The sequence below is a fragment of the Mustela putorius genome, unplaced genomic scaffold (assembly GCF_011764305.1).
Source record: "Mustela putorius furo isolate JIRA1106 unplaced genomic scaffold, ASM1176430v1.1 tig00002060_pilon_pilon_pilon, whole genome shotgun sequence".
In the NCBI taxonomy this organism is placed as follows: Eukaryota; Metazoa; Chordata; class Mammalia; order Carnivora; family Mustelidae; genus Mustela; species Mustela putorius.
The window spans coordinates 1-144,179 of NW_025421937.1; the positions used below are offsets into that span (position 1 = coordinate 1).

A 144,179-nucleotide genomic window follows, 5' to 3' on the forward strand; every position below is an offset into this window, starting at 1 on the left:
GGGGATAAGATTACCACACATATCCAAGAATAATCAATTATCTGAATAAAACATTGTTTCAAATTACCAGCTGGTCAGAACAAGAGCTTAATGGCAATAAAGGAGGGGAAGAGAAGGTAGGAATAAGAGGAAAAGAAGAAAAAACAATCTGGGAAGAGTTAGCTCTTCATCTTCCTTTGTTGAAATGTCCTTGTCCTGACATGTCAATTCTGATTATTAAGCCTAACATTTGCAGTTAAGATAGTAAAAAATTCCAACTTGGTTCACTTCTCCCCCACTTTCTATTTTTTTACATTAATTCCTAACCCTAGGAGGTAACCTCAAAAGGAGAAGTTTAAATATTTGTTACTTGAGTACCTTAAGTATAAAATTTCACATTGCCATAACAATCCATATCCCAAAACAGTTAAATATTGCATAATTTAAGCATAAAGGCAATTTGCAATTTCAATTTCTTTTACTCAGAGCAAAGATGTACAACACCAACAAAACCTGAACCTGGAACAATATTTCTTGTTTGGGGGAAAATCATAGAAAAAAAACATGGATTTAGAGAAGTAAAAATTCAAATAGATAGGACAAAGGAAAATCCAAATGGAAATACGTTTATGAGAAAACTTGTAAGAAGATAAAAAGACACGCTTTTCATTATCACTTTATCATCTTTGAACCAAAAAGAAATCACTACTGCTTATTACTACTATTTCCCATATTGTGGGAACCAATCAAGGAAATGAATCATTTAGGTATTAGAGACAGCCAATCCCTTAGAGAAGTTAATCCTCTTCTTGGAAATTATTTTACTTCATAGGGGAAAAGCTACAGCTACCTTCCTGGTGACTGTTCCTCCTTTTTCTCATAAAAGAAGTGGAGTGGAGTGAGCAAATGAAGCCAACGAAAGCCTCAATAGCCATATATATCCCCAGTCACAAAACTGGAGGGGAGCAGGAGGGCAAGACAAGCCAGGCATGCACGCCCTAGCTATTCTACTCAGCAGATCATTCTTCGTCATTTACAGGCTACCACCCTTGCCAAAGGGTGACAAGATCATTTGGCTAAAGCAACTACTGGCTAAATAACAAACCATACACATAAATCTTTTTAAGGAATAACAGATTTGAAAAAGACAAAAGCTAGATAAAATAGATACATTAAAGTGGATAGAATAAACTTCAACTTTGGTTACTATTTCACAAATTAAATTTGTGAATCTTAATTCAGTGGCTTAAAGGCAGGAGTTGCAAAGTTGGAAGATGAAAGATCAAAGCACTGGTAGCACAGTATTTTCTTGGTGAGAGTATCAGTCTAAGGTCTGAAAATGAAATGTGCTGATCCAGAAACCGAACTTTATCAGTAACTTAAAGATGATCAATCAGCTTCAGTGACTTATTCACAGTCAGAAGAGAGCAAAGGGAGCAAGCACCCCAGGTAAACTCACCACAAGGAGGCCCTTACAGTGACCCAAAAACCTGTCCTCTATCCATAGTATTCATACTCTTTTTCCACATGAGTACTAATCTGATCTGGTTAAGTAGTACTTGGTTGAATACAGAATTATATAGTAGTAATATAAAACAGATCAACCTGCAAGGTATTTCATCTAGGTCCTAAGGGGGCTTAATAAACACTCCTGCACTTCAGGAGATGCACTGCTCATTTTCCAGATTCTCCATCTCTCTCGATGCAAAAGTTACACCCGTCATTCTGTTTTCCATCACCCACTGTGTTTTCTGTAGATGTGTATTATCACTGACTAAGCCATATCAGGCTATTGCTCTTGTGGATCTGATATTATGCATCCTTCCAACTGTGTCCTGCCCAACCATGAGAAGACACATTTATTTCCCTATTTTCAAATTCTTAAACAGTACTTCTGACAGCCCCATGTACCTCTAACTGTAATAAAACTACGAAAAAGTAGTCTGCTTTTTCTGTACTTTTTGTAGATACTGATACTGATTTTAAAATTCTGAACAATTTAAACACAACAACAGTCCAACTGGACACAACTCAATACTGCAAAATATAAATATATACATTGGTTCAAAGCAAATTGTTAAAAATTAACCACTTAACAAAACAACTTATGGCTAGCTCATAATAAGGACACAGACAATTCATATACTCAATTATATAAGGATTCTACATTTGCATAATGCTTTACAAAGTGCTCTCCCATTCAAGATAACATTAATTCTAATCAAATATTTAAATTGAAAGTCTCCAAGAAAGAGATTTCTCTAAGAAGATAAACAAAATAATCCAAAATTTTAAACTTTAAAAGCCATTAAATTTTCTGATGTTTACAGTTAATTTTTCATACATATATATTTTTGCTTTGAAATGAGAAAATATATTAAGACTACAACAGAAACAAATTCCTTCTCTCATAAAATATATCACATACACTTAGGTTATACATGTGTTAAAATTATTTAAATCAGTCTTGAGAAATACGGTTTCAAGCTGGATAATAATTACACTTAAAAAATCATGCAAGTTTATAAAAGACACAAAGTCAGGCCTTGGTTTGCCCAGCAATTCCTGTCTATATCCTCTGTACCAAATTACTTCTTCAAATGCTTAGTATACTTACACTCCATTATAAACTGTTCTATGTAAAAACTACATGGTATCAGTTATCTCTACCTTAGAATGAATAAATTTAAGTGACTGAATACACTCAAGGATTAAATCTAATCGCCAATTGTGAAACAAAAGACAAAAACCATAGTGTAACTGAATCCAGGACTTAAATTGGTAAGAAGCCTTAAAAGGAATCCAGGAAATCCTATTACATACACCTAACCATGTCAAAGGTTAGTTCTTATCAAATGAGCTGTATCCCATTGAGGTCCATTAAACAAACAAAAAGCAGTTATAGAGCACCAACATAATAAAAAGAGTTCACATCACAAAGCACATCATTTTCTAAGACTTAGAAATCTTCTCTAAATGAAAATATAGCATGAATACATCAATATTTGTAACAGAAAATTAAGAGTTCTTACCTTACTACATCATCAATATTGTTCCTGTATACCCCTTCAAGTCTTTCTGCGGGAAACCCCATAGCAATAATGTTGGGATAAATATCTGAGTACTTAAGTTAAGGAAACATCTAAAATATACAACAATGCAAACTACATGTACATGTTGTAAAACATTAGCTGATTATTAAAATCACTATAACTATGCTAGTAAAAGGATGTCAAATGTATTTATCTATAAACCATCATGTGTAATTAAGAAACACAGGTACATAAAATTAATTCCACCAAAAAATTCTCAAAATAATTATATGGCAAAATAATTTTCAAATCTCTTTACCTAGTACATTAAAAGTAAGTACATAAAAATTAAGGAAAAAAGTAACTTCCACATTTACACTATTTAGGCCCACATACATGAAAACAAAAACCACAGACTATAAATCAGAACTGAAGTTACCTTGGGACAAAAACCAAGTATCAAAATAAAAACAAAAAAAGCTACACAACTTCTCATTTTTCATTGTTACAAAAGGCACCACAGCATAGAGAAAAGTAGATACAATTAAGAATTAGGAAGCCAGGGGCGCCTGGGTGGCTCAGTGGGTTAAGCCGCTGCCTTCGGCTCAGGTCATGATCTCGGGGTCCTGGGATCGAGTCCTGGGTGGCTCAGTGGGTTAAGCCGCTGCCTTCGGCTCAGGTCATGATCTCGGGGTCCTGAGATCGAGTCCCGTATCGGGCCCTCTGCTCAGCAGGGAGCCTGCTTCCCTCTCTCTCTCTCTGCCTGCCTCTCCGACTACTTGTGATTTCTCTCTGTCAAATAAATAAATAAAATCTTAAAAAAAAAAAAAAAAAAAAAAGAATTAGGAAGCCAGATTTAAGACCTGGCTTATGCCGCCATCCCGTTGTATAACCTGGACATGACTTCATCTTTCCAGGCTTCAATTTCCTACTCCACAAGATTAGGTTGAGACAACCACAATGATCTCTTCCAAGTCCTTGGTATTTGTGACTTAGTAATACTGAACTAAGGTAGAAAGTTTTCCTCATTCACCATCAAGGTAATCAACATTTAGCATGCCATTCTATTTACTTATGTTACACACTGTAGTCAGCATAAAAACAAACTTCTGTGCTCCAGAAGAATCTGCATCAAACTAAAAAAACAAAACAAAACAAAAAATACCAACCAATCTACATTTCTATGCATTTGTCAATAGTGGCAGACCTCATTTCTTCCTGAGTACCATTATTCCTCTCTCTAATCTCGTGATTTTTCGGAGATGGACCTTCCAAAACAGCCAAGCTGATCTGCCCCAAGCCTCCCTTCAACACCCTCCCTGAAGTTCTCCACCTACCTAATCCTGGACCCCATTTGATCTTCAAGTACAATCCAAAATTCACCAAATCCAGTGCCTTTTTGTAGATCTTTTTTCATCACTTTTGGCTGCTTTCACATTATTGAGTTAATTTCGGTATTATTTTCAATTGAAAATAATTATCAAGTTACTAAAAGCTTTTTAAAATTATTTTTTTAAAGGTTTTATCCATAGTTTTACCACACACTGATTGGACAGACCTAAAAATATTTTAAGGGAAAAAAAAAAAAAACAGGGTTGCCTGGGTGGCTCAGTCGGTTAAGCATCTGCCTGTGGTTCAGGTCATGATTCCAGCGTCCTGGGGTAGAGCCCTACATCAGGCTCTCTGCTCAACCAGGACTCTGTCCCTCTCCCTCTGCCCTGCTCATGCTCTTTCACTCTCTGTCTCCATTTCTCTCTCTCTCAAAGAAATAAAATTTAAAAAATAAAATAAAAATAAAAACCTTTCATTAAAAGAAAAAAGACCGCACACAATAGCATATACAATATGCTACCTTTTGTACAAAAAATACTTTCTTTTTGGATAAAATGAGTAAGATTTACACACAATTTGCCTGAATCTGAACTTCTCAGCACACATGTGCATTTGCACACACACAAATTATAACTGAGAAACCAATAAACATGTTTGCTTCATAGAGAAGGGGTGGCAAAGGGGAAAAACATACACTAAAACCAGCAACAAACAAATCCAATTAAATATCAAATTGGTAACCAGGAGATAGAGTTTATTTCACAGGAGTTATTTGGCTACTGCAAGTTTACTGTACTTATTGGTAGGAAGCACTTTAAGAACAAAAAGAACTACAAAGAGGGGCTCCTGGGTGGCTCAGCTGGTTACACATCTATCTCAGGGTCCTGGAATCGAGCCCCACATAGGGCTCCTTGCTTAGCAGAGGAGTCTGCTTCTCTTCTCCCTGTGCTCATATTCTCTCTCATGCCCATTCTCTTTCAAATCAATAAAATCTTAAAAAAAAAAAGAACTACAAAGAAATTTTAAACTTCTTCTGCAAGTTTGTTTTTACTATTATCAGTATTGATATCCTCAAGCTTTCATCTTTATATTGTACAAAAAAATGAAATTTTACTAATGATTTTAAGATTTATGATTATAGGTATAAAATCAAGAAATCAGGTAAAAACCTTAATTAGAAATATCAATATGAACTCATGTTTATAAAAATCTATGTTCTCTAGGTCTTTTCACTGAAATGGCCTAAAAGCATATCAATCTTAGCAGCAAACAATCCCTAGATGGACCCAGACTGCATCTCTAATATTTAATATATTAAAAGGTACTAAACTTGGAACTACAATGGATGCCAGGTCTGTGGCAGGAAGGTACAAGATGAGTCTGGGATATTTTTCTGTGCCAGGAGACAAGGAAGGTACTCAAGAGATAATGATCTCTATCAGACAGACATAGGAGCTAAAATGAAGGACATCCCAGGACCTAAAGCTCTAACAAACTGAGTATCAAAGAAACAACTTAAATGGTAGTAAATTAAAACACCCTAAATAAAATTAAAACCCTTGAGTCTATATAAAGACTCTCAAAGGAAAAAAGGAACAAACTATTTTTCATTTATCACCTTTTGAAGTGGCTGTTAGAACAGTTCTTTCTCTACTCTGAAAGTAGAAAAAGGGGGAGATTAAGTATTTATGCTACTTTTCCTGTAGGTGCTGTATTTCATGACAACCAAATAGCACCATTTCATACAGTAAAGATCTACTTTACAGAAAAACATTGTGTTAATAAACACAAAAGAATAGAACTTTAAAAGTCATATTTTGCAAACCCTAATAAATTTATTGATTTAGGCAAGGATCAACAACTGGTTCTAAACCAACAGGTTAGTGGATGATGAAGAACTCAACTTTTTTTTCTTAAGAGAGCCAAAGCAACACCACCCAAAATACCTTCTGATGTAAGGAGACCAATGTAACTGAACAGCGGGCAGAAAAGACTGCCACCACCCAATTTCAGTGGTCAATCTGAGCATTACCAAGGAAGTTAAGCAGAGATCCTGTAACTTTCTGTGTGATACAATATGAAGGACACAGCATCACCTATGATATCCAAGGTATCTTCAACCTGAGACTCAACCAAGTATTTAGATATAAATTTTAATTTACATTAAATATAAGATAGAAAAACAAGTTAAATGACATGAGAATAAACTGGACAAATTCAAAAGGTCTGAAACATATGACCCAGTCTCTGCTCAAATGTCTTTTTAAAAGGCAAGGAGGGGAGGAATGGGTATACCTTATTTTTAAAAGACTTAAGGGTTGGGGTGCCTGGGTGGCTCAGTCGTTAAGCCTCTGCCTTCCGCTTGGGTCATGGTCCCAGGGTCCTAGGATCGAGGCCAACATCATGCTTCCTGCTCAGCAGGAAGCCTGCTTCTCCCTCTCCCACTCCACCTGCTGTGTTCCCTCTCTCACTGTGCCTTTCTCTGTCAAATAAATGAATAAAAATCTTCCAAAACATTTTTTTAAATAAATAAAAAAAGACTTAAGGATTCTAAGAGCCAAGTTCATAGGTACAATGCTATCTGGATATTGTTCTAGACGAACAAGCCATAAAGAACATTTTTGAGCCAACCAGAGAAATTTGAAAATGATCTGGGCATTATATGGGATAAAAAATGACTGAAATGGAAAAGCACACATTACTGACTAAAAAAAAGGTTTCAAAAGAGAATACACAGCGTTATGCCATAATCGAATAAGAATGCATATATACCCATATAGACATATGTAGACAAAAAGATTACAAACTAAGGTACTAAAAGTAATCATCTCTAGGAGGTGGAAATATATGTTTTTCTCATTTTTGTTTTTTATTTTCTGTTGTTGATACAATGCCTGCACTATTTCTGTAACAGATTTTTAAAAATTGCTTGCTTTATAATTAACTCCAGGTCTATTTACCAAGTATCATGACAAAATATTGTTTTGTCCCACGTGACTTAAATTCAGCTCTGTATTTAGTTTTTAAAAAATGATGAATTTCTATCAATATATATATATGTATATACACATACATACACACAAATATGTAATGAAAAAAGATTTAAGTAGCATTTACTATGTGGCAATTTTGTCACTTTAAGAATATATAAACTCACCCCCAATCTCAAAGGGTTCTTCTACTATGGAGACTCCAAAACTACTAGGATTATCACACATTACAAATAAGAGCTGTCATCTATTATTCTCACCTAAGAAAGTAGTTCCACCTAAAAACATAGCTCATTCAAAGAACTATGTTCAATTATCAAAATATTTTGGGTATTATGTCCGTTCATGAGAAAGAAAAAAAGAGAGAGACTGGAGGCTCAAATCAAGCCTACAGCAGTAGTAATTCATGAAAGTGAATAATCTTTACTTTGTAACCCTGTCTTGGGAGCACCAACATATAGAAAATAATACTCAGAAGACAAATGAGGCAGCAGTAGGGACCCAAAGCAGTGGCAGCTTCCACCAATCTAGAATTCCTACATAAAAAATTGTAAATAGATATAAGTAAAAAATTTAAGTTGAATTTTTCTAAGCAATGCAACAGCAAAATATTTCTTATTCAAAGTAATAGTAATTACTGCTCCTAATGAACTTTCCAACTGAATGCTTAATTTCAGTAAAGACACTAGTATGATTTTCAGCCTTACAGAAAAGCACAATAATACAATGCCCCTTGAAATGCAGTCATTTTAACCAGGACTAAACTCCAATGTATCCTTGCACTATGAATACTACTAAAGGAGTTAAAGTTGCAAAGGACTTGGTTTCCTTATTTAAACAAAACCATTTGTCTCTAATTATACATAAATAGGAATGTTATATACTCATTAAAGTAAACTCAGTTGGCCCCCTTTCATTCACTTAATTATTCAAACACACAGTGAACATTCCTTGCAAGGGGCAGTGAGAGCAGAGGCTAAGTAAGCAAAGACTACTGCACTGGAAAAGTCCCTATTCTGTCAGGAAAGACAGATAGACACACAGACATGCAGCGGTGCCACATGACTTATATTCTACTAAATATAAGACCGAAATATTTTAAGAGATAAAGAGAGAGGGGCTAATTCTAAATTAAAGCTTCACAAAATAGGTGACATGTTAGAAAATCCTTAAGAAGTCAGTCAGACATCAGTAGACAGAAGAACAAACAAGCAATCAGAACACTTCAGGCAGGGAACAGAACAGGGATGCGGAAATACATACAACATTAGGAAGCAGCAAGCAGGCCAGTGTGGCTCACACACAGAGCTGTATGGAGAAGGCAGGACAGAAGACTGCATTTAGTTTGAAGGAAGCTGTGAGAGGGAGTTCAATTTAACCAGACATATAAGGAGTCAAAGGCCAGAATCGGCGTGGAGGTCTCTGACAGAGCAACAATCCAATGCTTCCTTTACACAGATTCTAAACATCCAGTCTTCTGAAGATTTCCTTTTTCACAAATCCTCACCTTTCTTATTCACAGTTTGAGATTTTACCCAAGACTTTAACCTCCATCATAAGTTAGAAAGATGCAGAGAACATGTGCCACACTACAGGAAATACATTCCCATTTAATCTTAGCAACCCTACAAGGTAATATTTCCATTTCATGAATGACAAAATTGAGGGCCAAAAAGACTGGGTAATTTGCATTAAGTTCCACAGCCAGTAAGTACTGAGTTATGATTCAAACCAGTTAGGTACAAACCCAGCTTTTTATACCATGCTGCCTCATAAAAGATTAAGAGTTCCTTATATTTCCAAATCAGTAACAAAAATATAAAAGCTTCAAAGGAAGCAGGTTCAAATGAAAGTGAATTTACTAATCAAATGTTAAAGCTGAAAAACTTTTAAAAGACAATACAGAATCACTGGAATTTCCAAAACTGAGTAATGAATTATAAGACACATATTTCTTATGACAAGAATTATACCAATGCATGTCCAATTTGACTTTTTTGCTTCCTAATGTTAAAATTTCTGACATACTTTTTTTGGACAATTTAAACCAAATAAAAATAACTGAGAAAACTATATATATATTTCTAATACGGAATAATGTTAACTTGCAATTACCGGATATACTTTCAAATAACGAGAGTGTTTCATATGAAATTCTCATCTTATTACTTATAAATGCTGTGCATAAAGAATTATACTAACTAGATCACTGCAGGAAGCCAAATATTTTTGCCATCTAGTGATCTACTCGCAGGCAATGTGGCAACATGGTGAAGAACATATGCTCCGGGCACCTGGGTGGTTCAGTGGGTTAAGCCGCTGCCTTCGGCTCAGGTCATGATCTCAGGATCCTGGGATAGAGTCCCGCGTGGGCACTCTGCTCAGCAGGGAGCCTGCTTCCTCCTCTCTCTCTCTCTGCCTGCCTCTATGCCTACTTGTGATCTCTATCAAATAAATAAATAAAATCTTTAAAAAAAAAAAAAAAAAAAGAACATACGTTCCAAGAGCCAAGCTGCCTGGATTTGAACTCTAGCTTCACTTACTAAGTCGTCTTTTGCAAGTTACCCATCTTCAGTTGCCTGTGTAAAATGGGACTGGTAGGAGGTAACATTTTTTCTTCTCTGCTTAATTTTTATTCAAGCTTTTATTTAAATTCCAGTTAGTTAACATACAGTATAATATTAATTTCAGGTATAGAAATTAACCAGGTGTAGAAATTAACTGCATGTAGTTAACTGTATACTAACTAACTGGAATTTAAATAAAAGTTTGAATTAAAAATTAAACAGAAAAGAAAGTGTTACCTTCATTAAAAAAAAAGTACTTATCACATAGGGTTGTGATAAGTATTAAATGCATTAACCTATGGAAAACAACTAGAACATAGTGATAGCTGTCTATCAGTTAAACAAATGGGACAGACCTATACCATTAGGGCTTACTGTAACGATTTGGATATATTTTTTTCCCAATGACACTCTTTACTGAATAACCTAATCCTTCTAAAGAGCATCAAAGTCTAATAGAAACCTTAACTCTTTGAAATCTTGACTATAGCAATTTGCCTTTTAAGTATTTAACTTCAGAACAAATGTAAAATATTCCCAAATTTCCCAAAGGGAACAAAACAAAAGACTGCTTTCCCCTTGTTATCAGTGGCTACATGAAGTAAGCAGAGAGGTAGAAGGAATTTCTGTCGGCCCTCAGAGGGACAGCTACCATTGCTATGGCAGATCTGCAGACACAGACATACGACGTTCAGTACATGACCTTTCACCCCACCTCTAAGCAAACATGCTCAGTTTGTTTTGTTTTAATTCATGTATAATTTACATACAATAAAATACAAGATCTTAAGTGATTCATTGATGAGTTTTGATAATCATATATATCATGTTGGAGAGTCTTGATTCAAGTGCTTCAACAATCCCCCCTCAAACATAGAATGCTGACTGCAAGAAAGAAAATAATAAATAATAATTAAGTTCTAAAGCCTGTCCACAGAAGTCAATTTCACCAATAACAGAACTGACACACTGTAAAATGATGCAGCTAGTATATGAGCTAACTCAATTTTTACTGGTTGTTCTTAACATCCAATTGACTTAAAACACTAAAAGGATATTCTAAGTTACACCAAATTAACAAAATGCCTTTAGAAAAAAACATGTGAGCTGAGATTTCATATTGACCTTGTCTCAAAATTTTACTCGTACCCAAATTAATGTCATTTGCACTACAAATTTAACTAGAATTTTCAAATAGAGAATAACCAAAAATAGCTCCTTAAGCCTTATTTTATGTGTCCCTGAATATAGAGTCTTTAATAATTGTATTTTAAGTACAATTATTAAAAATAAAGCACTTCTGAAGTTTCTTTGTAGTACTACTCAACATAATATATAGATATACTTATCCCCAAACAAGTTATAAACTAAAATACCAGTATACAGTACTAGTATTCAAACCAGTAACACCTTTATTCTGCCACAATTATTTTAAGAAAAATTACTTCCACAGATCACATATAAGTTATTTTAAAAATTCTAGTTAACTGGAAGCGGTAACATACATGGAACGCAGATGGCAAATAGAAAGTGACATGTAGATTACAGAGGTAGTGATCAAAAAGCAGTAAGAGCAAACCTGAAGTTGCCTAGCTCACAAGAGGAAATGACGTTGAGCTGAATTGGCAGCAGGAATGAAGGAATCAAGTCAGACTAACAAGAGGAGACAAGAAGAATCGAAAGCTAGTTAGTAAATACCAAGACTGCACCATTTAATTCTATTTTCCAGGAATTTCTGGAGCTTTTCCCCTGCTTTCTGTCAGGGCTATCAACCAACAGATGCTTAAGGATCAGGTGAGGGGGAAAAAATTCAGCCACTGATTCATAAGCTACATCAGGTCTACATTTTTTTTCCAACAAATTTTAACAAGTTTAAAATTAACAAAGAGTTTCCATGTATGTCACAGTTATATCCATATTAGCAACTTCACTAATCAAATTATGCTTTAAACAACTGCCACTCATAGACTTATACGGGAGTCTCATTTAATGCAAGATTTTTTATTTCTGACTAGGTATTCTTTTTCTCTATTAAATGTGTAAAATGTTTGTATCTGGTTTCTTTCTTTTTTTTTTAATATAATTTTTTATTTTTTATAAACATATATTTTTATCCCCAGGGGTACAGGTCTGTGAATCACCAGGTTTACACACTTCACAGCACTCACCAAAGCACATACCCTCCCCAATGTCCATAATCCCAACCCCTTCTCCCAAACCCCCTCCCCCCAGCAACCCTCAGTTTGTTTTGTGAGATTAAGAGTCACTTATGGTTTGTCTCCCTCCCAATCCCATCTTCTTTCATTTATTCTTCTTCTAAATTGAAGATTCATATTGGTAGGAAAGCAGAAAAAGGAAATGCTGATTTTTCCAGTTGATAAAGTGCTAATTGCATTATTTGAAAACAATTTGTCCTAACATATAAAGCATATAAATATTCCTGTACAGAGCAAATTAATGCTGCCTAAAATCTGATTTTATAAAGTGAAAAGGGTGCGTAAGCACCAAAGCCCAAACTACAGAAATATTAAAAATATTTCTCAAAAAATACAGAAAACTACAGAAATATTAAAAATATTGCTCCAAAAAAATTGGAGATTTTTAAGAATAAAGTATTGTGGTCAGAAACAGCACAGGACACAGGAACATTTGTTTAAATATTCCCAAGGTGCCAGGCCTGCATTAAAATACTTCATGCATAATGTCGTTTGTTTGTTTATTTATTTTTATTATGTTATGTTAGTCACCATACAGTAAACCATTAGTTTTTTTTTAATATAATTTTTTATTTTTTATAAACATATATTTTTATCCCCAGGGGTACAGGTCTGTGAATCACCAGGTTTACACACTTCACAGCACTCACCAAAGCACATACCCTTGGTTTTTGATGTAGTGTTCCATGATTCATTGTGCATAATGTCATTTAATAAATAGAAGACCAAAGTTCCATTCTCAGCTTTGCAACTTAAAAGCCTATGACTGCAGGTAAGTTACTAAGTCTCTGGGCCTCAAATATTTTTGTTTCTTTTGTCTGCAAAATGATGATCCTAACACCTGATGTAATTTCTTTATTGGTTGTTTCAAGGATCAAATGCGGTTTCTGGAAATATCTTTAAAACTATAAACTGTAAAGGGCTATTAGAATTGTAATAAGAAGCTGTTATGATTTGAGGTTGCATGGACTAGAAATATCCTGTTATTTAATTTTAGTTTCAATATCTCATTACAAGGCAACTCAATATGTTTTTATAAACAAATTATAAAAGAAAAGAATTCCAATATATTCACTTAAATCCACTTTAACATAAATTTTAGGTTCCTTTTAACATTTCTAAATTAGCTGCCCACAATGGCAAACCAGAAAGGAAAACTGACTGCCAAGTAATTTATGAGCTCTACTGGAGCTTTCTATTCCTCCAAACAATTAGGACCTCACAACTTCCTCTAAAATTGTTACATTATACCAACTTGCCTTGACTGAAGAGTTTATACACATTTTTGCTTTGAAAAGAAGTTTAGATGTCACTATGTGGAGTTCTTTTTGTTGCTGTTGTAGTTTCGTTTGTTTTAAGCAGGCTCCATGCCCAGCACAGGGCTTGAACTCACAAACCGGAGTTTAAGGGTCCCATGCTCTACCAACTGAGCCAGGCTTAGATCTTACTTTCTGAAGGAAAATACCACATTCTTCAAAGGTAACATCAAGAATTGCTAGTAATTCTTCTACTTAGTAGCAATACCATAAATTGGTTCATTTGGCACAAAATCTGCAATCTGTAACAAAGAACTATGAAACTGTTTTACCTTTTATTCCAGAAACCCCACTCTAACAATGTGCACTAAGAAAACAATGTAAACTATGCAAAGATAGTCACAATATGCTGTTTTTAAAGGGAAAAAATGGAAATAATCCTAACACAGCACAGTAAGCAATGCCTGATATTTAGCCCAATGAAATGCTACCTATATAGCTTTAAAAATGACAAATACCCACTGACAGATAAAAATTAAGCTGTGAATACCTAAGAATGTAATTATGAGCATAAACACATTAACAAAGAGGGAATGATAATTTCCAGTGACAAATACCTGACACAGAATCAACTTCTTCTATTGTTTAAATTGAAGATTACAGTTTTAAACAAATACTTTTTAAAGGAACAATCAAGGCCCTCTGAACTTTATTTAAATGTAAGCAAACCAGAACCACAGAAAAATATCTAATCAAGTCACTGATAATGCTAGCAATGCTCCAAAACCCAAAGTACAATTTTTGTGTGTATTAGCTAAGGGATTATTCCTCTCCACAAATTTAATCAATTTTTCTTCAGAGCTGTTATGAAATAATGTATCTACAACTGTTCAAACCTACATCTGTGAATCTCTAAAATTTAAGTTGCCCAACTAACTGGTTTTAATGAGCGCAAGAAACAATTACCTCCTTCCTAGCTCTCTGGATGAATACGATAAGGCAGATTTCCTGTTTCAGAACTCTGCTGCTGTTAAAATACACACACGTAAACCCCGCCCCCTCCCTGCCATGGTTCCGCTCCCACTAACAAACATCCAAGATTGACTACCAATAACAAATCAAATAAAATATGGTTGTAACTTACAGAACAACTTTCAGAAAGATCATCAGTCCAATATGCATTAGATATACTTGTCAGCATTATATACCTGAACTATAAGCCAAACGCTAACCTAATTTTCTACAGCAAAATCATAATAAAGTATATGAAAAATTAAAAAACTTAAAATTATGACATCAATCCAGCATTATTGTAAAGTACATAAGAGTGTATCTTTTACGCTCTAATCTTTATATTCAGTGTTAGGTTTATGGTACTTCTGTAGTTCATTTCATTATAAAAGCCATGCTTTTTATCATTTAATTTACCAGAGATAACTATCTAAAACACTAGGTTTGGGCTGCTCTTTAAGGTCACTAACTTTCACAGAAAGAAAGACATTCCAACAGGTAAGACAAAAAAGATGATAAGGGATGTATCAATAGTTTGAGAACAAAGGCCTAATAATATTTAGTGCAAATTTACTCAATACTAGTAAACTACATTAAAAAAAAAAAAACACAACAGATTCCAACATTTCCAACTCTATTGATCTTTTAGATGCAGCCGTGCACAAATTCCCTAATGTTCAAAACTACTACACATACATAATACGAAGGAAAAAAGCTCAATACAAAACGTATCGCCAGCAAGTGGGTTTTCATTCTCCTACTAATTAAGCTAAAACTGTAAAATTTCTAAATTTAGTTCTATCAAATTTACCTTTCAATGAAACCACTGCTAATTTGAACCATTTTAATGGAAGAAAGCTCCAAACAAGTGTGTGCTAGGCTGCTTCATTTTATATTTGGCTTTAATATAACAGACCCAAATCTCTTTATTTTATATCTAAGCCAGGACATCATCTAGAAATGACTTGCTTTTTTTTTTTTTTTCCAAGTGGCAAAAAGAGTTTTGCCTAACTGCTGTATTTTAATCCTGGAAGGGTTTATACTAATATAAACTAGAAATACAGGTCTACTTTAAAATATTAAGGCACAGATATTGGCATTTATTACTACATTAATAAGAATCATATTACTGATTTTATGAAAACTGCCTTGGTTCTAATACTGAAAAACATGATTTATATTCTCACTGAGGATATTTTTATCATTATATAAACTTTATAATCACTTGAATAAGTGGATCATCAAAAAAAACCTCTGAAATTACATATACTAAAATACTAGCCAAAATTCATATTTTAAATTTTAGTAATATGCAGATTTAAATATACTAAAAAATATGAGAGCAAGTCTACATTGCTTGGTTTGAAAAGGCAGTACTTTTAGTTTTAGTCAGCTACCCATAAATGCTTGTTCCTAAAGCAAGTATCATTTTAGTATAAATCCAATTATCACAATTGGGGGAAAAAAGCACAATTACTAATCAATTAGCTGTGGAATCTTCATATGCAAAGGAGAATATACAAAAAAACTTCGAAAATTATTAAGCTGAAACATGAAAGATAAAAAGGGAGACAACTCTGTCAACCAAAAAACTGTTTAAAAACATAAAAAGGTCAACATACAGAAAAACAGAAATACCAACAGTTAGATGGGAGGGACAGAAATGAAAACAAGGGAAAGGAGCTCATAACACCTCACACCCTTTAAATACTATTAGGCAAACAAAACAGGTAAAGACTGAATATTTGGATAAAAATCTCACCTACATACATGCTCCCTCACTTAATATAAGAGACAGAATTTACACACATATTATCTGTTTATCCAAAAGGGCACCATTCTCTTCATGACCTACCACTCAGACCCGAACAAATTCTATAAAGTGATGCTTGTCAAACAATCTACTTTCATCAGACATGAGTTTTAAATTGGCAAGATGATTCTTACACAAAAAATAGAGGCCCTAAACACAAAGTTAGATCCTATCTACACTGAAATAGTATGCCTGATCATATTAATCATTTGGCATAACAAACTTCTCAGTAAAAATATCAATAAATAAAGTAGATTAAAACTAATCAGAACCTATTAAGCCCAATATGCAATTTTAAAGACATCTATCCAACCTGGCAACACCAGTTCTTGGGGTGGGGGAGGGAGGGTGTGAAAAGGAATTATGTTACAGAAACAACTTATATATTGTAGCTTGAAAAAGCAAAATTTTAAATGGGAAAAATCACTTCACAGCAGAAAGACAAGAACTGAGTTGTACAAGAAAGCAGAGGACCTGAAAAATATTTAAAGCAAATATTTAAGGAATACATATTAAATCAGTTCCCTGATGAAGTTCCATAATAATGAATTTCTATATATCAAGTTTTAGGAAAATTACAGCTTAAAACTATCAAAATCTCATATAACTTAATATCTCAAGATAAAACATGGTGTTCCCACTTAAATATCCAAATAATCTTGTAAAACTAAAATGACTAAAAGCCCGACTTCCATTACATAAGCTTTAGTTCTCAACCAATATCTTCACATTTTATAAGAAAAATATAAACACTGGCATAACCTCTAAGCTTTATTTTTGCAAAAGCTTAAAACTTGGTATTAGTCTTTAAAGACTATAATTAATAGATGATTCCAAAAAAACAGAAATGTCAAAACCACTCATATCACTAGATTATCTTAACTTTTTCCTGTATTTGAGTAAGAGATCGCAAACCTTAGTTCTTGGACACTACACAGTAATCACAATCTGTGTGACCTTTTCAGTATTAAAAAGAATCCAAATAGCCTTAATAACCAGCACGTGAGTGTATTTTACAGTATTATCTATAATCCTGATCATAGTGAACAGAAACTAGATATGCGAAAATGCATCAGACTTTTTGGTGTGCTGATTCTTATTTTCCATAAATTTCCTACAACTAGCCCACGAAAACTAGCCAGATGTCAGACTGCTTCTTCAGTTTTCAAAAAACATAGATGCACACATTTACAAAGTATTTTTACCATTACTTCATTTTCATTAGTACCAAAAAGGTATATAGCATACCTAGATCAAAATTTCCTTATGCTTATTGAAAGAATTTTATCTCATTTAAAAAATGTTACTCTAACAAGTAATTTTGTTTAAAAAAGAGAAGAGTTTGTTTCTTCCTCAATACTTTTGTTCTAAGTACATGAATTAATACATTTGCTCAAGACATCATTTGCTAATAAGGTTAAAATTATCTCCCTGTCTTAATACTCTTAAAAATAAACTTAAATAAACTTAAATACTCTTAAAAATAAACTCTGTAATAAATAAACAAATAAATAAATGGAACAGTAATCGGCAACTAAAAGGAACGAACCATTGATACAATAACTTAGATGAATATTCAAGGTGTTATGTCGAGGGAAAGAAACGAATCCCAAAGTGACATACATACAAATCTATGTAACATTTGAACTGACAGTGGCAGAGCGCACAGGAGTGAAGAGGCTGTGGTTATAAAAGGGCCAACAGTAGAGGTCCTTATGATAATGGAACTATAGAGTATTTTGACTATGGGGCAGATACGCAAAACCTACACAAGTGACAAAGTTGTACTATACTAAATGTATGCAAACAAATGAAGAGAAGAAAAACTGGAGAGATCTTTCTTAGGCCCCCAAATTTTATCAATGTCAATATCCTGGATATGATATATATATTTTTTCTGGATATGATATTTATACAACAGTTTTGCAAAATGTTACCATTAGTGAAAACTGGGTGAACTGTTCCCAGGACTTGCATATATCGTTTCTTAAAAGTGCACTGGAAGAACCAGCGCCTAGTTTCGTTGATTTGTTCTATTGTTTTTTTGGTTTCTATTTCATTGATTTCTGCTCTGATCTTTATATCTCTTCTCCTGCTGGGCTTAGGGTTTCTTTCTTGTTCTTTCTCCAGCTCCTTTAGGTGTAGGGTTAGGTTGTGTACCTGAGACCTTTCTTGTTTCTTGAGAAAGGCTTGTACCGCGATATATTTTCCTCTCAGGACTGCCTTTGCTGTGTCCCACAGATTTTGAACCGTTGTGTTTTCATTATCATTTGTTTCCATGATTTTTTTCAATTCTTCTTTAATTTCCCGGTTGACCCATTCATTCTTTAGAAGGATACTGTTTAGTCTCCATGTATTTGGGTTCTTTCCAAACTTCCTTTTGTGGTTGAGTTCTAGCTTTAGAGCATTGTGGTCTGAAAATATGCAGGGAATGATCCCAATCTTTTGATACCGGTTGAGTCCTGATTTAGGACCGAGGATGTGATCTATTCTGGAGAATGTTCCATGTGCACCAGAGAAGAATGTGTATTCTGTTGCTTTGGGATGAAATATTCTGAATATATCTGTGATGTACATCTGGTCCAGTGTGTCTTTTAAGGCCTTTATTTCCTTGCTGATCTTTTGCTTGGATGACCTGTCCATTTCAGTGAGGGGAGTGTTAAAGTCCCCTACTATTATTGTATTATTGTTGATGTGTTTCTTTGATTTTGTTATTAATTGGTTTATATAGTTGGCTGCTCCCACATTGGGGGCATAGATATTTAAAATTGTTAAATCTTCTTGTTGGACAGACCCTTTGAGTATGATATAGTGTCCTTCCTCATCTCTTATTATACAATTCCGGACTTCAGGCTCTATTACAAAGCTGTCATCATCAAGACAGCATGGTACTGGCATAAAAACAGACACATAGATCAATGGAACAGAATAGAGAGCCCAGAAATAGACCCTCAAATCTATGGTCAACTAATCTTCGACAAAGCAGGAAAGAATGTCCAATGGAAAAAAGACAGCCTTTTCAATAAATGGTGCTGGGAAAATTGGACAGCCACATACAGAAAAATGAAATTGGACCATTCCCTTACACCACACACAAAAATAGACTCAAAATGGATGAAGGACCTCAATGTACGAAAGGAATCCATCAAAATCCTTGAGGAGAACACGGGCAGCAACCTCTTCGACCTCTGCCGCAGCAACATCTTCCTAGGAACAACGCAAAAGGCAAGGGAAGCAAGGGAAAAAATGAACTACTGGGATTTCATCAAGATCAAAAGCTTTTGCACAGCAAAGGAAACAGTTAACAAAATCAAAAGACAACTGACAGAATGGGAGAAGATATTTGCAAACGACATATCAGATAAAGGACTAGTGTCCAGAATCTATAAAGAACTTAGCAAACTCAACACCCAAAGAACAAATAATCCAATCAAGAAATGGGCAGAGGACATGAACAGACATTTCTGCAAAGAAGACATCCAGATGGCGAACAGACACATGAATAAGTGCTCCATATCACTCGGCATCAGGGAAATACAAATCAAAACCACAATGAGATATCACCTCACACCAGTCAGAATGGCTAAAATCAACAAGTCAGGAAGTGACAGATGCTGGTGAGGATGTGGAGAAAGGGGAACCCTCCTACACTGTTGGTGGGAATGCAAGCTGGTGCAGCCACTCTGGAAAACAGCATGGAGGTTCCTCAAAATGTTGAAAATAGAACTGCCCTATGACCCAGCAATTGCACTATTGGGTATTTACCCTAAAGATACAAATGTAGTGATCCAAAGGGGCACATACACCCGAATGTTTATAGCAGCAATGTCCACAATAGCCAAACTATGGAAAGAACCTAGATGTCCATCAACAGATGAATGGATCAAGAAGATGTGGTATATATACACAATGGAATACTATGCAGCCATCAAAAGAAATGAAATCTTGCCATTTGCAACAACGTGGATGGAACTAGAGCGTATCATGCTTAGCGAAATAAGTCAAGCAGAGAAAGACAACTATCATATGATCTCCCTGATATGAGGAAGTGGTGATACAACATGGAGGCTTAAGTGGGTAGTAGAAGAATAAATGAAACAAGATGGGATTGGGAGGGAGACAAACCATAAGTGACTCTTAATCTCACAAAACAAACTGAGGGTTGCCGGGGGAGGGGGTTTAGGAGAAGGGGGTGGGATTATGGACATTGGGGAGGGTATGTGATTTGGTGAGTGCTGTGAAGTGTGTAAACCTGGTGATTCACAGACCTGTACCCCTGGGGATAAAAATATATGTTTATCAAAAATAAAAAATAAAAAAAAAAAAGTGCACTGGAATCTGTAGTCACCTCATAAAAAGAAGTATTTCAATTTAAAAAATTAGCAAGATGGTAGTTCACCTAAGAACTTGCTCCAAATAAGAGCATTAAAATAGAAGCTAGAGATGATCATCCCAGGACCCTGGTATCATGATCTGAGCCGAAGGCAGACACTTAATGACTGAGCCACCCGGGCGGGCCCTGAACAGATTTTTGCCAGTATGTATTCATCCTTGGGGTTCTTCCAATTTGCTTTCTTTACTGTAATTATATTTTCTGTTCTCCTTTCTTAGTTTGACACCTTGCCATGTGTTTGCTATTCCCTTATTAATATCCTTCTTAAATACCTGTATCACAGAGATAATTAATTCAATTAGTACACCCTTTGGAAACTCATGACTTAATATTTGGTCACAAAATTTACCTACTTTATGACTACTTTGATCAGATGACAATTCTATCACCAACTAGCTTTCTTCCCAATACTTTTCACCCCTTTTTTCTTATAATCGTTTTGCATGCATTTGTGCTGGTTCCTTTTCCATTACTTGGGCTAAAAGGATGTGAGCTTTTCAAGGAAGACCACACGGCAAAAGGTTTACTTGAGAGACGGAACAGAGTCATCCCTTAGGCTAGAGGGGTAATTCATTATGAACAAGTTTTCAGCACATGTTGGTCTCAGTTTACAGATCAACCAGGATGTGCCTTCCTTCCTCGTTGGAGTAGCCTCCACAACAGCTTGCTCTCTTGCTCATCACAGATCCAGCTCACTGGGGCTGCCATTGCTGCAGCTCCAAATTGAGGAAAACCAAGTGTTGGGCTCATTTCACAGAAATAAGCCCAGAGGCCGAACTGGGCCCATGGAGGTTCCGACTTCCCCAGCATCTGCCTAGGCCAACTGTCTGATGCAATCCAGAAAAGAAAGGTAGTTAAAGCTCTACAGAACAGTTTCATCTGAGAGAGAGGAACAAGACAAAAGAGGACATCCTTTCCCCTTCCACCTTTCTGACCAGCTGCTCTGGCACACAGTGGTTCACACTGAGACTGGGAACATATCCTGCTAGTCTGAGCAATCAGATGTGCTAATTACAAATCTACAGTCAATGAGGTAATCACCCCCCTGAGCCTTCCCCTCCTCCTAACCAGCCTTACCGTCCTCCATGCTTCCCTCACTTTTGTAGAAGGTCTGCAAATCCCGATCAACCGTTGTCAAGTAAGTTTTTGCATCAAATTCTATGTCAGAGGAGTACCCGCTAAGATGGCATGTAAGATTATTTCTGCACATTTAGTGTCTATGAGGTGGTTTTCCCTCATGTACAGTCTCTCTTGCACCATCATGGAAACAGGGCTACTGAAAAGTGTGGTTTGTGCTTCTACACTTCAGTACGTCTCCTTTGCAGAATGAAACTGTCTCCAAGGGAGCTCAGCTATCTAGTTCATGGCACCGTTGTTCATGGAAGTTTTAGGTGTGGATGTGCTCTGTTCATGAAAAGCGCACTGCCAGACCCCGTGCGCATCAGAAATGCTTTTGTTTTCTACCCACCTGCTAACATACACACGTTCCTTGATCCATTATCAGCTCTGCTGCAGGTACACTTGCACTGATTTGGGATTTCAGATATCCACTAGTGTCATAGAATGAAGCTTGTCTTGCTCACTTCCCTTAGTGCTTCTGGATGATTTGCAGACAAAGGCAGAAAACGCTGACTTTATACATTTTTCTTCAAGAAGTTCATTTTGTCTATGAAAACCATCTTAACTCAGCTACAGGACACCACATTCTCTGTTTCCACCTTATCTCCAGACTGTTCCTTCTCTCTTCTTCGCTGAGTCCTCTCATTTTCATGACTTCGAAACATTAGTGTCCCAGGGGACAGCTTTCATTCAGACCTCTCAAATTTGTTCCTTCTTACTTCTGAGGAGAGGTGGTTACCTGATCCCTTAGCTTCAAATACTAATTTTATAAGAACTTTAAATACTACCATAAGTTGATAATTTCCAAGTAAGTATCTCCAACCTGGGGTCTTCCCTATATCACCTCTGCTCATACAACCAAATGCTTATTCCCATGTAAACCTGTGCATTTTATAATCATTTCATTCAAGTTGATATCATCCAAATGCCTTCCTGAATGCCTTCCTTTTCTCAAGTATTACATTTCATTATTTCAATTTATAACTTCCTTGCTATTTTGTTGACATACTATGTATATAGTATGTATATGTGTGTACGTATTATGTATATTATGACATATTATGTGTATAGTATGTGTATGTGTGTTTATTTCTTTTCTTTCCCTATCAGAATGTAAGCTCCATGAGGTCAGGAACAAATTCAGTTTGATCATGTGTTTCAGCACCTAAAACTTGAGTGAGGCACAGCAGGTACTCAGTATTTGTTAAATGTGAAAACGAACATATAAGCAAGTACCTGAGAATAAAAACAATTCATACCATGTCACCTAGTGTCCATCTGTTTAATACATACTAACTCACCTGGGTAGCTCTGACTTGGGGACTCTTCCTCTAGCATCCATGGCTGCTCTCCTTGCTCCAACTTCAGGATCACTTCTGGTTTAGGGATGCAACACGCTGTAATTGGGAAATGACATGGGAATTCGGCAAGGCTCATGGGCTTCAGGGCCCTTGAAGAAGACAGAGGCCAATTACAACACTTCATTCTTTACAGTGATTCAACAATCCTTCTGCTTAATACTTAAAATCTCAAACTTAAATATCATTAAACTCAACAAAGCTTCTAGAGGTGTCAAACCAAGAATGAAAGTGCATACTAGGAGTCTACACGGGAAACAATCCTTACCCACTGAGACAAGGTGGCTATAGTTCTCTAGCATCACCTCCCTGTACAGGGTCCTCTGAGCAGGGTCCAGATGCTGCCACTCCTCCTGGGTAAAGCCCACAGTCACATCCGCAAATGATAAAGATCCCTGAAACAGCACATTTGTATTCAAATTTAAGTAATCACAATGTGAAGACATGGAAAAGCTGTCGAAGAACTGTTACGGAGTTCACTATTCACAATCAGAAGATGTGTTCTGGCGTGCCTACCTTTGTACTTGGTTGGAGGAGAAAGCATGGCAGACATTCCTCAACAGTGTGATAAATTACCGGCATCCCATCATGTGCCTACATGCCATAAAGAACTCTCCTACCTTGAGAATCTGAAAACCAATAAAACCATATCACTGTTCTTAAGGAGCATATAATCTGACAGACACAAGCATGATGCATCCAACTACCATGTAGCATGAAATCCTACTACAGTAAAACAGGTGCAAAGTAGAGTGAGATTACAGAGGGGAGAAAAGTTCTATTCCTGCTATTAGGGCAGGTTTCACTGATAACACAGTATCATTCATGAGCCTGGGCCAAGAGCATAACCATCCACACTTCTAAAATATGGAGTTAAGGGGCACCAGTTGGCTCCGGTCATGATTTCAGGGTCCTGGGATCGAGCCCCATGTCAGGCTCCCTGCTCAGTGGGGAGTCTGCTTTTCACTCTCCCCCTGCATGTATGTGTTCTCTCTCTCTGTCAAAGGAATAAAAATCTTTTTAAAATGTAGTTAAAGGTGTCAGTGAACACACAGGAAAGGACTGCTGGGACTATGTTCACATAAAGAGCTACAGTCGTCTTCAGGGAAAATGCTATTTAATAATTCTGAACATAACTCCTGTAGGACGGGGTGTCCAAAATGATTGGTTACTGTTCCATGTAGAAAACCTTTTTCTTTCTTTCTTTCTTTTTTTTTTTTTTTTTTAGGAAACCCTTTTTTATAAACAGTAAACTTACAATGTCAATTTATATATTAAATTCCATTATTGTTATTTTTCCTAAGTCACTATTATTTTTTCAGATGATTATATTTGGCATGTAACATTGTATAACTCTGATAGGCTTATATACTGTAACAATTGCCAATGTAGCTGTATTTATTGTATTACATAATTACAGCACATTAGTGTGTATATCCATTTCACTGTATACTAGATTTCTTCATTCTTCTCTTTATGGATTACAATAAATCTAGGGAGATACCCAAGTATTTTCTTCCCATAACTGAACTGACTGGCTTATACAGTTCATAGGTTTTATACCACCCATTTATAAAATGACCACTGTGGAAAATACAGCAAGAAGAAACAGAGACATATCATTCCCAGGTTATCAAAACAAACAGCTAATCAATGTTCATGTCATACACTAAAAATTGGTTACTAGGAAAAACAAGACTATTTTCAAGAAATGTATAAGGTATTATTGAGAAAACAAAAAACAAAGAATACCTAAGGAAATGAATACACTATATTCATGGCTTGGACAACTTAATATTACAAAAATATCTCATTTCTCCACAAATTGGCCTATAGATTCAAGACAATCAGAATTAAAATCTTAGCAGATATTTTTGTGGAAACTGATAACTTTACTCTCAGACTTACACAGAAACTTGAATGGCCAAGAATAACCAAAACTACCTTGGAAAACAGAATGGATAAACTCACACTAATTATATAAGCAGAATCTAAGATGACGACCTCCAATGGATCCAACAATGTGACATAAACTCCTCTTAAATGGAAGAGACTTAAGTCCCTGTGATTGTGATACATTCTACGGCAAAACAGATTTTGCAAGGATAAATGAGATCCTTTAATCAGTTGACTTTGGTCTAAAAGGAAGATTTACTTGGGTGGGCCTGACCTAATCATGTGAGTCTTTTATTAATTTATCCTAAATATTTTATTTATTTATTTGAGAGAGAGAAAGAGAGCGCATGAGCACATGAGCAGGGTGAGGGGCAAGGAGCCCAACATGGGACTTGATCTCAGCACCCCGGGATTATGACCTGAGCCAAAGGCAGACACTTAACCAACTGAGCCACCCAGGCGTCCCACATGTGAGTCTTTTAAGGAACGTAAGATATCAGAGACCCTTCTTCTGACCTTAAAGAAGAAACAAGCTACTGTGACTCCTACGGCTGTCCAGAAATAAATTCTGCCACATATGTACAGATGGGAACCCAACCAAGCCTTAGATAAGGAGTCCCAAGCAACACCTTGATTGCAGCATTAATGCCTAAGAAACTTAGTTAACCTACTCCTAACTCATTCTCGTCTATACATATGAGCCATATGAGCAGGGAGCCTGATGCTAGGATTGATCCCGGACTCCAAGAGCAGGACCTGAGCCAATGGCCAATACTTAACCCACTGAGCCACCCAAGAACTCCTGGAGAGACTTTGTGAGACAATCTCGTATAAATAGGAGTTTTCCAGAGTAGCAGATAGCATAATAAACATTTTAGTCTCCTAGGTGCCCTCAGGAGTATCCTTTTTTTAATGTCCAAAAATGCAGGTAGTTAACGTACAGCGCAGTATTGCATTCTGCAGCACAACTCAGGGACTCATCACTTCTCTCCACCACTCAGAGCTGACCACAAGTGCCTTAATTGCCCATCATCCATCGACCCCTCCCCCACCCCCTTCCCTCCATGACACCCTCAGAGTTCTGTCATGAGCCATCGCCACGGTGACCTGATGACACGCATCCAACATTCCATTTCAACTGTCACTCTGTGAGCCGAGCCCCTGGCGGTTGGGTGAACAGGACTAACAGTCCCCACGATGGGGAACCTTAACTGCTGTTGTATAGGTATGTGCCTATCGATTTTCTCAATTCTCTTCTCTGGAGCTGGCTGCCTCCCTTTCACAGAGATCGGCTTCTTCTCTTTGGCTTTTCCTCTCCACCCTCTGATTCCCCCTCCCGGTTGGATGCCTGTGTTTGTTCGTTTGTCTGGGTGATTTCATTGGGATTTCGTGAGGAAGCTGCCTTCCTTTTAACGCGCTTCGATGTTCAGAAAACCGTACTCTTTTTGAATGCCCATTTCGGACACAGTCCTACAGGGACAACACACAAGTCACACGCCACACTGCTGTCCCTGCATCAGGAGAATCTTGGTGCGACCCAGGCACCACATTTGAGGGGAACGAATTGCCGGTCTCCTCTTCCTGATGGACATGACAAAATCGGAGAGGAAAGGTCAGAGGTCAAAATGCAGCTGTTCTTAGAAGGAGAGACACTGGAGGATAGCGGGGTGGTCTCATGGGTTGATGTGCAGGGTTTCCCGGGCCGTCTGCTTGATGCTGGGGAGTGCACGGGAATGGGCTGTGCCACCAGATGGGTGGACAGAACACACGGCAGCTGCACAGTGGACTGTCTGCTGCTCTCAAAGGTACTGCTGGGCTGGGTTCTCCAGGCCCGGCCTAGGGAGGGAGACAGGAGACTGTCTGCTAAACCTACAGTCTCCAGAGGGGATCAAGAGACCTGAGAGTAGACAGGGGATGCTGGCGAAGAATGAGAGAGCAGGGAGGGACTCACGCCAGCCAGGATAGCCTCACTTCCATCCAGGCTCCTCAGAGCAGTCCGCACGGAAAGAACGGGCCACTCAGCATCATCCGTCTCCTTCCTGAAACCAACCACTCCCAGCCCACATGGCCACCTACATGTCCGTTTGTACCATCGACTGCTCCTCGGGACTGGCGAGCTCAAGGCAAGCGAGTTCTCGGCCAGGTCCTATGCGACTGTTGGGAGTTTGAATCAGCTTGGGAGCCAAGCAGAACCCCAGGAGCCTGGGCTTCAACTGGCCTTCAGGACGGCCTTGGGCGACTGGGCTGACCTTGCAGAGAGGTGAGGGAACGTGGCTCAAGCTACCCGTTCCTGGTCCTTCACTAGGGCCCCACTGGGCAGAAACCACCACTTAGTTGATGTCAGGGCACCAAACACAGAGGTGAGTGAGGACTGAGGCTGGTCTCGTGGCCCTCGCTCTCCCCTACAGAAACCCTGGCATAGAGGGATTTGAGACTGTGAGGGCAGCTCTTGGTTCAGGGCTTCAGGACCTTTTAGCAGGGGCCGTGGGTTGGTGTCAGGGGCTCAGGGATCTCCAGCCACAGGGAAACGACGACTTTCCTGTCCCAGATCCATCCTTCATCAGGGTGGCAACTCTGGATGGTCCCTTCGGCACCCTATATTTCAGGGCCCTCCACTGTCCTCCACTGTGGCTTCACCCACAGCCAGCTGTCTAGCTGAGTCCCTAGGTGGTCCCTTCCTCAACACCTGCCGAGCAGCTGGGAAGCATCCAGTCCTCCCCTAGGTCCCAGGCACTCCTTGGACTCAATCACTTGGGACACCGTGGTGGCACACTAACGTCTAGGCCAGAGGGCAGGGAAACAGGGCACAGAGGGTTCTGGGGAACACTCTCGGGTAGGTGTGGCTGCTCAGTGGATGTGACCGAGGCTATCACGCATGCTCACGGCGCTCTGTTGCGTGCTTTTCTGTCCTGTCTCTGCTCCATACAAGCCGTTGCCCACGGAACCTGTGGGTGTGGGAGGGGGCGGAATTCAGAGCACAGCACATGGTGACCCGTTCCTAAGTCCCACCTGGAGGGAGGAATGCCTGCTGGGCAGCTGGCGAGTAGGGGCAGGAGACGGATGGACTAGAAGGAATGGACTTCCAATACCCCTATGGGCTCCTGACGACAAGGTACCGACACTGTTCTCTATTTCTGTGTGTCTCCCAGAAATCTGTGGGGAGTGCCTCCTGGAGGATGTGGAGACGCCCCCACCCACGCCGCCCCCTCCACAATGCCACAGCAAGAAGAGAGTCCGGTTCTCTCTCCACAATGAGGTCTTCACAATTGAGGACCCCGAGGAAGGTACCTTGGGGATTGACTCATTACGTTGATTAGAGACACATTCTGTCATTCAGTAGCACAGACATAACCGAAGCTTTTAAAACTGCTGAGACACATTGTCCTCTGATTTCACTGGTAGCCATTTCCCTCTATGCCGTCCATCCATCCCCTTTTAAGTCCACAAGTCACGATGAGATCCTCCTTCAAACTGGATCCAAGGGGCACAGGAAAAAAGTGTCTACTAGCTGAAGGGATGGATCTTAGGTCTTTCTGGAACACACAGGTCCCTACAGGTCTCCCCAGGAAACATGGTTCTTAGATGTGTAGGAAGGAAGAGACTGTTTTTTGCCAGGAACGCTGAACACAAAAATGGAACAGAATACGACAGGAGGTTTCATGATGTCCCCCCTTCACTTCCGCCCATTAGCCACATCTTACATGGGTGTGCTACGTATCTTCAAAGGAACAGAATGACCTCACCACATTTGGGGAACTCAAGTACCCAGTACATTCCACGTGGTTACCGTTCTACAAATGGGGCCAATGCATTCGGTGACGTCTTCTCATTCTGGAAACAGACAGAAATCTGTGCACTAATGTCTCACACAGCTGGGTTCCCAATAGCCCCAGACAGGTACTGCCCCCAAATCCATCACGGGAGGAAAGAACACATTCAGTGGCATCCATACACATCATAGAGTGCAATTCAGGCGTAAGAAGAAACTAAGGTTTCCAATATTTTACGAAACAGATGGAACCTGGAAACTGAACACGCATTTTGAAAGCAAACACACAAGGAAAGAGGTACATTACACGATCCCAGGCTTTGAGGACACTCCAGTAGGGACATTCGTAGACCCAGAAAGTGGAAGGGACAGTGGAGGGAGGAAACAGGGAGGGACGGTCATGTTGTCACGGGTACAGAGGTGCCAGGAGATAGGATGGCAACGTTTTCCCCGTAGATGGCAGTGTGGTCTACAAAGCATCACGGATGTCAGCAGTGTCACTGAACGGACACGCACTAACAAATATAACCCATCCCCAGTACTTAGATTCCATCACCGAAAAACCCACTACTCCAAGGCACGATAGAGGAGCAATAGGGTCACACAGCAGAGGTGCAGGGGAGACAGCTGAACAGGCCCCATGACCAGCTGAAGAAGTGGCAAGCTGGCTTGGCTTCACAGTGGGCAGGAGGGCTCAGGGGACTGCGCCCTGAAACCCAGGGTGCCTTGAGTGTTTCCCAGACAGACGCTGAGAGTTCCCACTGATGACATCCCCTCCGTTAGAAAGCCAAGGCCCCATTTCCCTTTTCCATCCTGCTCCCCTCCTCTGTGTTTCTGTGTACACCACTGCGTTCTGCGTACACCACTGTGTACTGCGTCCACCACTTTGTCCACCACTGTTGGCCCACTGGCAAGTTAGGCCTTGCTTGGTCACCCTTCACGTCCATTCCCTCTGGCCCCGCATCCACATCCAGCAGACTTAACTCCCCAAGTCATTCCTGAGTAGTGCAGCCAATGTCCTGACAGCTCCTCTCTGTTCTCCTAGACCCTGTGGAGGGCCAGTCCAAGGACCTTCCTAGGAGCTGGACAAAAGAAGGTGACCCAACTCTCCCTGAGGTAAGCTCGCCTCTCTGATTTCTCAGAGACACAAATGGTGCTTCATTGATTTCTTCCATCAGTGGAGTTTGATGAACATCTGGCACTTTACCTCCCAGGGGAAGGGGGCCGCAGTCTCCCCTCGTGGAGGAATGCTGGGTCTGACCTCTTACACACAGTGGACCCAAAAACGGTGAGGACACAGGACAGCCTCAGTTACAAACTCCATGGGATCAAACACCTTCTTCAGCAGAAAAGGTTTCTCCTTGAAAGAGAACATTCTGCCTGTTGATCAGAATGGACTTCGGAGATTGAATGATGCTCCAGCATCATTCAAATGGTCCTCTTGAACTCAGGTGGGAGGACAAGGACTCAACCATGGGACCTCATCCAATTAACTGCCTGAAGTCCTCCCCAAACCAAAGAGCTGGCCCAACAGCGGACAGGATGCTGGGATCCTCACTGTTTTTCCTTTTCCCCAAACGCAGGTAGACGCTGGGAGCAAGGACAGCTGTACGTATTTAAGAGCATTGGGCTCTGGGAGGAAATCTAGAGTACAAAGAAGCCTGCCCCCTGATTCTGGGTTCCAACAAGGAACGGGGGTTGGGGGATACGGACCGAGACTGTCTGGTGAGGCACGGTCACCACGTCAAACAGGGCCTGGAAGAACTCGTACATGGGGAAGGGGTGATCTGTGTGCACGTGGGATGAAGGCCCTGTGTGCGTGGGTGTGTGCGTGGGGGTGTGTGTGTGTGTGTCCCCATGCGTTATGCTTGTGAACACGATTGTGTGCCTTTACCAGGAGATCATTCTCACACTTCCATCACAATCACAGTGTCCCTCTTCCAAAACACTCTCATCACCCTGGCACACTTTACATACTCCTTCCCCTACTCCCCACAGCTGTACCTGGAGGACATTTCCCTCTGATTTCCTGGGGCGGGTTTGGTGTGGAGATGAAGGGTCCAAACCCTTGACCTCCTACTTGGAAAGCCAAGATTGGAGCTCAGGTTCCAATCTGAAAGTTGCTCTGGCCTACCCACCTGTGTTAGTCCCTCAGCCAGGGCGTCATGATGTACCATGGGTGCTAGCTAGCAAAGGGCCATCAGCATCTGTGCACACTGCCAAATACCTAGATTCTATGATGGTCCCCCACAGGACCCAACATGACACAGTGGCTTCAATGGACACAGAAGCCAGGGCAAGCTTAGAAGCCCACGTTAAAGATTACAGCCTGGTCCCTGGTGTCAAGTGCACAGAGAAAAGCCATATCCTCGTGCTCAAGCCCACATGGCTGGAAAGCGTGTGGACCCGTGGAGGACAGAGCAGGGCAACATCGGTCATAGCCGGTCTCAGTGTGTACACACAACCGACCAATGGCAGAAAAGCATCACGGAGGGAACTGACTGTACTTGATAAGATTTCCCTAAGCCTCAGGAAGGTTCAAATTCTCTAAGCACACACTCAAACACCACTGGCCAATAGGAAATCAAGGTGAAGCTTGGGTGGAAGCTTTGGACCCAACATCCCCGGAGCAAATCTCCTGCAAAGCAGGCCTACAGCCGATCAGCACACACTCCCAGACTCCTCTGTGTAAGCAACTTCCCACTGGTCAGAACACCTGGGAGGGTTTGGACAGCCACTGTCTTCAGGGGAAACACACACACACACACACACACGGGACAGCTCAAGAACAGTGGAAGGAATCTATCACACTCATCGACGGTGCCGGCTGTTTACGGAAGCTACGATGTCCGTGCTCTCCAGTGTTGCACATGGCATTTTCTGAAGACAAAGGATGAGTGAAGCAAACTACTAGGCTCCTTTCCTGAGGGTTGAATGCAGCCCGGCAAGCAAGGCTGCTTTTTATGCTGTGCAAGATCTTACAAAGACGTGATGCATATAGTCGCAGCAGGTGGGGATCTTGGGCCCAGAGCTAATGTCCAAAGCAGCAGCGTGGGACACCTTAGTGGCACGTCAGTCAGGAGAGGTTATGGGACTCAGTCTTCACACAGAAGCCAGGTTAGGCTTCCCATGTCCTGGACTGGCTATTTGGCTTTGATCGGGCTCGTTTTAGCTAGAAAGACAAGAACCCTCTTCGCGTTTCCTCCCTGCTCCTCTCCCGTCCCTTCCCCTCTGCACCAGGACAAGGCATGGCAGCAGTGCGGCCCGTACCTCCTACGCGCCCCCGCACGTGCACACTCCCCTCTTGTCTTCATCCATCCAAACTCCCCACCTACTTCCTGAGCAGCCTCACCAGTGTCCTCATGGTGCCTCTGTATCCTCCTAGCTCTCCACGATGACCTGATGGAAGAGCTACTACCCACTTTGAGGGCCGAGGAGGAAACTCTGACTCTCCCTCAGGTAAACTCATTGTTCCTCAAGATTTTGTTTATTTGAAAGACAGAAAGAGAAGGGGAGAGAGAGACAGATAGACAGACAGAGAGTGCACGAGAGCGCAAGCAGGGGGAGTAGCAGAGGGAGAGGAAGAAGCAGGCTCCCCTTTCGAGCAGGGTGCCCAATGTGGGCCTCCATCCCAGGACCCTAGGATCAGGTCCTGAGCTGAAGGCAGAAGCTTCAATGTCTGAGCCACTCAGTCACCTCGCTAAAGTCATTTTGTGCTTCTGAGGGACAGCCAGTGTTTGATTTCTCTTTCCATGAAAGTGTCTGAGCATGGACATGCCAGAGGGGAGAGACCATGTCCTTGGTGCTGAGAGCCTGCCGTGAGTTTATACCATTAACGGACAGCAGATTGAGACAGGCACCACCATTGCTTAGGCAATGGATGGTCATGAGCATTTTCCACCAGGTCGTTCTATCTATGGGAAATGGCTTTGGAATGAGTTGCTGACGAAAATGGATGGGGGAATTTTGACATAACATGCCGGAGCCAAGGACAAGGGGGTCATTTTCAGGAGGTCATTTCCTCCTCCTCTGGATCATAGACTCAATGACCGCATCGCATCTAGCTTGCTTACGACACACACCAAGGGCACAGAGATGTGTGCACACGGTGTGCACAGGGTGCGGGGATCCTCACTGGGTTTCCCTTTCTCCAACTGCAGGAGGCGGCAACTGGATACACCCCATATGCTTATTCCCCCATCACTCCCTTTAGGGGAACAGATCTAACTCAACAAGGTAGGGTTTTCTCTCCTCCTTTGGTCTGGAGAGCTTCCCCCTTCTGAGTTCCTCCCGGGAACAGAGGCTGGGGCGGACTGAACAAACGGAGTGTCCTGCAGAAAACCAGGACCCTGTGCTACAGTCCTGCAAACCAGTAGGTCATTCGGGCGGTGTGCTTGGTGCGTCGGAGGGTTGGGGCTCGCTTTGGCGTGGGTCGATGCGACGGGACTGGGCATTGGGTGTGTGGACTGCGTGCGTTTCACCAGAAGACATCTCCCACTGAATGGACTTGAGGGCACAGGTCAAAGTTTCAAGCCAAACCTCCTTCATCCCCGCTGCACACACCCCGCTAGGACACCACATTCCTCGCTGACCACAGCTCCACCTGGAGGGTTGCTCAGGATTCCCTTTCCTCAGACAGGGACGGGGAGAAAAGGAGCCCACATCTGTCCTAGCTCGGGACGTTTCTCAGACAGGGCCAAAACACAAAGGAATCAGAAGCTACTTTAGTTGACCCAAACATCACCACCAGCCTTACAAAAACGCTCCCATCTTGAATGCACATAGAGGGAAGGCTCACTGGCAAATGGCAATGGCCAGGAAAGCTTCATAATTAGCTTGGGGCCCAATCCGACTTCCTGACAATCTGCTACATGGCCAGGTTAGAGAGTGCCCTTCTCTCGCCTGGCCTCCGCGCTCTCGTCAACTTGCCGGATCCTGACTGGGGGAGCTGGGTCCTGGGAAACTGGGTCCCGCGGACTCCAAGTACACACCCACATGCCACAGGAAAGGGAAGACTGGGAAGAATCAGCACTTTGCGGATGGGGACACTGTTGGAATGGTCAGATGTCAGTACGTAGAAATCCTGGGTCTTTGGTTTTCCTGACCCTGCATGACTCAGGGACAAATAGAAACCTCTAGGGTACTTGTGCTTGCATTGCATGCAACCCTGCCACACAGTGTTCTTCTGCAGAAATACAATCTCCTAGAAGAGGCAAGAGGTAGGTGGGAGCAGCCAAGAAACGGTCTTGACCATGACCATGACACAGGCGCTGGTTGGAGGAACTTGCGTGTCAGTACGGAACGTGTCTCTTAGTGTTTACCCTTTCGGCTTGAGAGGTCACCCTGATTCCACTCCCTGTAGCTCAAGTTCAGAGTCAATATTTCTCCCTCCGTTCCTGCTCCTTGCCCTGACCTCTCTCGATGCAGCAGCAGCTTGCTCAGTCCATACCCATGCCATACACTCCCGGGCACGCCCACCCCAAGCGAAACTCCCTGAGCTCTTCCTGCCGAGCCCCACCAGTGGACTGACCATTCTGTGGATCTCTCCCTAGCTTGGCTGGATGGACAGGCAGGTGACCGTTCAACAGGAAAGAATGAGGAAGATGCCCCGTTTTACACCAGAGTGGTACGCTGGCCTTTCTTTGGGGGAGACACAAAACTCTTCTGGCTTTTTAAATCAAGGTCACATAAAAAAAATCTCAGCATGCACCATTGACAGGGTAGGGAGAAGTTTGAGAGAGAATCTGTTACCAAATGCTACCTAACCCCGAAGGCATTGCAGGGGGGCTGGGACAACCACAGCAGGATCACCTACCATCTGGAGGGCAGGGAGCTTTGGTACGGGTAGCAGCTATTCCTCCTTACCACCTATTTTGTCCAGTGGGACCTGGAACGTGGGACCTCTAGGAAGACTGGGCGCATCTGCGGAGGACTCATTTTGCTCTCGTCACACTTTGTGGCTCACGGGCCTCTAGCACACTTCCGCATTGGGCTTCCTCCCATCACCCAGGGAACAAAACAGCCATGCAAACAGGACAAAGCCTGATTTGATGTTCATACTGTTTTCTTTTCTGAAATCACAGGTGTCCCTGCTGGAAGAGGACGGCGGTAAGTATTCTGTACTCTAGGGTCACTCACTTGTTTGCAACAACCTGGAAAAGGGCAAAGGTCGGGGCTTCCTCACAGGCTCCACGAGAACCACCCTGATTCCAGGTCCAGCGGGACTGAGAAGGGTCGGAGTAATAGAAAGGGATTTTCTGGAGAAAGACCCGTGGCCTCATGGCCCTGTCCCCCGGAAACTACTGCGCTGCTCTTAGGTGGTGCAGGTTTGGGGGCAGGCAGTAGGTGTGCCTTGGAGATGGACTATTTCACAGCCACCCTAGGCCCTGTAGCTCCAACAGGAGCCAGAGCTTCTATTCACATCCCTGCTCCTCTCCAGGACCTTTCATCCTCCATCCAGGAAGGGCCCACTGCAGCTCAGTCCATACTGATGAGCTCCCCACTTCCACACACATGTCCACACGTGAACACCAAGCAAAGCTCCCCGAGCTATTCCCGAAGAGTCCCATCGGGGTCCCGACACTCTCTGTGTGTATCCACCTAGATCCCCTCGATAGTGTGCTCGATGACCTTGACGTGGACAGCACAGAAGGAGAGGTCCCATTTTTCACCAAGGTGGTAAGTTAGCCTTCCTTCAGGTGAGGTACAGCATCCCTTGTTTCTCTGATACTCACAATCAGATCCGAACACCTCAGCACGTACAATGTCCTTGGTGGGGAGATTCTTGAGGGAGCGACTCTTAGCCAGGGACACCCCATTTCAAAAACCCTGCAGGAAACAGCAGGTTCGGTTACAGTCCACAGGGTCCTTAGCTTTTTCACGGGTGCTACTGACACCGCCGTGCCACCCTTGGACCCAGGGCATGCGACCTCTAGGTGGATTCCATATCACTGCCCATGACCCTGCCCATCACCAAGAGACCAAAAGAGCTGTGCACACAGGACGAGGCAGGACTTGATGTTCATCATGTTTTCTTTTCTGAAATAACAGGTGGCCTTGCTGGAAAGGGAACATGGTAAGTATGCTGTCCTCTAGAGTCACTCATTGCTTTTGAGCAACCTGGACAATGGGCAAGGTGGGGCCTCCTTGCAGGCTCCATCTTGAGAGCTACCCAGAATCCAGATCCTGTTGCAACGAGACTAAGGGTCTTGTTCCGGACCGAGACCCGAGGCCTCGTGACCCTGGCCCTGGAAGCTACCGTGCTGCTCTTAGGTGCTGTAGGATCGGGTGCTGGGCACAAGGTCTATTTCCATGGGAATCCATGTGCTGTGATTTGCAAGGTTGGTGTGTGTCAGGTGGATGAATGCTGTGCTCTCGAACGTGTCTGGTCCCCTCCAAATGGCGATTAATGGTGTCCGCGTTCTCAGGGATGTTTCCCATCACTGTCACGTCATGAACGTCCATTCATGGGAAAACTCTTCAACACCTACAATAGAAAGAGGTGTTCTTTCCTTGTAAATACACATCAATTGCCCCAGAAAACAAATCCCGTCGCTAACTAGGAAGGGCTAAACTCTGCCCCAAAGACACAAGTGTGTCTTTTCCAATCCCTGTTACTTGACACTGCACTCACACACACACACATCTCTGCATGAGAGGCCCCACGATGCATCTTCCCAACCTCATCGGAAACACTGGGTGCGGGGACACACTTCCTCCCTTCTCCAGGTGGCTTCCGGGGCAGCCGCGTGCAACAGCCTATTCAGGGATGACCCACACAAAGGGGTAGTGGCCAGGGAACAGATGGGGCCAATTGACTCCGTGTTTCTCCATGGAGATCTACAATTTCCCTGTAGATACTGTGTCTAAGAATGCAAGAGGCCTTCTCCCAGGGAAATCCCACACCCACCACTGGTCCTTGCTGGGGATCTTGAAGGTGGGTCCAAAAGGTGTCCTATCCAAGGGGGAATGAGGTGGTCTTCAAGGACTGAGCATCACTGGGGGCACCTGGGCCCCCTCCATGCAGGAACGAAGGGTGCTCTGTGCATCGCAAGGTGGCCAAAGAGAACCTCAAACCTCAACAGGGGTGACAGGACAATCATCACCCATTTCGCTAGCCATCTGTCCATGCAAGAGGGCCTTGTTAGATTCGGAAGGTTTGGGCCAAGAGACAACTCAAGGGAGTTCAGTGCCTGGGAATGGAAACAGAGCCAAATCAGGGTTTCAGGGTTCTTTGGCAGACAACAAGACTTTCTCTCATGAGAAACATGTTTTGGAACAGAATCTGATTTTCCAACATCTCTTTTTCTCACTCGCATGCGCGGAATCCACGGGAGTACCTTTCGCTGCTCTCCGAGGACACTCAACGGGCTTTTCCAGGGTAGTTGCACCAGTCTGCATTCCATGAATTGCATACAAAGTCTCTAATTTTCTGCCTCCTTCCAACATGGGTCCTGGGTTTGAATGCCTGGTTTGGGTCCTCGCCACCCTAACTGACAATGCCACAGCTCAGCATCCTTTGGATTCGCATTGCCCTCACGATGCCTTACGCTTGAGCATCTTTTCGTACGATGTCTGTCTGACTGGCTGAGTCATTGGTTCCCTTTGCAGCACAGACTATTCCAGTCTTTTTCTCGATTTTTTCATTTGGTGAAATCCCGGTCTTCTTTTGTTTGGTTGGTTTTCTTTGTTGTTCTTCCTTTTTGTCAGTGAACACACCTTTTCTGAAATAAGGATTGCCAAGGGTGTCTCCAATCTGTGGGCTGCCTTTTCACTCTGTTCACTGTTTCAGAAGAGGATGCTTTTCCTGGGCGGTCCTCTTGGGAAGCATCGTGATGCCAACATGAGCGCATTTCCGGGGGCATTTCTCTTCCGCTCCCAGGTGCCCCTGCCTATTTGTATGCCAGCACCCTCCTGTTGGCTCGGGGAAGTCATCCAAGGTATTGGAAGGTCAGCTTCTAGAGACCCACCACCGACTTCTTCATATTCAGAAACGTCGTGGTTCACTGTGTTCCTTTATGGTTCCCTTATCTATTCTAGCAGCTCCTCTGTCCCAAGAGCATCACATTGTATGCTTTAGATCAGTGCTGCACGGAATCCGCTCCCCATTTATTCTAGGAACTGGGGCTTCACCTTAATCTCTTCGGGTCCAAAGACCTCCAGCAGCGCCTGGTGGGTTTGTGTGAGCCCAGGAACGTCTTCCCTTGATCAACATCCCTGTCAGGCCAGCCACTGATGCCCGAGCAATACGCAGGAGAGCAGGCCTCCTCTCTCGCTCCTGGTTGGTGTCTAGTGCTGAGTGATCCAGGAAAGAGTCTGTCTAGCATCCATCATACACAGTCAGTTATTATCTCAGCGCAGTACACGGAAATCATCAAGGGAACGAAAATGTCCAGTTGCTCACTCCCACTAGCCACACGTCAAGAGTCCCATAACGACTGGAGTTTCTGATGGTTGCGCTGGGAGGGGACAGCGGTCATGGGCATGCAGAACTGACACTGAGGTGACTGCTGCAGCGTCCTGGTCTCATTAGAAGGCATGAAACTCCAATCTCTGTCTCCTCCAAGGGGTCCGGCTCCGCCAGCCCCGTGAACCTCTGAGAGCACTGCAGAAGGGTCAGGCAGATGCTGCATGGCCCAGAGACATCTCAACGCACTTGGGATGAAGGGGTGAGGCGGTTTCTCTCCTAACGGCATTGCTCCTCTTTCAGTTCTTGCAGATCTACTGATAGAGAGCATCGAGGACTACTCCTTCAGTGACGACGAAGTCTCTTCAGGTAGGGAATGGCACCGAGGAGGGAAACACTAGGACAGGGCTCCCGGGAACATGGGGTTGCCCCTGCCGCTCTGGAGAAGGAAGAAGGTGGGTCAAAAACCACCAAGGAAAGTGATGCTCTGGCACAGGCATGATTTGCTCATGTCACTTTCTCAGGATGAAAAGAACAGACGAGGTGTCCACAGGCTTTTAGGGTAGGCTGGGTTTGTCATCACCACTCAACTCCTTGCGTGGCTCCTTGAAGGATCTTTCCCATCAAAGCTGCTCATTCCTCCCTTGGCCACTGCCACACGTCAAAGCTTGGCCTCTTTGCTCATGGCCTTTTGGGAATGGTGCACAAGAGATTCTGCATCATTCTTGGCACGGGCCCAGACCTGGTCATGCTCAGGACTTGGCGGCCCCAACCGCACTCTCCTGGGCAAGAGACACTACGCGACACTCCGTTCTGGTCTGAGCCAGGAGGTGTAAGACAGGTCTAAATTCTCTCCCTCATAACCTCCACTACCAAACCATCCAGGTTCTCTCCAAGCTGCTGTACTTCAAGGGGACGCCCAGAGCTCCAGAAAGGAAAGCGTACTTCTCCTGGGTTCACTACACAAGCTCCCGTAAATCGGAGCTTCTGCCAGCCTTCACACCCCAGCCGAGTCTGACCTGGGGACGTGTTCCCAAGGGCGGGATGCCCCCATGCAGCTGCCCTGGAGAACCCCTGTCGTGGGCCACGGTCTCCCGGGCCTGTGTGAAGGGGCTGCTGGACCTGCTTCACACACTTGCTGCCCCGAGTCCACTCTACCTCTCACTAGCTGGCATCGAAGCATAGCACAGAGCCTCTTGGGAGCAGGGCCAGGGAGTCATGGTTCCTCTCACAAACCCACCTCACTGGCCCACAGCCCTGGCCATGCTCCCCAATCCCTAGGCATGCCCAAACGGCAAACATTCCTCAGGCCTGCCCAGGGCCCTACACACACCCCGACCCCGTCCATTCCTGGCAAGCCTCAGCAGGAGCACTGGCAGGAATCCCGTGTTTCAGTAACCACACCGATGGATGCTTTCCAGGGCTGCCCTGAACAGCTGAGGGCGCCTGCACAATTTCCCATGCTCCCGTCTCCATTCAACCTCTCTAACACTTAGGGAAACAGAGGACGTTGCGTTCCCTGAAACACGTCCCTGGGAAGGTCATCCCAGTCCCTGGGCAGACATGGGCTGTGGGGACGTGGTGGGCCATCTCTCCCGGCACTTCCCCAGCAATTCCAGACCCATGACAGCTGCTCCCAGCACAGATGGATCGGGGGATTGATTCCAGGGGACCCAGGATATCTCCTCTCTTTCCTTGGTGGCCCCCTCCTGGACAACAATAGGACTGGTGGAGCTTGGCAGGGGGAAGGACATGGAGCATCTCTAGGGGAGGAGATGGAGGAGGAGGAGGAGGACGAAAGAGAGCAGGGAAGGACAGGAACAAGGACAGAGGAAGACAAAGTCCCACAGAGGCAGTCTTAGGGACAGTGACAGCCTCCAGGGGGGAAAGGATCACACAGCCAGGCTTCCGGGTCTTGGAGAGAATCGGAGGTGGGAAGAGCAGGTGGGCAACCAGAGACCCCCCTGTACCCTGCGGAGATCAAACGACCAAGGCCAGGGAGGATTCGGAGCTAGGGACGCACCCCACTGAGGGCAGAGCCCAGCATCCCCAGAGCAGCAGGCCGTGGGTCGTCACCTGCACTAACTCCCCTTTGTTCTCTCTCAGGGCCAACCCCAGCATCCTCGCTGCTCCCTAAGCCGAAGAAGGATTCCACAGAAGACGATTCCGATGGAAGGGGCCAACCCGCGCCTGTAATTCACTTCCACCTCCATCTCTAGGGCTTCCTCTCTCCTCTATCCCTAAGTGCCTCTGCCCAGCTCTTCCCCTTTCGCTGCTTTGATGACGCCAACCCCGGAGGCCCTCGTCTCTGGCAGGCACTCGGGCTCTGCATGGGAACTGCTGCATGAAATCCCTGGGAAGCCCTCCTCACCCCTTTCCTACCATCACCCTGACCCCTCACCACGGACTCTGGGAAGCAGCCCTGGACAGCAGAGCAGGGAGGAGGGCTGGGAATCGGCAGGGCATGGCTCACCCGGCTAAAGGGGCCTCGGGAAGGGAGGCTGGGCCTGGGTGTCCCCACTTGGTTCTCTAATGCCGGAGAGTCTGTGCTCATGCCCACTTCTGCTCTTGCTCTTAGCTCTCAAGAAACTTTCCTTCAGTGGACTTGGCGCAAACGACAAGGGAAGCAGAAGAAGAGGAGGACTCGGGAATGGGGTGAGTCGGGCAGGAAAAGGGGCCGGTGAACATGTATACACCTTTTCTATTGTTGCCCCGGCCCTGTTGTGGGTACCTCAGCAAACAGCACAAAACCCGGGGTGCTGCCCTAGCCTCTGACCACAAAGAGGAGAGGAGAGGAAGATCCCAGTCCCTGCGGCACTAGAAAGTCCTGAGAACATCCCACGGGGAACCTCCACCTGATCCCTGCAACTCCCTATGGTGGTTGGGCGCTGTCGTCCAGGAGCTGCTGATCTTGGAGGGAGGGCCCTGGCTACCTGGAGGGACTGGACCCCAGGCAGCCTAGGCACAGTGACCTTCTGGAAAAGGGCTCCACGCCCCCCATTGAGCCCCTCCCTCTGCACGACCCAAGCCTTGCCCTCCCACCCTGCAAAAGTCAGCAGATGGCTTACTCCCAGACGACACTAGTCGCAAAGAGACAGTGGTGGGGTGGCCTCATCTCCCACTTCAGGCACGTGAGAAATGAGCAAACAAGACAGGCCCCCGGGCTCACAGCAGCAGGACAGCTCACCCCTCCCAGCGCTGCATCCCTGTGGGCGGGGAGTCGGGCCTGGTCTCCAGCTGAGTCATGTCCACCGACCACTCCCATACAATCTAACCAACACCTCCAGTCCCCTGAGCCTCCAAGATGCCTCGTGGGAGGTAGTGGGTCCCCTCATGGCACATTTTGCTTTGTGAGTTTCATACTCTAGAGACTCACCTTGATTCCTCAGTCGGCAGGGGAGACCCAACAGGGAAAGGCCACCCTGCCTACTCCCACCTTGCCCAACACCTGCCCACAGCCCGTGGACTGTGCGAACTCACTTCCCATGGGGGTCGGGAGCACATCGTGTCTGCCACGCCACCTGCAACACTCATGTGGGCAAAGGCTCCCCCCACAGAGAAGGGCACGTCCAGGGCTCTCAGAGAGGCTGGGGAAGGGACAGCCAAGCAGGAGGAGGACCCCGCCGTCATGGAGGAGGACGCTCAGGGAAGGGCCTGAGGGACCCTGGCAGTGTAGCCTTCATTCAGCCCCAGGGGGCCCACGGGAAATTCCCCTTTCTTCAGGTCATGCATGGGTCCTGCAGGGAAACCTCCACCTCAACACCTCAGAAGACATATTCCCCCAAACCCCACAGGCCTCTGGTAAGACATGGCCCAAACCACACGCCACTCACTATCTCACACCACTCCACCCATTGTCTCCACAGCTGCGCCAAAGGACAGTGTGCCCACCCCCCTGAGGCACCAAAGGCTCCTGGGGTGCTCCGACAAAGGGAGCCAGGAGGGCCCTGGGGCCCCACTTGCGGCTCCGATTTGGGCCCGGAGGAGGATTCGGCATGAACACACAGGGAAACACGCCTGCAGGAACGGCTCTCTTACGCCTGACCTCCGTAGGCCAAAGAGACGACTTCTGGGCAGCCCACCAGAGGACGGCACTGGAGCCCCGAGGACGAGACGAGAGGACCCTCTTGAGTCGGCCGCCACACCCAGAGCTGGCTGCCCGGGACCTGCCGATGACAGACACTTGGAGCAAGAGGCAACCACCTGGGCCCACAACAATCCGTTGTGTGGGGAGACTGGGCCGACCTGGGGCTGGGCCCACCTGGGACTGGGATGGAGAGCAGCCTTCCCGTCATCTCCCCTGTCTGCTGCAGGGGCTGCTCCTCCTCCCGCTGTCCCCAGCAGACCCCGGCAACCCTGCAGAGCATGACACGTGCAGGACGAAGCGGCACTGCCAGGGTGAGTTTGATCCCTTGATCACCCTGGGATCGACTCGAGGGGCAGCAGCCCTACCCCTGCTGGATTCCCCGAGGGTGCCGCACCAGAACCGCCCCCGTCGCTTCGACGCACAGGACCGTGACCAATGCTGGGCTCAACACTGGCAGCAGCCCCACAAAACGGGCCCCGCTCAGCCTGTGTGTTTGGCAGCAGCAAGAGGTTTAGGGAGGAGAGGCTCTCCCCTGCACTCAGCGGCCTCTTCCTTTTACAACTCTGACAGCAGAGGCCTCCCCAAGCTGGGCCTACCCCACCTGACCAGGAACGACCCACGTGGAGGGACAGCTCTACGCCCCTATTCAGCAGGAAGAAGCTACAGAAGATGAGACCGTCCTCCTTCAACAACCTTAACCATGCAAGGCTCCGCACTGGTCAGGGGCACACGAAGAGGGAGGGGAAGGCTAGCTGAGCGCCAAGCAGGAGCTGGCACGCCACACCGCCCCCCAACCTGTGATACGGGGGACATCTCTCAGGCACTCTGACTGCCCTCAAGCTGAGGAAAGGGAAAAACAGATTCTCCACAGATGGAGATCAAAACCCGGCAAGACCGGAGTCTCCCTCGGTTTGTAAAAGTCCTCGTGTTTCTGTAGGAAGAGGCCTACTTAACGAGAGCCTAGCGACCTGCCAGAGGCCCGGATCTCCGTTTCCTGAAGCCCTGACATCTCTCTCCCCTCCACGCCACTGAGGGAGGCTGAAGCCGAAGGAAATGTCCGTAGGACAGAGTTTCTTTTCAAACGTGCAGTCCCTGGGATGGACCTGTGAGAGGAGGAAGGTAACATTCCTCCAGGAAGCTCCGCACCATCTTTCAACTCATGCCTTCCTAGTAGGAAAAACCACCTTCCCTTCACAAGAGCAAAGTCAACTGTATCCTCGGTGTCCTCTGTCCTCCTGCCACATTCTTGCAAAACCTCCCTTTTGCTTGACCTCCTCCAATTCCATCCCAGAATGTCAGCCTCCTGTCACGACCCCAGCAAGCAGCCCTTTCTACCCAAGGGTCGTATCCCTGTGCCTTAATAAAAAGCACCTCCTGCCAGGAGAGCCGTCTCAAGACTTCTTTCTTGACCATCGGCCTTGAATGCTAACCTCTTTCCTACATCAGTCCTGTCTCCTGTAGGGCTCCTGTGGAAACAACCCTGCAACACGGGCACATTTCTGTCAACCCTTCCGACTCCATCCACCTCACCCACTGCACATTCTGTGTCCTCCGAGGACTGGACCCTTCTGTGATTCTTGTACTCAAACCCTCACATGGCCCCTCTTTCGGTCCTCGACGTGGTTTACGGTGCCCTTCTGAAACTCCCCAGCCTCCCATCCTCACTCTCTTTGTCTCGCAGGTTTATCTGGTCCGTAGGTTCTCATCACCCAACACGCTACAACCTGTTTCTGCTCCTGAGTAGAGGACTCCATTCCTTTCCTTTGTCCTCAAGCTCAAATCTTAACTCTCAGATGTTTGTCTCACAACTTTCAAAATTCTTCTTTCCCCTAATGCCTCTCTACCAGTTTCTCTTCTTCCTTTTTCAAGCCACCCGCCCTCCCTCCCTTCCTTCCTTCCCTACATGATCTTTTCGTTCTTTGTATTCCTTCCTCCCTCCCCCTCTTTCCTTTTCTCCTTCTGTTCTGTTAGTCCCCACACAGCACTTCAGTCCTTTTTCACCTAGTGTTCCGGGACTCACTCTTTGTGTACAAGACCCAGGAGCTCACGGCAATTCGTTCCCTATTATAAAGGATGAAGGGAGACCCACATGGGGGCATCTCAAAGGTCTGCTTCTCTGCAAGTCAACGGGAAGCTTCAGGGTCAGAAACCCTGGCCTTCCACACTAGAGCTGGACACGGGCTACGCTAAGCATTCCCCACAATCCCCTGTCATCCAAGACCCTGAGCATACGGGCTGTCCCACCAGAGACCTGAAGAGTTTCATTTCTCGGCTGAAATGGGCCTCGAGTCAAGCCGCCGCCCGAGTGTCTGGAAAAGTCACTGGCTTCAGTACGACTCACGGGTATATAGTCTTTGAAACGGAAACATCAAAAATTTAATCAGCAGTTGACGTGGTATGAGGCTACCATGTAGAAAGATCTATCTGAATTCCAGAAAGGAACAAGGCACACGACTACAAGTGGCTTGCAGGGGTAGACGCAGCGACCATGCCTAAGGGAGGGGCTGGAACGCGTTCCTTGAGTCAGGAAGGGAGGAACGTGAGGGAGCGATCCTGCCACAGCTCTCGTGCTCTGGCCATTAGCACAGGGTTCACACTGCACAGGAACCCGGGCAATGCTGGAGCACAGCACGGAGAGGTCTCACGTGCCTCACCTCACTCCCGGTGTGCTGTGTCCTGGGAAGACAAGCCTTGTATTTGCTGACAATGTGGAAGAGCCTTCAGCCATGGGTCCCTGGTACCAGGGACATCAGAGCTCATTCATCCTGGATCACAGCACACCCATCTACCCAGTGTGGGAGAGCCTTTAGTCGGGGCTCTAACCTCGGGAGACACGAGAGAACTCACCCTTCCGAGGAACGGAGACATGATACACATGGGGGGAACAACTCCAGGGCAGTGCTCACCTCTGTACACAGTAAGACCACTGGAGACACACCTCAGCGATGGAAAGAAGGTGAGGGACCCTTGTTTCAGAGAGCTCTGCTCTTCTTCATGTCCAGGACCTCACACGGGGTAGAAGCCATGTGCTGGGATTGCTGCACAAGAGCTCACATCAACATACATCTCTTCGAGGCCATGGGCACATTCCCATAGACAGAAACCAATTGAATTTCATCATCAAGGAAAAGCATTTAGGCCAGCCACACCCTTAGCCAGCACCTGAGGATCCAAACCGGCAGCAACCCCGACAAATGTGGTCAACGTTGAAGAGCCGTTCGATACAGCTCTCACATTTGGAGACACCAGACAACTCAGAGCAGAGAAACCTGTGTCTGTCATCACTGGGGCCCTGCCTGTACCCAGAGCACCCACCTTGCTCACCGCCACAAAAATCACACAGTACAAACCCTTGTCTCCCGTCACTGAGGCAGAGCCTTCACCCATAGTGGGCCCTTTCCCAACACCAGAGAACTCACACAGGGAGAGCCACTAGCCCGGTATCCTGGTGGGAGAAGCTTCAGGTGGGGCTCAGGCCTGAGGCTCCCGCTACCATCTCAGAGTGTGCTTCATGCCTCACATGGGAGCAAAGGTGAAGGCACCCCTGGGACCCCCTGCATCATCGCTGTGGCTGAATACGAGGACATCCCATATGGGAATCCCATTCCACACGGAGCCAACACAGGAAGGACCTGGCAGGATTCGCACACAAGAAAATCCTCCCGGTCTGATGAGCAAAGGAATGGGCTCAGCTATCCCTTCTTCCCTAGCCAGCAATGACACCCTCACACCGAGGAATCACTGATCCCAATGCAACGAGGGTAATTTCTTCCCCGGACACTCCCATCAGAGAATCACTGGGCAACTACCTCCCAAGGAATTCCTCGGGGTGACTCTGAGATACAAACTCAGACACTGCAAACACAGAGAGCGGGGCCCCGTTCTGAGGGATGCGGAATGCGCTATTCCAGTAACCAATAGCTAGAAATCAAGCACATCTGCTCTGATCCAGGAGTACTTCCATAAAGGCCAGTCTCACCGAACAGGCGGGTCTAACAACCGTGCACACTGTGCCAAGTAAGAACAGGGGACTTCTCCTTTAGGAGCTCTCACAACAGACACAGGTACTGTCTCTTGGTAGGAAGTGGGATCACGGGAAGTAACACTGCCTCGGATCCATGAGAACATCAAGTCGAAGGTGAACTCAGAGTCTCAGAACACAAGGTGATAGAAGTATGTTCACAAAAACATGAACCTATCGATGTATATAGATCGCAAGGATGAATGGCCACAAAATTCAAAAAACACATGGTTTGTGATCTACCTTCATGTGTCCTTAATTCTACTAATATTGTCCTCACAAAGTGCAAAGGATTTACAAATTAATTGCGTGCTTAGAAATATATATATTTACTTCACTTCACTTATTGGAGATCGACAGAGCTAGCGAGGGAGCAAGAACAGCTGGGGTCCGGCAGCAGAGAAGAGGGAGAAGGGTGCCCAATACAGGGTTTGATCCCCCAGGATCCAGGGATCCTGACCTCAGCCAAGGGCTGATGCTTACCCAACTGCACCACCCGGGGGCTGGCAAATTAATTTCATCTTTTACAAAGATGCTCTTCTGGAAGACAGGGCACCAAAACCTCCACAGTTCAGCATCAGGCAGTGAGGGCTTCCTCCCTGTCTATGAGAACATGGAAGTCAAAGGTTTTTCTCCACCACCAAGAAGAGCTACATATCTCTGGGCCTGAGAGGGTGTACAACCACTGCAGATGTGGAAATACTCCCCGATTCAGTAGATTTTAGAACAGGATGGCGTTCTTATGGTCCCTTCCATAAAGACAAAGCTTGTCTAGGAATGCCTGCGAGGTTCTTTCAGTTAAGGGACCAGCTTTTGGCTTTGGCTCAGGTTATGATGTCAGGGTTATGGGACTGAGCCCCGTGTCAGGCTATGGAAGGCATGTGCAGCCTGCTGAAGGGTCGTTCTCATCCCCTGCAACGCCCACTCCCCCGCAAAAAAGAAAAAAAAAAAACAGGAGAGAGTGAGTGAGAAAGAGAGAGAGAAAGAACGTGTGCGGAAGTCCACTCAGACATCCATTTGTAAAGATGCCCGGGATTCTTTGCTCAAGATGAATGGCCCAATAAAGCAAGTGTGGGCAGAAAGTTGATCATCAAGAGAATGTCTATTTATAAAATCAGGCAGCAATAACTCAGGACTCTGCTAAAAGGGGCAACCTGGAGTTCAGAAGTCTTGTGTGGGGCAGGGACTTGCATAACCTTCTCCACATGTGCCACTAAGTCATCTTCCCCAAGCAGCCAACTCTAGACATTCTGGTTAAGGGTACATTTCCACGTTAATCGACAAGAAGAGGCTCTATTTGCCTCCGGAAGAAAGACAGAGGCCGGCAAGAAAGACACCGAAGTCAAGGCCTGAACCTCAACCCAGGTGGGAGGTTCAGAACCAAGACAACTTACCACTGCGATGCACGTGCACCAGCGAGACGACAGCGGTCACACTCCTGGACGTGCTGCACCTCCATCTGCACTGAAGAGACAGAAGCCAGACGCTCTTGATTCTGCCCAGTAGGCCACGTCCCCTGAGCCTCGAAGCACCACCTGTAAAAACAAGGAGAGCATTCAGTCGAGGTCTCAGGACCCGCACGTGGGGAGACACAGAGTCACCCATGATGGAAGCAGGCCCCTCCGTCCCAGCAGGGAGTGCAGGTTCAAGGAGGCCAAAACCACAGGGCCCAGCCATCTGTCAATGTCTTAGCATTGCTGCTGGAAGGCCTTCCCCTAAAGCATGCTGGTGAATTGCCTGCCAGGAGTTCCATGAGTCTGAAAAGGGCGTCTGGTCTTTCCTTGCTAAGACATGCCTCTCATGGGCCCTGGTACTCAACAAGAAAAAAAAAAAAAAACCAACAATGACTGACTACCTTCCCCTTCCACAACACCCTTCCCCTTCAGGGTCGTGACTATGGCAGAGTTCACACTGTGCGCATTTTGCCCTGATAAACGCCAACCCTCCAATAAAGCACAGAGCAGAGTGTCAGGCTTGAGCACCCCAGCGACCTGGCTGGCTGCTGTGGCTCCCTGGGCCTCCCTCCCTCCCTCCCTGGCTCTAGTCCTTTCCAATAAGCATCTGCCTGGGCCCTGGCAGCACTCTGGCTGTCCCCAGGTGCCCCGGGCCCTGGGTACAGGCCGTGAAAGGCAGTTGAGGGGCTACAGACTCCAGCCGGCCGGCCCTGTGCTCCCCTCAACCCAACCACCGTGGTAACCAACGTGGGCCCAGGTGCCAGATCCAACTGCAGCCCCCGCCTTCCTGCTCAAACACAGGGTCGCTTCCGAAGCAAGGCACATCGGCCCCAAATAACCTGCCCCTTTGCCCCCACCCCACCGGCCTGAATATCCCCTGGGGACAGAAACCCCAGAAGACAACACAACCTCCATTCCAGTAAGCACATTTCACTCATCCTCACGTCTTGCACAGGCTGTCTGATGGGTCCAGAAAAATCTGCCTACGGTATGGCCCACGTGCTGCTGTGATGTTAGGAACCCTTCACCTCCCCAGAGTTTGAAAGGTCACCTGACCCATTTTGGAGGGCTGTCCCAGCGACCACACCCACTTCTCCTGCCAGCCTGGGACTCTGCCTGCAGAAAAAGAACAAGAAAGAACAAGAGTTGGTGATAATGTGAAGAAATAGGAACCTTGTGTACTGATGGTGGGGATGAAAACTGGTGCACCCATTATGGAAAACAATGTGGGGGTTCCTCAAAAATTTAAAAATAGAACTGTCATATGTTCCAGTAATTCCATTACTGGGTATTTACTCAAACAAAATGAAAACATTTGAAAAGATACGTTTATATTGCAGCACTATTTACAGTAGGCAAGATATGGAAGAGCCCGTCAATAGATGACTGGATAAAATGATGTGGTGTATATATAGATATATATATAGAGAGAGATATAGAGATTATATAGATAGCTAACAGACTAGTACTTGGCCAGAGAAAAGAATGAAATCTTAACATTTGCAACAACACGGATAAATCTAGAGGGTATAATACTAAATGAAATAGGTCAAAGAAAGACAAATATCCTAGGATTTCAATCATATGTGAAATTTAAGAAACAAAACAAAGCATAAAAGAGACCCAAAAAAAGAGACTCACAAATATAGAGAACAAACTGGTGATTACCAGAGGGAAGGTGCGTGGAAAGAGGGCATGAGACAATGAGGGTGTGTCATTTAAAAGGAAAAACAAAACTCTATCTGAAGTCAATATTATTGTCTATGTAGAAAATCTCAAGTATCTTATAAAAAAAAATCTATTGGAAGTAATGAGGAAATACCAAAACATCATAGGATACAAGGTCAATGTAAAAAAGTCAACTATTTTCCTATATCTGAATAAAGAATTGAATTCCAAATTTTCAAATGAAAAAAATACTCTTTACAATACACCCCTAAAAAGGGTACTCAAGTATAAAATCTAACACAATACATATACACAGGAAGACAAAACTGATGGAAGAAATCAAAGATCTAAATAAATGGAGAGAGAGTTCGTATTCATCAGTAGCAAGACTCAATATGGCTAAGAGGTCAATTCTTTCCAACTTAATCGATAAATTCAATGAAATCCAAATAAAACCTCACAGTTATTTTGCAGATAATGACAAGAAGATTCTGAAGTTTACACAGAAAGGCAAATATCTAGAAGAGCCAACACACTGGACACCTGGGTGGCTCAGGTCATGATCCCAGAGTCCTGGGATCAAGTCCCGAGTCAAGCTCCTTGCTCAGAGGGGAGCCTGCTTCTCCCTCTGCCCTCTCTGCCTGTGACATCCCCTGTTTGTTCTCTCTCTCTGACAAATAAATAACATCTTTAAAAAAAGTTTTAAAAAAAAATAGAATAGCCAACACAATGTGGAAGAAAAATGAGAATTCACCTCACCTGGTCTTGAGACTTACTATAGCTACTAGCCACCAAGACAGTGTGTTAGTGCTGAGAGAGACACACAGATCAACAGAACAGATTACAAGGACCAGGAATAGATCTACCAAAATAAAGTCAAACATTTTTTGACAAAGGCACAAAAGGAATAAAAGGAGAAAAGATAGTCTTTCAACAAATGGTGCTCGAACAACCGAACACTCATGCAAAAGAAATGAAACTAGACACAGACCTTACACAAGTATTAACTAAAAATGAATCAGAGATATAAATATAAAAATACAGGAGAAAAATCTCTAGGACACTGGTTTGGGGGATGGGTTTTTAGATTCAACAGCAAAAGCATATTCCACAGGGAAAAGCATGCGTTGGATATTATTAAAAATAAAGTCTTCTGCTCTGTGAAAGACATTTTTAAGAAAATGAAAGGATAAGGCACAGACAGGGAGAAAATATTTGGAACACAGGTATCTAATAAAGGCTTTGTGTCCAACATCACAAAAGAGCTCTTAATGATTCAATAATAAGAAAAGAAATGACCAAATGACAAATATGCAAAAGATTTGAACAAACTCTTCACCAAAGATATAAGGATAGCAAATAAATACACAAACAGATAGATGCTCCACATCACCTCAGTGGGAATATGCAGACAACATGACACAGGTATTGGAATGGTTACATCAAAAATAATGACAGTGCCAATTTCAGGTCCAGAATCAGAACAACAAGATTCTCATTCATAGTTGGTAGGAACAAAAACTGATACAGCAACTTTGTAGAAATAGTTTGGCAATTTCTTGCCAAGCTAAACATACATACATACATACATACATACATACATAACAAACACAGCAATTTCACATCCTATGTTTTTGAAAACTTGTGTTTTAAAACCTACATGTGAATATTTCTAGCACCTTAATTCAAATGGTCCCAAACTGGGAGAATCAAGCATCCATGGGTTAACCACTCTGAAATCATGTATGCAACTCTGAAATCATGTATGTGTATTCTGGAATTGAACTATCAAATAAATGAAATCCTGATGTTAGCTGGATTCTCACTGTTAGTGCAGGAGATTACAGACAAGCAAGGAGAGAAGGTTAGAAGGTTAGAATGTTCTGTCTGGTAATGCTTACAAGAGGAGACAACAGTGTGAATACTTAGCTTACTATAGATAAAGATGGTGACATACTAAAATATTTATAGACACCTGTATATACATGAGTGAGTATACACAAACTCCCTGTTCAGTTAGCTGAGTGGGTCTTTGAGCAATGACTTAACAGTCACAACAGACACATCTAGTCCCCCAATCTTGGTTTCTCATACTATGCTCCAATGAAAAGAACCAGAACTACTTAGGGGGGAAAAATGGCTAATTCTAGGGCAGGAAAGACATAAGATGCACCTGGAAAATCTACTGCCACAGAGTAAGGTAGAAATATTCAAACAATAACCGGGTATGTCAATAGACACAGGAAGTGACAGAAGGTGCTTTTTAAAAAATTAATTTACTTGTTTTTGAGAAAGTAGCAAAAGGAGAGAAAGCATAAGCAGCAGGGAGGAGCACAGGGAGAGAGAGAGAATTTCTATTTATTTATTTACTTACTTACTTACTTACTTATTTCACAGGCAGAGATCACAAGTAGGAAGAGAGGCAGGCAGAGAGAGAGGGGGAAGCAGGCTCCCTGCTGAGCTGAGAGGCTGATGTGGGGCTCGATCCCACGACCCCGGGACCACGATCTGAGCCGAAGGCAGAGGTTTTCACCCACTGAGCCACCCAGGCACCCTGAGAGAGAGAATTTCAAGCAGGCCCCACACTCAGCAAAGAGCCCAAACTGGGGATGGATCCCAGGACCCTGAGATCATGACCTGAGCTAAAATCAAGAGTCAGACACTCAACCAACTCAGCCACCCAGGTGCCACTAGAAGATGCTTTTACTAACAAACCTGGAACAACTTGAGCAACAAAAGGAACAAGGTATCATTGTACTAGAACCAAAATATAAAATAACTAGCCACGAACTCGTGCTGATATAAATGGATTAGTAAATAGGAGGAGAGAACAGAAAAATCTCCTATGCAGAATTCCTGATAATTTATGTACATAATCATGTAGCTACTCCAACAGGAAGGAGGTATAGTGTAAGTGGTATAGTGTAATTGCCCACTTCCTTCCAAGGAGTACAGTATGAGGACAGAGAAAACAAAGTAATAAGTCATGTCCAGACCACTAACCCTTGATATGATAAGACCAAAGGACATTTTATCTCTGTGGTCTTCCTCCAAGAAACCCATAACCTCAGTCTAATCATGAAAACAACAGCAGACAATTCCCAGTTGAGGGACATTCTACAAAACACCTAACTGTACTCCTCAAACCTGCACAGGTTATCAAAAACCAGGGAAGTCTGAGAAATTGTCACAGCCAAGGGGAGCCTAATGAAATGACTAAGTGAAAGGTGGCATTCTGAAACAGAATACCTGCATGGGAGAGAAAACACCAGGGTCAACTATCAAAAGACAAATCACATCCCATAAAATAAGAGTTTGCAATCCATAAAATGGACAAGCACTAGTATCCCTAATCTATAAAGAGCTAGACACTGAAGAAGAAGAAAAACAAAAAAAAGCCACAAACCTAAGAGCAAAATGGGCAAAAGATATGAACAGAGGGTTCACAGAAATGTAAATACACCTTTCAGATACATGAAAAAATACTTCACCTCACTCATAGTTAAGAAGCTTGCAGAGATAAACTTCATAAAATACCACGTTTCTCTTTCCACTGCCAAAATTCCAGAAGTTGAACCACATGTCTATGGGAGAAGCTGTGGACAAACAAGCATGGATGTGGTGTCGATGGGAGTGACACAAAATGATACCAAAATCCTGAATGATCGAGTTATCAATTCTATGCACCCGTTGATTGGCAGCACACATCTAGGAATTTATCAGATAGAAAAAACCTATATGTACAAGGTCATTCACTAGTACATGGTTTGTAATAGCAACAGGTTTGAAATAGTGCATAACTAATAATAACCAGTTAACGAACTATGGAACGTCCATGCTTGAATTACTGTGCAGTTATAACAAAGAAACAATCCATGTTTGTTTAGATACAGATGTCTTGGACGGGCTTTTAAGAAGTGACAAAAAATCAAAGAAAGAATAGAAAATCATGTATAGACTCCTTACTCAAAGTGTGGCTCCCTGAGCAGCAGAGTCAGCTTCACCTGGGAGCTTTTTAGAAATGCAAAACCCAGGGTCCCCACCAGATCTACTAAATCAGCATCTGCATTTTAACAGGATGCCAGTGGTATACAGCTGCATCTAAGTTCTGAAAGCCCTAAAGATGATGGATTCCCTTCTAAATAACAGTAGGGGGCATACAAGAGTATCTTTTACCTGAAAAAAGCAGCACTGCTAGGACAAACAAGACAGACAGACATATCTACAGCAAGAGGACCATAACTCCAGTTTGTCTGGTACTGTCCCAATATAGACAGCTGTACCATCATAACTTTATGGAACCTCTTTCATTCTCAGTGGAAATGTCTCAGTTGAGATGAAAAATGTCACCCTTCCTAGAGGGAACATCACTTAACCTTTAACCATGTTATTACTAATTCAGAAGTATTTCATTAAAAGAGAGAGAGAGAGAGAGAGAGAAGAAGACCAGTCAGGAAAAAACACAGACTGAAGAAAAGCAGTGAGCCAAGGATGGTTGGGCAAAAAACCCAAGGAGAGGCAACGTCTGGGACAAAAGGGAAAGACAACTTTGTGAGGAACAGTAAGGAGATGTATCAGACTTAAGAAAGGAAAGCTAGCAGGCAAGTGTCAGAGACAACAGAGACTGAAGGTTATGCTGCAGGATGGTCAAGTAAGACTAAAGCCAGAAACTGGATTTGACTACAATTTGGTAGCCTTTTCCAGAGCTCAGGTGAATGTCGAAGAAGCAAGAATGCATTCATGAAGTTGAAATATGAATGTGAAATGCAGAAACCAAAGCCAGAACAGTCGGCTATTCAAGCTAGAGATGTGAACAAGCTGACACAAACCCTTAGGGAGAGTCATCTGGAGGACGTGTGGTCCCTCCATTCCACCAGATCTTCAAAGTCCTATTTCTGGATCAAGCAGGACCATGAGAGAGCTGTCCACTCAGGCCTCATTGTTCGGTCCCCTGAAAAGCATCCATACACTTCTAGCACAATGCCGTGTCTACCAGATATGATTATAGATAATTTTAGTGTTGTTATTAGGAAAATCAAAGTTTTTACAACTTGCACAACTCTGTGAAATTAAGAGTCCTGCTTCTCATTCTACCAACTGTTCTTTGAATTTGCTTGATATACTTGATACACTTCCCTTCAAGTAATTCTTGCCTATTTCTATCTTTTCGGGTTTTTTTTAAGATTTTATTTATTCATTTGACAGACAGAAATCACAAGTAGGCAGAGAGGCAGGCACAGAGAGAGAGGGAAGCAGGCTCCCTTGCTGAGCAGAGAGCTCAATGTGGAGCTCGATCCCAGGACCCTGGGATCATGACCTGAGCCAAAGGCAGGGGCTTTCACCCACTGAGCCACCCAGGAGCCCCTCTATTTTTTTGTTTTAAAAATATGATTCCTTTCAAATTTTAGAATACTCATTTTGAAACAAAGTGGAAATAAACAAACAAAAAGATCACCTGGGATGTGTTCATTTTCTGCTCTTAGTGGAGGAGGGACAGCTGAGGAAGAAGGAAGGAAGAAGGAAGTTAGAAGAGACTTGGCCTGCCTTGCAGTTCCTGGATTTACCTGCCTACACAGCTCCACATACAAGATACTTACGTGTCCATGTGTGGCTCAGATAGATGTTGAGCTTAGACATGATACTTTTCACTGAGTGAATGTAAACATTTGTTTCTTATTGATTTATTACCAATTTAGGTTCTGTGACAGAGAAAAATTAAAAACATGAGAAGATGAGTTTAACATTTACCAGTAACCTAAAGGAGGAAACACTATGGCTTTTTCAGAACTGATGTGGGAAAAAAATTAAAAATTAAAAATCTCAAGCCACGCTGTTCATCTGTTTTCCTGTGAACACTATTAATCCCCGGAAGTCAGAAAATCCAAGCAACCTCTGGAAAAAAAAAGAGATGCGGTGTTTAAGGCAAGATAAAAAATAAATGTTTAATGTTTGTTTCTTACAACTTTCAAAAGGTCTTAATAAGAAACTATCTTTGCCTTTATTAACAGTTACAAAATGAGCCCTGGCCTGGGAATTCGCAGACCTGACTTTTAACCATGGTTCTGCCACCAACAAACTGCATGATCTTGGTCAGTCACCTTCTCAGACTCAAGTTTTTTTTTTTTTTTTTCATTTTTCAAATAAGGCCAAAGCAGATAACCTCGTGCCTGCACTACCATCCTGTACGTCTATAAGGCCAGGAGAGCAGGAACCTCTGCATCTTTCTAGACGCCATCAACAATGGCAAATGGGGAATGGAAAATGATGGGAGGAGTGGGTATTCAGGGAGGGGTGATGACAGAATTTCCTTCGCTATGGCTGGTGAGCCTTTCATCCCGACCATGCCCTCACAAACTCTCCAAAGGGGTGACATTTCCTGTGTAGCCTGCATGCCCACCCTCTCAGCTCCAGCTCACCTCGCTCTTCTTAAATTTGTACCAGACCTTCCACCGTCACACAGCCTTCGATGCTTTCAGGATACTGTCATGCTTATACGTAACAAATAACAAATGAATACATAATAAATAATAACTGGGGACCTAGGCAATGTTAGAGTCAGGAAAGGGCCTTGGTGGCTAGCTAGTACAGCCTCTTCCCTCTTCCATTGCACAAATGAGTTAACTGAGCAATGAAGGCCCTAGAGAATTGTCAAAGCTCCAGCCGCACGTTATTACATACACAACAAATACAACAGCAGCTAACAAAATGTGAGTTTCAGAATAATCTTGTCGACTATTCATTCAGGGCTCAGGAAATGCTTCTTGAGACCCTTTGACTTGGAGGGCTCAACCAGAGTCAAATGCGCCATGCTTTTAACGTGCTTCCGAAGGAATGTTAGGTCCCATTTCGGTACGTCCTAGGTGTCTAGCATTGCCATCCCTGAGGCCCAAGTTTTCGCCGAGGAAATTCTGTCATGGGGCCCCAGTTCCTCTGGCGTGGTGTCTGGGTGTTCCCGAGTCAGAGCTCAGATGAGGGACAGCCTCTCCTCGCTACACCTCTTGCTTCTGCCAAACACACAGGCTGAGCGGGGCCCATTTTGTGGGGCCGCTGCCAGTGTTGAGCCCAGCATTGGTCATGGTCCTGTGCATGGAAGAGACACAGGGCGGTTCCGGGGCAACACCCTCGGGTAATCCAGCAGGGGTAGGGTTGCTGCCCCTCGAGTCGATCCCAGGGTGCTTTCCAAGGACATGAGCCCTGAGTTGGCTGTCTCTGGAAAGGAGTGTTCTTTTGAAGAGGAAAAGTCGGTTTCAAGAACCCACCTTTGTGCATGTTCCCGTCTAACTCTGGTGGCCTTTCCAAATATGTCGCTTAACTAAGCTAGACAACTTGAGGTCACCCTCAGAAACATGGCCACATTAGCTCGTGGGTGGGCAGTCCCCTTGCTCCTTATTCTGCGGGCATAACACCGGGACCCCATGGGCTCAAGGTTCATTCAGCAACTGGACCATGCGATTGATTCCTCCACGATTGTGGAACTCAACGAGCACCTTGACCAGCTGGATGGGGCTGGGATGAGGAATTCTTTCCCTCAAAGCCAGAGAACACACACCACTGCACAGAGTTCTCTGGGGACTTATGGGGACAATGAAGGACCTCGCTCTCCACCTGGAGTGGAGGGTGCACTTGGGGTGCCCTTATCTCCCGGACAAGTTTTCTCCCACTCACCGGCGATTCCTACTAACGAGGATCTCCCAGCGGGACCTCCAGTCAAAAGGGTTTCTTGCAATGGTTTCTTCCCTCCCAGTCCCAGTGATCCAAGAAGCCACCCCTATTCAGGTACACTGGAAAACAAAGGCTTTAGCTAAGCATCCAATTGCCCTCATGGGAAAATTCATACAGGGATAACCCCTGACTGTAAGGACCTGGCATCAGCTCCAGAGTGTCCCAGAGAACAAAGGCCACCAAACCATGACAGCAGGCCCATGATATTACCAAGTACCACCTTACACTTCCAGATATGCCTGAACTAACACCCGAAACCAGCACAACTGGAAACCCAGTGATCCTTAGGCCTGGACCCGACTGCTCTACACCCATGGCTCCTAACTCTGGAAAGGTTCTGAAGTCCACCACACTGCAGAGGCCCCTACGAAAACGTGGAGGACAGGTGCTTTAGCAACGGCAACAGTTTCAGGGAAAGGCGGTAAGAAGAACCAGGAGTGCTGTCATCAGTCGAACTCGGACTGCTGAGGCCAAAGCCTGTCAGCAAACATGTCTGCCCCCAAAGCAGAGATCCTAGTGCCCACCTGTTGGTTCTCATTGGCAACAAATCATACAAGAATTTATCCGGAATCTGACAGGCCTTCCTCATCCTTGTCGCCCATGAAGCAATTGACAGAAAAGGCTCTTCTTCCCAAGCCAGAACCCGCCAACCCGATATGGGCCTGAAATGCTTGCACGTTCCTCCCAACCCAAGGAGCCCTTTGAAAGCCTGACTGCGGTTTAAGGAGACTGGGGATTCGATAAGGGCCCCTAGCTGGGACGCAATGGCCATGAAGCTCTAACCTGGGCCCATGGCTTCCCCAAGCTCCAGAGGCCGCCAGACATTTGGCCTGGGCCAAATGCATGGGCGCATCATGAAAACCATCACCGACCCAGCCCACCTTCCCCATTTTAAGCAATGGTGCACGGGTGCTCTGTTCCACTGACGTGGCCACCTGGCATCCATCGTTGCCCCTCTTTGGGAATGGAGGATGTCGTGAGGCATGGGGAAGTCCTTACTGAGTACACAATCAAGGCCCACCATGTCACCCCAAACAGGATTTCTCAGTGAAATACGGGAATGAACCCAACGCATAAAAGCAGTTCTACAGAACACAAAGGCTTCAGAGGTGGTAACTGCTGCACAAGGTGGAGCCTGTGCCCATCGAAAGACACAATGCTGTGCATACATTCCCCATGATCTCAAAGAGAACTCTGGGTTTCTACCAGTCACCACTGCTCAAATCCCCACTTCCAAGGATTCCTCTCCTTAAGGACTGGCTCAGCTCCTGGCCTGGGGAAGGGGTCTCACCCACTATCAGAGGACTCTTCATGGGGATTCTCCTTCTCTTTCTTCTTCTAACCCCGTTGTGTTGTTTCCCACCCCATGCCCGGTCTCTGCAGGTGGTGCCAGGAACCCTTCACTGCAGTAACTTCCAGAGGACAAATGGTCCTTTCCGCTCAGGAAGATCCAGTCACAAGTTCTCCCCTGCACTCAGCGACCTCTTCCATTTACGACTCTGACAGAAGAGGCCTCCCCCAGCTGGGCCTACCCCACCTGACCAGCAATGACCCACACGGAGGGACAGCTCTATGCCCCTATTCAGCAGGAAGAAGCTACAGAAGATGAGACTGTCTTCCTTCAACAACCTTAACCACACAAAGCTCTGCACTGGTCAGGGGCACACGAGGAGGGAGGAGAAGGCTAGCTGAGCACCAAGCAGGCACTGGCACGCCACACCGCACCCCAACCTGAGATACGGGGGACATCCCTCAGGCGCTCTGACTGCTCTCAAGCTGAGGAAAGGAAAAAACAGATTCTCCACAGATGGAGATCAAAACCCGGCAAGACCGGAGTCTCCCTCGGTTTTGAAAAGTCCTCCTGATTCTGCAGGAAGAGGCTCATTTAACGAGAGCCTAGCGACCTGCCAGAGGCCCGGATCTGCCATTTCCTGAAGCCCTGACATCTCCCTCCCCTCCATGACACTGAGGGAGCCTGAGGCCGAAGGAAATGTCCGTAGGACAGCTTCTTTTCAAACCTCCAGTCCCTTGGGAAGGACCTGTGAGAGGAGGAAGGTAACATTCCTCCAGGAAGCTCCGCGCCATCTTTCAATTCATGCCTTCCTATCAGGAAAAAACACCTTCCCTTCACAAGAGCAAAGCCTCCCATATCCTGGGTGTCCTCTGTCCTCCTGCCACGTTCTTGCAAAACCTCCCTTTTGCCTAACCTCCCCCAATGCTATCCCAGAGAGTCAGCCTCCCATCACGACCCTAGCAAGCAACCCTTTCTACCCAAGGGTCGTATCCCTGTGCTTTAATAAAATCACATCCTGCCAGCAAAGCCATCTCAAGTGCACCCTCGATGTATGTTCAAGAAAACCTTAACCTATCGACGTACGTATATCGCGCAAGGATGAATGGCCACAAGATTCAACACATGGTTTGTGATCTACCTCTCATGTGTCCTTAATTCTACTAATATTGTCCTTACAAAATGCAAAGGATTTACAAATTAATTACATGGTTAGAAATATTTCTATTTACTTCACATATCGGAGAATGACAGAGCTAGAGAGAGTGCAAAACAGTCAGTCAGGGTCGCTCAGCAAGGAAGATGGAGAAGGGTGCTCAATACAGGGCTTGATATCCAGCATTCAGGTATCCTACCTCAGCCAAGGGCAGATGCTTACCCAACTGTGCCAACCAGGGGCTGGCAAATTAATTTCATCTTTTACAAAGAAGCTCTTCTGGAAGACCTGTTGGGATCAGGGCAGGAAAACCTCGACAGTTCAGCATCAGGCAATGAGGGCTTCCTCCCTGACTATGAGAACATGGGAGCCCAGGGCTTTTCTCCACCACCAAGTACAGCTATGTATCTCTGGGCCTGAGAGGGTGTATGACCACAGCAGATGTGGAAATACTCCCCGATTCGGTAGATTTTAGAACAGAAGGGGGTTCTAACGGTCCCTTCCATAAACACAAAGACTGTCCAGGAATGCCTCCGTGGTTCTTTCAGTTAAGGGACCAACTTTTGGCTTTGGCTCCAGTAATGACGTCAGGGTTATGGGATTGAGCCCGTGTCAGGCTATGGAAGGCATGTGGAGCCTGTTGAAGTGTCTCTCTCATCCTCTGCAACTCCCACTCCGCCCACAAAAAAAAACATAGAGATAGAGAGAAAGAGAGAGAGAGAACACATGTGCGGAAATCCACTCAGACATCCATTTGTAAAGATGCCCGGGATTCTTTGCTCTAGATGTATGGCCCAATGAAGCAAGTGTGGGCAGATTGTTGATCGTCGAGAGAATGTCTATTCAAGGTCAGGTTGCAATAACTCAGGATTCTGCTACCAGAGGCAACCTGGAGCTCAGAAGTATTTTGTGGGGCAGGGACTTGCAGAACCTTCTCCACATGTGCAACTAAGTCATCTTCCACAAGCAGCCAACTCTAAACATTCTGGTTCAGGGTACCTCTCCAAGTTAATCGACAAGGGGTATTTTTCCCTCCAGAAGAAAGACAGAAGCTGGCAAAAAAGATACCCCAGTCAAGGCCTAAACCTCAACCCTGGCAGGAGGTTCAGAACCATGACAACTTACAACTGTGATATACATCCACCAGGGAGATGACAGAGGTCACATTCCTGTATATTTTGCACTTGAATCTGCACTGAAGAGACAGAGGCCAGACGTGTTGGATGCTGCCAACGAGGTCCAGTCACCTTAGTTTCGAAGCACCACCTGTAAAAACAGGGAGAGCTTTTAGTTGAGGTCTCAGGAACCGCACTTGGGAAGACACAATGTCACACAAAACTGAAAGCATGCCCCTCCCTTCCAGCAGAGAGCACAAACTCAAAGAGGCCAAAACCACAGAATCCCGAAATTTAAAGATTTAGCATTGCTGCTGGCAGACCTTCAAATGATACATGCACGGTCAGCTGGCTACTGGGAGTTCCACGATATCTTTGCCAGACCCAAGCAGGAGGATGTGGGCCAGGAAATGGCCCAGAGGTCAATCACCATGTGCAACTAGTGACAGGAGTCTAAATAAAGTTTCTGCTGCTCCCATAAACCAAACAGAAGATCTGCATAAACCCTATTTCAACTGCATTTTGCATGACCGTCCTAGGGTTGCTTACTTCTCCTTGAATCTTCATTCACCTTTGACATGCATTCTCATTCCTCTACCCTGTAACTTCAATGACACGGAACTCCCATTGGAGATATGCATATACTCTACCTCCTCAATGTCTTTTCTACTCTATGTGAGTGACTCTGTTAGTCTTGCTTTCTTTCTTTCCTCAGAACTCTATTTGGCTGAAATGAGCCTCTGGTCTTCCTTTCTAAGACATGCCTCTCATGGACCCTGGAACTCAAAAAAAAAGAAATAAGAAACCAACAACTAATCACCACACAATATGAATGTAACCTATACCTTGGAGATTGAAGTTGCTTCACTCCTAACCAGAGACTATGCTACTGACCTAAAGGGCAAGCCCTCCAACAACCAGCTTCTAGAGGATTCTGGGATGATTTTGGGTATAGTTCTGATAGGATTTTCCCAATCTGAAAACACTGCCACCCTACAAAGAGGTCCCCAAACCTGATTATCAACTAAACAGATTCAGAGCTTCATGGGACCCATTGTGAGGCACATAAACGCCTGGCGGTGGTGGCAGCGGGTGCCAGTCCACATGGGTGATGGCTTTCAGTTTAACAGATTTGGGACGGTTTCTTAGATGCAAGGAGGCAGCCGCAAGCACACTTGGTTTCTTAGCATCTATTCTAAGCCTGGCAGGCATAGTGATGGACTGTTCCATACAGATTTTGGAACCCTGCTGTGCTGGAACTTCTCATGAGGAATCTCTAGAGTGAACTTTCAGTAGTGTGTCCAGGCCAAAGCGAAGCGCAATACTCCCATCAGACTTGACTGCAATACCTGTCAACTTGGGTGGATTCCTCTTCTTGAGGTCCCCCAAATATCCTGAGGTTCCTATACCTGCCACAGGTAACATTCCCTACTCATCTGGCAAGGCTCCTGAGCACTGTGTCATCGAGGTGTGAAGCCGCTATTGAAAAGGGGCTACACAAAGTCACCCTTAATTCCTGAAAATTGCCTGGTCATTATCTGAGTCTATACACATTACTGTCAAATTGGACATTTCACTCAATCCCTTGGTAAAATAACCAATGTTTCTAGCGGTGTCCTGTTACAGGAAAAAGGCGCTTGTGCTGAACTTGTGCTAATAATCCTAAGTACCTTGGAAGAAAGAATTCTCCCTGAGAATTTCTGAATGATGGAGGGTTCAGGAAGGGAGAGAAGTTAAATTTTCCCATTTGTTCACACAGAAATACTTCATCACATTTCTGTAGATCATGGATATTTTCAGATAAAGTTTCTCTAAATCTGGAAGAAGAAATACTAAAGAACCAGCAACATTTCAAACAAGAGTCACAAAGGTAGGCTCATGTTCCTCAACTCACTCAGTTCCCCTTTACTAATTCTTGATTGGCTTGAATGCAGCTTTTCCATGAGTTCTGCAAACCTGTACCCAGTTGAGTTTGAGAATTTTCACGATCAGACACTAAGAACCCACAAGACACATCACCGTGTATAGTCACAGGCATTTAATGGAAAAGTAGGGATAAAAGGCCTGTGGACACACACTTAATGAGATATATTTTCACCTAACATAGAAGGCAAGACATCAACATGGAAGCAGAGAGGCCACAAGACCTGCATCCTCGTTGCCAGGGCATGGCGTGTCCATGAGTTTCTGTATCTCCAAGCCAAATACGCTCATGTCTTCTGAGCTAAGGTTTCTGCTTCTAGAATTTTCTCCCAAGGAGAAAATCAGAGAGGTTGTAAAGGATTTGCAACAGCGTTTACGGAGGCTTCCTGGATAATGGCGAAGCCCTGCAGCTCACCGCCTTGCCCAAGGCCCACAAACCTGTTCAGTGCCGCCTTTGCATCCACCATGGTCAGGCAGGTCTAGCCCCTTCTCCCCATGTTGCACAGCACACCCTCTCCTGGTGTCCACCAGGTCGCTCAGCCTCTGTGTTCCATGTCCTCAATGGATCTCTTTGGAAGAAGGTAACCCGCATAGTGGTGGAAAGAGCAAATATACTCCTTCCCACCCTTTCTCCCTCCTTGCACCCAACCAAGGTTTCTGCAGAGACATGCAGATGGGGTTCTTCTTTTGTGGCGCCTCCAAGAATCCCCTTGCACAAAACCTGAGCCTTAGCACATAGCAGGCTATTTTGGTCTCTACCCCACCGCCCACCTCAGCCACGGGGCAGCATTCCACCTGCCAGCCACCTCAGAAAGAACTAGTTAGCTGCTCTCTGTCCAACGCCCAGGTGCTGACCTAGACATTTGAAACTCCTTTCAAATGAGGAGGAGGAGGAGGAGACACACCCATGGCACCCAGGTGCCTGAGTGCACGCCACATCACACCATCTACTTCAGGGTTGTGGTGATGGCAGACTTCCCACTGTGTGCTTTTTGCCCTGAGACATGCCAACCCTCCAATGCAGCAGAGAGCACAGAGCCAGGCTTCAGCCCCCCAGTGACCTGGCTGGCTGCCGTGGCTGCATGAGCCTGCCTGCCTCCCTCCCTCCCTGGCTCCAGTCCTTTCCTATGGGCATCTTCCAGGGCCCTGGGACTCTGGCTCTGCTCCAGTGCCCCAAGCCCTGGGTGCAGGCTGTCAACAGGCAGTTGAGGAACCACAGACTCTGGCTGCAGGCCCTGTGCTCCCCTCAACCCAACCACCGTGGTAACCAACGTGGGCCCAGGTGCCAGATCAGACTGCAGCCCCCCGCCTTCCTGCTCAAACACAGGGGGCTCTTCGGAAGCAAGGCATGTCATCCCCAAATACCTGCTCCCTAACCCCCTTCCCACCAGCCGAATAACCCCTAGGGACAGATGTATAGAGAAGCCAACATAATCTACACTCCAGGCACTGCATTTCACTCAGCCTCTCATGGTACGCAGGTGGGTCAGAGAAGGATTCAGCATAACAGCACAAATAACACTTGAGTAGTGAGCAAATGTGTTTCTCCCAGGGCGGCAACATTTCCAGATAGGCCTGGTTGTTAGTCTACCTGTGCTCCAGTAAAAGCCCTGCTCTGACATTGATGTGCAAGCCACAGACCAAGAGTACCTCTGCAGGTAAATGGGCCCAAATGTATCCTGGATCCTTTCATTTTGTTGTTTTGATTTTGCTCCAAAGTCCAGGGAGATAGCTCTGGGACATGGATGGGGCTCTCCGTTCAAGAGCACAGGTGGTAAATGAGCCATATGTTCCCCTCAACACCACTCCTGGGACAGGCCAAGTCAAGCTACCACCCGTGTGCTACCCTGTGGCCTCAGCAGGGCCAAAGCACAGCCTGATCCCTGGATGTGGAGAGAACAGGGATGCAGTCTCTGAGCCACACATTCTGAAGCCAGAGCTCTAAGGGAACTATGCATGTGGGCTGGTGGTAGCACAGAAACTGGCAGGCACCATGCTGCCCTGAGAGCCACGCAGGATCCTGGCAGCCTCAGATTGGGGGTCCAGTGCCTGCTCTGCACTCCAGATTGCCCCTGCTCTGTCCTGACTCAGACCTAAGCTGGAACCCTTGTGGTCCCTCCAAGTTCAGGTGGGATAAAAAGGGCCTATAGTAGTTGGGGTGCCCCTGGGAAGGGAACCCCGAGGCAGATCCTGGGATGAGGCTGGATGGCATATCAGGGGCTTACTGAGATGGGAACCCACAGCAGATTGCTGTGGGAACAGCGAGCCCAGTGTCTGTGGAAGGTGTCCACATCACTGCCTCAACAGCTGTGTCCCTGGCAAATGACTGAATCTGTCTGTGCCCCATGTCTTCTGTAGAACTGGACCTCACAGCACTTTGTCCCCCAGAATTTGGTTAAGGATAAACCAAGACAATGAACAATAAGCACCTCACCAGGGCTTGGAACAGAAGCGCCATCCAGGAAGACATATCTCCCTAGGATTGCTTGGTAGGAAACCTGTTTTGGAACCCCTGGCTCAGCTGTTCATGTGGTCTTGAACATCAGAGAAAAAGCACCTGGCTTCAGGGAGCCTCCCTCCAACATGGTGACTCAGAGCCACCCTGATCCAGTTACACAACCTCCTCTCCAAGGACATTCCTGCCTATCTGGTAAATATCGGGCTATGTAGACACACTACCCTGCAAGCCCTGCCCCAGGAAGCCTTGGGCCCAGCTGTCTTCCCACATCACCAGGACAATGGACCTGGGCCTCTGGCCTTACCTTGCTTCTCAGTGGTGATGATGGTGGCCTCTAGGGGCTCCCCCAGCCCTGCCTCATCTTGATCATCAGCCTGAAGATGTACGCTGACTCTGGGTCCAGCTCGGTGGCCATGAATTGCCTCACCATAGCACCCATCTCCACTGTGGTGAACGTGCTGGAGTTGCTGTTGGCCAGGCAGTAGGCAATCTGATACCCTATGGGTGGGACAGGAGGGCCACGCATCAGTCTCATCACCCCGCTCGGACCCCAACTTTCTGCCACCACCACTCTGCCCTGTTTCCACCAGTCCTTCATCCTCTGCCAGCATCTGAGAGGAATGACACAGCCGCAGTGGCAGATGGAGCCTCTGAGTGCTGGGCCCCCAAGACTCTCGTTCCCCTTCATCCATCCCACCACCAAGATATGGAAACAGTTTCATCTCTAGTGATTCAATTCTTAAATAAAACACCAGTACTCACCATATCAGCCATTTAAAACCTCCCAAAAAACCACATTTCAGAACCAGATGTCTTTTATGGTAAATTCTACCATTCAGGGAAGGATTCATACCAGTCCTTTGCCCGCTTTTCCAAAAAACAGAATAGAAAGCTTCTAAAGCCACTTGCTGAGGCCAACATTACCCTGATACAAAAATAAACGAGGACACCCCAAGGAAAGAATCTTATAGTCCAATATCCCTGATAACTATAGATGTAAAAATGTCCAACAAAATACTAAAAACCCATGTTCACCAATATGCTGAGATGATCATATACTATGATCAAGTGGGATCTTGCAAGAATGCAACGATGGTTTACAGGAGCACATCGATCAAAGTGATATAGGACATTAACAAAATAAAGAATAAAAATGATGTGATCATCTTGAGAAGCAGGGAAGCATTTGACAAACTTTAATATCCATTTGCAATCAAAATTCTCAACAGAGCACGTAGACCAGGAACATACCTCAACACCAAAAAGGCCATATATGGGCCACCTGGGTGGCTCAGTGAGTTAAAGCCTCTGCCTTAAGCTCGGTCATTATCCCAGGGTCCTGGGATCGAGCCCTGCATCGGGCTCTCTGCCCCTCTCTGCCTCTCTGCCTACTAGTGATCTCTCTCTCTCTCAAATAAATAAATAAAATCTTTTTTTTTAAAGACCTTATGCAGCAACCACACAGATTACGTCACATCCCATACTGAGAAGTTTTAGCTGTTTCTATTTCCTCTAAGATCGCCGAAGTTAGGAACACTGTCACTTTTTCCTTGCCACTTTTACTGAACACAATATTAAAAATCGAAGGCAGAACAATTATGCAAGAAGATAATCAGAAGGCATCAAAACTGGAAATAAAAAAGTAAAATGGTCACTATTTGCAGATGATACAGAATATAAGGAAAACCTCAAAGAAGCCAATGAAAACTTGTTCAAACTATGACTAAATTCAGTAAAGGGACAGGATACAATATTACTACCCCAAAACCTACTGCATTTCTATACACTAATAATGAATCATCAGAAAATAAATTAGGAAGATCATCCCACCTTAAGTTGCATCAAAAAGAATAAAATACCCAGGAATACACTTCACCAAGAGGTAAAATCTTGTATAATTGAAAACTACAAGACAGTAAGGAAAGAAACTGAAGGCAACACACATAAACCAAAAGATATCACATATTCATGGGTGAAAAGAATTAATAGTGGTAAAATGTCCATACTTCCCTAAACCATCTACTTTGTAATTACTATCAAAATTCCAAGGACATTTTTCACAGAAAGAGAACAGAAGGATCTAAAAATTTGTATGATGCCACAAAAGACTCTGAATACCAGAGCAATCTATAGAAAGAAGAACCACACTAAAGGCATTGCGCTTGCACTTTTCAGACTAATGACAAAGCTTGAGAATCAAAACAATCTAACATTGTCATAAAAACAGACACACACATCACCAGAAGACAGGAGAGAGCCCAGAAGTGAAACACATATCTATGGTCCGGGACCTTTATGACAAAGGAGCCAAGAATAAACAAGGGGGAAAAAAAAAACAGTCTCTGTCATCAATGGTGCTGGGAACACTGGAGAGCCACATGCAAAAGAACAAAACTGCACCATTTTCGTACACCATACACAAAATTTAACTCAAAATGTGTCAAATACTTGAATATAAGTCCTGGAACTATAAAACTTGTAGCAGAAAACACAGGATTTGGAAAGGCCCTTGACACAGGTCTTGGTAGTGGTGCTTTTAAGCTGATACCAAAGTAAAAACAAACAAAGAAGCAAAGTGTGGGCCTACATCAAACTATAAAATGTCCAAACAACAAAGGAAACCATCAACAAAATAAAACGGTAACCTAAGGTAAAACATTTGTAAATTATATATCCAGTAAGGGGTTAATGTTTAAAATATAAAGAACTCATGCAACTCAACAGCAAAACAAAACAAAACAAAACACACAAAAACGCCAAAAACTCCACAAGTAATCTAATGTAACAGCAGCAGATCCAAATAGACATTTTCCTGAAGAAGAAATACAGATGGTCTACACGAACACGAAAAGATGCTCAATATCATTAATCATCAGGGAAATGCAAATCAAACCAGAATGAGGCACCACTTCACACCTGTCAGAAGGGCCATTACCAAAAACACAAGAAATAGCAAGTTTTGGTGAAGATGTGGAGTAGAGGAAAACTCTAGTGCACCATTACTAGGAGTATAAAAGGGTGCAGCCACTATGGAAAACAGTACAGAAGTTCCTCCAAAAAATGAGAAACAGAACAACCAAAGGAGCCAGCAATTTCTGTTCTGAGTATTTATCTGAAGGAAATGAAAACACTAACTCACAAAGGTATATTCACCCCTGTGTACACTGCAGGAAAATAACAACAGTGAAAATAAAGAAACAACCTAAATGCCATCAGTGGATGAATGAATAAAGAAACTGTGGTCCATAAACAGTGGAATTCTACTCAGCCATAAAAAAGGACGAAATCTTTCGATTTACAACATGGTGGCCCTTGAAGGCATGATGCTAAGTAATACAGGCCAGACAGAAAGACAAATACTAGAAATCACACGTAGAACCTTAAACAAAACAAAAACAAAAATATGAGCTCACAGACAGAACAGATGGAGGGTGGCAGAAGTTTGGGGTTGGAGGTGGGAGAAATGGGTGAAGGGGTCAGAAGGAAAAAGAAAACAAGCCCAAATATAGCATCTTTCTTTTTCAGTTAAGTAATCTGTACCCCCAACATGGCTTAAACTCATAACCCGGAGATCAAGAGTCAGACACTCCACCGACCCAGGCAGCCAGGGTCCTGGAATTGTAGCATCTTCCGATACTCAATGTATGGAGAAAGGGGAAACTAATTTAATCTACGGTATTTTGAGGGCTAAGTATTTTTTTGGTAAATGTAAAAAGTAAAGAACACATTCTTCATGGTCACACACTCAGGACTATATCTAGTTCTAACATTTATCATGACACTGAGCAAGTAACTTACCTTTTTAATTTAATTATTTATTTGAGACTCAGGGGGGACATAAACAGGGGGAGACATAAGCAGGGGGAGGGACAGAGGGAGAAGATGACTCCCCACTGAGCAGGGAGCCTGACCTGGGGTTCAATCCCAGGAACCTGGGATTATGTCCTGAGCCAAAGGCAGAAGCTTCAATGACTGAACCACCCCAGTGCCCCTACTTAACCTCTTTTCTGCCTGTTTGCCCACCTCAGAGTATATTATGAATATTTGCTTTTAGAATCGCTTCTATTTAAATTTAAAAATAGTTTTTAGAATTGAGTGAAATGGAGATCACTTAGAATAGTACCTATGAGAGTAAGCCCTCAAAAAATGTTGTAAAAAATCTTATTCTGGGGGTACCTGGGTGGCACAGTCAGTTAGGCAGCTGACTCTTGATTTTGGCTCAAATCAAAAACCCAAGCTCCTGGGAGAGAGCCCTGCACCAGGCTCCACACTCAGCGGGGATGCTGCTGGAGGATACCCTCTCTCCCTCTGACCCTCCCTTCTCTAGCATATGCTTGTGCACTCTCTGTCTCTACAATAAATACATATGTCTTTAAAAATCTTATCCTGAACATTTGGTGGTTGCGCAATCATTTTCATAATTGGGCAGTATCTCCTAGTTTATAAAGCACTTTTATACACATTCTCGTATTGGAGTCAGGATATGGTCATTGGAGAAGAATTTATTGTGTTTATTTACAGAGGAAAAAAAAAGAAAACCAGACTTAGAGCAGGGGTGTGCTTTGTTCATGGCTGCAGAACTAACAGATGATCTTCTTATTTTCAGCCCAATGGAGTAGAACAAGAAAAAATCCAAACACTGTAACAAGAGCCAATGAAGGGCACTACAACTGATAATGGAATTAACGCAGTAAAATTATCCAACATTTATAAATATTTACCGCCCCAGCATGGAGCAACTAAATATGTAGAGCATATATGAACAAACCTAAGAGAAGCAATCAGTACCAATACCACAGGGAACTTTAATACCTCACACTTCTCTCAATGATCCCCCATCCAGACAGAAGATCACAACGGAAACATCAGCCTCAGACAACCCCTTACTTGGATGGACTTGACAGATACACACAGAACCCTCCATCCAAAAGCAGCAAAAGGGATATACTCCTCTCAAGTGCCCCTAGAACGTTCTCCAACTTAGGTCATATGTAAGGCCACAAGACAAGTCAATAAATTCCAGAAGCCTAGAATTTTCCCAAATGAGGACTTAAATCAAATCAACCATCTTTTCCAACCACAGTGGTATAGAACTAGAAATCAATTACAAGAAGAAAACTGGAAATTCATAAACACAGAGACTAAACAACATGCTACTGAACAACCAATTGGGTTCATGGGCAAACCAAAATAGGAACACAGAAATACTTTGAGGTAAATGAAAAAATAATACAATGAAACAAAATTCACAGAATGCAGTAAAACAGGTTCTAAAATGGGGCACCCGGGGTGCCTGGGTGGCTCAGTGGGTTAAGCCGCTGCCTTTGGCTCAGGTCATGATCTCAGGGTCCTGGGATCGAGTCCCGCATCGGGCTCTTTGCTCAGCGGAGAGCCTGCTTCCTCCTCTCTCTCTCTGCCTGCCTCTCTGCCTACTTGTGATCTCTCTCTGTCAAATAAATAAATAAAATCTTTAAAAATAAATAAATAAAAAAATAAAATAAATGGGGCACCCGATTAGTCGATTAGTCTAGTCGATTAGTCAGTGGAGCTCTGTGACTCCTGATCTTGTGGTTTTGAGTTTCAACCCCACACTGGGCATAGAGCTCACTTTATTTTTTTAAAGATGCCATTTATTTATTTGACACAGAGCTGGGGAGAGAGACAGACAGACAGACTGAGCAAAGTGGAAGGAGCAGCAGGCAGTAGAAGAGAGAGAAAGGGGCTCCCCGTGCTGACAAGGGACCTCATGCAGGGCTCAATTCCAGGACCCTAAATTCATGACTTGAGCCAAAGGCCAACACCTAACAGATCAAGCCACACAGGCAGCCCTTAGAGCCAACTTTAAAAAAAAAAAAAAAAGTTGTTCTAAGAAGGAAGTTTATAGTGATACAGGCCTAACTCAAGAAACAAGAAACATCTCAAATAAGCAACCTAACTTGATACCTCAAGGAAACAGAAAAGAACAAATAAAGTCCAAAGTTAGTAGAAGGAACACATCAGAACTTAAATAAATGAAATACAAACTAAAAAAAAAACAAAAGAAAGATACATATTTAAAAAAAAACACCAACAAGAATAACAGATCAACAAAGAGCTGGTTCTTTGAAAAGAACAAAGCTGACAGAGTCTCAGCCAGATTCAAAGAAAGAGGACTCATCATCAGAAATGAGAGAGATGTTCCCTGAAACCATTGATATGCAAAGGCTCTTAAGAATGTACTATGAGCAATTACACCCCAACAAGCTGGATAATCCAAAAGAAAAGGATACATTTCCAGAAACATACAACCTACTAAGATTGAATTCTAAAGAAACAGACATCTGACTGTTCAGCTGTCTACTAATGACCAGTAGAGAGATTAAATAAGAAATCAAAAACTTCCAACAAGCAAAAGTCCAGGACCCCATGGTTTCACCTGTGAATTCTACAAATCATCCACAGAAAAAAATGAATACCAATCCTTCTCCAACTCTGCCAGAAAAACAAGAGGAAGAAACGCTCCCCACCTCATTTTATGATGAAACATAAACATAAAAATCCTCACCCAAATATCTGCAAACCAATTCTACAATACGGGCAAAGAGGTATGATCCAGTAAGATGTATTTCAGAGATGCAATGGTGGTTCAACATCCCACAAATCAAACTAATGTGCCGCATTCACAAACGAAGGATCAACATCATAGGACCCATGTCAACAGATGCAGAAAAAGCATTTGATAGCGCCGCTACCAAATCACTGCCCCCCCACCCCGCACCTGTGCTTCTGCCGCCGGCTGGTCCCACACACCCTGTACCACTGGCCAGTCCCCACTGGGGGGGGGGGGGGGGGGGGGGGGGGGGGGGGGGGGGGGGGGGGGGGTGCCATCCCCACTGCCACCCCCACACACGCAAAAAAAAAACCCCACACACCCAACGCTGTCCCCTTCCACCCACCCATTCATGACATGCTGCTGCCACCATCCGCTGCCACCCTCCCACCCTGCTACTCCACAGCAGTGCCCCTTTTTTTCCACAACACGTAACCCTCACCACAGCTGCTCTGCTGCCCTGCCGTTGCAACTGATGCCCATCTGTGCCACCCCCAGTGCCCTTACCACTCCCCTTGTGCACCCCACAGGACTCTGCCACCCCCTGCTGCGCCACCCTCCAGTGCTTCTACTGCCCTGGTGCCTGTGTTTCCAACAGCACCACCAGGGGGTCAAAAAAAAGGCTGCTACCAGTGGTCACCCTGCCTCCTGCCCATCTCCACTGCCCCACCCAGCCCCCAAGCCATGCTGTGCCATTGCCATGGTGGCTTGCTTGCGCCACTGGTCCCTCCCAAACCACATCCAGGCCAATCCTCCCCGCTTCACCTTCCCTGCTTTGCCTCCCCATCTGCTAGCCATCTCATCAAGTCAACAAGCCTTCCTCAAAATCAATGCTGGCATCACTTCCCTCCCACCCCCCACCATTTCTTCACTGCATACTCTGTCACCTTGTGTACGCGACTGTGCAGAGCCCCTGCCCTGCCCACACCAGCTTTAACCTGATGCTCCCCCCTTCCCATGCTACCCCTGGCCAGCCCCTGATGGGCCCACCTAAACAACCCCCGAACTCCTCCGCCTGGTCCGGTCCCCCCACCCCCCTGACTCCAGTGCCTCCAGATTCCCTCCCTACCTATTGACATGCTGGCTGCGCGCCCTATGAGCCCCGCCTTTCTCCCAATTCGCGTACTGCCGTACTGCCTGGGTGCCCCCTGCCTTGTGACCCGTGTCCGTTGGCAGCACCCCCCCTCAACTTAGTCTCATCCACCCTACTACCAGCTGCTGTCAGCTCAAAGCTGCTGGCTTCCCTGTGCCCGAGGCCACTGCTGGACCTTCACTGTCCAGCCGCCCACATGAAATGCCCTGGGCATACCCTGCCCTTCGATTTTTTCTGCCCTACTGTGCAGTTGCTGTTCGCTTACCTCCCAAGCCTGGTTTTGTCCCCCCTTCTTCTGCATTGCCAACGACCAACCGACTGCCACCCCACATGCAACCCATGCACCGTTCTGTCTCCACCCCTCCCCGGCCCACAACACCAGGCTCCATTCCTGTTCTTGATTGCCCACACCACATTGCTGATACCACCCCAATCTGCTCTCCCCCACCCCCACTACCAATCCCCTGCCCCTTTGCCGTCACTACCCCCTAACGCTACCCCCTACTTCTGATCTGCTGCCAACCACTGGTGTCCCACTCTTACCCTATGTCCTGCTGCGTCCCTGTGTTCCTGTCAACTGCTGGTCTTCATAGGCCAGCCTTATGCCACTGTGCCCTGCATGACTTGCCACCACCTGCCACACCTGCCACACTCTGCGGTTCCTCCTGTTCCTGCCCACCCCTCCCTGCAGCTACAACCACCTAGATGAATACACCTTGGTCCCCACTTCTGGAGCCTCCCGATTCCTTACCACCGCTGTTTGCAATGGCTGCCTGTCCACCCCATGAGTCACTACTCCACCTTCCCCGCACTGCTACCACCAGGATGCCCCCACAACATGATGACGCTCCCACCATTGTCAAAACACCCACACCCACCGGTCCACAGCCCCCCATTACAAAACCACTCATTGCCTCTCCGCTGCTACTCTGGGTCCCCACGGCTGCTTGCTTCTAACAGGGGTTCCCGACCTGTAGCATGCCACAAGCCCAGCAACGCCAGCCATGCTTCTCTGCCGACCCCACACCATGACATTGATACCCCGCTAATATCTGCTAGTCCTTCCCACCCCAAGGACACTACGCCTAGCTACTCTCCTCCCCCACTCCCGATGCCTCATGGCTGCCAAGCGTGAGTAGGACCAACCACAATCCACCACCCCCCGTGTGGTACAGCTGCTGACCCCCCACAAATCACCCCTGCCACCCGCTGTGACCCCCACAGGCACCCACACTGCGGGCGCTCGGGGACGGCAAAATCACGAGCCCTCTGGGGGGGGGGGCTTCCCCGGGGGGAGGGAATACAGAAGAAACCGACCCACAGAGGAAAGGGAGAAAGGGCCAAGATGCATCGCGGCGGTAAGCTGCTCAGGGTCCCCTCACCCCTCGAGCTGCCTGCAGATTCTACCCGCCCCAACCCAGAGGGTGCCTGACATGGCCCCTGACCCCCGAACGAAGGGTTGCCCCACGCAAGCTCCAGACCCCCCCTCCCTCACTCTTAGTACCCTCCCTGCACGACTACTGCCTGCTCTCCGGCTGCAAAACCCCTCAGGCTACATGCAACCCAGCCCACCCATGCCCTGACGTTGTTGACCGCCCTAACGCCAGGCTTGTCCCGCCCCCAACCCCCCACTACTGCCTGACGGCTTCCCCTCCCCCCGGCTCCGTTGCCGGCCCCGCTGCCAGGCGTTACCGTCTAGTTCCGATTCCTGTGGATATCCGCCCCCCTCCCCGCGCCTCCTCCACATTGCTACAACAACATGCATCCTGCCACCCTGCTGTGTCCCTCACCGTGCCCTCCTTACCTCAACTGCCGCCGATAGGCTGCGGCCCTGTGCCTCAGGCCTCAGCGGCGTTTCGCTGCCCTGCCCCCTTGGCGCGCAGGATGGTCCCGCCCACCACGCCGGCCCCCCCCCCCGCCGTTGCTGCGCTGCTGCCTGGGGCTCCTCCCATCCCCTCACCCCTCTGCTGCCTAGATTCTACCCATCCCCAAGAGGTGCCGCATGGCTTCCCCGCTCGGGTGCCACGCAGCTCCCACCCCCTCCCTGTACGACTACTGCCTGCCCCCTTCCCCGCCTATGGTGACCCCTGCTCCCTCCTCCGTGATCCCGTCCCCCTACCTCAGTGTTCTCTCCTGGCTGCAAACCCCTCAGGCTCATGCAGCCCAGCCCACCACGCCCTGACGTTGACGACCCGCTAATGCCCGGCTTGTCCCGCCCCCAACCCCCCATTACTGCCTGACTGCTTCCCCCTCCCCCCTGCTCCTTTGCCTCCCCGCTGCCAGGCATGTTACCGCTACTTCTGCCCTGAATATCCACCCCCCTCCCAGTGCTTCCTTCACATTGCTACAGCCCACATGCATCCTGCCACCCTGCTGTGCGCCTCACCCTGCCCCCCTTACCTTAGCTGCTGCAGATCGGATGCGGCCCTGTGCCCCAGGCCCCTGTGCCCGATTCGCTGCCCTGCCCCCTTAGCGCCCCACGATGGTCCCGCCCACCACACGCCCACCCCCCACTGTTGCTGCACTGCTGCCTGGGGCTCCTCCCATCCCCATGGAAGCAAACGAATGTTACAAATTAAGGCTACTTTTTGTTGTTCTGAACAATCAACAGATAAACATTTTCTATCACACCACTCTTCATAATAGTGAATTCTATACAATTCTGTTATTAAAATGGATAAAAGTATAAAATTATGTTTTAAATGTCATGTAAGTGGACTTCAGAGTGAGATATGAAAAAGTCAAAGAAATAACAATCCTTGAAAGAAAGTGATGAAAATGGAAGAATTATTATTTTCTACCAGAGGATTTTCTCTTAAGTAGAGGAAGAATTTTGATATATAAGGCATATGGAATGAGCCGTTGTAGTAAATTTTGTATTGTATGTATGTAAATTGACACAAAATAAATAGAAGTAACATACCATGAATAGATAAATTCTGTTCCAGGAACACAGGGCATTCCTGTTCCAAAAAATATATATAAATCTACTCTTATTCATCAATTGGTGAAATATGAAAATAACAATTATTTCAATAGATGAAGATAAAGCATTTGGTTTAAAAGTGTTAGTAATTAGATACAATGGATAATGGCATATGCAAGCTACATATAGAAAAACTCAATAATTTCTTTTACATAAGTAAATGATAGTTACAAAATGTAATCATTACATATGACCAACAAAAAATGCTTGACTTTATAAATATAAACATAAACCTGAAATATGCTGCAAATATTAACCAGATAACATACTGTGAGATATTTTTATTTACTCCTTAGAATTTTTTCTATGTTTAAAATTTCTCTACAGTGAAACATCAAGACTACGTAGATTATGAAAAGGAACAGAGAGACCAGACCTCATTCACAACAGCAACAAAAACTTGAAAAATATCCAAGAGTAGCTTTATTTTTTTTAAGATTTGTTTATTTTAGAAAGAAAAAGTGTGTGTGTGTGTGAGAGAGAGAGAGAGAGAAAGGGGGGGGATGGGCAGAGGCAGAGAATTTTCAAGCAGACTCCCTGCTGGGCACAGAGCCCAATTCTGGGCTGGATCCCAGGAATGAAAAGATCATGGCCTGAGCTGAAACTCAACAACTGAGCCACCCAGATGCCCCTTCAAGAGTAGCTTTAAATGAGAAGAAATTAAAATTAGATCAATCTTAAATATGTAAGAATAAAAAGGAAGAGTAGGAGAAGGAAGAGAAAGAAGAAAGACAAGAGCAGAAGAAGAGTAGTCAAGGAGTGGTATGAATTTTACTAAAGCTGGCATGGGACAAAACTAGAAAGAAAGAAATAACTTCATTAGTAGTATCTTTGTGGTATGACCAAATGTAGTTTGTTTTTATTCTATATGCTTGAAAAAATATCTTTCTATTTTTTATTTCATTTTTAACTTTAATATTTAACATTCAAAGAAATATTTTGGGACTTCAGGCAGGAATTTTCCTCAACCACACTGCATCCCCAAAGTTTTTCTATATGGTTGATCCCCCACCATATCTTAGGTCTTGGAGATGATCATTATTTTCTCTAACATGAACCAGTAATAATAGACAATCCTGCATCATGTTTGTTTCTTTTATTGTCCTTACCACAATGAGTCCTTATTAACTTAGTTATATACATGTTAAATGTCTCTTGATCTCTCACTTATCACTAACTCCAAAAGGGCAGTCAGCTTTTGTTTTCTTCACCAATATATAATCAATCGCCTAGCCCATGACACATTAGGTAGGAACTCAATAAACACATTTGGATGAATAAACAATGTAAATGAGGAAAGTGAAATTGTAACAGAGTTTGGAAATTTAACTGACAAGCTATAAGTACAAAATAAAAATTGATTTGCTGTACAAATGGTTGCAAATTTGTCATGACAAAACTGGCCATCTGTGTCCAGATTTTGTTTTCTGTAAACAGATTCTGTAAGTCTGTAAGTGAGTGACTCTGTAAGTGAGTGACTCCTTATATTTTGCACCCTCGGGAACAAAAATGTCTCATTCTGATATCTCTGTTAATTTATCTATTATTTTTTATATCCATAAACTTATCTTTGAAAGAGAAAAGAGGTCATCTCCGGGCTATTTCATCTTCCCAACTACCGGTTCCTGAACACCTTTTCTTTCATACAAAGAGTATTATCTGCGTTCAGACTTTGTTCCTCTCCTTTAATATGATGTTGACTATTGTTGGTCTTCTTCTTTCAAGTAAATTTAGAATCAGTTTGCTGATATCCATAAATTAACTTGATGGTATTTTGACTGGGATTGTCTTGAATCTACAGACCAATTTGTGAAGAACCTGCATCTTGACCATATTGAATCTTTTTATGCATGAATAAGGAGACTTTCTCCCATTCTTTTGCTCATCGTTACTTTCCATCAGCATCTTGAGTTGTTCTTATATAGATAAATGGTTATGTTTCCCTTTCTCCTGCTAGAGGCATGAGGAAATTTTTCTCCACTATTAACTATGAGGACCTGGTAGAAACCCTGGAGGTAAAACTCACAAATGTATAGAGGCCCCCTATGGCTGGTTCCCCTTGGAATTTGTTTTTATTTTGCGGGGCTTGTCCCCACTTAGAGTTCTTATGAGAGTCATATCCACACTAACCCTCCAAGCAATTCACTAATTACAGCTCAGGTTTCCCAAACCCAGGACTGGTTTCTGGGGAAGTTTCTGCTCTGGAAAGTTGTAATTCTCTGTGTCTGCCTGTCTGTCTCTCCAGTTTTAGAAGCAGTGATTGTCCATGAACTCACTCTCTGAAATATCTAAGGAGAATTGCTTATTTTTCAGTTTATTCAGCTTTTTAGTTGTTGGGATGGAGTGACAATTTCTAAGCTCCTTATTTCTCAGACCAAATCAGTTGTGCTTATTTTCTTTTAAGATTTATTTATTTATTTGAGAGAAGGAGAGAGAGAAAGAGGTGGGGGGGGCAGAAAGAGAGGGAGAGGAAGAAAAAGTCCTAAGCAGACACCCACTGAGTGTGGAGCCTGACACAAGGCTCCATCTCATGACCTCATGCCAAAACCAAGACATCACCACCCAGGGACCCCCAATTTTGCTTATTTTTTAATCAACATCTTCAGGTCTTGCAAACCCTTATCTCTCTTTTCTAACTTGCCTTTCCAATGATTGCCAATTAAGTCACTCACTGAACAAAAGTTACAAAGTACCTGCTAAATTTAGTAAGACCTCTGCAAACTGAAGGGAATTATACAATAATCTGTAACCAAGATGTACCTGCTTTTATGATTTTATAACCCAGAGGAATAAAACTCAGTGAATTTCTTCCATTTCTATTACCTGACTTTTTGATCTAGTTAATAAACCATTTGGCCTCAGGATTATACCTTTTCCATGTAGATTGTGATATCATATAAGAACATTTTTAAATATTTAATGAAATTTATTTTCAGTAATAAATGAAGCAAACACAAAGTTAAATTTGTTGTGGTCCCTGAAAGTAATTTCAGTCATGAATTGCAAAAGTTTGTCAATAGTTACAAGTGGGAAATACATTAGCAATAGAAAGACAATGCACTGGGGAGAGATGATTAAAGAAAATTGGATTTTAGTACTAGTAAAATGTATTTTCTTTTAAACAGAAAGTCACTACTTCAAGTTACCTCTAAGTTTTAGGTAAAACAGTCTATGATATTTTTTTTTTATTTATGTACTGCGATTTAGGTAGAACAAAAAGTAATTTGAGATTTTGCTATGGTAACAAATGTGAAATTGCCAAAGTGGTAGGATGACACACTCAGTAAAAAGCAGTCCCTATGTTTGCCAAGAGGATCTGCACCACAACACACTTCAAGGATTTTAAATAAGTCTATCTAACCAAGTGGGAAGTACTGTAGCCTTTCCAGAAATACAATATTACCTTGTTTTACCTATTTTCCAAGTAAACACATTCCATAATTCTTTAGGAATATTGTAAATTTGTTCTAACAAAAACCTAGGTGGTAAAAAATATTCATCATGTGATTTAAATAAATACTTCTCAAGGAAGCAAAAGCAAAAATGATTTTTTGGGACATCACCAAGATCAAAATCTTCTGTACAATAAAGGAAACAGTCAACAGAACAAAGAGGCAATCCACAGAATGGGAGAAGATATTAGCAAATGACAATACAGACAAAGGGCTGATATCCAGGATCTATAAGGTACTCCTCAAACTCAACACACAAAAAACAGATAATCATGTCAAAAAATGGGCAGAAGACATGAACAGACATTTCTCCAATGAAGACATACAAATGGCTAACAGACACATGAAAAAATGTTCATCATCACTAGTGATCAGAGCTATTCAAATCAAAATCAAAACCACATTGAGATACCACCTGACACCAGTTAGAAGGGTCAAAATGAACAAGACAGTAAACAACATGTGTTGGAGAGGATGTGGAGAAAGGGGAACCCTCTTACACTCTTGGTGGGAATGCAAGCTGGTGCTGACACTTTGGAAAACAGTGTGGAGATTCCTTAAGAAATTAAAAATAGAGCTTCCCTATGACCCTGCAATTGCACTACTGGGTATTTACCTCAAAGATACAGATGCATGAAATGAAGGGCCATCCATACCCCAGTGTTCATAACAGCAATGGCCACAGTCACCAAACTGTGGAAAGAACCAAGATGCCCTTCAACGGACGAATGGATGAGGAAGATGTGGTCCATAGACCCTGTGGAGTATTATGCCTCCCTCAGAAAGAATGAATAACCAACTTTTGTATCAACATGGACAGGACTGGAAGAGATTATGCTGAGTGAAATAAGCCAAGCAGAGAGAGTCAATCATCATATGGTTTCACTTATTTGTGGAGCATAACAAAATGGAGCATGGAGGACAAGGGGAGAAGGAGAGGAGAAGGGAGTTGAGGGAAATTGGAAGGGGAGGTGAACCATGGGAGACTATGGACTCTGAAAAACAATCTGAGGGTTTTGAAGGGGTCGGAGGTGGGAGGTTGGGGGAACCAGGTGGTGGGTATTATAGAGGGCATGGATTGCATGGAGCACTGGGTGTGGTGCAAAAACAATGAATACTGTTATGCTGAAAATAAATTTTAAAAAATGATTTTATTCGGGACGCCTGGGTGGCTCAGTTGGTTAAGCGGCTGCCTTCGGCTCAGGTCATGATCCCAGCGTCCTGGGATCAAGTCCCACATCAGGCTCCTTGCTCAGCAGGGAGCCTGCTTCTCCCTCTGCCTCTGCCTGCCATTCTGTCTGCCTGTGCTCGCTCGCTCTCCCCACACCCTGATAAATAAATAAAATCTTTAAAAAATAATAATAAAAAAATAAAAAATAAATAAAATAAATAAAAAATGATTTTATTCAAACAACAAGACCCGTGGGCAGAAAGAGCTCTCGCACTTGGGTTGTGGAGGTGGTTGATTATAGACTGTGATGTTGGGGAGGTAAGGAAAAGGGAAGTTTCAAAAGAACTTTCATATGCTGAAGAGGACTGTAAGATATCAGAGGCCCTGCCATTGTCAGGTTAAGGTGTTTTTCCTTTTAGTAAGACATTAACAGTAAAAGACTTGGGAGCTTCCTGGAGGAATGGCACATTCCTGCTGTCACACATTCTTATCAATGAGCTTTAGGTTTAGAAGAAATTTAACTTTATTTACATTTCCCTCTGCCTCAGCCTCCCTCAATTTTAGGGAGGGAAAGATAGTGTTAGGGCTTCAAGAACTGAGTTATGTGTCTTTGGAAGTTAAGCTATTGATAAGAATTCTTCCTTGTAGTGGTGCCTGGGTGGCTCAGTGGTTTACGCCTCTGCCTTCGGCTCAGGTCATGATCTCAGGGTCCTGGGATCGATCCCCACATTAGGCTCTCTGCTCAGCGGGGAGCCTGCTTCCCTCTCTCTCTGCCTGCCTCTCTGCCTACTTGTGATCTCTCTCTGTCTATCAAATAAATAAATAAAAATCTTAAAAAAAAAAACAAAAGAAAAGAATTCTTCCTTGTAAATCATTAGGACATTTGTACACTGAGGGAGACGCAGGTCTGGTAGAATTGTGATCTCTACCAGTTAGCTATTTGTTTTTCCTTTAGGGTAGCAGGAATGCCTGAGGACTGTCACATATCCCAAGATGGGGGCTATTAAAGCTTGCCGGCTTCTGCATTGTCCTCAGACTGCCTTCTGTTGCCTCATCAGATGGGGTCCTCTGAAGGTGGGGGTGGGTTCAGGTGGGCCCGCAAATTTCTCCTGCTCTGAATCCTTTCCATGAGTCCAAATGCCACAGTTTCTTTCTGGGTGCCAGGCAGAGTCCTCTGGTATTTTTCAGATATGGCTGCCAGGTCTCTGGGGACCAAAGCCTCATAGTCCAACCAAGGGTTAGGGCTAAGGCCTAGGGGCATAGCATATTCAATAAGCCAGAGCTGAGGTGAACTTCCTGGGGGCTGAGTTGAGGGCTTGGGTCAGGGAGAGTGGCCATTTCCTGGTTCGAGTGCAGAGGGCCACTGAACATGGAGGTGGTCTCAGGTTGGTCTCAGCAGTTCATTCAACTGCTCTGAATCTTTTCCAGATTTCCAAATGGCATGGTTTCTATGTGGGTGGCAGGCAGAGTCCTGTAGTATTGCTCAGGTATCCCCAAAGTGTACAGCTGACTTCCAGGCTTCTGGGGACAGAAGCCTCAATGTCCAACCGAAGGTTAAGGTTAGGACCTAGGGTCATGGCAGATATGATCAGCCAGAACTGAGGAAAACTCCTGGGGGCTGAGTTGAGGGCTTGGGTCTGGGTGAGGGGCAGACTTCTGGTTCTAGTGCACAGGGCCACCAAATATGGGGAGGTGGCCTCAGGTTGGCATGCAGATTTCTCCTGTTCTGAATCCTTTCCAAAGTTTCCTTGTGGGTAGCCAGTGGAGTTCTCTGGCTTTGCTCAGGTGTCCCCCATCTGTAGGGCTTGGGATCTGTGCTTTGGGGTACAGAGGCCTCAAAGTCCAACCTCAGGTTAGGGTAAGGGCCTAGATGCATTGTAGGCCTGATCTGTGGGGGGTGAGGTGAAGCCTCAGAGGCTTCCCGGGGTGCGGAGTCCGGGGTCAGGGGAGTGTCAGACTCCAAGTTTGTGTCCTGGGGCTGTGGTGATTGGGAGTGGCCTCATTTGGGCATACAGATTTCTCTTGCTCTGAATCCTTTCCAGAGTTCCAAGTGGCACAATTTCCTTCTGCGTGGCAGGCAAAGTTCTCTGGGTTTGCTCAGGTGTGCCCGGTCTTTGGGCTTGGGAGCCAGTCTTCTGGGACAGAAGACTCAAAACTAAACGAATTGTTAGGGTTAGGGCCTAGGGTCATGGCAGAGGTCAGGAGACCCTGAAGCATGCTTCCCTGGGGCCCAAGTTGAGGGCATGGTTAAGGGGAATGTCAGGCTCCCTGTTGTGTCCAGGGGCCCCTAAAGGTGGGGTGGATTCAAGTGGGAATGCAGATGTGTCCTGCTCTGAGTCCTTTCTGGAGTTCCAAATGGCAGGGATTCCTTCTGGTAACAGGCAGAGTCCTGTGGTATTTTTCAGATATCCCCAATGTGTAGAGCTTGGCTGCAAGACCGCTGGGGACATAAGCCTCAAAGTCCAACTGAGGGTTAGGGATAGGGCCTAGGGGCATAGCATACCAAATATACCAGAGCTGAGGCAAATTTCTTGGTAGCTGAGTTGAGGGCTTGGGTCAGAGTGAGGGGCAGGCTTCTGGTTCAAGTTCCAGGGGCTACTGTATATTGGGGTGGACTCAGGTTGGCATGCAGATTTCAACTTCTCTGAATTCTTTCTAGAGTTCAAAATGGCATGATTTCCTTGTCGGGGGTAGACAAAGTTCTCTGGCTTTGCTCTGATGTCGCCAGTCTGTAGGGCTTGGGAACCAGGCCTCAGGGGACAGAAGCCTCAAAGTCCAACCTCAGGTTAGGGTAAGGGCCTAGAGGCATGGCAGGTTCATTCAACAGGAGGTGAGGTGAGCTTCCTGGGGTGTGGAGTCGAGGGCCTGGGTCAGGGGAGTGTTAGAATCCAAGTTTGTGTCCGGGGGGCCATGGTCATTGGGAATGGTCTCATGTGGACATGCAGATTTCTCTTGTTCTGAATCCTTTCCGGAGTTCCAACTTGCTGGGTTTCCTTCTGTGTGGCAGGTGGAGTCCTCTTGGATTGCTCAGGTCTCTGCAGTCCCTAAAGCTTGGGAGCCAGGTCCCTGAGAACAGAAGACTCAAAGCTACAGCTATGGCATGGCAGAGATCTGCAGGTCTTGTTGCTTCCGGGGGCTGAGTTGAGGCCCTGGGTCAGGGGACAGTCAGGCTGCTGTTGTGAATGGGAGCCCCTGAGTGTGGGGTGAATTCCAGTGGGAATGCAGATTGGTCCTCCTCTGCAGCCTTTCTGGAGTTCCAAATGGCAGGGATTCCTTCTGGGAGGCTAGGGGAGTCCTCAGGTATTGCTCAGGTATCCCCAATGTGTAAGGCTTGGGTGCCAGGGCTCTGGTGACAAACACTCAAAGCCCAATTAAAGGTTATGTTTAGGGCCTAAGGGCATGAAATGCCTGATCTGCTGGCACCGAGTCCAGCTTCCTTTGGAGCTGAGTTGAGGGCATGGTCAGGCTGAGTGTCAGATTCTGTGGTTTGTAGCAGCAAGCCTCTGAAGGGGGGGGTTGGTTCAGGTGGACATGCAGAGTTCTCCTGCTCTGAATCCTCTCGGGAGTTGCAAATGCCATGATTTCTTTGTGGGTGCCTGGTGGGGTCCTTGGTATTTTTCAGATATCCCTGATGTCTGATGGCCCAGTGTGTAGAGCTGGGCTGCAAGGCCTCTGGGGACAGAATTCTCAATGTCTCACCAAGGGTTTGGATAGGACCGAAGGGCATGGCAAACCTGATCAGCCACAGCTGAGGCCAACTCCTTGCGGCTAAATTGAGGGCTTGGGTCAGGGTGTGTGTCATGCTCTTGGTTTGAGTTTCTTTTTGGGTGGCAGGTGGAGTTCTCTGGGTTTGCAGAGGTTGTCCCCAGTGTGTAGGGCTTGGGAGCCAGGCTTCTGGGGACGGAAGACTCAAAGCTAAACCCATCACTTGGTGTAGGACCTGGGGGCATAGCAGACCCAATCTGCAGTCTTTGATGTGAGCTTCCCAGGATGCTGAGTTGAGGGCCTGTGTCAGCATGAGTGTCAGATTCTGAGTTCATGTCCAACGGACCACAGAAATTGGGGGTTGCCCCTGTTGGCATGCAGATTTCTCCTACTCTGAAGCCTTTCCAGAGTTTGACATGGCACAGTTTCCTTCTGGGTGACAGGCAGAGCCCTCTGGTATTGCTCAGCTGTCCCCAGTCTCTGGGGCTTTGGAGGCTGGCTCTTCGGGGGACAGACCTCTAAGGAACGCAACTTAGGGTTAGCATTCAGGTCTAGTGGCATGGCAGGCTTGGCCTGGCAGTGATGTGGCAAACTTCACAGGGGTCTCCTATGAGTGTGTGCTTTAAGGTTAATTTCAGGTTCTGGGTTTGTGTCCAAGGGTGCACTAAATTTGGTCATATCCTCTGATGGGCATGGAGATTTCTACTGACTGTATCCATTCTGGAGTTCCAAATGGTTGCCAGCTGTAGAAAACTGTGCCATTTCAAACTCCAGAAAGGACTCAGAATAGGAGAAATCTGCATGCCCATATGAGGCCATCCAAATTTCAGTGGCCAGCTGGACATAATCCCAGATTCTGAAACTCACCCTGACCCACCCTCTCAACTTAGCCCTCTGAAAACATCAAAACACCACTAGGAGATGCCGTCTGCCATGCCCCTAGGCCCTAACCATAACCATATTTGGCATCTGAGAAGCCCATCCCCGTGATGTGGAACAAAGAGAAGGAACTGGGGCATTGTCAGAGGACTCAGAAGGAAACAATGCCATTCGGATCTCCAGAAAGGATTAATGGCAGGAGAAATCTTCATGCCCACCTGACGCCGCCCCCACATTCAGTGTTCCTTAGTAGAAACCTGGAGTCTGAAACTCACCCTGGCCCTGATCTCATCTCAGTCCCCCCCAGGAAATTCTCCATTGTACCTTCAGCTTGGTCCTGCCATGCCCCAGGCCCTAACCCTAACCCCATATTGGGTTCTGAGGGGTCCAACTCCAAAAGCCTGGATCCAAAGACCCTTGAGCAACACCAGAGGACTCAGCCTGCCACCAAGAAAGAAACTGTGGTCTTTGGAACTATGGAAAGGATTCCAAGTAGGAGAAATGTGGAAATCCCCCTGAGGCCACCCCAACATTCAGCAGCCCCATGGACAACAATGCAGAGCCTGACACTCATTCTTAAGCAAGCCATCAAATCTTCCCTCTAGAAAGGTCAAATCAAAGCTGGCAGATTAGGCTAGCCATACCCCTAGTCCCTAACCTGTACCCTAGGTTGGGTTCTGAGGCCTCCATCCCCCAAGAGCCTGGATCCAAAGACCCAAGGATTGGAGACACTTGAGGAATACTAGTGGCCTCAGCCTGCCATCCACAAGGAAACCATTCCATCTGGAACTCTTGAAAGCATTCTGAATAATAGAAATCTGCATGCCCACATCTGGTCACCCTGACATTCAGGGGGCCCCTGGACACAAACCTGGAGCTTGACACCAAACCTGAGCTAGACCCTCAACTCAGCATCCCATCAAGATGCAATGAGCACTGGAAGTCCACACCTGTCATGCCACTAGGTTATAATCCTGACTGGACTGTAGTTCAGTTCTGAGGCTTCTGCCCCAGAGGCCTGGGACATAAGCTGTCTAGACTGAGGAGACCAGAGCAATCCTAGAGGGCTCAGAATCCCCCCAGCAAGAAACAGTGCCATTTGGAAGTACAGAAAGAATGAACAGCAGAATCTGTTCTGAATCTGCAGAACCCACCGTGAATCTGCACGCCCACCTGAGGCCACGCCCATATGAGTAGACCCCTGGACACCAACCCAGAGCCAGACACTGACCCTGACCCATGCCCTCGTCTCAGCCACCTGGGAGGCTCTCCAAAGCACTTTCAGATCAGTCCTGCCATACCCCTAGGCCTTAAGCCTCACCCCAGTTTGGGTACAGAGAGGTCCATCCCCAAGGGCCTGGCTACAGAACCCAAGGGATTGGGAGTACCTGAGCAAGACCAGATGGCTGAGCCTGCCACCTGGAGGGAAACCGTGCCATTTGGAACTCTGGGAAGGATTCGGTGGAGGAGAAAATTGCATGCTCAACTCTAGCCACTGCACATTCAGCGGGCCACTGAACACAAACCGGAACCTGACACTCCCCCTGAACCATGCCCTCAAAACAGCCCCCCATAAACATGGACAGAGCATGCCGTCCCAGACCTGCTAGGCCCCTAGGCCCTTACCCTAACCCTGGGTTCTGTTCTGAGGTTTCTGTCCTGAGAGGCCCACATTCAGCAGTCCCCTGGACACAGACCTGGAACCTGACACTGACACTGACTCTGAACCATGCTCTCAAGTCAGGCCCCTGTAAGCTTTGCCACAGTGCTTTCAGATCAGTGAAGCCATGCCCAGAGCCACTAACCCTAAGCCTAGGTTCTCCCTCCTCTATTTTCTGCACATGCTATTGTCTCTTAGCCAGTAAAGAAATTACCTATAGGTATTTTAGAGCTCCATTCAGGGTTAAAAGATGACCTGTTTATAGAGGGTGTCATCTCTCTTTCACGATGCTGGTTTTTCCTCAGAGGTAAGTGAGTGCTGGTTATTAACAAACCTGACTTGAGAGTCGCTGGTAACTTGAGATCCTAGTCTCCACACCACGGAGGGTGGGGTGGGAGGCGCTCGAGCCTGAAGGCGGACCAGTCCCAGGCTACTGCCTGGCTCCAAGTGAGACATGAAGCCTTGGAGTTCTCTTTCCCCATCTTTATGTCATGGCGATGATAGGGGTGATTGGATGTGTCAAAGAATTTGGCATTTTTTAAAAGATTTTTTATTTATTTATTTGACAGAGAGAGATCACAGGTAGGTAGAGAGACTGGCAGAGAGAGAGAGAGAGAGAGAGAGAGAGAGTGAAGCAGGCTCCCTGCTGAGCAGAGAGCCCGATGTGGGACTCGATCCCAGGACCCTGAGATCATGACCTGAGCCGAAGGCAGAGGCTTAACCCACTGAGCCACCCAGGCACCCCAGAATTTGGCATTTTTAATGTCTCTTCATACCTGAGAAGTAATCCAGCATATATTACAGGAATGTTAATGTCTCAGTCATACCCTTGCTCAGGTCCTGATCTCAGGGTCCTGAGATCGAGTCCCGCATCGGGCTCTCTGCTCAGCAGGGAGCCTGCTTCCCTCTCTCTCTTCTGCCTGCCAAATATAACTTGTGATTTCTCTCTGTCAAATAAATAAATAAAATCTTAAAAAAAAAGCACACCCCATTTAAAAAAATGTACAACATATTAGACATTACTTTTTTAAAGAGAAACTGCTAGGCAAAAAAGATACTTTGTGCTGTCAAATATATAAGGAATTGATTTCTTTTAAGTCATCTTGTAGATACAAATGTAGGCTTCAGATGACCTCAGAGAATATTCTTTTCTAGTTCGCAACTGTTACTTAAACTAGCAACAGAAGGATCATCTATCTTTCCTCAAAGTTTTTGGTAACAACAACCCTTCAAATAAAAATCTCTGAATGCTGATAAAATGAATTATTAGTTTTGATCCTACCATGTTATTGATTGTGAATCTTTGAAGCACATAAAAGTGAAATGTGCTTTGGGTGCTTGGGTGAGTCAGTTGGTTACGTATCTGATTTTTTAAAAAGATTTTATTTATTTATTTGACAGAGAGAGAGAGGGCACAGCAGGGGGAGCAGGAAAGGGAGAGGGAGAAGCAGACTCCCCCACCCTCATGCTGAGCAGGGAGCCTGATGTGGGGTTCAATCCCAGGACCCTGAAATCATGACCTGAGCTGAAGGCAGCCACTTGACTGACTGAGCCACCCAGGGGCCCTTAGTCTCACCAAGATTTTAAAAACGTAGTATTTTCCTTTTTAGGAATTCCATTTTGTCTTGCCATAAAGAGGAAATTCTATTAAAACGGACAAAATACATGATACAGAGTTTCTAGACACCATGCCAAAGTGACACAGACTATAGCTCCTGAGAGAAGGAACACTAAGGAGTGGTTCCTACAATTGCCTAGCGCTCTGTCTAGGGACGATTTCCTGACTTCAGGGCAGGCACCTAGAACGTAGCATGGTGGCCCCACTATGATGGAGAAAAAAACACTGGCAAGTGGGGTGACTGAGGTGGCTGAATCCAGCCCTCCAGCCAGTGCTGGGCGTCCCCCTGCCGTATGCCACAGCCTTCTCTGGCCTGAGATCTGAGATAGGTTGCTTTCCCCCAACTAAAAACTAGAAAGTCTGTCTTGTTGTTTTTTGGTTTGGAAGATATGAATTTTAGGCAAGGAGAGCTGGGAAGGTGGCGCACAGGGTAAAGAAGTTTGGGAGTCCTATGCTATGGGAAGCCAAGTCCTTGTTGGCACCATGTGGTGGTTCTCAAGTGAATAGTTACCAGCAGGCCAAATGCCAAAAAGACATTTTATTTATTTATTTATTTTTAAGATTTTTATTTATTTATTTGACAGACAGAGATCACAAGTAGGCAGAGAGGCAGAGAGAGAGAGAGAGAGAGAAGCGGGCGGGCTTCCTGCTGAGCAGAGAGCCTGATGTAAGGCTGGATGCAGGGCTTGATCCCAGGACCCTGGGATCATGACCTGAGCCAAAGGCAGAGGTTTTAACCCATTGGGCCACCCAGATGCCCCCCAAAAAGACATTTTAGAATGTGGGCCTTAAGAGGACATTTGGACTTTTTTTGGAAACTGTGACGCTGAGGAGATCCTGGCCAGGCTGAGGATACTGGATCTCATTGTGCTCCTAGCCCTTTGACCTTTCCCTGAAGCCCCTCAATAACAACGGTTTGATCCTGCCCCCTTCAGAATAGAACACTGGCGCCAATTGCACCCTGAGAGGTTCTGTGCTATACATTAAGAAGCACCATCTTACCCTCTGTTTCTGTGATCTTGGTCTGTCCATAATTCCCGATTTCTGGAACTATAGGATTTGAGGTCTTCACAGCAGCCATATCCAGTACCCAAGTGCCCTGATTTCTCCTCTCTCATCTGGTATGACTGTCTCCACTTATAAAAGATGGGATCCCAAAGCTTTTTAAAAAAATATTTTATTGGGGCGCCTGGGTGGCTCAGTGGGTTAAAGCCTCTGCCTTCGGCTCAGATCATGATCTCAGGGTCCTGTGATTGAGCCCCGCATCTGGCTCTCTGCTCAGCAGGGGGCCTGCTTCCTCCTCTCTCTACTTGAGATCTCTGCCTATAAAATAAATAAATAAAATCTTTAAAAAATATATTTATTTATTTATTTGAGAGAGAGAGAGAGAGACTGAGCAGACTCCCAAGGGGGGTAGAGGCAGAGGGAGAGGGAGCAGGCTCCCCACTGAACTGCAAGCCCCATAGTTGTGGGCCTTGATCCCAGGACCCTGGGGTCATGACCTTCATTGAAGGCAGACGCTTAAGGACTGACCTGGGCACCCCGTCCGGAAGTCTTTTCACCAAGGCAGAGTTCACGGCTGAGGACGAGCTGTGCTTCCTTTCACCTGGAGCAGAGGTGCTGGGATGCCTGGTCTTGAGAAGGATGAGACCGTTGTCCTGGAGTGGTCCAGGGAAGATGGGGCCACCATTAGTTCCAGCCCCATCTTTGACTAGCGTCTATACCAACCACAGAGTGGGGAGGAGGGAGGCGGAGGTCTGACAGCAGTAAGCTTGAAGAACAAACTTCTCCTGGGGGACCCACCAACCTGACATAATGGCACTTTATGAGAAATGTCAGGTTCCCCACTGAGTGCAGAGATCATGACCTGAGCTGAAATCAAGAGTTGGAGTTCTCTCTCTCTCTCTCTTTAAGATTTCACTTATTTATCTGACACAGAGAGACAGAGAGAGAGTGCAAGCAGGGGGAGCAGGGAGCATAGGGACAGGGAGAAGCAGGCTTCCCTCTGAGCAAGGAGCCTGTCATGAGTCTCAATCCCAGGGCCCAGGATCAGGACCTGAGCCAAAGGCAAGTGCTTAACTGACTGAGCCACCCAGGCACCCTGAGAGTTGGAGTCTTAACTGACTGCACCAACCAGGTGTCCCAAGGAGGCTTTATTTAGAGGTCATGGAATTGAGGACAAACCAGCAAAAGGACTGAGAGGAAAGAAAAACTAAGGTATAGGAGCAAGACCAGGGAAGTCATGTGAAGAAAGTGTTTCAGGGAGAAGGTGCTCAGCAGTGCGAAATGCTGCTTTAGGTCAAATCAATGAGTCCTGAGAACTGGCGTTGGTTATAGCAATAAAGAAGTCAGTAGGGAGCAGTTTTGGTGGGGCAGTGGGGCCAATCATTTCATTTAAGGAGGTTAATGAGAGAACCTGAGGAGCAAAACTGATCACAGCAAATACAGATAACTAGTTTAAGGAGGGTTCTGTAAAAAAGAAAGAAAAGGGACGCCTGGGTGGCTCAGTTGTTTAAGTGAGTGCCTTTGGCTCAGGTCTCAGGTCATGATCCCAGCCTTCTGGGATCGAGTCCCGCATCGGGCTCCTTGCTCAGCAGGGAGCCTGTTTCTCCCTCTGCCTCTGCCTGCCATTCTGTCTGCCTGTGCTCCCTCTCTCTCCCTCTCTCTCTCTGACAAATAAATAAAATCTTAAAAAAAAAAAAAAAAGACAAGGCAGAAATAGGGTCAAGAAGTGTTTTTAAAAGGTGGGAGTTCTTTCAACATGTTTTTAATACTGATGGAATCTGTCAGCAGAGTGGGAAATCCATCATGCAGAACACAATGAGAGAATTGTTAGAGAAATGCCTTTTGGTTGGCAAAGGGAGCAGAGCTGAGTGTAAGGGTGGAGGCACAGGAGAAAAGGCAGATGCAGGTCAGTGGGTAGGTGAGGGAGTGGGAGACATGGCTATATTTTGGTTTCTATATGCTTTTTGGAAATGAAATACAATTTCTGGTTAATGTACTTCTTTTTTAAATACAAAGATAGCCATGGCAGAGGTACTGACCCTGGGATGAAAAGAGTATCTTTATAATCTGAAAAGTCTGCACATTGCTAATGAGGTCACCATGAACAGTGAGACAATGGTGTACTAATATTCCAAGACAGCCCAGTGGCTTTTCTCCTAAATAATTCTTTCTGACACTGTTATACGGACATTTTAAAGTGTTTTTCTTAAAGTTATTAAAATAACCCCACAATAATTAGTTCTTTTTATCTAAACATCAGCCAGTTGTTAGTTTAGATCTTTGAGTCAGAAAGTTTTTCTTGCTATCTCTTTTTTCTCAAAGTGTGTTACATTCCTGTGTCCTGGGCATTAGTATGTGTAGTCTAGTCTATTTCAAAAGTTGGTAATATATGGCTATTGATTGCTCCAGTCATTCAGTTTGCAATCTATAGCTACTTTCCAGTTCAAGCTATTAAAGTGGGAACACGGGATAACAGGCCATTTGCTGAGTTGCAGATACTGATGCTCATACTGCAAATGGGAAAGGATAATTCTAAAATGTTTTTTAAACAATGTTAGGAAAAGGCTTTTTGTTTGATCATTGGATAAAAAAAAAAGGGGTCCAAGTAGAGTGTTCTGTTTTTTTAAGTGGAATCACTGAAAGTCAGGATTGAAAAACTCTATAAAATCACCTGGTCTCATCATTAACTTGATGCTTATGCTCCCTTATAATCCCCCCACCCCCCACCTGCTGAGTGGTGGTTTGTCTTTAGCGCCAGCAGCAGGGAAGTGACTACTTTATTCCTCTACATCATAGAAATTCATCAACAAAAACACATTAGTAGCTTTCTATTCAAAACTATTTTTTGGAGCAATCAAGAGATTTTCCATTTGTTACTCAAAAAACATAAATCAGAATTAGGCTTTTTTATGTAGATACAAAATGGGATGTGCAGCTGGCATACATATCTTGCAGAGTAGGGGGAGGTGCAGAGAATCCTCAGCTAATCCTGGTATGAAGTACTAGTCCTTTCATAGGTGAGTGTACACAAGGGTCTACGGAGTCTGAGCTGTAGGGTGCTATCCCAAAGGAAGGCTATCTTCATTTTCTTTCTTTCTTTTTTTAAAGATTTTACTTGTTTATTTGATGAGAGAGGGAGAGAGAGAGAGAGAGAGAGAGAGAGTGTGTGTGTGTGTGTGTGTGTGTGCACAACAGGGGGAGGGACAGGCAGTGGTAGAGGGAGAAGCAGACTCCCCACCAAGTAGAAACTAACCCCATGTGGGACTCCATCCTGGGACTCTGGGATCATACCTAAGCTGAAGGAAGATGCTTAACTGAATGAGCCACCCAGGAGCCCTATACCTTCAATTTCTTCCATAACCTTGACAGTGCTATAGACACTTCTCTTGTCTCTGCCTTAGTACAAGATATCCGTATTGCTACATTCAAAATCCCACCCTCCTGTGTCATAATTGTGGTCAGAAGATTGGACTGATGATCATTAACATTTAGTAAGATAACTGGACACCACTACACATCTTTTTTTTTTTTCTTGAAATCACATCATGTAGAGTGAAGAGAAACCTTATTTCAGTTTAGTTGAATTTGATGTTTTGCTTTGTTTTATTCTACATGGTTAGAATTAATTCCAACTGATATAGATTTTTCCATTTATGACATGAACCTCGGGGTAGGAAAGTTGATGAAAAAACGATTTCACTGAGGAGAGAGACCCAAATCGAGCACAGGATTTTTGAGGCGGCGAAACTATTCCATCTAATAGGACAAGGGTGGATACTTTTTATTACACATTTGTCAAAACTCATCAGATGTATAACATACAAAAAAAAAAACCCTAATATCAACTATGGGCTTTGGGTGTTAATGATGTATCAATGTTGGTTCACTGATTATAACAAATACACCATTCTAGTGGGGGATGTTGATTATTCGGGAGGCCGTGCAGGTTGATGGGAGGGGTGTAGGGGAATTGTATTTTCCACTCCATTGTGTTGTGACCCTAAAACTACTCTATTAAAAAATAATTCTGCAGGGGCGCCTGGGTGGCTCAGTGGGTTAAGCCTCTGCCTTTGGCTCAGGTCATGATCTCAGGGTCCTGGGATCAAGCCCTGCATCGGGCTCTCTGCTCAGCGGGGAGCCTGCTTCCTCTTCTCTCTCTGCCTGCCTCTCTGCCTGCTTGTGATCTCTCTCTGTCAAATAAATAAATAAAATCTTAAAAAAAAATAATTCTGCAAACCTTTCAGATACAAACATAGGTTTTTTGAAGAACTAGAACCTCTCATTTCCAAAGTGTTCTCTTGTCATTAAAAACCTTAGAGCCATTCTTGATAAATTAGTAAATTTCTATACATGGCAATTAAAATAGTACAATGAAGGCATTTGAAAAGAGGACTTCTTTGATAAATAATTTTGTACAGTGAAGAATCACACTAATTTAGTGGTATGATAAGCCTAGGGATGTCTGGGAAAAAACACCACAGACTAGGAGCATGAGATTGTAAGACATTTTAAAAACATAACCTGAAAATTGGGGAAAAGATTGTCTCAAGTAATTGTAAAGTTATCTTTAAAATAACTGAATATTTTCTCTGTGTTTTCTGACTGTTTTATAACCCAGTGGCAATTGCAGCCTTGTAAAAATTGGTATTATTTTCTAAGAAATTGTAATTGATTTCATTTTTTTAAAGATTTATTTGTTTATTGGGGGGGGCAGAGGGAGAGGGAGAGAGAACCCCAAGCAGACTCCATGCTGAGCACAGAGTGTAATTGGAGGCTCCATTCCAGGACCCTCAGATCATGACCTGAGCTGAAATCAAGAGTCAGATGCTTAACTGAGCCACCCAGGTATCCCTGTTGATTTTATTATATAGCAATATAGTGAATCCTTGGGATCATGGAAGAAAGGAGAGACATCAATGACCCATTTCATTCTTGGGGGATTAGAAGAGTCCCAAGGATGTCATATAATGTGGTGGGTCATCCTGCTTCTGTGGGGGACTGTGGATAGTCACAAACAATGAGAATCCCACTGGGATTCCAACCCTAAGAGGAATCACGTAAAAGGCACTTATAGTGCCTTGAGGAGTATATGCTATGCTCCTCTTTTTTTTTTTTTTTTTCAGAGAAGAGCATGAGGTTTTATGTAAGATTGTAAATGCAAGATGCACATCCTGCTCAAGTAGAAGGAGAAGATCCTTAAAGTCTGTATCTATGAGAGATCGTCAGGAGATCGTCAGAAATTCCTAAACAGGAGAAAGAAAATAACACAAAATGGAAGCCAGCAAGTATGTGATTCTGTTAAGGCCAAATGGAATCCAAATCTGAATCAAGATGTTGGCCAGTGAGAGAAGTTAAGGCACAGGAGGTAGAGAGCCTACACAATAGAAACCAGACTCTAGGGCTGGAGGGAATGGGGATGAGGAGCGATAGGCAGCAGTCTGGGGGCAAGCGTGAATGTGAGTCTTGGAAAACAAGCAGCAACACCGAGCAAGGACGAGGCGACTGGCTGGACTCAATATACATATGAGACTGAACTTGGGAAAAAAACAACTGGATCTGGAAAAAAATGAAACTTCTTGAGATTCCAATGACTGCATGGGAACGCACTGACAGGAGGGAACTCAGTTGGGGCCAACAGAGAAACACCTCCAGCCATCACCGATGGCTATCAACGGCCTTCCCTGCCTTTGCCTCTCTGACCTCACTGTCTCCATGACCTTGGCCCTCTCTACTTCCTGTAACGTTCATCTTCACATTGTAAGAACATCTGCGGCGGTCGCCCTCACACACTGTGCCCTGGATCCTATGCAGAGTGGCCTGCAGTGAGAGCTGGACCAAAGTCAGATAGTCTCAATGTGCAAGTCAGTGCCATAGAACTTTGGGATTATGTGAAGTCTTTTGCATTATAGACATTAGGTGGGAGAGTGAGATTGGCAAAATAATGATTCTCATTTTCCCAGTTATTACATTTAATAGATTACCCCTGTGATCACATTATATATTAACTTCTAACATAATGCCATTGTGTTTGTTACATAAAAGAAAGTTTTGTGCAAACTGCATATCTCCAGGTAAACTCTTTTAGAAATGGAAATAATTCTAATGGGCTCAAGTTTATCAGCTTTAATGCTGTTAAGTGAAAATACTTGAGCATGTCACAGCTGAGTAAATATTAAAGAAAAACAGTGAATGCTTTATATAGATAACTAAGAGCAAGCCACAGGCCAGCCAAGGTCTTTCATTTTAATTTCTTTTAATCCCTATCCCTTGTCAAAAAGAACAGAAGAAGAGATGTCCTCAGTAAAATTCAAGAAATCCTATCACCAAGCCAAAATTCCCTTCATAACTAAGTTACAGGTGGAAATTCACTTTTTAAAAAATTGCCATTGGCAGGTTCTTAACACAGCAGTACTATCTGCAAATACACTTGTTTTTAAACACAACAGATTGCCTCTACTCAGCAGGCTCATTAATCACAGTTCAGCTTGCTATCAGGAGTGAAAATTACTGATGTTATTAAATTTCCACCCCATTACCTTGACTTTCATTTGGAACCACACATCAATGATTTCCTTCACTAGAAGTCACGAGTTCACCAAGCCAAAAAATCATCAAAAAAAAACACAATACACTTGATGGTATCTTGGAAACCTAAACACCCAGTGCAAAGTCTCTTAAGCATTATAGTAATCTGCTCGAGACCATTCTCACACCATTGCTTCAACAACCTTGGGTGTAGACATTTCAAATAGTGTTTGAGGAAAAAAACAAAATGCTTAAAGTAATGAATTTCCAATAGTGGGTTTTTCAACCAACCCTCTGACAAGTCTGTTACTGTCCTCAGTCTTTTTGATAGTTCCCAAATACACCTCTGCTTAAGGACCTGGAATCCCTTGCCTTAATGAAAAGCCTTCAGCTTCTTCTTACTGCCTTCTCCAGGAATGTTCCTGTCCAATGACCCTATTTCCCAGTTGTCCACAGGAAACGTTCAGAGGTACCCAATCCAGGATTGGTTCTGAGACAGATACCTTCTAAGAGAAATTGAGATTGTAAGAAATAGTAATCAATAGACAAACGTTCATCAACTATTGTTCATGGGAACTGAGATAGCCACTAAAGAGAATACAGTACAAGAAGACAGAGTCTTCTGAAACTTTACCGTCCAGATGTCTATAATACATGTATATGCAGCAAAAGCTAACTCTTGATATGGAATAGCAGATTGTTCATGCTAAATGAGTATCACAGGTGGGAACAGCACAGGGACTCTAGAAAACTCGCTCCAGATCACGGGATGAGATGGGCCATCCTCTCAGAGAAGGGAGAGGTGTGGGGTAGGAAGGAGGGGAAGGGAAACAAAGGGATAGAAAGGGATGGGGAATCATTTGTATTTGAGAGCTAAATGGAGAGATACTGCAACAAATATTAGTTTGGTTTTGTGCATGCCGACAGTGTGTATATATTTCAAAAATGAGTAAGATTAACCTTAACCACATTTTGACACTGTTCATTTAAAAACCTAAACCACACGGGTCATCCTCGAGACACATAGGTTGATTCTGTTTGGCTACATTAAGAATCATGGGGAAAAGAGTCATGGCTAGCCCTAGTGGAATTATATCTACACTAAGATTGTCCCTCCAGGATAACCCCCTCCCATAATCTGACCCAACCAAATCAATGACAAATTCTAATTGTTTTTAATGAGGGCTTTGTACTGATTAGTTTCATAGCTGGCCCTGCCCTTTCTCAGATTAATAGATCTGGGAGGCCCATAAATTCTTCAATTTGCAAAATGATGTCACTTTTAAGATACCTTAGTTCCAGAAAATTAGGTCCATCCAATCCAGATGTGGCTGGCAAATTGTTGCTATTTCCAGTATCTGAATACAACCATGTCTTCCTGAAGGAAAGGGTCATGTCTGACCAGCATCTCTTCCATTTTATTTCTTCCTTTAGATTTGTTTACTTGGAACGAGCACATGCATGAGCAGTGGGAGGGGCAGAGGGAAAGGGAGAGAATCTCAAGGCTCCACATTCAGTGCAGAGCCAAGGCAGGGCTTAATCTCATGGCCCTCACATCATGATCTGAGTTGAAATCGAGAGTTGGAGCTCCATTGACTGAGCCACCCAGGTGTCTCCCCCACCCCTTCCCTTTCTACTAAGAATTGAAGGTAGTAGCACTCACTGTTGATTTGTGCAACATTTTGCTCATTCCCTGTAGACTTTCAGGGTTGTCAGTCAATGCGCTTGTTCCCTCCCTCCAAGCTAAATTCTAGAAGGAATTTGAATTTTGATAGGAAGGACAAAGGACTAAAAGCAATTGGCGTTGATGTGTCCAATGGCAGTGCCCTGGGAAAGACTCTGTTTAGTGCCCCTGAATGCTGTCCTCACTAACTTGCCTTCCTGGAAGCATGAACAGTGAAATCTTCCTTGGTACCATAAGCACGTCTACATTTTTGTCATTTGCTACTTTTTCTTGAAAAGTTTAGCAGGAGCTGATTTTTCTTTCAACCATTGAGAATTAGTGTTGGCACTTTCTCTCCTCTGTCACAACTTCTAGTCACAGCGTTCAAAGTGGCAAAGTTCAAACTGAGTGTCACCATGGAACTCTGCTTGGAAGCAAGGATGACATCACCGGTACCTTGCACAATGCTGGTTTCACTGTTGTTGATTTTAGGGAAAGCAAAGGTACACAAAGAGGCAGGGGGAGAGGACAAATGGAGCAGTCTGTTCACAAAAGAACAACCCCCCCTCCTCACACTCGTACCAATTAACGGTAAGACAGATCTCAGTAGACGTCATTAGGCATGCATTTGGGTGCACCATATCTCGTGCAAAATACCAACACTTTCTAATTTCAATTGCTTGTTACTTCCTGGGTTTGATAACCAGGAAGACAATAGCTATTGGACCCCCTGCACTGGAGTTCTGTGACCCCTTACCTCCTTCCAGCCACTGACCACTCAAACTGAACAAATCTAGAAGGACTCTAACTACAGACCATGGTTGCTGTCCTTGATTGCAAATGCACTAGAGGACATGAGATGAAAGGTCCACTAGAGCACCTGAGATTTTGTAATAAGAAATTGTATAATCTAAACTTTTTTTCCCTTTTTTTTTTTTAAACCAGAACAAAAAATTCCCAGGATTTTTTTAAATAACATAATCCCACAATGTATGTGTTAGCAATAAAATCAAATGTGGTGCAGAGATGAGGAATCCTGAAAAAAATAAAAAAAACTCCATTGGATTGGACAAGAGAAAAGCTTTAGCAGAATGGGGAGAGATCGTATTTATATAAGGGACAAAAGGAAACGGGAGGATAGAAAATAGAGGTTTGGCAAAGAAAAGAGGAAGCGTCAAAAAGTAGCTGGAAGAGTCCAATAAAAATTCCAAGCTGCTGAAGAGGAAGAGGACTGACGTGGCTCAGAAGGGCCCTGCACCTGGTTGAATGCTCTGTTGTCCCTGGTTGAAATTCTTACCATCTTTTAAACCAGGACCCTGAATTTTCATTTTGCACAGGCCCCTCAAATAATGAAAGTGCTCAGAAAGGTGTAACACACTGTGTGTTGGCTGATCAATGTCCCCCAAACATGTGTATACCCTAATTCCCCCAAAATGTGCGTTTGTTACCCTATGTGGCAAAAAGGACTTTGCAGATGTGATTAAGAATTTTGGGGTCTGGTGCCCACCTACCTACCCAATAAACAAGCTCTGTCTCCTGAAAAATTGAAAAAAATTTTTTTTGAGGTGGGTAGATTATCCTGGATTATCTGAGTGGACCCTGTGTAATCACAGGGGTCTTTATGAGAGGGAGGCAGTAGAGTCAGGGTCAGCAAGACAAGGAATGTAACAATGGAAGCCTAGGGAGTGAAGATGTGACAGTGTGGTGTACAGTTATGAGCTGTTAGGAACGCAAGTGGCTTCTAGAAGCTGGGAAAGGCAAGGAAACATACTGTCCCCTAAAGCCTTTAGGAGATGCAGCCCTGCTGATCTAATTCGGATTTCTGATTTTCAGAACTCTAAGATAATAAATGTCTTGTTTACACCACTAAATGTGTGGTCGTTACCGAAGCAATGGAAGTCTAATACACATCGCATACGTGTAAGCCGCGTATTGCTAGTTTTCTAGAAATCAAGGCTATTAATAAAACGAATAGCAGCTATCGTTGAACTTCTTTTGTTCTGGCGCCATCCTAAGCCCTTTAGGTAAGGTCTAATGCAATCCTAAAACAGGGTTTGGATCGGTTATTATTCACAGACGAACAGACTGAGGCTCGCAGAGCTTAAGGAACCTCCGTCCTTCTGAAGCCCCGTGAGAAACTGCGGTATTTCGGAGGCAGGGGCCAGAGCCAGGCCGCAGCCCTTCCAGGTCGTCCAAGCCCTCGTCCCCACCCCACAAGTTACGATCAATTCCGGGGCTCGACCCTTCTTCCGCGCGCAGTCTGCTCCGCCGCAGGGAGTGGGAGCGGACCGAGGAAGGGCGGCGTCCACGCCTGCGGGCCGTGAAGTCGAAAAGGAGCCGGGGCCACCTCGCCGAGTGGCCGATGCTTGGCGGGGCCCCGCCAGGCGCCGGAGGCCGGGGCCGCCGCAGGAGACGCAGAGCGCGCCCCGGCTCGCAGTCGAAGGCCCCCCGGGGCGCGTCCCGAGTACCCCTGTGGGGACCGGCCACCCAGGCCTGACCCCTGGTCGGGATTACAGGAGCCACCGCGGGGGAGAGGAGGCGGCGCGGCGCCCGGCCGCAGTTAGCGGAGCCCAGCCCGCAGCGCCTCTTGTTTTGGAGGCTCGCGTGGTTCTGCCCTATTGGCCGCCTTGGGAGAGACGGAGTTGCCGCCGCCGCCGCTGCTCCCGGGTTCCCTCAGCCGCCGCTCCCGGGTTCCCTCCGCCGTCGGCCCCGCCCCCCAGCAGGAGGGGACCACAACTCCCTCAAGGCCCTGCGCTCGGAGGGGGGCGTGGCCGGGGCGAAGGGGAAGCCGGGGGCGGGGCAGTCTGGGAGATGAAGTGGGGGCGCCCGGCTCTCCGGCCTCACTCGCCCCTGCCGGGAGCCGGGGAGGGCGTCCCCCGCGTCCGCACGGCGCGGACCTCAGACCCTGGAGCCTCGCAGCCGCCGGGAGCCGTCCCCTTGGGTCGTCGCCCGGGCCGCCCGCCGTTCCCCGGTCCCGAGGGGCCCTGCCGGTCGCGCTGTGGGAAGAGGTCAGCATGAGCCAGGGGCCCCGGCGGGCCGGCACCGGGCGGGGGGCGGCCGCAGTGCAGCTGCTGGTCACCCTGAGCTTCCTCCCGCACATCGTCAAGGCCCAGGTGAGCCGAGGGCCGGCGGGGGTGGGGGGGGGGCGGACGCAGGCGCTGGCGGCGAGCGGCCCGCGGCGGGGGTGCGGGTAGGGCCAGGCCGGACCCGCAGGGGCTTTGGGGACCGCGCGGGCGGGGGTCCGTGACCCGAACCGCTGCGTCCCGGGAGGCCTGCGAGATGCGCGCGGTGAGTGCGGGGAGGCGACTCTCGTGGAGGCGGCGGCAGGATGAGGGCGGCGGTGACGGTTCCCGGAGGCGTTTCCGCTTTTCCTTCTGGAGTGTGGGGCGGCGGGGCGTGTGCGGGAGCCCGGGCGGGAGTGGGGACGCCGTCCGCTGTGTGGGGAGGGACGCGCGGACGGGGAAGCCCGCCCCTCACCGGGGGCTCCCCCGCGTCCCTCAGGAGTGCCGCGGGCAGGGAGGGACGCCAGACCCAGAGTCCTGGAGCTCTCGGGCTGGAGAGCCCCCTGCTGCGCCCTGGCTCTGCCGTCCCTCGTTCTCCGGGGAGTTTTCACCGGTGAGCCGGTCCGCGGGGTCCGGGGGGCCCGAGGGGAAAGCGCGCGGACACGGCCGGTCGGTGACGGGTGACGTGGGGAGAGTGGGCCGGCCCGAGGGGCGACCTGTGACACCTGCAGGACAGAGTGCGCTGGAGGTCGAGGGTGTGGAAAGCCAGAGCCTTTGCCCCGAGAGCCCCGTTCGCTGCTTTCCTGCAGCAGCAGGTGTGGCTGTGCCCGGTTGCCCCTGCTGCGAGGCGGCGGAGCCGCTGGGAGGGCAGGTGTCTCGGTGGCTAGAAGGCGAGGAGAGATGCCCATTTGAAGCGGTTGGTGCTCCCGGCTGAGGACGGCTGAAGCCCTGCGTGCAACCCTGTAATCATGCTTTTCGGACTTTGTTCACACACTTTCCTGCTGGCGTTATGGTGTGTGCACACAATCCCAGAAAGCACAAGCATTATATTTGTGTGGGTATTTATTAAATGAATGATTTGGTAAAAATCTAAGGGGCAGACTTCTGGGTTCGTTATTGGTGAGCGTGCTAAAAATGCAGATTCTCTGGCCCCCTTGCCACCTGTGCTGATTTAGTGGCTCTGGATGGGACCCAGCGATCAGCAATTTAAAACAGGCCTTGTTTGTAAGTAACTGCAACGCAGTTATCCTCTGAACTACCTTGTGAGCCCCGCTTAGGAAACACTGAACTAATGGAAAGTTGGAAATCTTCTAAAAAGTAAGTTTTCCAAATTGTCTTTAGCAAAATTATCTTCTAGCGGTGATAGTTTTGGGGCATACATTTAGATATTTTTCTTAAAGGAGACTTTTCTTTTTTTTTTTCTTTTTATAGCCTATGTGAATTGTATACTTTGTCATCAATCTGGAAACTTCACTTCAGGTTTTTGTCATCTACTAATTACATGTGTTACTGTTTTATAATTGCACGTTTACTTTTATTATATCCAAATGAATACATATCATTTTATCATGTCCAAATGAATACATATAGTTCAAAAATTAAGTATTTGTGCATATTCAAAGGAATGTTTTGTGAAACAGTCCTCAAAAGTGGATACATTTGGCTTTTGTTTCCAGTGGTATTTTCTAATACAGTATTGGAGCGTATTATAGATAGTATTTCATCTCCAATGTGTTTCAGTATATATTATCTCATTTTATTGGATCTGTCTCCTAGAAGTGGGGCTGGTTTACTGGTAAAAGCAAATATTCATTTCCTCTGGAAGAATTTATTTTCAACCCAGGCCGTAACGAATTCTTGAAGATACAGTGTCAAGGAGAATAAGCAGCTAATAGGCAAAATCACCAAACACTAGGCACCATGAATTAGGTATTAGAAATATAGACTATGGAAAAAACTGCAGTTTCTAGAGCTGAAATTAAAAACTCAATGGGTGAATTAGCTAGCTGATTATGTCCAGCAGAAGAAAGGATTACTGAATCATGCTACCATTTTATGTCTTTTTCTACTTAATCCTCCAACACTTCTCCTTTTCTTATCTTCGAATTTCACTAACAAAATTGGAGTAATCTGTGTAATCCATATGTGTTTACCTATTAGTTTTTGAATCCACAGGTCATGACTTCCAATGGATTATCATAGATGAACTGTAAACTTTTTTTTTCTTTGAACTGTAAACTCTTATCAAAGGTCAATCCCTGCCTCATCTGCATTACGTCCCATTCCCTCTTTCAAGCACATGGCTCAACAACTCTTCCCTTTCTCTCCTGGATCATTAGTTTTTCCTTCTCTGATGGACTGTTACTGGCATTCTTTTTTTTTTTTTAATTTTTTATTTTTTATAAACATATATTTTTATCCCCAGGGGTACAGGTCTGTGAATCACCAGGTTTACACACTTCACAGCACTCACCAAATCACATACCCTCCCCAATGTCTATAATCCCACCCCCTTCTCCAAACCCCCTCCCCCCGGCAACCCTCAGTTTGTGTTTTGTGAGATTAAGAGTCACTTATGGTTTGTCTCCCTCCCAATCCCATCTTGTTTCATTTATTCTTCTTCTACCCACTTAAGCCTCCATGTTGCATCACCAAGGGAGATCATATGATAGTTGTCTTTCTCTGCTTGTTACTGGCATTCTAAAACATGGTGTTAATTCTAGTTTACAGTTCCCTCTCAACCTGCCCAACTCTCTCCTGGCTCTGCTCCATTTTTTTCTGTTCTCTATCAAAAAAAAAACTCATCAAAGGATTTATCCTTACTCCTTCCATGCTGGTTCTCTCTTCAACCCACTCCAGCTCCTTGGAAACTTCTCTTGGCAAGGTCTGTAGTGTCTTTCTTGTTAAAGCCAATAGTGAGTTTTTAAACCTTAGCTTTACCTATAGACAGCAGTTTTTTTCCCCACAGTTCATCACTTACTCTCCTTGAAATACTTCTTTTCTCTGGGCTTCCAGGATGCTGTCCTTTTCTGATTTTGTCTTGTCTTTCTGGCTAGTCTTTCTGGTATCTTTTGCTTGTTTCTCCTCTTTGGGCCCCACCCATGACCCCTAGGATGGGGATAGGGGGTGCTAGAGATGGAGCTCTGTAAAAGCTCTTAAAATAAGATTGACGCATTTCCAGGTGGGCGAATAGACCCTTGCTGGGAGGGTGCGTTGGAGGCAGAGAAGGTCTGTACTTGCACCTCCTAATACCTTTGCCCTATGCCCCTATCTATTCTATTTGGTACTTCCTGATTTGTATCCTTTACAGTAAACATAAGCATTTCCTTGGTCCTGTGAGCCATTGCAAATTACTGAACCAGAGAAGAGAGTCATGAGAACCTCGATTTATAGCTGGTCAGTCAGAAGTACAGGTGGCTTGGAACTTAGGACTGATATCTAAGGTGGGGACAGTCTGCGTGTGTGAGCCCTTAATTCCGTGAGGTCTGCTCTGACTCCAGGTGGTATCAAAACTGATTTGGGCACTCACTTGGTGTTGGGGAGTTGGAGACTTGGTTGGTGTGAGATAACCCTGGGTTCCAGTAAAGCCATAGTCTTATAATGGTCTCCTATTTCTCCTTTCACCTGCTACATAGTCCCCCTTATTTTTCCTCAGAAATATTGGGCAAGCTGACTGCCTTGGGGCATTTATAGTTTGTGTTCCCAATGCCCGGAGTGCTTTCCCCCACTTTCCCAAATTGTGTGGCTTGTTCCTTTTCCTCCTTCAAGCATTGCCAAAATTTGACTGAGACCTTTTTGTAACTCTCATTTTGAAAATAGTAGCAACTCAGTCCTGCAGTTCCTATTCCCTGGTTTCCCTGTTACTTTATTACCATCTGACAGACTCTGTATGTGGCTCATTCTCCCCCCCCCTTTCCTATGAGCATGTAAGCTCATGGAGGGCAGAGATTTTTGTCTGTTTTTTTTTTTCTTTCTTTCTTCTCTTTTTACACTCCCAGCAGGTAGAACAGCAGTGCAAGGCTTATGTGAGGTAGATTCTCAAATATGTTGAATGATGAATGAATGAATGCATGAATGAATGGAAAATAAAAGCATGAATTATTCAGAAGGAAGCTCAGAGAGATAATGGATTAGTAAATTTTAAAGAGAGCTTAAGAGACACAGTCTAATATAATATGTCAGGTTGGAGTTCCAGAAGAATGTACTAGAATAGGGAAAAAGTATTGACTCCTGCATGTTAATATGAAAAAGACAACCCCATAGAAAAATGAAAAACAGGTATTTCACACAAGAAATACACATGTCTTATGGCAAATAAAACATTATACTTCATCAATACAAAAACCAGATACTCTTTCCTGCTTACTATATTGGTAAAAATTTTTAAAATATCAAATAATTGTGGTGCCTTGGTGGCTCAGTTGGTTAAGCAGCTGCCTTCGGCTCTTGATCCTGTGGTCCTGGGATCAAGCCCCACATCAGGCTCCCTGCTCAGCGGAGAGCCTGCTTCTCGCTATCCCTCTGCCTGCCACTCTGTCTCCTTGTGCTCTCTCTCTGTCAAATAATAAATAAAATCTTATTTATTTATTTATTATTTATTAAAATAAAATGATTTATTTTAATAAATTTAATAAATCTGAAATATTTAAATAATTAAATTTTAATAAAATTATTAATAATTTAATTTTAAATTAATAAGTTAATGCTTTGATTTAAATAATAAAATAAATTTAATAAATTTTAATAAATAAAATATTTTTTCTTAAAAAAAGGATTTTATTTATTTGACAGAGTTCACAAGTGGGCAGAGAGGCAGAGTGGGGTGGGAAGCAGTTTCCCTGCTGAGCAGAGACAGGGAGGGATGCGGGGCTCAGGTCCCAGGACCCTGAGATCATGACCCGTGCTGAATGCAGAGGCTTAACCCACTGAGCCACCCAGGTGCCCCAAATAAAATCTTTTTTTAAAAAATCAAATAATGGCAAATATATGATTTAGCAGTAACTTCTATCTGCTGTTGGTAGGATTGTGAAGTGGTATACCTATTTTGGAAGTGAGCTATAGTAATTTCACTTGTAAGCATATACGTTGGAGAAACTTATATATATAGGGAGATAAAGAAAAAAGTGTTTGTGTAGCATTGTTCTTTAACTTAATCTGAGAACAACCTAAATATGGATTGCATTAGTTTCCTGTTGCTGCTCTAATAAATTGCCACAAATTTAGTGGCTTAAAATAATACAAATTTATGATCATGTAATGCTGTAGGCCAGAAGTCTGAAAATGGGTTTTACAGGGATAAAATAAAGGTTACAACAAAGCTGCATTTCTCCTGGAGGCTCTAGGGGAGAATCATCATTCCTTCCCTTTCCAGGCTTTTGTTCCTGGCCTGTGTCCTTTTCCATTGTCTTAAAAGCCAGTAATGTAGCACCTTCCAGTCTGACTCTGACACTGTCTTCCTCTTACAAGGATCTTATTATTGAGTCTGCTTAAATAATTCAGTATTAACTACCATCTCAAGATCTTAATCACATATGCAGAGTCACTTTTGCCATGTACTGTAACATATTCATTGGCTTCTGGAATTATGGCATGCATATCTTGGGGGGGGGGGGGCATTATTCTGCCGACCTTACAGTTCAACAATAGGATAAATACACTGTGATATTTTCATATAATACAACATTTACAGCAGGGAAAATGAATGACCATAAAACTCATTATGGTGGGTAGCTAGCAAAATATTAGCAAAAGATCATGTCATTAACATTAAAATACAAAAAAACAAAAAGAACCCTCTATATTGTTCAGGGATATATCATATGTGATGAAATTGCAAGGAAAAGTATTTAACAAAAGTAAGTTATTCTACCTCCAGGGGGAGGGAGATGGCTATAATTAGAAAGGGACTTAAAAGATAATAGCCGTATTCTATTTTTATTTTTTTTTAAAGATTATTTATTTTAGAAAGAGAAGGGGTGGAGGGTGGGGAGAGCTGGAGAAGCAGGTTCCCTGCTTAGCAGGGAGCCTGTAGGGACAGCCTGAGGCTCCATCCCAGTACCCTGAGATCATGACCTGAGCTGAAACCAAGAGTCAGATGCTCAGCCAAGAGGCACCCAGGCACCTCTCTATTTCTGTTTTTAAAAATTTAGTGATATGCAGGCTTTTGTTTTAGTATTTAAGAGTTAGAAATAAGTACGTAATAATTTTGTATACCTTACCCCAGCCTCTACCACATTTAAAATATTTTTTTAAAAATATGGTGGTTTACTAAAAAGGAACAATTTAAGAAATATTTGTAAGAAAGAGCAGTCACTGGATAAAGTATTTTTAAAACCTAGAAAGTTGTCAGTTGGTATTTCTACCCCCCCCAACTCTCCACAATTACTTAGAATTTGAAGTTTTACAAATAGTAAGCTAGAGAAATGGAATAAAATTCAATAGTTAGTGACAGGATCTTAGTAACTAGGATAGTAAAGCATCTGGAATTCTAGAGCCAAAATTGTTGTGAATGATCCTTTGCTCTTTAAAGATAATATACCTCTGACTCTTTGTGTTGTAGGGAGTTTGGGGACACATTTGCATTCCTAGAGGGAAAACATGAGAAAGAAACAACTGGGAATTTCTGGTTTCCATTTTCTGATCATCTGTGCATAGATTCCTCCAATGGATCATACAAGTGATCTTTAACCACCTGGGTACCCCCCCACTTTTTATAAAAATTTTAATCGAGGTAAGTGCAGGTTCCATGCAGTTGTAAGAAATAATACAAAGAAATGCCATCTACACTGTATCTAGTTTAACCCACTGGTACCATTTGGCAAACATACAGTGCGGTATTATCACCAGGACATTGACACTGATGCACCCGCTGATCTTACTCAGATCCCTCCTAGTCTCCCTTGCATCTGTACATTTTCTGTCCACTTTTATGTGTGCACCACCGTAGTCAAGATGCCGAACGATTTCATTACCACAAGGATCCTTCCTCTTGCCCTTTTAAAAATGATTTAAATTTTTTTAGAGAGGGATTGGAGAGGGGCAGAGGAGGGAGAGAGAGAATCTCAAGCAGACTGCCCACTGAGCATGTGCCCATTGCGAGTCTCAGTCTCATGACCCTGAGATTGTGACCTGAGCTGTAACCAAGAGTCAAAAGCTCAACTGACTGAGCCACTCAGGCACCTCTCTTCTTGCCCTTTTATAACCACTCTCCCTCCTTTCTACCCTTCTCCCTGACTCCAGTTCCTCTCCCTACACCAGTCCTTAAGCCCTGGTAACCAAAAAACTTTTCTCCATTTGAAAAATGTTGTAGGGGTGCCTCGGTGGCTCAGTGGGTTAAGCCTCTGCCTTCGGCTCAGGTCATGATCTCAGGGTCCTGGTATTGGGCTCTCTGCTCAGCGAGGAGCCTGCTTCCTCCTCTCTCTCTTTCTCTCTGCCTCTCTGCCTACTTGTTATCTCTGTCAAATAAATAAAATCTTAAAAAAAATGTTGTATAAATGAAATCACATAATAAGTAACATTTTGAGGTTAGCTTTTTTTCACTCAACCTGATTCCCTGAAAATTCATCTGATATGTGGATGTCTGTGAGTCCCATTTTTAAATTTAGCTGAAGAATGTTTTATGGAAATTTTGGATTCTGAACTCATTTTGTAAATATCATTTTCTGTTCAGTTAATGTATACTTTGAGTAGTAGATAAAGCATGTATTTTTAAGTGTGATTATTTGGGACTAAGTCTCATTTTTACTTTGGAAAAATTATTTTAACTATGCTAAGCCTTCATTTTCTTATGTGTAAAGTGAGGATAATAATACCTATTTCATAGAGTATTTAAAGAATAAATGAGATAACATGTAATGTTCTTAGCACTGTGCCTATCACATAAGTGTTCCATAAATGGCAGTAGAAAAATAAGATGGGGTTACTACAGCAGTATTATTATAGTCTGTGACTTTTAGGTTAGTCTTGGGAGAAATGCTTTAGCATTCCTACTACATTTGGATTTTATGTATGTTTGGGGAAGGGAGGAACATTCAATATATTTCTCTAGCCACTAATGTTTAGTTCTTCAGAATAGGTATATCTATTTAATCCTTCTGTTGTTCTTTACCTAATTGGCCATATAAAAAGTAAATGATTGTTTTAATGTTATGTATCTTTTTTTAAAGGATTTTATTTGAGAGAGGAAAGGAATGAATGGGTGAGTGGCAGAGAGAGAGGGAAAAACAGGCTCCCTATTGAGCAGGGCTCTTGATCCCAGGACCTTGGGATCTCTACCAGAGCTGAAGGCAGAGGCTTAACCGGCTTAAAACAACTTAATCGACTTAACCAACTGAGCCACCAAGGCACCCCTTTAATGTTACGTATCTTAACAAAGACTAGTTACCTCAAATGAAAAAACTATCTTTTTATACAATAGTACAGATTTGCTAAGGTTGAAATATCTATAATTAACATATTTTAAATTTTATATGTATAAATTCCCCACCCCCAGGTAACCGGAGTCCTGGATGATTGATTGCCTGTGCGACATCGATAGCATCAATAACTTTAACACTTTCAAAATCTTCCCCAAAATAAAAAAAAATTGCAAGAGTGAGACTACTTCCCTTATTACAAGGTAGAGTTATAATTTTTGATTCCTTTAGGAGCAAAATATTTACATAGCTCTCTACAGATGTGACTTTTATGACCCTTTTGAAAACCCATTTTGACTTCGCAGAACACTCTGTGGTTTTTTTTTTTTTTTTGATCACTTGAATATATTAAGTATGTAGTAAAACCTGATTGTCTTTTTGAACACTGAGAACCTGAACACTCTTCCTGTGTTTGGGAAATCCCTCATCTTTCAGTTTTGGGACAGAGACTACTTCCACAGAAGCTGACTTATCTGTCAGCTTTCACTGTAATTTAGGCTCCACCATCTAGACCCCTCCCAGGCTCTGTGTGTTGTGCTGCTGGGCCTGTCCTGTGTTAGTGCTTTTCTCAGTGTAAGTACCACAGCAGCACATGGTTCCTGGGGAGCTCACTGGAAGGGCTGCTGAACCAGGCTGAGGGCACAAGCAGAACAGCCTTCATAGTAATACTGAGGAACTGATTCTTAAATTGAGCGCTCTGCTCTAGACCTTTACAGAATAACCAATGCTAGTTTAAAGGTAGCAACAAAAAAACAATATTCAAAAGCAGTATTTTAAATCGAAGAACAGTATTTTAAAAGCTGCTGTTATGCTTTGTTTTGCTCTTGCTCTCAGTATTCGATTGGGTTTATAATTTCTTTGATACTCATTTTTAGTTTATTTTAAAAATTGAGCATGATTTTTTTTATCCTGATTCTACATAGCTATCTTAGTCTTTAAATATTTCTGAGGATAAAAAAAGAAATTAGAGCAGGAACTAATAGTCATTATTTTTATGTCACCACCAAAATTTTGGCACCATTAGTCATTGCCCTTTTTTTTTTGAAGGTGACAAAAAATTTTATTATGTCGTGTGCCTAGCAAGAAATGCAATAGCCATTTCCCTTGTTTTTGCAACACTCTATATCAAATTTTTATGGAAGAAATTCCTCCCTAATTTCTGGAAAAACACTTACACAGGTTTCTAATTGACCAAAAGAGGGAAAGACACTTTGGTTAACAATCCTATTTACATAAATATAAGGGGGAGTGATTGTTTCTCAACAGAATGTTAGGGTTTACAGGAGGAGGAAAAATGGAAGTTGGATAGGCAAACATAACAGTGTTCTAAGAAAACATTCTAATCAATGTGATGAAATTATTCCATATGTAATGGAAATATTCACTTACTTCCCAAGGGAGGGTAATGCAGTGATCTAGTTAATGCATTTGTCTCCAAGTCAAGGATATTCTGATGATGATTATTCCTTTCTCTAGTTCTGCCAACCTACAAATTAAACAAAAAGGACATTTAACCACCGTCAGTATACTTTTCGTACACTAGTGGCAGAAAAAGAAAGCAAAGAGAATAGATTAATTTTAAACATGTGCAAACATACTTATGATTGAGCAAGGATATCTAGGTGGAAGCCAGTCTACCCCTGTCAACTGCTCAGTTGGCTGCTGAGTTGGTATTTACAGTTTCTTATACTATCTATCCCATTTCTTTATTCACCAAATATTTATTGAATAACAACATAGCAGTAGGTGTTCTTTTTTTTTTTTAAAGATTTTATTTATTTATTTGAGAGAGAGGCAGTGAGAGAGAACATGAGAGGCGAGAAGGTAGAGGGAGAAGCAGACTCCCCATGGAGCTGGGAGCCTGATGCGGGACTCGATCCCGGGACTCTAGAACCGTGACCTGAGCCGAAGGCAGTTGTTCAACCAACTGAGCCATCCAGGCGCCCAATAGGCACTCTTTTTTAAAGAGTTTTCCTATTTTTATTATTATTATTTTTAAAGATTTTACTTGCATGTCAGAGAGAAAGAGAGCACAAGCAGGGGAAGTGGCAGGCAGAGGGAGAAGCAGGTTCCCTGCTGAGCAGGGAGCCTGACACAGAGCTTGATCCCAGGACCCTGGGATCATGACCTAAGCTGAAGGCAGATGCTCAGCTGACTGAGCCACCCAGGAGGTAGGTGCTATTCTAAGTGCTGTGGATACAATAGTGAATAACACAAAGACTCTGACTTCATGAAGCTTTATCCAGATTAGGAAGGTAAACAATAAACAGTGAAATTTAATGTCATATGCTTACTAAGGTTAATGCTATGGAGAAGAATAAAGTAGGAGACAGAATAAATTAATGGGGTGGGGAAGTTAGGTAGCTTTTCTTTTAAAGAAGATGATCAGGAAAGGAAGGTATCCGTGCTGTGGCATTTGAGTAAAGACCTACATAACGTGAAAGCCGTGACAAGATATGGAGAGAGAACATTCCAGGGAAGGAGAGTAGAGCTACAGGTATAAACATCTTGAGTGCAGGCATAAAGGTTGAGCGTGTTTGAGGAATAAGTTCAGCCTGGCTGGAGCAAGGTGAGTGAGATATGGAGAGTTGGAAAGTAAGAGCCAGATGAGAAAATCTTATGTAAGGATGTTGAATTTTAGTGTAAGTGTAATGAGCTTTTGGGGAGATTTGTACAAAACAGACTCTCAGGGGTGTGCAATAGGAAATAGAGAAACCATGTAGGTTTTTGCATGAGACCAGATGGAAAGTGGAGTTGGAATAGGGCAGTAGAGTTGGAAGAGGTGAAAAGTAAGCAAACGAAGATCGTACATAAGAGGTAACACCAACAGACTTACCTGATGGGGTGAATGTATGCTGTGAGAGTAGAAGTGAAATCGAAGATGATGTGGAGTTTTTGAGCATATTACAGAAAAATATATCCTGACCAAGTTAATCTTATTCTAAGAATGCAGGAACAAGGCTTTTAGGTCCTCAACACAGTTCAACACACATTCCTGATTTTTAAAAAATTTAATAGGAATGATGGATACTTCCTTAACATGATCATTTTAATCCTAACATTAGCATTGCCACCATCTTGCTTGTTGGGAAATAGTCGAGGAATTCTCACTTAGGTGAGAGACCCAGGGTACCCACTGTTCTTTACTGCTGGAGATATTAATTAGCATACCAAACAAGAGAGAGAAACTAGAGGCATAAACATTTTTGAAGAATAAGTAAAACTATCTCCATTTATAAATGACAAAATAATACTAGAAAACTTAAATAATGAACAAAAATTATTAAAGAAATGCATTAAGATAGCAGGCTATAAACTTAATATACAAAATCCCATATCTTCCTAAATGTAAACAATAAGGTATAAAAAACAAAATCCCCAGTTACACTGAGCAGTCAAGAAGGTCACTGTCCGCCAACCCCATTATTTTCCATGAAGAAACTCTGGATGTTCTTTGTAGCACTTACTACAATTTGTAATTAAACAGGCATTTATAATTTCTATTCCCTCCAGTAGACTCCAGGTGGGTGAAGTACTTTTTTATATATCTTCTTTGCCCTAGACCCTACACAGTGCAGACAGTGGGTGCTCAGTGCACACTGAAGCGGGTGGGCGCTCTGGAGAACCCTAACGGGTAAGGTGCTGACAGACATCAGAGTAAAATGCTGCCCAGGGTCTGCAGGTGAGCAGTGTACTTGGACTTTATTTCTTTTTTGAAGTGTCAGAGGACTAATAACAGTTATTTTTTTAAATTAATATTACAACTGGGTGTCTGAAAAACTGCAGTTTCAAATTTTGAACCCTATAGATGCCACAGGGTAGGACTTTTTCTTCTTCCCACCACCACATCAGTGGTGTGCAGCACAGGGACACCTAGAGAGTGTTGAAGAACTGTGCCATATGTCTGCTAACGTTTATCCAATCTTTCTCTCAAGGTCAATCTGAAGCGACCATGTCCTTTCTGGGCAGAAGATGGCCATTGTTCAATAAAAGACTGCCATGTGGAGCCCTGTCCAGAGGTAAAATAAATTAAAAAAAAATAATAAGGAAAACATTGCTTCCTCTTGGGCTCTTAGATAAGCATGAATTTATATTTTAGGCCACTGTTAATGGATTTAGACTTGTCCTCAAATTCATATGCTGTCACCTCTCTCTTTTTAACCACATTCTTGAAGGTTTATTTTATACTTGTTACCAAAATGGGTTTGAAGAAGCTCTTGTACCCAGTAGTATTGATTGGTTGTGGAAGTATAGTATGGTTCTAAGCCAGGTGGAAGCCTGGGCAGCCTGTTCTAGGACTGGATCTACAATTGGCTAACTCTTATTTCATGCTTTTTTGAATATGCTTTTTATTTCATAAGAAAAGTGATGTTAGTGGACCTTAACTTTTACATTTAGAGTGGGAATTAGAGTGCTTTGTAAAGCAGAGGAGTTTCAGGCTTGGTATGAGGTCTTCACTTGGTGGCTTTGTTACATTAAAAAAAAAAGCAGCTATACTTATATTTTAGACTTTTGTTTTAGACATATACCATAGTTAATTCTTCTTAAACAATAGTTCATTATAAGCTGTGTTTTTCATTTCACTTTTTACTTTTCTTACCTAACCAATTAATCTAGTTTGTTATCCTTAAAAATGGGGAAAAAACCTTAACCAATGTCCTTTGTAAAGGGACAATTTAAAAAATCCTCTTCATTTTCCTTTAAGAATAATTTTTTTAACTTTTTCATCTGAAATAATTTCAGACCTACAGAAAAATTGGGAGAATAATACCAACAGTCCTCATCTATTTTTATTCAGATTCTCTGAATTTTTATCACGTTTGCTTTATTACTCTTTGTATATATTATTTTCTGAACTATTTGGGTGTAAATTACCAACAAGGGGATACAATACTGCTAATTACTTGTGTTTCCTTAAAAACAAGATTATTCTCTTATGTAACCACAATGTAACTAACAAAATCAGGAAATTAACATTTTTATAATACAAATGTCTAAACTATAGACCTTAGTCATATATTGCTGAATTACTTACTAATGTTCTATATAGCTAAAAAAAAAAGTGTTTTATAGTGTACATTCACTTCATGTGTACAAAATGGTGCTTCAGTAGTTCCATATACTATTCAGTGCTGATCAAGATAAGTGCACTCTCAATCCACTTCCCCAGTTTCAGCCATTGCCCCCTCCTTATATCCTCTCTGGTATCCATCTCTTTGTTCTCTATAGAGTTAAGAGTTTCTTGTTTTGGTTTGTCTCTTTTTTGTTCTTGTGTTTGTTTTGCTTCTTAAATTCCACGGGTGAGTGAAATAGTGTGGTAATTCTTATTCTCTAACTGGCTTGTTTTCCTAAGCATTATACTCTCTAAATCCATCCATGTTTTGCAAATGGCAGGACTTCATTCTTTTTTATGGCTGAGTAATATTCCATTGTATGTGTATACACCACATCTTCTTTATCTGTTCATCTATTGATCAACACTTGGGCTGTTTCCATGGGTTGTCTATTGTAAATAATGTTACTATAAACATAGGAGTGTAGGGTGCCTAGATGGCTCAGTGGGTTAAGCCTCTGCCTACAGCTCAGGTCATGATCTCGGGGTCCTGAGATCGAGTCCTGCATCAGGCTTTCTGCTTGGTGGGGAGCCTGCTTCCTCCTCTCTCTCTCTCTGCCTGCCTCTCTGCCTACTTGTGATCTCTGTCAAATAAATAAGATCTTTAGAAAAAAAAATAGGAGTGTATATATCCCTTTGAATTAGTGTTTTTGTATTCTTTGGGTAAATACCTAGTAGTATAATTGCTGGATCATAGGATAGTTCTGTTTTTAATTTTTCAAGGAACCCGTATGTTATCTTCCACAGTTACTGCACCAGTTTGCATTCCCACCAACAGTAAATGAGTGTTACTTTTTCTCTACATCTTCACCAGCACTTGTTTCTTGAGTTTTTGAGTTTAGTCATTCTAACAGATGTTAGGTGATAGTTCAGTTTGTTTTTGATTTGCATTTCCCTGATGATGCATGATGTTGGGCATCTTTTCATGTATCTGTTGGCCATCTAGATATTGTCTTTAGAGAAATGTCTGTTCGTATCTTCTGCCCATTTTTTAATTGGATTATTTAGGATATTTTTTGGTGTTGAGCTGTATTAAATTCTTTTTTTTTTAAGATTTTATTTCTTTGACAGGCAGAGATCCCAAGTAGGCAGAGAGGCAGGCAGAGAGAGAGGAGAAAGCAGGCTCCCTACGAGCAGAGAGCCCAATGTGGGGCTCGATCCCAGGACCCTGGGATCATGACCTGAGCTGAAAGCAGAGGCTTTAACGCACTGAGCTACCCAGGCACCCCGAGCTATATAAATTCTTTATATAAATTGGGTAATAATCCTTTGTTGGATATGTCATTGCAAATATCTTCTACCAGTTAGTTAGGTTGTCTTTTAGTTTTATTGGTGGTTTCCTTTGCTGGGCAGAAGTTTTTTATTTTAGTGTAATCACAAGTGCTTATTTTGCTTTTGTTTTACTTGCCTCAGGAGACATACCTAGAAAGATCTTGTTATGGTCAACATCAGAGAAATTACTGCCTGTGCTCTGTTCTAGGAATTTTATGGTGTCAGGTCTCACATTTAGGTCCCTAATCCATTTTGAGTTTTTGTGTGCAGTGTAAGAAGTCCCATTTCATTCTTCTGCATGCAGCCATGCAGTTACCCTTTGTTGAAGAGACTTATTCCCATTAAATATTCTTGCCTCCTTTGTCAAAGATTGACAGTAGCATCATGGGTTTATTTCTGTGCTTTGTATGCTGTTCTGTTGACCTAAGTGTCTATTTTTGTGCCAGTACCATACCTTTTTGATTACTACAGATAATATAATTTGAAATCTGGAATAGTGTTCCCTCCGGTTTTGATTTTATTTTTCAAGATTGCTTTGGCTCTTCAGAGTCTTTTGTGGTTTCATACAAAGTTTAGGATGTCTTTTTTCTAGTTCTATGAAGAATACTGTTGGTATTTTGATAGGGATTGCATTATATGTGTAGCTTGCTTTGGGTAGTATAGAAATTTTAACAATATTTGTTCTCGTAATCCATGAGCATGGACTGTCTTTCCATTTCTTTGTGTCATCTTCAGCTTCTTTCATCAATATTTTAAGTTTTCACAATCAGGTCTTTTCACCTCTTTGCTAAATTTATTCATAGCTGGTTTATTATTTTGGGGACTGTTGTAAATGGGATTGTTTTCTTAATTTCTCTTTCCGCTGCTTCCTTATTACTGTATAGAAATGCAGCAGAATTTTGTACATTGATTTTATGTCCTGAAACTTTACTGGATTCATTTTTAGATGTAGCAGTTTTTTGGTGGAGTCTTTAGGGTTTTCTACACAGAATATCATGTTCTCCGCAAATAGTGAAATTTTGATTTCTTCCTTAACCAGTTTGGTTGCCTTTTATTCCTTTTTGTTGTCTGATGGCTGTGGCTAGGACATCCAGTACTAAGCTGAATAAAACGGTTAGAGTAGATATCCGTGTCCTTTTTCTGACCTCATGGTAAATGCTCTCAGTTTTCACCCCATTGAGTATAATGGATTTTCTCTATAAGGCCTTTATTATAGTTGAGGTATGTTTCCTCCAAACCTACTTTGTTGAGGGTTATTGTTGCTGTATTTTATTGGATGCTTTTTCTGTATCTGTTGAAATCTGAAGCTTCTTTTCCTTTCTCTTACTGATATGATGTATCACACTGATTGATTTATAAATATTGAACCACCCTTGCAACCTGGGAGTAAAGGTTGATCAGGGTGAATGATTTTTTTTTAAAGGATTGTTGGACTTGGTTTGCTAGTATTTTGTAGAGGATTTTTGCATCTATGTTCATCAGAGTTATTGGCCTGTAGTTTTGTTTTTAATTTAAAAAATCTTAATTTTTTGTAGTTTTTTAAAAAGATTTTATGTATTTATTTGACATTTGACAGAGATCATAAGTAGGGAGTGGGGCGGTGTTGGTTGCAGGGAAGCTGGCTCCCTGCTGAGCAGAGAGTGGAAGGCAGGGCTCAATCCCAGGACCAGGGGCAGAGGTTTAACCCCCTGAGCCACCCAGGTGCCCCTGTAGTTCTGTTTTTTAATGGTGTCTTCACCTGGCTTCAGTATCAGGATGATACTGGCCTCAGAGAATGAATTTGGAAATTTTCCTTCCTCTTCATTTTTTTGAAATATTTTGAGAAGAATAGGTATTAACTTTTCTTGGAATGTTTGATAGAATTTGCCTATGAAGCCATCTGGTCCTGGAGTTTTGTTTGTTGGGATTTTTTTTTAAAGATTTTGTTTATTTATTTGACAGGGAGAGATCACAAGTAGGCAGAGAGGCAGGTAGAGAGAGAGAGGGAAACAGGCTCCCCGCTGAGATGAGAGCCCCATGCTGGGCTTGATCCCAGGACCCTGGGACCATGACCTGAGCTGAAGGCAGAGGCTTTAACCCACTGAGCCACCTAGTTGCCCCATGTTGGGAATTTTTTGATTACTGATTCAATTTCATTGCTGGTTATCAGTCTGTTTAAATGTTCTTTCTTCCCGTTGCTGTTTTGATAGATCATATGTTTCTAGGAATTTGTCCATTTCCTCTAGGTTGTCCAGGTTTGGAGTATGTAATTTTTCATAATACTCTCCTGTAGTTACTTGTATTTCTGTGGTGTCCATTGTTACTCTCTCTCATTTGCAATTTTGTTTGGGTCCTCTCTCATATACTCCCCTTTTATTTTAATGAGCCTGGCTAGAGGTTTATCAGTTTTATTTATCTTTTCTAGGAACTAGCTCCTGATTTCATAGATTTCTTCTATGTTGTTTTTAAAAAATTTTCTGTATCATTTATTTGTGCTCTAATCTTTATTATTTCCTTCCTTCTGTTGGTTTTGGGTTTTGTTATTCTTTTTGTAGCTCCTTTATATGTAAATTTAGGTTGTTTGAGATATTCCCTACTTCTGAGGTAGGCTGGTATGATCCTAAACTTCCCTCTTAGAACTGCTTTTGCTCCATCTGCAAGATTTTGGACCATTGCGATTTCATTTTCATTTGTTTCCATGTAATTTTTATTTCTTTGAGGTCTTGGATGACTCATTCATTGTTTAGTAGCATGTTATTTAATGTTGATGAATTTGCGCTCTTTTCAGATTTTTTCCTGTGGTTGACTTCCATTTTCATAGTGGTGTGGTCAGAAAAGATGCATGGTATGGCTTCCATCTTCTTGAATTTGTTCAGGCTTATTTTATGGGCTAATCTGTGATCTGTTCTGGAAAATGTTCTGTGTGCACTTGCGGAGAATATGTATCTGCTGTTTTAGGATGGAATGCTCTGAAAATATATTTTAAATCCATCTGATCTGGTGAATGGAGCCATTGTTTCCTTGTTGATTTTCTGTTTGGACAATCTGTCCATTGATGTAAGAGGGGTGTTATAGTCTCCTATTATTATTGCATTCCTATCGATTAGTTTTTTTTTTTTTTTTAATGTTGTTAACTGTGTGTTTTGGTGCTCCCATGTTGGGTGCATAAATATTTATAGTTGTGTATCTTCTTGTTGGAGTCTCCCCTTCATCATCATATTGTGTTCTTCTTTATCTCCTGTTACAGTCTTTGTTTTAAAGTCTATTTTGTTTGATTTAAGTATTACTACTCCAGCTTTCTTTTGACATCCATTTGGATGATGAATCTTTCTTCATCCTCTTACTTTCAGTTGGCAGTTGTTTTTACATCAGAGAGAGTCTCTTGTAGGCAGCCTTATAGATGGCTCTTGTTTTTTTAATCCACTCTGTGTAATTCAAAGACACCCCATATCTTTGGATTGAAGTGTCTAGTCCATTTACATGTAAAGTAGTTATTGGTAGATATAAATTTATTACCAAGTTGTTACTTGCTTTGTGATTGTTTTGTAGTTTTTCTCTGATCTCTCTCTTGCTCTTTTTTGTGGTGTTTTGGCTTTCCTTAGTGATATACTTGGATTCCTTTCTCTTTATCCATTGCATATCTATTGCTGGCTTTTTTTTCTTTATTTCTTTCAGTGTAACAGAATTCATTGTTTATGCACCACACCCAGTGCTTCATGCAATATGTACCCTCTATAATACCCACCACCTGACCCCCGACCTCCCACCTCCCACCCCTTCAAAACCCTCCGATTGTTTTTCATAGTCCATAGTCTCTCATGGTTCATCTCCCCTTCCAATTTCCCTCAAGTCCTGTCTCCTCTCCATCTCCCCATGTCCTCCATGTTATTTGTTATTGCTGGTTTTTGATTTGTGGTTACCATTAAGTTTGTATATAACATCGTTTGCATATAGCAGTCTGTGCTAAGTTGATGGTCATTTAAGTTTAAACCCATTCTTTATTCCTTTCTGCTTAACATTTTGGACATATGGTGTCATATTTTATATCCTTTGTGAATCTCTTGACTGATATTTACAGATATACTTATTTTTACTGCTTTTATGTTTCCTACTTTTCCTACTCATACTTACAGTTTTTTCTTTACATTCAAAGAGTCCCCTTTAATGTATGGCTGGGGTAGTAGTCATAAACTCCGTTAGTTTTGTTTGTCTGGGAAACCCATTATCTTTCCTTCTATTCTGAATGATAGGCTTGCTGGATAGAGTATCCTTGGCTGCAGGTATTTTTTTTTTCAGCACTTGAAATCTATCATGCCACTCTCTTCTGGCCTACAAATCTTCTGGTAAAAAAATCAGCTGATAGCTCTATGGGGTTTCCCCTTGTATATAACGGTTTTCTTTTCTCTTGCTGCTTAAAATTTTTTTTTTCTTTATCACTACTTTTTCCATTTTAACTACTATGTGTCTTGGTGTGGATCACCTTGGGTTGATTTTGTTGGGGGATCTCTCTGCCTCCTGGATCTCAGTATCTGTTTCCTTCCCCAGATTCAGGAAGTTTTAGCTATTATTTCTTCAAATTAAATTTCTGTTCTCTTCTTTTTCTACTTCTTCCAGGATCCCTGTAATTTGAATGTTATTACACTTAATGGAGTCACTGAGTTCCCTAAGTCTATTCTCATTTTGTATAACTTTTTTTTCTCTCACATGCTCAGCTTGATTACTTTCCTTTACTCTGTCTTCCAGGTTGTTGATTCATTTGCCTGTTTCCTCTAACCTACTATTTATTCCATTTAGTGTATTTTTATTTTCATTTATTGTGTTCTTAATCTCTGATGTGTTACTTTTTATTTCTGTGTTAGGGGTCTCTCTGAAGTTCTCCATTCTTTTCTCAAGCCCAGTGAGTATGTTTATGATCATTACTTAAAATTTTCTATCAGCCATACTACTTATATCCATTTCACTTTGATCTTTTGCTGTGGTTTTGTCCTGTTCTTTCATTTGGGACATATTCCTTATCTCATTTTGTCTGATTCTCTGTGTCTGTTTCTGTGTGTTAGCAAAGTCAGCTCTGTGTCCTCCTCTTGAAGTTCACAATCTTATGAACAAGATGTCCTGTAGTGCCCTGTGGTAGAGTTGTCCCCTATTCTCCCGGACCTGGCACATCAGGGACTGTCTCCTGTGTGTGTTGCATATGCTCTGCTCTTGTGTCCTGGCCAGCTTTCCCTTTAGTCCAGTTGTCTAAGAGTCTCTCTTAGCTTGTTGTGAGCTGTGTTTGGTCCCCCGCTGGAGTGCTGCACATTTTAACAAGGTGTGTGCTGGTCTGTTTGTGAGAGATCTGTTGCCTGCCCTGATGGATGGAGGGCTGTGTGGGTGGGGTACCAGTTACAACAGGCTGTGTCTTGAGCTTCTGCAAGGTCCACAGCTGCCCACACTGAGGCCCTACAAAACATGTGGGTCAGAATAAGCTGCACTGATGATGTTTACACTGGTCTTCCATGGGAAGGGATCCAAAACCAGAACTGACACAAATGTGTCAAAAAGGGGACCTTACTAGGTGTGGGTGGGTGGAGCTCAGTGTAGCAAATTTAGCTAGAAAGCCTTGCATAGTGCTGGTTCCCACAGGTGCCTATGTGTTTATGCTGTGAGTGGGGATGTGGAGGTGAGGGAAATGGTGCCTGCCTCCTTTGTTCCTGGAGGGGTCTCCCTGTGATCCCTGCCTTTCAAGACATGCTCTGAGATTAGTAAGTCTCCCTCCCATATGCCCTAGTTGTTTTTCAAATTGCTGCTTCTATGTTGTAGCTACCTGGGCTGTTTGTCCTATTCCCCCACCCCACCCCCCTGTCTGTTTTAAGGGCAGGAACTCTGCTTCCTAATGCCTTTCAGCTCTCCCAGAGTGGAGGTGCTGATTTTTTAAAATCCAAGCTCAACTCCCACTGGTTGTAGGAACTCCTGAAATTTGGAGCCTCTGGCTTTCAAAACCAAAAGTTATGGGGATTGGTCTTCCCCATGTATGTGGGATAGTCTGTTTCTCACCCTTCCCTGTACCTCCAGTTCTTGACTGCAGACGGCCAAAGCCTGTTTCATTCCCCACTACATCTCTACCCTTCCTACGCAATTCGATGTGGCCTCTTCTCTGCCTTTAGTTGCAGAGTTTGTTCTGCCAGTCTTTGGGTTGTTTTCTAGATTATTTGTGTGAAGTTTTTGTTTTCTAGTTGTATCCATAGGATAAGGTGAGCCTAGGGTCCTCCTACCCCATCAGCTTCCCAGCCTCAATACCAGCTGGTTTATTTAATTCTTGATTTAGTTATTAGTTTTACATTTTTCATTACTTCTAATAATTCTCTTCTGTGATTGTTATGTGTCATTCGTAACAATAATCTGTGATGCCTACCCCAATATGTCTAAAAGGTTTATTGTTAAGATTTGTATAAGTCAAGTTATTGTATTTAGCATCAAACCTTTAGAAAAGCTTCTAAAGGTTTTGATTTTAGCATATTATACTATACTAGTCAGAGGACACACTGTAGCCAGCAGTTACTTTTTGGTTAGTATTCCTTCCACATTTTAAATTCAGGTTTGTGGCTATTAGATTTGACTTAAGTTTTATAGTCTTCTCTCTTCTGCCTTTTGTTTGTTAGATGTACTAGCAAATGCTAAAATAATAAAATGCTAGCAACAAGTAATGTTTTAATCTATTAATCTTTTTATTGATTAGGGAAATATCTCTAATCATTATTTATATTCTTCCACCTGGCAGGAAGATATTTATTCTGAATATTTGGTTAAATTTACCTAAGCTAAAATTTACCATGACACATGAAAAGATTTTAGTAGGTATTTTGCTATACCATAGATTCCAATGCTGGAAATCAGTCCCCTAGATTGATTAGAGGATCAACCTGTGATTTTCTGCTTTCAGATATGATTTTTTGTTTAAAATTGTGTCTGATGAACCAGTTATAATGATTTCTAGGTTTGCTTATTAAAGCCTGAAACTAATTACTGGCTTTGTAGAAAAAAAAAAGCTGGACATAGGGATTTTCTATTAGTAAACCCTGATTACCTAGATTGGTAAACCAAGGTGAATCCTGTGCACCAAGGAACTGATTCTGTCAGTATTAATCCCAAACTGCCTTCACTTTAGATGTCAGTTTAGAGCAGAAATTAAGATTGAGCATAAAATTTTTCAAAGAACTTTGAAAATTTTTAAAGCTTCTTTTTCTGTGGTAGGAAAGTTTATGGAATAGTGATTTTTGTCAGTTTTTTTTTAACCTAAAAGTTATGTGAACTATTCCATACTGCATTACAGTTTAAATTATAGCTGATTTGAGGGTGCCTGGTTGGCTCAGTGGGTTAAGCCTCTGCCTTCGGATCAGGTCATGAATTTAGGGTCTGGGGATGGAGCCCCACATCGGGCTCTCTGCTCAGCGGGGAGCTTTCTTCTTCCTCTCTCTCTCTCTGCCTGCCTCTCTCCTTGTGATCTCTCTCTCTTCGGCAAATAAATAAATAAATAAAATCTTTAAAAAATATTTTAGCTGATTTTGACACTTATTTTGTATATGTTATTCAGTTTGCTAAATTATGATTTACAAGTCCATAAATTTTTTTTTATTAGATAGTATGAAAACAGTTTGAATGAATGTTCATTTTTTTCATCATAGAATAAAATAGTCTCTGTATTTAAGCAGTGGCATTACTAATTTGTGAAGAAATCTCAAGAAAAAATGAAGTTAACTTCCTAAATTTTTCTTATTCTTTTAAGAGCAAAATTCCAGTCGGAATTAAAGCTGGGAGTTCTAATAAGGTGAGTCACTTTTGTTCCTTGAATATTTTTTGCTTTACATTGTGAAACTTACCATTTCCTGCTTGACAGAAGAGAACTGTACTGGAATTAGTTGGCAGTGGGAACATTTTGCTCCATAGTCCCACCTTTCTAATTCTTGCCACAGGCAGAGTACTTGAATATTTTACAGTTCAATTATATAGTTTCTTTTGAGATACATCAATTCTGTCTTCTGTAGAAGAACTATAGTAGCATAGTATAACTATAGTATCAGATGCCCTGTGCAACAGGTGTTTTATCATGCATGTATTTTTAGTCTTGTGTTCCAACTAGTCAACCTGTCATCTTCAGGATTATATTGTATAGGGTACACAGTTATCAAGGTATTTGAGGCATAGTACTTTTAAATGGCATTAAAATTTTTTATTTTAAAAATATTTTTTCAGTTATTTTTTATTCTTCATTATGCTTTTGGAAATTTTGTTTCTGTTGATATATGTAGCTTTGTTCATTTTAATAGTTGTGTAGTACTCCATTGTATGAGTATCTCATTGGTTAGCTCTTCCTCTGCTGATGGGCATTTCAATTGTTTGGAGTTTTTTGCTATTATGAACAGTGATGTATCAGCATTTTCATCCTTTGTCTCATTGTGTACACATGTAAGAGTAGACAGGTAGATATTTAGGTAGATATTTAGAAGTAAGGTTGCTGGGCCATTGATTATGCCTAGCTTAACATGATGAGATAGTACCAAATACTTTCTAAAGTGGTTGTACTTTATTTTAGTTTTTTTTTTTTTTTTTTTTTTTTTTTTTTAGTGTTGCTCTGGATATGGTTTCAGTTGTAAGACTGTTGGTTCTAGGGTTTATTCATTTTTATAGCTCTAGATAAATATTGTCAAATTACTTTCCCAAGAGGGTTTTCTTATTTTACATGATCACCAGCATACCAGTGGTAATTGGTTTTTTTTCCCCCCCAGTGGTAATTGGTTTTTTTTCCCCCCCAGTGGTAATTGTTTTTGATGTCTTCTTTCGTTGGTGGGAATTTGTGACTCATTTTGATTTCCATTTCTTACATATGTAAGAGGTTTTGATAATAGGATGTATCTGTGTCATCACTGACAGATTGCCAGTGGAACTTGAAATAGAGAGAAAGCTAATAGTTATTACTAAACTTACTATGTACTTCCTTTCAGTGCTCAAAAGTGGCAAACAATACCAAAGAATTAGAAGACTGTGAGCAAGCTAATAAACTAGGAGCAATTAACAGCACGCTAAGGCAAGTTTAAAATATATTCTCTTATTTAGTATATTTATATCAGAAATATTCTGTTTTTCTTGTGATTTTGATGAAACAGTAAAGTTTCAAGTCATTCTCTCTCTCTTTTTTTTTAAGTCATTCTTATGAAGTTATGCTTCATCCTAAATTTCATGATTGCTTTGCTTCCTCCTCTTAGTGGATTTCAAAAATATATCAATTTTTTAAATTTAATTTTTTAAATTAAATTTTTTAAATTTAAATTTCAAAAATATATCATCAATAGTGACTTTATCAAAATGTAAAAATACAGAAGATTGTTCTGCTAACAGGACTTATGGATCCATTCTTCCTGGTTATTATAGGAAAAGGAACTTGAACTTCTAAGTCTTTTGTAAATAGTAATTCAGTCTGTGTGTTACATTCTGAACAGTTAAAGTTTTGATTACCATGACTAGTAAGTTTCATAGATTTTTTTTCCCTATTGACTTTTCCTTATTTTCTCTAAGTAAAACCTGCTTGTGAAGGCCAACATAATTTGTGAGTGGTCTCAGATTATGCACTATGAAATGACTGAACATATCTATAATTGAGAGTAGGGAATGGATTATTACTAATCTTTTTAATTTCCTATTTGCTTAGATTGGCATTTGTGTACTATAATTGTTAGACTTAATAAAGTTATCAGTCATTATTTATTGAAAAATCTTAATATAGAAAACTAGAGAAGATAATATAACATAATAAGATAATAAAATAAATTCATTTTATTTATTTATTTATTTAGTGACTAGATATTAACTTTTTCTACTATGTTTTTAAAAAGAGAGAAATGTAGATAAATTTGAAATCCCCTATGCCCTATTTCCCAATTCTGTTCTCTTTCCTTCTTAGAGGTAACTACTATCATGAATCCATCTATGGTTTTGTTTTTATTATATATATAAAATGATGGTTATTTTACATATGATTTTATTTTTTCCTTATATAAAATAATACTGAATTTAACATCCAAATTTATTTTTACACTGTACATATTGCGTTCTAGATCTATGTTAAAACATGGGAGATTTGTCTCATTATTTCAGCTGATGAATGGTTTTTATCAGATGACTATTACCTATTTTACTTATCTGTTCCTCTACTGATAGACATTTGAATTATTCAGATTTCTTACTTCTACAAATTATGTGAACTTGAGTGCCTTGTAAATTTTTTTGGCATACAGTAGGAAATTTGGCATGCACTAGTGAGATTGCTGAACCTTATGATGACCCCGTGTACCTGTTCTTGATATTGCCTGAGGGCTTTCTATAGTGTTTGTATGGCTGTGAACTGGCATTGGTCTCCACATCCTTGCCAAAAATTAATAATGCTTGCAGATGAAATAGCATCTCATTTTTGTTTAATTTGTATTTTGTTGATTATTAGTAAGTTTGAGCATTTTTAATCTGTTTATTGCATATTAGTGTTTCTTAATGAATGCCTACAATATATGTCAAGCACTGTTCTAGAGTAGTATTAAGCATATAGTGGTGGACATGACAAATTCTTTTTCTCATGAAGCTTAATCCTCTTTGGAGATCTGCAGTAAAAAAGTAAAATATATAAGAAGTAAGTAAAGTGGTGATGAGTGCCTGGGAGAAAGATAAAGCAGAGAAGGATGACAGAGGGCTAGGGGTGTTGTGGATGGGGATGGGGAAGTGGCACTGTTTTAGATTGGGTGGTGAGAGAAAGACACAGCAATAATGGGACATTTGAACAAAGTGCCCATAAAGGCACAAGTCGTAAGTCATAATATGGCTGCCTGAGAGAGAAGTATTCTAGGCATGTATAATTGTTAGTAAAAAGGACCTGTGACAGGAGTGTGCCTAGATGATTTGAAGCCTCCCAAGAAGGCCAGTGTGGCTGGAGTATAGTGGTCAAGGGCAAAATAGTAGAAGACTGAGTCAGAAGATGTTAGGGATGGGGGCAGGGGTCGGGTGGGGTGGGGGGGTGGAGGGCTTGAAGACAGCTACGAATGCTGCTTTTAAACTGAGTGGAATGAAAAGTCGCTGGAGGACTGGAGTGAATGCTTTGAGGCAGCCGGGTGCTATGTTATGTGGTTATTGTACTAATCCAGGTAAGACAGAATTGTGATAGCTGTAGAAATGATGAGAAGTGGTCAGATTCTGGACAGATTTTGAAGAGCGAGCTGACAGGATTTGCTGAAGGATTTGATGTGGGGTATGGAAAAAGATAGAAGCTATAAATGACTACAGGATTGGGAAGTAGAGGCCTCTGCTCCAGCAGCGGCCTAGAGAGCAACAGCGAGCACATCGCTCAGCTTTCCCACTTGTTGCCACCTTCTGTGGAGCCTCTGCCTCCTCTGCTATGCCCCCGGCTTCCTCCTTTCCAGGCTGCGGTTAACCCATATGCCCACTGGGCTGCACAGTGGCAACCCCAGCATCATGATGAGTGATGATAAACCAGGTGATCACCTAGACTTATTCTGTATACCTCAATCATTATGCTGAGGATTTGGAAAAGGTGTTTATTCCTCATGGAATTATGGACAGGACCGAGCAGCTTAGTCAAGATGTGATGAAGACATCTGTCTTCATCGTAGACTGTCACATCGTAGACCTCTGTCTGCTCGAGGGAGGCTATAAATTCTTTGCTGACCTGCAGGGTGGTATCAAAGCACTGAACAGAAATTGTGATGGATCCATTCCTATTACTGTAGATTTCATCAGACTGAAGAGCTATTGTAATGACCAGTCAACAGGGCACATCAAAGTAAATGATGGAGATGATCTCTCAACTTTTTTTTTTTTTTAAGATTTTATTTATTTATTTGTTAGAGAAAGGAAGAGAGAGAGAGAGAGAAAACAAGCAAGTAGAGTGGCTGGCAGAGGCAGAGAGAGAAACAGGGTCCTGGCTGAGCAAGGAACCCAACACAGGACTCGATCCCAGGATCCTGGGATCATGACCTGAGCCAAAGGCAGTGGTTAACTGACTGAGCCACCCAGGCGTCCTGATCTCTCAACTTTGACTGGAAAGAATGTCTTGATTATTGAGGATAAACTGACACTGGCAAAACAATGCAAACCTTGCTTTCATTGGTCAAGGAGCATAATCCAAAGATCATCGAGGTCGGAAGCTTGCTGGTGAAAAGGACCCCTTGATGTTTTAGTTATAAATCAGACTTTGTTAGATTTGAAATCCAGACAAGTTTATTGTAGGATATGCCCTTGACTATAATGACTTCTTCAGGGATTTGAATCATGTTTGTGTCATTAGTGAAACTGGAAAAGGAAAGTACAAAGCCTAAGATGAGAGTTCATGTTGAGTTTGGAAGCATCTGGAGTCCCATTGAAGTTATCAGTAGAATGTTCTAGGTCTGTGGCCATCTGCTTAGTAGAGCTTTATTGCATGTATCCTCTCAGAATTTTATCCACTTTGTAATTTAGAAAGATCCGTTGCTGCATTCCTGAAGTCTTTATTCACAGTATGAGCCTATAGACTGTTCCTCTTTGTGTGGAGTATTGTTTGACTTGTGAATGAATAATAATCTCTTAAAACACACCACTGTTGAATGAAAATATTGAAATTGTATCTGTAAGAAACATTTAAAGAGAAGATATATTAGTTTTTTAATTGGTATTTTTATTTTATATATTCAAGAAAGAACAGAAGTGATTGAATATTGTTAGCTCTATACCACTGTGTGTTTAGAAGAGTAAGGAGCAGTGAGTTTTTGTATCAGAGACAGCATCTACAGTATTGTTCTGTTGGGTAAACCATATGTCTTGGAATTATTTTACTTAGTAGAATTAACTGTTTTCTCGGGTTTAGTCAGATGATTTCCAGGGAATCTGTGTCAACAGTTCATTTTAAATACAAATCAATAAATTCCAAAAAACGTTAAAAGAAAAAAGATTTGGAACTAGAAAACTAGGAGTTGCCGTTGACTGAACTGGGGATCCTTGCAGGAGGAACAAGTTTGATGGAAAATTATAGTTTAGTCTTGGACTTGCTACATTTGAACTGCCTATGAGACATCAGTTGGAGATGTCGAGCAGGTAGTTAGATCCACAAGTCTCAATTTCAGGGGAGAGATAAAATGTGGGAGTCATGTGTGAATATATGGCATTTTAAAACCATATGACATTATCCAGGAAAGAATATAACTAGAGAAGTCATCCAGGGATTGGGACTTAAGTCACTATAGAATTTTAAGGTAAAGTGCCTTTTAATATTCTTTGCTGTTGTTTCTCCATGGTGAAACAACATGGGGTTGGCATGGGGTGTGGAGGTGGGATAGTATGTACTTTTAAAATATTATAATTTGGGGGCGCCTGAGTGGCTCAGTGGGTTAAGCCTCTGCCTTCACCTCAGGTCATGATCTCAGGTCCTGGGATCGAGCCCTGCTTTGGGCTCTCTGCTCAGCAGGGAGCCTGCTGCCCCTTTCTCTCTGTCAGCCTCTCTGCCTACTTGTGATCTCTCTCTCTCTGTCAAATGAATTAAAAAATCTATATTATTTGTAGGCATTCCTCATGCAATCTGATCACAATTCTTTGGCCATATGCATTATTAGGGCTTGTCTTTTAATTTTGCTTATAGATATTTTGTTGAACAGAGTTATTTTTAAATTTTTAAATCCAAGTATAACAGAAATGCAATAAAGTATATAAATGTTAAGCATAAAGGTGAGTTTAATTTTACAAAGTGAACCCAGCTCTGCAACAACCATCCAAAACAATGTACTTGCTGCCCTGAAAATTGCTGTGTGTACTTTTCTGGTCATTACCACTGTCCAAAGTTAACCATGATTTTGAATTACAGTAGCAGAAGTTATTTTTGCCTATTTTTATAAAATAATATGGAATGTATTATTTGTGTCTGACTTATTAAGTATCATGTTGTGAGAGTCACCCATGTTCTTAGACTTGGTAGTAGCATTTAATTCTTTTTTCATTGGTTTCCATAGTTAAAACTGCACCAAAATGTTCCCATCCTATCATTGATAGTTGGAATTTTCCACTTCACAGCCATTCCAAAAAATATAGTGGCGGACATTTGGTGTTTGCATTTGGTATGCATCTATGTAGAATATACCTAGAGGTGAAATTAAGTAATACTGCCGAGACGTTTTCCAAAATGACTTCTAAAATATATTGCTACTGGTAGTGTATGAGAGTTCCTCATTCCACAACTTCTCCAGCAGTTGGTACTATAACTTTTAAACAGCCTTACTGAAATATAATTGACATGCAGTATACTGTACCTATTTAAATATGCCTCTTGGTGTTTTGACAGGTGTGTACACATGAAAATCAGTTTAATCAAGATAGTTATTTTGTTTACCACCCTGAGAAGTTTTCTCCTGCTCTTTGGAAATCGCTCTGGTCCTTTTCTTCCTGCCCCTGCATTGCCCACTTTGAAGGCCACTGGTTTTAACCCAGCGCCATCTTGACAGGAAGTCCCTGGTAAAGACTAGGAAGTTGTGACGTAAGTAGCTTGGCATCCATCTTCAAACTGACTTTTAGAAAAGCTGGACTACTTCCCTTCAACCCACTTATAAGCCAGACCGAGCCAGCTCTGTTAGCATTAGATTAGCCTTCGCCATCTTTTCTGCTGCTGTGGCTTTCAGGCAGGGTTTGGGATGAAACGATCAGCAAAGCATCACCACATAAGAATCCTCAAGGATAAAAGTTCCTCTAAATTGTATTGTTAATAAGAAAATAGGAATTTATGTCACAATTGCTTTGTTCTTGACTATTTTCAAAGATAAGACTTCTCTAATTAAGTAACATAACTATAGTTACCATCTCAGCCGTAACTAGAACTTGCCTTCTTGCTTTATCACATCCTGTATTCCAGCTGAGTCAACTATGATACAAGTATTTCCATTAACTTGTATTATTTAGTTAATTGAATATTCCCATAGGAGGAAAAAAAATCCCACTGTGAATTAAATTGGCAATGTTTATTTTATTTTTTTAAAAGATTTTATTTATTTATTTGACAGGGATCACAAGTAGGCAGAGAGGCAGGCAGAGAGAGAGGAGGAAGCAGGCTCCCTGCTGAGGGCTCGATCCCTGGATGCTAAGATCATGACCTGAGCCAAAGGCAGAAGCTTTAACCCACTGAGCCACCCAGGCACCCCGGCAACGTTTATTGATAGTGGATTTTGTGCAGCCAGCCTTATGTGGACTTCTAGTGGTTATGTCATGTAGCGGTTTCTCAAATACAAAATAAATTCTTGGCTATGATAGTAACATATTTAGGAACTACGTGATTTGTACTTGGTACACAAATAACTTTATTACCTTGTTTTTTTCCTGTTGTATTGTAAATAAAGAAGAAGGATGATAGCTCTCTTATAGATGTTGCTGTTATGTATTTAAGACAGAGATGGTCTGAATATAGGTTAAAGTGAATATAGGTCAGAATTTATTTGAATGACTGTAATTGTTCCAAGATCTCCAAGTAGAGATCTTGATCTTATATTTTATTAAATGTGAGGTAGTATGGAAAGTGAATGATATGCCATGATTAAAGTGACATTGGTGCTACCAGTGAATACCATGTAGGAAGGGAGCTCCTAGAAATGCAGTTTTTGGTATTTTTGTCTTATAAATACAGAAGCAGTTTAAGTTAAAGGAATTATGAATGTAAATTTATTTCCTACTTTAGAAAAAAATGATTGCTATTTCTAAGTCAGTCGAAAAGGCTAGGTTGACTTTTGTATTTAACTACATCTCCTATATATCTGTAAAATAATTTTCTTTTTTTAAAAATATCAAATATTAGTCACTTTATTTATTTATTTTTTAAAATTAATTTTTTATTTTTTATAAACATATATTTTTATCCCCAGGGGTACAGGTCCGTGAATCACCAGGTTTACACACTTCACAGCACTCACCAAAGCACACACCCTCCCCAATGTCCACAACCCCACCCCCTTCTCCCAAACCCCCTCCCCCCAGCAACCCTCAGTTTGTTTTGTGAGATTAAGAGTCACTTATGGTTTGTCTCCCTCCCAATCCCATCTTGTTTCATTGATTCTTCTCCTACCCACTTAAGCCCCCATGTTGCATCACCACTTCCTCATATCAGGGAGATCATATGATAGTTGTCTTTCTCTGCTTGACTTATTTCGCTAAGCATGATACGCTCTAGTTCCATCCATGTTGTCGCAAATGGCAAGATTTCATTTCTTTTGATGGCTGCATAGTATTCCATTGTGTATATATACCACATCTTCTTGATCCATTCATCTGTTGATGGACATCTAGGTTCTTTCCATAGTTTGGCTATTGTGGACATTGCTGCTATAATTTTCTAATGGAAATTATTATTAAAATAGGGCTCATAGTTTTAGTATAGTTAAATAGAAATACTTCATGGAAGTTAATATGTATATTTTTCAGGTAACTTGTTTATCATTCCTTCAGGTAACCACTAATTGAATTTATGAAACTATCTAAATTAAAGACATGATCTCAGATTATCTGGTTTTAATTATATAAGATACAGCGTAACATTTTCCATTCCCAATTTAATTCATTTTTCTTTTTTATTCCCTCTTTCTCCTTAATCAAAGCAAAGAAGCATTCATTGACTGGGCGAGATATGATGATTCACAGGATCATTTTTGTGAACTTGATGGTAATAAACTATTGTAATGAAGTTATTTTAACCTTAATCCTTTTATAAGAAATGGAAATCAGTGAAAATATAATCAGTTATACCTTGAATACACTGGGTATTGCTGAGTGGATCTTATTATTCATAATAGCATTTATTGAGAGCTTATGTTCTAGCCATGTGCTGAGTGCCTTAAGTACATTATTGCTAAGCTTTATAGTTACCTTGATAACTGTGTATTATCTCATGTCCTGGGAAACTGAGTCTCAAGAAGAGTAGCTTGCCCAGGATCACACAGTAACAAGAGGCTGAGACAGGATTCAATCCCAGATTTGACTGGATCCCATACCTATATTTTTCCCATCATGACACATCATCTCCTATGGACCTTTATTTCAAGCCACTCAGTTTAGGTCTATGAACATATAAACATGTTCACATTGGAATTTTCTGGAGGTCCCAACAAACAGAAAGACACCTTGCAATATTGGCGAGGACTCTAATTTGACTTCCCCACAAGCCTTTTCCCAAGAGTCCCCTGGAATAGTATGAAGAGAGGGCACTGTTCAGCAGTAACTACCATGACTCTTACTTCAGAAGGTAATTGAAGTGACTCAAAAATTTTGATCTAAGGAGAATATTCCCAAGAACTGTGCTGAGTAAACTTAAATCATTCACTTGGCCTCTCTTCACTTTTTACCTTGATGTCATAGTTGGTGGAGAAGAATTTGGGGTTCAGGAATGCATGGCTGGAGGCAGCAGGAGTTCCTCAGAACTTGGAAAGCACTCAAGTTGTCATAGAGCTTCCTAGAGGGTTTTAGGGGATCCATCTGTAGAATTGTGCTCATCCTCCAGTGTGCCGTGCAGCAAGTTAGAGTGAGCTGCTACAATAGCACAGCAGATTGAGAGGTTGCCAGGAGGTGCAATGTTAACACCATGGCTTATAAGGTTTGAGCAAGGACATTTTTTGTTTTTCAAAGATTTTATCGATGTATGTATGTATCTATCTATCTATCCAATGTGAGCAGCCAGGAGGGGCAAAGGGAGAGGGAAAGTGAGAACTCAAGCAGTCTCCGGGCTGAGCAAGAAGCCTGACTCAGGGCTTGATTTAACCTCCCAAAGATCATGACCTGAGCCTCAATCAAGAGTCACACGTTCGGGCACCTGGGTACCTCAATGGGTTAAAGCCTCTGCCTTTGCCTCAGGTCATGATCCTGGGGTTCTGGGATCGAGCCCCGTATCAGGGTCTCTGCTCAATGGGGAGCCTACTTCCACTCTCTCTGCCTGCCTTTCTGCCTACTTGTGATTTCTGTCTGTCAAATAAATAAAATCTTAAAAAAAAATTTTTTTTTAAGAGTCACACACTCAACCAACTGAGCTACATAGGCAACCCCAGCAAGGATTATTTTTAGATTTTTTTTAGTTGACAGAGAGGGCACAGCAGGGGGAGCAGCAGAGGGAGAAAGAGAAGCAGACCTCCACCCCCCTCCTGCACCCAGGTGAGCAGGGAGCCTGTCACAGGACAGACCCTGGGATCATGACCTAAGCTGAAGGTAGATGCCTAACCAACTGAGGCACCCAGGCACTGCACCTGCCACCAGTAAGAATATTTTTAAGAGATCTGAAAAAAAATTTCTTTGGGTATCTGGATAGAATAATGGGAAATTAATAAAATACTCCTGTTAGGATATTTAGAATTGACAAATGTTTCATCAAAGCAAGCTGTTGTACCTAGGTTAAGGATTGACTTCACTGCTTACTCTTTAATTTGTTCTATGGTTGTCATTCTAATTATGCTTAGTGTTCAACACTCACAGTCACTTCTTGCCAGCTTATCATTTTACCTATTTTTTGATTAAAATAAAACATTTTTAGTGCTTAATTAACATATTTTTAAATTAAAAATCATTTCTGTGAATATTTCTTATAGTAAATAATGTCAGTATATATTTCTTTTATAGCTATTTAACAAAAAATGCTACTCCATTCCAGAGATCCCTTGGTAAGAGCAATGATGTATCAGTCACCTCTCATCAATATAGTGTTAATTAATTTTTTAAGATTGGCTGTTTATATTATAAAAATTTATATTATAAAAATGGAAGAGATGTCCTATAAGAATTTAGGATTTCATAATTTAAAAATTAGTAATTTTTATATTATGTGTAGTCCTGAAACATATAAACCATCTTACTGGTTGGATCACCACTACTTCTCTGGGTGGTAATGTTTGTGTATGTCCCAATGATTTATATATACCATTTTTTAAAACACTTCAGAGTAGCTTTAGAGTCATCGTCTAGTTATTTCAGTTATGTAAAACCTTTTGATTAAAACAATCTGAAGAATATTCACCCCAGTTTATTGGTATATATTCTCTACACCCCTGTTCTCTGTTTTGTTTTTGTTCTGTCTCTATTTGAAGAGAAGATGACCCTTATAGATTAAATAGTAGATTTTTAAATAATTTAGTTTAAGGTAAGCTCCTTTCCCTACTCCTGTTTTGTTGTTGTTGTCGCTGTTGTCTCTATGCATGGCCTCTTCTCCTTTGGGTTTCTGCTCAAATGTCACCTCATCGGAGAAACCAGCTGTCACCTGCCTGTAGAAACCAGCAACCACTATCAGTGTGAGTGTTGACACTGCTGCCCACTCTGAGTACCAAGAATGACCAGAGAGTGCAGGGCAGGTTATTTAGTTAATCTGTTCATTGTCCATCTGCTCCAACTAGATTGTCAGCTGCCTGAGGCTTTGTCTTTCAGGTTCACTGCTTTATCCCTAGTGCCTAGAACAGTGCCTGGACATGGTACTTGCTCAATAAATGTTTGCTGAATGAAGTTGTTGGTTCATAAATAACCCATATAGTATGACAGATTTTTACTTTTATATTTTCCCTTAAAATTAGGGATGCCTGGGTGGCTCAGCCAGTTAAGCTGCTGCCTTCTGCTCAGGTCATGATCTCGGGGTCCTGGGATCGAGCTCCACACCAGGCTCCCTGCTCAGTAGAGAACCTGCTTCTCCCTCTCCCTCTGCCTGCTGCTCTGCCGACTTCTACTCTATCTCTGTGTCAAATAAATAAAAACCTTTAAAAATTCAAAAAAAGGTGTTCATTAATAATTTGTTTAAAGATTTTTTTTTAATTTGACAGATAGAGATCACAAGTAGGCAGAGGGGCAGGCAGAGGGAGAGGGGGAAGCAGGCTTCCCACCAAGCAGAGAGCCCAATGCAGGGTCCGATCCCAGAATTGTGAGATCATGACCTGAGCCGAAGGCAGAGGCTTTAACACACTGAGCCACTTTGGCACCCCATTCATTAATAAATTTAAAGTATTGTCTAAAACAGTAGTTTCCAAATCTGGCTGTGTGTCAGAATTATTTGGGTGCTTTATGAAGTATAGGTTCTCCTCACCTGAATATTTTATAATGCATTTTAATAATGCATTACTAGCAGTCAAAGTTAGAGTTGGTGATGGAGGGTGGGAGGCTCAATCCTGAGTCTACAGCAGTATTTTTTTATCCATAAACAAAAAGACTGCACGCTAAGTTGACCTGTGCTATGTTGAAGAGATATTTGGGTTAGGAGGTGTGGAGGACTGGCTCGCATCCTCGAACATGCTGTGTAGCCTCCTGACACTAATATGCAATTAAATGACCATGAAAAGAAAATTCATTTGGGGAAAAAAGGTATACTTGAAAAGGAAGAAAAAGCACTAGTTGAAATTGATGAATTCCCAGAATTAAGTATTTTGATTCCGTGGACATTCTTCGAATCCTTTGGGAATGGTTAGCATGGTCAGATGGAACAGTTTAGGAAGAGCTTTACAAAGGGAGCAAGAAGAGAAAGCTTTGGGGAGGAGGAAGACATATTAGGGGTCCAAAGAGCATTTTCCAAATGAATGCTACCGCTGTGCAAATAGAAAGAAGTTGTAGTTTCTGAATAGGCTAATTAAAATCATGTCACAGGTGGCCCCAGGGGAAGCATGGGGATACCAGCACTGGTGTGTTTTTGGGGGAACTCAACCTGTGGATGCTCCCTCAACCCTACTTCCTCATCTAGATGCCATGAAGTTCTTGTCAGTGTAGGTCAGGGCTTGAGAAACATTTTCTTCTGTAAATGGACAGATAGTAAAAATTTTAGACTTTGTGGACTGTACAGTTTCTCTTGCAACTACTCAGCTGTGCCATAATTGTGTGAAAGCAGTGAATGAATGTGGCTTATGTTCCCATAAAACTTTCTTTACAAAAAGTATACAGACCCGCATTTGGACTATGGATCACAGTTTGCTAATCCCTTCTATAAATTAACAAGACCTGCCTTTCATGATTTGAAAAAGTATTAAAATTTTTAAGAACCACTTAAACCAGCAATGCACTTTTGATTCAAGTCAGGGAATACACATTAAGGACATTGAGAATATAAGTTTTAAGTTAAACATTGATATGCTGGATTTTACTCTTGTGATTTTTACTTCCTTAAGGTATAATGATTTAAAATGTAGTTTAATATCTTAATCTTGTTTTTCCTTAGTGGTTGTTTAGTTGCTTTTGTGGGGTTGATATTAGCCTGAGGTGTACATTCATAGTTGAGCCCACATTTGTGTAAACTTACATGCACACACACATTCTTAATACATGTGTATACACATATCTCAATGAATATATATGCTGCTGGTAGATTTAGTATTTGTAAGTAGTCAGGTCAATTTTGCAAATGAGCTTAATCAAGACCACCTCAGAGAAATTAAAAATCTATAACAGAAGCTAGTGAATTGTAAAACTTCCGTTTGAACTTTAAAAGCCACACTCCATAATTTGAATCTTTCTTTTTTTTAAGGAAGATTTTTTAAAAAATTACTGTTTTTAACTCTTGAACCAGTCCATGTCCTTGGACAGTTTCTGTAAATCCATCTGTAAATTACGTATTTTCTGTGCCTTAACTTATACAGTGGAATATCTATATAATGTTAGGGCAGAAATAGAGCCAGTATTCTTCAGTTCATGTTTCTATTGTCTGTAAGTTAGATCTAACTCATTTCTTTGTGTTCTTCCTACTTTCTACAGAAGTACCAAGTAGTTCTTGGATGGTATGGATCAGGATGCCATTTTCCTCTTAGAGTTATGGATAATCTCAGTTATGGTCACTGAATGCTCAATAAGTATTGTTGGTTAAAAGGAAAATACACTATTAGTAATGAAAAAAAGAGGGACCATATTTTAATGGCCATATTTGGCCCTGTTTTAAGTCAGGTGTCTGCATACTATTGATTTAATCTCATGACATGAAAAGGTAGGATGCATACAAATAAAGGAGTACCTCTGTGTCAACATAGATAGTTCGTTCATTTCCATGTATTATGATATTATGATCATCAATGTGTGAAGCATGATTATTACACATTTTCTAAAGGTATGAAAGCATGTATTTCCCTTTTCTATCCAGAATGTGAGCCATGATAATTAAGACCATTTTCTTTATCTTTTGTATCCTTCAGAGGATAGTCCAAATAGTGAAGAACTAGTAAAAACTCATTTGGATTTCAACACAGAAAATAGTTATTTAGGGGCACCCATGGTGCTTAGTCGTTGAAGTGTCCGACTCTTGGTTCTGGCTCAGGTTGTGATCTCGGGGTCATGGCATGAGGCCCCGCATGGAGCTCTGCACTCCACGCCGAGTCTACTTCAGATTCTTGCTCCCTCTCCCCTGCCTTTGCCTCTCCCTGCTTGTGCGCTTGCTCACTCGCTCTCAAATAAATAAATAAAATCCTTAAAAAAATAAAAAATAAAATGGTTAATTTATATGTCTTAACAATTTCCTGAAGTTGTGTCTGCTGTATATTGGCTTGAGAGGGCAAAAGTACTCTGTATGAACAGTGATAGAAACAAACCATAATGTGTATTTGTTTAAACTAGAGCATTGTATAATTCTAGGATCAAATTTGAATCCTGAAGTTATTGAGCCATTTATTTCCTAAGTCCAGAGTAGAGAATAGCAGGAAAATCTCTCTTTTTAGTATACTATATGCTAAAAAAATGTTTCTGAGCCTGTGTGTAGTTAAGTGTATGCATAGGGAAGAAATCAAATCAAGTAGTAGAACAGGTTATGATTCTGTTAGGTCTTTTTGATCCCAGTTGGTTAAAACGTAGGAATGATGAATGCCTCTCAGAAGGGGAGGGGTGTTCTGTTCCTTAAGAGAGCACTGAGTATCGAAAGGAAAGGGAGGAGTTGTTTTTTCCTCTCAGGAGTGTAAGTTATCCTGGGTCAAGTACAGTCGTGAGTGTGCTAACCACTCTTTCACTTAAATTGGACATTACTTGAAAAGCATAGCCTTTTTCTGACCTTTTAGTAGTTATGTTTGCATTACAGTGTTACATTTCAGATAACTGGTGACCTATGGGTGGTTTTGATGAATTGTTCCTTGTTCAGTTGAGCGATCTCCAGCTGCTCAGTATGTAGACCTGTTGCTGAACCCAGAGCGTTACACCGGCTATAAAGGGTCCTCTGCGTGGAGAGTGTGGAACAGCATCTACGATGAAAACTGTTTCAAGTAACTGGAGGGGGTAGGGGAAGGAGGAGGAATGGCAAAAGGGAGGGTAGAGGAAGGGGAGTAGGATTCTGTTGGGAAGAAAATTAGGTAAAACCATTTTATGTTTGAGTTTCACACTTGCTTTTTCAGGCCTCGATCTGTTTATTATCCTTTAAATCCTCTGGCATCTAGCCAAGGTGGGTTTTTCATGCATTTCCATGCTTTTAGAGATTATTTTCAAAATTTCTTTGTACCTAAACTTAATCTGAGTAAGTTTTAAGCTATTTTATATTTTCTTTAATTTGACCAAAAGTAAAAGTTTAGTTCATAGTTCAATATCAAGTTTTATGCATGTTTTATGTAATTGCTGGCATTTATTGAGTGCCTGGTATGTGTCAGGCCCTAAATAAAAGAGGAGTTTCATGGTAAATAAATCAAAATATATGAGTAATCCATATAACAGAGGCTTCCCAGGGAACTCTTAAAAATCTGGATGCCCAGGCCCTACCCCAGACTAGTTAAATCAGAATCTGTAGGATTAGACCCAAGTGGTGGTGGTGGTTTTTCATGGTTTTTTGTTTGTTTGTATTTTTAACCATCCAGATGATTCCAATACGCAGGCACCTTTGAGAACCAGTGGCTCCCAACATGCTTCTCAGACTTAAGTGTGCATATAAATTACCGCAGAGCCTTTTTGCGATATAGGTTCTGATTCTGTGGGTCTTGAGGGAGGCACAGGATTGTAAGAGCTCCCAGGCAATGCCCAGTGTGCTGACTGGTCCACACACCATGTCTGAGTGCTGAGGGTGCAGAGTTGTTCAGATACTCATGATGCCTGCTGCAGAATGCTTTCCGGCAAGGTCCCTGCTTGCCCCACTGGGCTGTTGAGCAGATGCAGTATGGCCGGCGCAGAACCAAACTTGACATTTCACTGAATTGGCTTAAATTTAAGAACTGAAGCAGTGCAAAATATTTTCGTCATTAAACAGAATTTTATTGTTTTGATAGCTCTGGCCTCACACACTGTATGATTATTGCATTGTAGCACATGTATGCTTTTTACTTTTTAAAACGTGGATCTTAAGAAAAATTTTACTAGAAATTAGCCTTAGAAAAAAATAGAAATTATATATGTGGCTGGTATTATATTTCTGTGGGACAGCATTTTTGGAGGTTAATCAAACTTACTGGGCACATACTCCATCTGTTGTCAGCAAGGAGCCAAACCCTGGGAGCAGCCCTATCATTGACTTGCCATTCTCTTGTTTTCTTTAGACCAGGACTGATTTAAGAACTTGAATTCCCTGGTCTAGTTGTATCTTTAAGACATTTCTGAGACCCAAAGAGACACAGAAAGGTTAACCGAAGGGACTGCCATCAGATGCTGTCTTATAATGCAGCAAATGTTCTTCCGCAAATCATTCTGATACTGCTGGAAAAGGGAATTGGATCATGAAAAAGGTGTGCATGGATTCTTCTCCTTTGCCAGTTTTACCCTTATAACTTATAAAAATGGAAACCACACACACACACACACACACACTTATAAAAATGAAAACAACAGAAAAGTTATATAAAGTAAAAAGAGAAAGCTCCCCTTGCCCTGCCCCCACACCTGTGTTCCATAGTATAGAATTTGGTAGGTATTCTTTGGGTCTTTTTTATGATCACTTGTGGTTTTTCGTTTGTTCGTTTTTATTCATTTTTTTATTTTTAGGATTGGAGTTAAAATATTTTTTAAAATAGAGGTATAATTAACATACAACATCACATTAGTTTTGGGTGTTCTGTATAATGTTTAGATATTTGTGTATATTGCAGAATGATCACAGTAAGTCTTTTTAACCTCTGTGCCCATAATTACAGAATTTTTACTTTTGTGATGAGAATATATAACTTTCAAATACAGTGTTATTAACTGTAGTTGACAAGCTGAATGTGACAGTTCCAGGACTTAGAAACTGGTACCTTTTGACACCCTTTACGTGTCTTGCCCACTTCCCCCCACCACCTGCCTCTGGCAACCACCCATCTGTTCTTTGGATCTATGAGCTTGGGGTTTGGTTTTGTTTTTAGATTCCACGTGCAAGAGAACACAGTGTCTGTCCTTCTCTGGCTGACTTAGCTCCACATGAGGTCCTCAGAGTCTGTCCATGTGCTTGCGAGTGGCAGAATTCCTTCTTTTTTTGTGGCTGAATAATATGATCACTTCCTTTTAAAGCAGAGCATATAGTTAATTTAACAAAACCATCCCATGCTAAGAAATCCCTCACATCCATGTTGTGACAAATTAGAGACGTGAGACCACTGGAAAGATGAGAGGAAGGAGAGCAGCACTTAGGAAAAGACAGAGGCAGAGAGAGGGTGAGGAAACCCGTCCTAAGAAAGAAGGGAGACGGAGACCTGGTGAGGGGAGGACGGGGGTCCTGGTTGCAGGTGAGAGGTCCATGCAGCAATCAGGGCACTCAGGCTGATGCTGTCTGCGAGCGGTTCCCGCCGGGGCTACAGGTGTTGGGTCCTGGCTCTTCAGCCTCTCAGCCTGGCCTCGAGTTCCTGCTGAGCTGAATGGTGAGGCTCTCTGGCCACCTTTCCCACAGCTTTTGAAAGATGGGACCTTTCTTTCCAGAAAGGAAACCTGGGCTCAGAATCCCACATCCCACATCCAAAGCCGGTAAAGGCAGAGCTGCTGTGGCTCCCCGCAGCCCAGCCTCTAGCTCCTTCCTGCTGTGTGGGCAGCTCCATGGCACCCCGGTGAGGGTTTCACTGACCCCAGTTAGGGAAATACTTTTCTTAAGGTGCGTGTAGGTGGAGGAACAGAAATTTGGAAGAGAAGAGAGAGTTGTGTGTACAATGATGAAAGAAGTGCCTGTGTCCATTTGTTAATTACTGAATCTAGTGATCTTTACGAGTAGTTTTTGATTTTTCTCTGGTATTATTTACTGTATAAGGCATATGAAGATCTTGTGCTTTGGGTCTGTATTCTTATTAAGTCTCATTTGCAAGGAGACTACACCCTGACCACAGTCTGTAGTATAACTAATAGTTCAACACACAGTAAGTTTTAATCTCATTTTATTTTTTTACTTTTATTTTTATTTTTTTTAAAGATTTTATTTATTTATTTGTCAGAGAGAGAGCGAGAGCGAGCACAGGCAGACAGAGTGGAAGGCAGAGTCAGAGGGAGAAGCAGGCTCCCTGCGGAGCAAGGAGCCCGGTGTGGGACTCGATCCCAGGATGCTGGGATCATGACCTGAGCCGAAGGCAGCTGCTTAACCAACTGAGCCACCCAGGCGTCCCTTAATCTCATTTCAAAGTAAATAGAATTGGAATCTTGAAGGACCCCAGGTCAGAACTATAGTATAGCCTATAAGTTTTAACATTCTTTTTATAACCAGCTTATGCTAACTAAGAAACTGTGGCCAGCTGACCATAGATAAGGGAGTCAGCAAGCAGCATAACAGGATAACGAATTAGCAAAAATCTGTGTTTAACCCAGCTGTTTCTGGCTTCTGTATAATAATGCTTCTAATGCTTTGCTAAGAAATGAAAAATTGCTTAAACCCTCGTTCGCTGTGTAATCAAATAAAGTTATACCCTTCCCCTGTTAAGAATTTCCCCTACTACTAAGTAAAATTGATAAGGGTTGCCTCCTGTACCAAGGCCAGAGACATGCGGTTCAGCACGTACGCTAGCTGGAGACGTGTGGTTCAGCACGTATACAGATAAAGGTTAGAAATGTGCAATTCAACACGTACCCTCTACTGTACACTACCTGAACGGTGACTGGCCAGAATGTATGGTTGGTTTTAAAGGATTGGCTACCTATGTGTAGGCCTTACTGTAATGCTTTGAAATTACTGGCTAGAAAAGTGAGGGCTCTGATGTAATGGACTGTAAAATTCTATATTAAGGGAATCCCGAAACAGATCGGGGCTCTCAGACACTGACCCATCCCTCGCGGATTTCATGGTCAAGTGTCCCTGGGAGTCCGAGCATGCCCGAATAAAATCCTCTTGCTTATTGCATCCAGTGGTCTGTGAGTGTGTCCTTGGGTGCGGGTCCTCTAGGGTCTTTCATTTGGAGGTCCCACCGAGATCCACCGTGGACCCCAGCCCAACGACCACTGGTCCCACCGGGAGGTAAGCTGGCCGGCCATTGTCTCTGTCTGTTGTCTTGTCTGCTGCCTTGTCTGCCTGCTTCTTGTTTGTGTCTCGTTCAGTGCTCGGTATCGGAATTGTGCTATTACGCGTAATAGACCAGTGTTCGGTTCGGGGCAGCTTGAGAAGGAGTTGACAGACTCAGACTTCTCCCCTGCCACCCTGGGAGACGTCCCAGGGATTCGGGGAGCCCGATTTTTCGGTGCTCCAAGCGTATCCGAGGGATACGTTCAATTTTTGGCTGAGGGAACAGCTTCTGCTTTCCCCCGACCGTCGGAATCGGTTTCGGTTTGGCGCCAAAGCCGCAAGGCACGTCTTGTGACCGGTCTGTTTGTCTTGTTCAGTGTTATGGCTATTTGTTACTTGCTTTATTCTAGTAAACCCAGGTCGCTGGGCCATCCCTAGCAAAGGGGACTCTAACCTTATTTATGTTTCTCCTAAGAGATGTGGGAACTTCTCCCTCACTCACTTCCCATGTTAATGGCTATAACTGGAGCCAACTGGTGTTGGTCTAACTCGAGACAGAGACTATAAGGAATATTCCCAAGCAGCTGCCAAAACTCTCTTTGTTTCGGGGAAGTTTCCCTGTGTTCTCTGGCCTGACTTGGACTGCCTAACCCCTCCCCCCTGGCTAATGAAAATGCATGGCATCTGCTCCTCTGTTGGGGCTTAGGAGCTCCAAAACTGGGAATCCTTTCTCTGTCTCCTGGCAGCACTTTGTTTCTTCTGTTTCCCTCTTCTCCTATTTCTGTACCAATGTGTGTGCAGCCTGCATGACTGGCCTCTAGATCATGCACCACAGCTCCTTCTCTCTTCACTGTCAAGGAGCAAGAAGAGTACCCCCTGGACCTAACACCCCCCCACTCCAGATCTTCCCAACCATGTCTCAGGTAAACATTCAAAGTGGAGTGGGTCCAAGTGGAACGTAAATCAGTGTTGGAACTTAAAAGACCTGTCTTTTAAGTTATCAGCAGTAAATGTGAAACTTCGAAGTTACTGAAGGTCAAATAAGCTTATGTTATTAAAATTTGTTAGCAAAGAAATAACTAAACTGATGGTTAATTGTCTGTCTCAAAGTTCTAATGGGTAATTGCTGAAGTAGCTTTCAAAGTCTTTGGTAATCTGAAAGTTTTAAAGTTTTGCTTGGATGACAAATGGAATTAAATTGTGGACATCTAGGTCTTAACCAAACAGGATAAAATGCTAAGTCATTAATTACTGGATGTAGGTTTGTGCTTTTTGACTTCTTACTGCAAAGAAACTAAGAGTATTTAAATCTGTTGGTAAACGTGTTCTACACTTAACTGATTCATAAATTTGCCACCTGAAGAATTCTGTTGTAACAGTTCACAATTGGTTAATAGCTAAAGGTGTTTCTAAGAATACAAAGTTCTGCTTAGTGTAACTAAGACTGATGGAAATAAAAGAAAACTCTGTATGTAGAAAAGTAGGAGATATGTAAAAAACATTTAAGAAAGGTAATTTTGTGCTAAATGAGATGGTTGTTTGGAAGGAAATGGCTTGGGACAAAACCTGAATACAAAGGAAAGTTGTAGAAGGTTTGTAAATGGAAATCTTCACAAAAGAAATTTTAGATATGGTCAGGACAGACTAAAAAAGAAAGAAAAACAGCCTCCAAGGTAATTTAGCACTCTCCTGACCTGCC

At 43.2% G+C, this 144,179-nt stretch overlaps 2 protein-coding genes and 1 pseudogene across 23 annotated transcripts in view; 2 read left to right on the forward strand and 1 right to left on the reverse strand.

Annotated features, from left to right (window-relative positions):
* Positions 1-6: 6 nt before the first annotated feature.
* LOC123394230 (zinc finger protein 37A-like) lies at positions 7-74,912 on the reverse strand. 22 transcript variants are annotated; one of them, XR_006608967.1, is made up of 12 exons: positions 74,519-74,618; positions 65,337-65,530; positions 63,013-63,143; positions 62,799-62,900; positions 60,662-60,802; positions 54,965-55,066; positions 54,823-54,864; positions 48,751-48,815; positions 47,640-47,780; positions 23,335-23,695; positions 23,010-23,158; positions 20,868-22,186 (listed from the first exon to the last, which is right to left on the reverse strand). XR_006608967.1 is itself a non-coding variant. In XM_045087987.1 (9 exons), the coding sequence occupies exons 3-7, from the start codon at positions 63,039-63,041 to the stop codon at positions 23,352-23,354; spliced, it is 486 nt and encodes a 161-aa protein (XP_044943922.1). In that variant the 5' UTR covers positions 63,042-63,143; positions 65,337-65,530; positions 74,519-74,619; the 3' UTR covers positions 3,756-3,803; positions 23,010-23,105; positions 23,335-23,351. The 22 variants fall into 22 exon arrangements, 10 of the variants coding, with proteins under 10 accessions (XP_044943922.1, XP_044943921.1, XP_044943927.1 ...); XR_006608969.1 differs by lacking the exons at positions 62,799-62,900; positions 63,013-63,143 and adding an exon at positions 7-3,121 and having other exon boundaries at positions 22,058-22,186; positions 74,519-74,617; XR_006608973.1 differs by lacking the exons at positions 20,868-22,186; positions 62,799-62,900; positions 63,013-63,143 and adding an exon at positions 7-3,121 and having other exon boundaries at positions 23,010-23,105.
* Positions 74,913-100,392: 25,480 nt separating this feature from the next.
* The window catches only part of LOC123394231 (ERO1-like protein beta), a 56,873-nt gene continuing 13,086 nt past the window's right edge, over positions 100,393-144,179 (forward strand). Inside the window, exons 1-4 of the mRNA XM_045087998.1 lie at positions 100,393-100,491; positions 112,730-112,813; positions 138,257-138,377; positions 138,507-138,553. Of these exons, the coding sequence (XP_044943933.1) occupies positions 112,747-112,813; positions 138,257-138,377; positions 138,507-138,553 (235 nt within the window). The 5' untranslated portion in view covers positions 100,393-100,491; positions 112,730-112,746. The remainder of the gene's footprint in view (positions 100,492-112,729; positions 112,814-138,256; positions 138,378-138,506; positions 138,554-144,179) is intronic.
* On the forward strand, positions 126,198-128,527 carry LOC123394232 (annotated as a pseudogene).

Bases quoted from the DNA above. Each gene is read 5' to 3' on its own strand.
- LOC123394230 (XM_045087987.1), bottom strand. From the start codon at position 63,041: ATGGTGGATGCAAAGGCGGCACTGAACAG. The intron at 48,816-60,661 runs GTAAGTTGTCAT...CTTTTTCTGCAG, and splicing joins GGTGGATGTATATCACAGTT to GCAGAGTCCCAGGCTGGCAG. The intron at 23,462-47,639 runs GTAAGTTGTCTT...GTGCTGTTTCAG, and splicing joins GGTGCACGTGCATCGCAGTG to GGATCTTTATCATTTGCGGA.